This window comes from Cricetulus griseus, chromosome 7, assembly GCF_003668045.3.
Source record: "Cricetulus griseus strain 17A/GY chromosome 7, alternate assembly CriGri-PICRH-1.0, whole genome shotgun sequence".
NCBI classification, from domain to species: Eukaryota; Metazoa; Chordata; class Mammalia; order Rodentia; family Cricetidae; genus Cricetulus; species Cricetulus griseus.
Window position 1 is genome coordinate 31,200,086 of NC_048600.1, and position 144,179 is coordinate 31,344,264.

The window sequence follows — 144,179 nt, forward strand, 5'->3', positions numbered from 1 at the left end:
AGCAAATTGGAAGCATACGGTGAGGGGAGAGGGGGCTAGGAGAATGAGAAGGGGAGAAGCGGAGGGGTGAGAAGGACATGAGGGAGCAGGAAGTTTGAGTTGGGGGAAGAATAGAGGCGAACAAGAGAAGAGATACCATTATAGAGGGAGCCATTATAGGTTTAAAGAGAAATCAGGCACTAGGGAAATGTCTGTAGATCCACAAAATGACACCAACTAACAATCTGTGCAACAGAGGTGGGGCTACCTTAAATGCCCTCCCCTGATAATGAGATTGATGACTGACTTATATGCCACCCTATAGCTTTCACCCAGCAGCTGGTGGAAGTGGAAACAGACACACACAGCTAACACTGAACTCAACTGGAATCCAGTGCAGAGAAGGAGGAGTCATGAGCAATGGGGTCAAGACGAGGCTAGTGAAACCACAGAAACCGCTGACCTGAACAAGAGGGAACTCTTGGTTCCCGGACTGATAGCTGGGAAACCAGCATGGAACTGATCCAGACCCCAGGATCATGGGTTTCGGTGAGGAGACCTCAGAAATCTACGGGGCCTTTTGTAGTAGATGAGTACTTATCCCTAGCAGAGGAATAGACTTTGGGAGCCCATTCCACATGGAGGGATACTCCTTGAGCCTAGACACAAGGGGGTGGGCCTAGGACCTATCCCAGAGGATATGACAGACTCTGAAGGCCCCCTATGGAAGGCCTTACCCTCCCTGGGGAGCAGAAAGGGTATGGGTAAGTTGGGTGTTAGTTGCTGGGGGTGGGGCAGAGGAGGAGGGGAGACAGAGGGAAATGGGATTGACATGTAAAACAATCTTGTTTCTAATTTAAATAAAAAATGGAGAGAAAGAAAAAATAAAAGAAAGATTTCACCCACTTATTCTGTCTTTCCTTCTTTCTTCCCTGATGTTCCTCTGGGGCAGGCAGGACTTTTCCTGTCTCCTTCCCTCTTTTGTCCTCTCTGTCTCTTTAAACTCCACCCCCTTCATTTTCAAGCCTGCCTGGCATGTTTGTCCCCCACCTTGGTCACCCTTGCCTGCCTTGGAATCTGCCAAGGTTCCCCATGCAAGGTCCCTCTCATGCATTTTCATAAGTGTGTCTATTCACAACTGTCCTTTGTCTAAATGTCTTTCCTCTCCTAATTGGAAGGCTCTTCTCCACAGTCAAATGCTGGTTACCCAGGAATACAAATTTAATCTAAAGATTTTTGTCCATGAAAAAGCCATTGTATGGCCATGTCAACCTTGTAGGTGCTAAGAGGGACCCCAGAAGTCTTCAGAGATTGAGAAATTTTACAGTAGCAAATTAAAACCCAAGACTTCAAGTGTAATCATCCATGTGAGCCCCAGACGCTAGCTGAAGGGTGAGGTGTTCCCGGGTGAGCAGGGGTGAGGACTGGTAGGTTTCTAGATCTCAAAGCACAGGTCCTACTTGCAGAGGAGAGAAACAAATGGAGAAAGTCACATGGTCACACCCTTCAGCTAGACTCTGGCTTCCTTTCTGAATCCCTGGCCTCTGAATGACTCTGCCAGGCCACCTGCCTCAGCGGGTATGGCAAGAAGCCATGTGTGGTTTGAATGAGAAGTAGCACCATTGGCTCAAGTATTTGAACACTTGTTCCCTGTTGGTGGTGCTGTTTGGGGATGTCATGGAACCTTTTGGGAGAGCCTTGCTGGAGGAAGTATGTCACTGGGGGTGGGTTTTGAGGGTTTATAGCGTGGTGCTACTCCTTGTTCATATTCTCTCTCTCTCTCCCTCCCTCCCTGCCCCTCCTTTTCTTCCTCCCTCTCTTTTCCTCCCTCCATCTCCCTCCTTCCCTCTCCTCCCTCGGTTTCTCTCCCTTCCCCTTCCTCTCCCTCTCTCCCTCCTTCCCTCCCTTGCCATCCCCCCTCTGTTTCCTGAGAGCAATATGATCAGTCAGCTTCCCACCTCTGCCCTATGCCTTCTGGCCTTCTCTGCCACAATGGGCCCACTCTCAGCTAGAAGCATAAGCCCAAACGGCCTTCTCCTCCTTTCCTCCTTGTTGCTTTCAGTCAAAGTGCTTTATCACAGCCATGGAAAAGCATCTAATAAACTTTGGCCAAGACCTCACTAGGAAAATCTACTGGGATAGAATCTGAAATCAGCTTAATGGGGCTTCCACACTCACAGGGAATGTTGGCTGTCAATGCTGTTGTGGTGACACAGGGCCCTGGACTATGTATGACACTCCTGCAAACAGTGCAGACAGGTCTGTAATCCTGCACAACTAGGCAGCAGATAAAATGGTGTGTGGCTGCGGCCCCATGCAATACACAAAGCCATTAACTGCCCTAGGAACATGGGATTCCCTTTTGATAGGCTTGCATCTCTGCATGGGGGAAGAGTAAGACCCCTTTAGACAGCAAAACTTACTTCTATAGGGCCGTTTAGGTGGCCTTGATGCCAATAAGGATTAGAGCAGAGGGAGAATGGAACATGGCTATAGGACAGTGACTGGATCACTGAGGGGCAAAGTGACCCTGAAGACAGAAGTTATTGCTCTCACCTCACCCCCAAATCAGACCAAATCAAACCAAATTAGAAAAAGCCCATGTTTAATGGATACAATGCTCCTGGATGGCCAGAGAAGAGACAGGAAAGGGAGACTAGAAAAACCAAGAGTCTGTTCTCTGGGGGGCAGTTTAAATACCCTGTGGGAGTGGTCTAGAGTATCTCTGGAGGAGGGACCATCATTTGGCAGGGCTTTCTGGGATATGGCAGGGTTTGGAGGGAGATGGGGGAGGGGGGCTTGGGTGGAACTTCCACTATAACATTATAGACTCTTTGGGTATATGGATGCCAGGGGCATGGGGTGATACTTCTACCATAACATCCCAGACTCTGGGTATGTGGACGCCAGGGGCTGGGGTGAAGCTTCCACCATAGCACCTCCATCTTGTATTCTTTTGAAGCCACTTCAGGTTTAACTAGCATTTGACCTCCTTGATGGAGAATCCCACTGAAAATCACCCAACTCTGTTCTAGGGACCTGAGCAGGTAACTGCATATCTTAGTGTCTTTTAAACTGCCTGCTTGTGCTAACCTCCCCCAGCAGCCTCTGACTGAGATAACAGGATGTGGTTTTGAGCTTCTTGGTCTACATGCTCAGGTCTACACTTGGGACCCCCGAATACCTGAGTGTAGTCCCAGCCAGCTAGAATCGAGACTTTCAGTTGGCTATAAACTGTGTCATCTCTGGTGGGCTTCCTGTAACAAAAGAACAGCTTCCTGTCCATCCCAGCAGGCAGCTTTGCAGGGGAGAAAGCAGTGGTAAGGTCACTGGTCAAAGGACACATTCTCATACTCTCTCAGGGCTGGAGCTGCTAGACCCCTGCCCCTTGCAGCTGATCTACAAAGGCTGTCTGACTGGCTCTGATGTCTGACCTGACCAGGGACTCCTGGGTGTTTTCTGACTTGTGGCACTCAGGCAAATGCTTGCTGGTCTTTGTCTTGGTTCTGGAGAGGGATAATATGGACCCTCGGGCAGCTTGGCAGCCGGAGGCAATCACCAGACCCTGATATTAATGCTGGTTTCTTCTTAAGGTAGAGAGGCTGAAGAATAGGCCTATCCAGAGGCCAGGTGGTTTCAGGGATGTTGTGCCCAAATTCTGAAACCCAAAATCACCAAGAGGCCCATTTCTATGCAAAAGCAATGAGTTTTTTATTGCAGTTGTTTAACAAGGTAACCCCATTAGCTCAGGCCTCTCATCCTTCCACCACAGGGGATGACTGGGGAAAGACCATGAGAAACCACAGACAGAGATCTTATAGGGCACCATAAGGTGAGTGTCTAGGGGCTCAGGATGGGTGTGCCTCCAGGCTTTGAGGGTTTGCCCTATGTTGATTGGCCAACTGGTTGTTATGGCCCATAGGCCCTCCCAGGGTGGTTGCTATGCTCTGCATGTCATTGCTATGCACTTGTTTGTAAAGCACACCCAGAGCCGTAAAGCATAGCACCACCAGCTAACTTTCTTGCCATGAGGCAGGTATTGAAAGACCCCCAGAGACTCAGGCTCCCAGGATCTCAGCCCAGGACTATGGCCACCCCAATCACCAGGCAGAGGTGGAAACTTGATGCAAACAGCAAGAGGCTTTATTGTAGTTGTTTAACGAGCTAACCCCATGTTAGCTCGGGCCTTTCATCCACCTGCCATGGTGGATGGCTAGGAAAGACACTGCAAAGCATCTGCATAGAGATCTTATAGTGCAGCATAAGTGAAAGACCCTAGGATCGAGAAGTCTCCACAAATCGGACGGGCCCCCCCAAAAACACTCAATGTCCAGTCCAGCTGATGTAAAAACAAGAGGTAAGTTTATTGTGGGACATTTGCGTAAACGGGCCTCCCAGTCCGACAGACAAAGGAAAAGCCCTGTTCCTCAAAAGCAGGCTTCTTTTATAGGAGAAAAACCATAGGCTTTTAGGGGTTTGGGTACGTGACCAGAGTCACAGATCCTTTGGAGATCTCTTATCTTTGGGGCTGAATGGTCTCCTGACTCAGTGGGATAGTCTGTTCTTATCTTCATGACCCCAGGGCAGGGTGGCCCTCTGGGAATTCTTGGTATTTAGTTAGGTTGTCTTGTGGCCTTGTAAGGGAGTTATTGCTGCCAGCTAGGAAATTCCAGGGACTCGGGTCATTGTGACCTTGGTTAGGTTTCTAAGTCAGGTCTCCTTGTTCTTAGGATGAGAGGTTTTGTTTGTTTTGTTTTTTTTTTTTCTAAGTCTCCTTATTTTATTTCTTTGTTAATTCTTAAGTCCTTCATAAGGGGGGTGTCTAGGGGTACACACAGGCTCAGGATTGGTATGCCTCCAGGCTTGGAGGGTTTGCCCTGTGTTGACTGGTCAACTGGTTGTTATGGCCCATAGGCCCTCCCAGGGTGGTTGCTATTCTCTGCATGTCATTGCTGTGCACTTGTCCGTAAAAGCACACCCAGAGCCTTAAAAGCATAGCACCACCAGCTAACTTCTGATTGGTTCCTTGCCACAAGGCAGGCATCTGACCTCCTAGTGACCAAGACAAGGTCAGACAAGCACATGTTTGGCTGTTATGGCTGCCGAAATGGGGAGCTGGTCCCTTCAGTATATGATCCCCTGGTGACCAAGGCAAAGTCAGGCAAGCCTGTCATGGCTGCCAAAATGGGGAGGTGGTCCCTTCAAGGGGAGCTGGTCCCTCCATTGCTGCTGCTGTTGTGCTCAGATTCTGAACCCCCCCAAACCATCAAGAGGCCAGATCTGATGCAAAAGCAGAGTCTTTTAAATTTACGAGTTAACTGGAGTTAACTTGGGTCCTCAATCCATCCAACACAGCTGGTAGAGTAGGAGGGACCCTGAGCAGCAGTGGGGCAGGGTGTTTATCGGGGGTAGAGCAAGGCGGGTGTCTGGGGGCTGCTAGTTGCATAGTAACAGTCTCAGGATTGGTGCAGCTGTGGACTGGGAGAATCTGTCCTGAGATGATTGGTCAGTTGCAACTGCTGAAAGGTTGTTATGCCTGGGGGCCATCCAAGGGCCTGGGCCTTGCTACCTATGGCATTCCACTATTATCAGTAAAGTACATCCAAAGCCCACCAGCTAACTTCTGATTGGTTCCTTGCCACATGGAAGATATCTGGTGGTTGCTTTCTAGTGATTAGGGCAAGGTCAGGGGCTCAGCATAAGCCGCTAAGTAAGGGGCCTACATCTTGCTGGGTCTTTTCTGCAGCTTGACGTGGATACCAAAGCAGGGGGCTAGGTGAAGGTCTGGGCTCTTCACTTGCTAGGCAATGCTCCCTGAGAAACATGCCATGCCTAGGCAAGACATAATAGGAGAAGGTTTCCTCTAGTTGGGCTTTGGGACTGGAACAGTTAACTTTTGTGTTGTCCTCTAGAAGCAGAATGACCTGGAGCAAGTCTTACACTTCTGGATTAGCTTGTGTCTGCCACTTGGTGGTTTTCACAAAGAATAAATTACAGGCTTTGTGAAATACAAAGTAGTAGGGTAGAAGCCCTTTGCCATGGCCTCTCCTGCCTGGGTCCTTCTCTGCCAGGCTGCCCCTCCCCCTCCAATGCTGGTTTGAACCCCATTTGCTCCTGGAGCCTTGGAGACTGAACAGCTCAACTGGAGTGGAATCAGAGCTGAAGCTGCACCTAAATCCTCCAAGATAGCTGCTGGCTGTGCTGGCTTCCTGGGGGCATAACCAGCCTCCAGTCACCTCCCTGCTGGGCCTGCTATTACCACTGGAGTTTGGGCCTCTCTGGGGCCAGAGAGCTTACCATCCAGCCAGCAGCTGCTGCTCCTCACAGGTCCCAGCAGAGCCCCCTCTTGATGCCCCCCTTCCATAGAGGGCTACCAATATCTTTGGGGGCTGCACCCTCTTGTTTTCAACTCTCCTATCTCCACAGAGGTACTCTGAGGGCTTCTAAAAAGAATTTGCATGTGAGAAGCTCTAGGATGGCTCTGACTCCTGGGAATGCCTTAGGGCTGAGGCTGGTGCTGCTGCTGGGATGTCCTAGCCTCAGATTCCAAATGCCTAAGACTGTTTACTGAATCCTCCATGCCCTCCCTCCAGAGGTAGCCAAGTTGGTTCATTAATTCTGAAAACACCAGTCCGAGCCCTTTCCTTGTGCCACTGGTGCAAATATATTCAAATGATCATTCAAATGATTTAACAGGCAAAGGGTCAGCCTTCCCAGAGTAAATCCCATTTCTAATGTGCCCATCTGAGTGATTTCATTAGGGTGCAATGTTAAAGAGAAGTGTATACCACCGCATAACTTATACAAATGTATGCAAATGAAGTGCTTGAAAGAGCCCGAGTGGAATTCCTTGGAGATTTCCCCAGCGTTCCAGCGCTGCCCGTGGATCAGCTGTTATCATCACAAAGAGCAGAAGCTCCCAGCAGGGACAGGAGGGTTAGAGAGGCTAAGATTCAGGGAGGGGAGAGCAACAGTGACACCCAGTAAGCCCTTCCAGCTCTGGAGAGCAGTGCCTGCCCCAGGCTGGCTGTTCAATCAACCTCCCCCACAGAGCTGGGTTTCCAGCGGTCCGCCTGGCGCTCAGAATACAAATCAGCGCTAAACTTTTGAACCCTTTTGGTAGGAAGAGGAAAAAATAATCTTCATGAAAAGAAGCCAGATGCAGATCCCGTCACAGGATGAGTTTAATTTATTTTCAAGGAGCAGAGCCAGGTAGGGTTGCCAGAGCTTCTATTTGGATCTTCTTGGGGGCTGCCATGACTCAAGACTGACTGGTCTTAGATTGAGTGCCAGATAAATCAGGATAGTGGCATGGTGCCTGTTACCTTTCTAAGGAAAACCCCAAGGTCAAGGTCTTATTGGATTTTATGGATATATATATATATATATATATATATATATATATATATATATATATATATACACATATATACAAACCAAGAGCCTTGCACATATTCAGCAAGTGCTGTGCTGCACTAATATTGACAGATATTGGGATTCAAAGGCATCTGCCATGATTTGGAGGCACTTGTATTCTACAACAAGGAACTGTACAGAATCATATCGATAGTGGCAGGTGAAGCAATAGAATGTGTTGAGAAAGAACACACTTCCAAGGGAGGAAGTGGGATGGAGCAGGGGTGAAAGTTTAGAGGCTCAAAAGGTACCCATGCAGAAAGGGCTGGGACTTTCACCGGCCATGTGTGCAATATGTTCTTTCTTCTGTGTGTTCTATATATTTCATATCCAAGGTGTATGCATATGTGGAGGGGGGTGTTCCAGTCTTTGTATGTGCCAGTAAGTTTGTTATTTTTTTGGGGGGTTTGATAATTTTGTAGGCTTTGTACGAAGTCTCCCAGGGCCCACTCTCCTGACTCATTGGCACTGAGCTGCATGCCCCTTGGTGTTTGGGGTTCTCACTGTGTAGCCCAGTGCTCCCTTGAACTTGTGATCTCATCTCCCTAGCGTCTCTAGTGCTGAAATGATGGGACTGTGCATGCCATCTCCCCTGACAGGTGAAAAGACTTTAACATCATCATGTCACAAAGGAGCTCCAAAAGGGACTGCCCTCTTCTCTCCTTCACTGTCTCCTTCCAGGACATAAGGGACAGTCTATATCTGTCTCCACAGAACCAGGTGGTAGAGTTGGCAGAGACCCCATTTTGAGTCTCACTATGTAGACCCAGGGTGGCCTCAAACTCATAGAAGTCCACTCACCTCTGCCTCACAAGTGCCAGGATTAAAGGTGTGCATGGCCATGCTCCCATTCTGTCACTCTGGAAGTTCATTTCCAAGGTGATAGTCATGCGTTGCCTTTGGTGCCTCATCCACTCTGGTCACCTGGAGCAGAAAGAGCTAAGAGGCTAACCTGGGGTTTGCTATCTGTGGGGCCTATTTTAGCTTAGGAACATGGGGGTGCAAAACTGGAGTAGTTGCCATTTTGGATATAGCCCTTTTTATCAGCCCTTGTCAGCAGTCTTGGCAGTGGTCCCTCTATGCTTGGTACTGTTCATTGCTACTGGCTACTTAGAACCTTGGGCTGCCTAGAATCAGACATCATGGGGGGTGGGGTCAGAATGCCACCGTCGTGTGTGTGTGTGTGTGTGTGTGTGTGTGTGTGTGTGTGTGTGTGTGTGTGTGTGGTCTGCTTTGGGGCTTGTGGTTTACAACTTGACATTAGGGAAGAGCTTCCATTCTGTCACTGCCTGAAGAATTGTCCTCTCTAAGACACACACACACACAAGCCCCACCCTGAAAAGATCTCTGTGTAAATCCTTGTTTTTCACTAGTGCTTGAGGAATCCACTTCTCACACCTACAACACCACATCTCTCACATCCACAAATCCCTGGAGGAAAAATGATGGTTCTATGTTTATGTCACACACATAGTAGCAGGGTACACAATCAGGAGAACAACTGAAGATTGACTTAAGCAGCTGCCTTGGACATGGTCTGCAGTAGTCTTTTCTCCATGGTCTCCTGTAGTCCTCCATCCATAATTTTCAATCTCCCCACCCCAGTCATGACTTTCTGCAGTTCATTTCCTGAGTGTTAACTTCTATGGTTTCAATTACCCAATGACAACTTCTCCCCAAAAATTCCATATAGAAAATTCCAGAAGTAAGCAATTTCCTGGTTTTAAATTTCAGGCTATTTGCAAGGAAGGATAGAATCTTGCTGTCATTCCTTTGCCCAGTGTGCTCCCATTGTATACCATCCCCTCCTGCTCATCATCTGATAACAGTGGAGACACCTTAGCAGTTAGGTTTATAAAATCCTTTCTTTTACTTAATGTTGGTCTTAAAGCTGATGGTAACACTGCTGAAAGTGGGTATCCTACAGAGGACCCGTGGAGTGATTCCTTTAAGCTTTCAATTTAGTATGGAAGGAAAAAACTCATGTGCTAAGTTTCTGAATTTCATGACAAATTGCCTCTAATGTTTTACTGCCCTTTGGTTATAGAATAAATCTTATCCTGTGTATGTATTTGCAAGGAAAATTGGTGTAAATGGTGTCCCGTGTCACCCTTGGTGTGGTTCCTCTACTGGAGTCTTGGAATGTGTTCCTCTGGAATGGGAATCTGGGCTTGACATCTACTGTGCCTTCCATTTTTTTCAGATGTCCCTTCAGCTCTGCCCAGCCCTCTTCTATGTTGTGTTTTTTTTCCCCATTTCCACAAGATGTCCAGATGTCCAGGTCCCCTCAACAGTCTCACAAGCTAGTAATATAGATTTGAACCCAGATCTCTTTCTTCATTTAGAAACCACTGGCATGGCAGCCAGATGCTGGCAGCTATGTACAGTGATAGAAGCAAGTCCTTCTGAGCCTACCTGTCTACCTTAGCTTAGTTGTTGGCTATTTAGGATCAAGCAGTAGAAGGTGAAGTCCTCATTGACAAGGAGTCCTGTCCTGGCTATATTGTGAGCTGAGTAGAAGGCAGGGCATGCATGGGATATGGCAATGGGAAAGGCCCAAGGAAGTGAGACTCATTCTTTTGAAAGGAGGCAATCTCTTTGAGTGTACTAGGCTCTCTCCTCCTATACACAGGACATGTCTTGGGCTCCCATTACCATAAGCCTTCAGTTTAGCTGACATCCCAGCCTCCTTTTGTAGTTCAAGGACATAAACTGACCTTGGTGGTCAGTGAGGGCTGTGAGTTGCCTCCACCTGGGTAGACATACCTTGTGGGCATGCCATGTAGGGGACAGAGAAGGTGGTAGGTAAACATGGTTCAGCCAGTCACAACCACTTCCTAGAGGGGCCTTGAGGACACCAGCCCTAGGAAAGGCAATGATCTAGGACATGACTCAGATAGGGATGACTTCAGAGTGACTCAGGAGACACTGCTCTGACTTGACATCTGGGGAGCTAGGCCTGGCAGCTGCCAACAATGATGCACTGGTGTGTGTCAGAGATGTGACCTGAGCCACCCAGAGACAGAGACTGGAGACATGCTGAGTGACACAGTGACAACTGGCCTTGTAAGGTAGAGAAATGTCCCTGGGTTAGGCTCTTCCACCAGTGAAACCGTCTGTAAAACTTCTAGCTCTCATAGTAGATAGTAGGCAGGCAAGGGATGGTGGTAGCAGATGGCAGTCTCCTGGGAGGAAATCCCTTGTCTGGTCAACATGACTCCTCTGGCCCTACAAAAAGAAGCATCATAGGCTCACAAAGCGGGTTACTAGGGGCTGCTGGAAAATTGGGGATCTTCAGACATGAGGCCTGAGGCATGAGCCTTCATTTGCAGAGAGGTGGGTCTCAGGGTAGGAGCAGCATTTGGAAATATCTGGCAAGTAGTGAGCGTTGGAGGGCCAGCCCTGAGACCCTGTTACCTCACTGTACCCCCTCCCAACAGCCCCAGAAGTAGGCTGAGGTGGGCACTATTGCTGCCCTGTCTGTCAGATGAGCTGGAGGCTCTGGGGATCCACTGTCCCATTTTGCAGAGCTTGGATGGGAGTGATCTGGCAATCAGCTCCCCCCCTCCCCTTCTTCACTTCCCCTGTGTTTCAGCTTCCTGTAGCACCAAGCAGTCTCCATTCCCTTGTTCAGTGTCATTTCCAGAAATAGAGGCTTTGTGGGAGGACCCAACCATCTAGTGAAATGTAGCTTTCTTTCTGGGATGCTGGTGACAGGCAGGGGTCTTTATGGAATCTGGATTTAAGGTATGCAACTGATGAGATAATTTTAAGAGACCCAAAGTCTAGTTCATATTGAGTTTTCAAGTCACCCTGGATCCTGACAAATGCATCCAGGAGCTGTGGTCATATGCATATGGTATAGATAATCCCTCCCCTACTATACAGAGCTGTGGTTGTAGCCAAGAGTCACAAGAGTTATGAGTGTGTCTGATGCCCAGAAGTCCTAGGAACTAGACAGTGGCTGTGTGATTGTGGCCTCATCACAGTTCAGAAGGTTTGTGCTATACTGGAGGATTTGGTATCATGTGATGTTTGTCAACCTGACTGTGTTTGTAATCAACTAAAACCCATGCTGCCAGGCATCCCTGTGAGGGATTTCCTTAATCATACTATTAAAACAGGAAGATCTACCCTAAATCTGACCACACCTTCTGGACACTAGGAAACTTTGCCTTTTGCCCGCTTGCACTCCCTCTTGCCAGCTAGTCTGTCTATTCTGTTGCTGCCTGTATTTGATCTAGTATCTTTGGGATTCCAATGTAGACTGAAGACTAGCAGCTCTTTAAGACTCCTCGAGGACCCCAGCATCAGATTGGACCTGCTGAGACATCCATGCTCGTGGTCTGAAAGCCTGTGGTTAAAAATATTTAAATGGCTAACTGTGGGGGAAGAAGAAATTTTGTGACTGTATATAAAACTTTTGACCATTTGTGGATAAATAAGGAAGATAACAATGTTGGATGCTCCTAGAAGCCCTATACTGACAAGGGAAAAGCACAAATTCAGTAAAAAATTAATTGGCTCCAGATGTGCCTAAATAGTGTACAGGTTTGTAAGTGTGTCCTGGAAGAGACTCTTCTCTCCAGCAGCTACAGAGCTCAAGTTGTGGAAAATCAGACCTAGCCCCTCATTATAATGCTGGCTAACCTACAGTGAAAGTTTAAGCCCCAGCCTCTGTTAAAGTAAGGACACAGATTGGTAAGGAATGGGACCCTTTGACTTGGGGTAGAGATGTGTGGGAGAACCCTAATGAAGATGAGGACTTTGAACTTCCAAATTCTGAAGGGTTTGTCTCACCTGAGGACATAGTTTTCCCCACCTAGCAGGATGCATTTTCACCCTTATTTCCTGCAGTATTACCCTCACAACCCTTGCCTGAGGGAATTAATTCTTCATGATACCCATGGACTCTGGCATTTGAAACACTTGGTCACCATTTGATAGAGCCATTTGGAAAGGCTGAAAAGGTGTGGGCTTACTAGAAGATGTTATGGCAGGGACGAGGCAGGTTTTGAGGTTTCAAAGTGTTCTCTCTCTCTCTCTCTCTCTCTCTCTCTCTCTCTCTCTCTCTCTCTCTCTCTCTCTGTGTGTGTGTGTGTGTGTGTGTTTCTGGTGTGTGATTTGAAATGTAAGTTCTCAGCTGTTCCTGTCACCATGTCTGCTGTCATGAGAGAGGGGAGTCATGATTCCCTGCCATGATGGATTCCTATGCCTCTGGAACCACAAACCAATATAAGTTCTCTCTTCTATAACTTCCCGTGGTCATAGTGTTTGATCACAGCAACAGAAGAGTAACTAACACACATTTTCACTATTTCCAGGGCTCCGCCATGGTTTGGATGTGGCTTGAGTGTATCTCCCAAGGATTCATGTGTTGGAAATATAGCGGTACTATGGAGACCTTTAAGAGCTATGGTCTAGTAGGAGGTCATTAGGTCATGGGACCATGCTCTCAGAAGGGATTGGGGTACTTTTGGAGATGTCTGAGGTCTTCTTCCTCTTCCACCTCCTTTTCTTCTCCCCCACCCCTGTAGAGAGTTGTAAAGATGTAATGCTGCTCCATTTTTCATCTCACCATGTGAGCTCCCCTTTTCTCACACGTTCCTGCCATGATGCCATCCACTGTGATGTGATGTAGTCAAGAAGGTCCTTGCAGAACTTGATTGGCTTCCAAAATGGCAGACTAACATCTTTTAAAACAATTGATCCAGACTCTCATATTTCATTATTACAATGGACGAAGGACCAATACAAGTTCTGACATCTCTCCCTGTTCACTGGGTCTTCAGAAACCCGAGATTTTGATATAAAGTTAGCTCCTTGCCAGATACATAGTAGATACTCAAGTTACTGACCACCTTTCTCCTGGTTTCTTTTTCTCTTCCATAAGTTCAAAAGTCTATGCAACTAATTTGCTTGAAAAAACAAAAAAGGGTGGGTGTAATTCTTGTGGCAGATTTGAAGGTATCATTTAGAATAGGGCATGGATTTGTACCAAGGAGATAAGAGGCCCAGCAGCAAATTAAGCGAGAGTCCATGTCCATGGTCAAAGTAGACCCAAAGGACACTATCATTTCTGAATGCCAGGTGAGTGACTGTTGATAAATGAGGCAGTAGGGATAACTTGTATATCAAACTTCCATAAAGAGACACAGAATGCTCCGTTGTGCTACCAGCCTTTCTGCCAGCCAAAGCCATGGTTGGATGGTCTAGAAACCTCCAGGAACTGTGTTCCCACCACCATTCACACTGCTGTGAAGGTCTCAGACTTTTTGGGAACTAGAGGAAGGCAGGCCCTGGCAATGTGTGGGTGTCAGTCTAGCTCCAGCTGTGTGTAACCATAGCCACTGTTGTGATCTTCCCACAGGCTGAGGGGGGAAAATCTCTCCTAGTCCGTTCTTATTCCCCCTTGCTATTACTCTAATGCCCCAGAGTCTTCTTCTAGTGCAAAAATTCTGAGGCAGTAGTGTGCACTGTGTGAGAAATAGGAAACCAGGAGCAAGTGGTAAAGATGAAATCAGAAAGTCTGTGGAAGGTCATGCATGGCTTCCAGGGATGACGAGACTCTTCTCCTGAGTCCCACAGAGAACTTGTTTGGAATAGGCAGGCTTTGGACCTGATTTTATTAGCTGTGTTTTTCATAGTAGTTAACACTAGCTTCATATACAGTTTGTAAGTTGGGCTCACATGTGCTGCTGATCTGGTACAGGGCTTCTCACCAGGAATGGGAGAAGCTCTAGCTATCCAGTTGGTCTCAGAATCTGGTGAAAGCTTAGGGAGCTGGCAAACAGCATCATTACGCTTGGAGGCAGGGAAGACTCTACTGCTGCTATGTGAGGCGTCATAGTCACTGACATTGAATCTCCAGGGGGCACTTTGTTTGTCCTGTGGGGTTTCCCCCATTCCTGTTGTGGGAGTGGGGTTAGCTCCCTCTAGAGGTGGGGTCCAGGCTTCACTCCAGGCTTCTGCAATGGGCGAATAGGCAGAATAGGCAGACTCGGGTCTCTGAAGCTGGTCACAGGGTTGAGAGAGAGGACTTGGAAGAGGATGTATTCAGTAAGAGTCCACACTGGGCTTATCTCTCTGGCCCTCAGTTTTGTAACATGGGCGAAATAGCACCAGGTTTACTAGGAGGAGCCAGCTGCTGCAAAAACACTTGGCATCATAACATATCTTTGGCTTGCTAGGAGTCCATATGAGAGTGTGGGCTGGCAACTGAGGATGGCCCTTCTATCTTGTGATTATGCTGGCCCAGGGGCCCGTGAGGTCTCTGCTTGTGGGTAGAAGGAGAAGGAACATGGGAAGAAGTCCCACTCACTCTTTAAGAGCCTTGCCAGGAACTGACACACATCACCTCTGCTAACTTCCATTCCCAGGAACAAATTACGTAGCTCCATGGGGGAACAAGGGGACTAGGAGCTTGTCCCAGATGTCAGCAACCCACGGCCAACAGTATCAGTTTTGTGTCATGTTGCAGGAGACAAAGTGCTCTGGTGTAGAGATGATCGCTCTGCCATATGTCACAGCTTACAGGGTTATTATGAATCTCAGTGTAGGGTGCAGATAGCTCAGGGTGAATGCTGTTACCTCCTAAGTACTGACTGCCTCCATCATGAGCTTGTGCAGATCTCAGAAACAAGTCACTGGATCTCCAACTGCAGTATCTGCCTGTGTGACAGATGCTTGAGGGTTAATAACAGCATAGAGAATGGATGGCCATAAAACAGATAACCAGCCAATAGTCCCTCTCTTGACTTAGAATAATAACTGTGGGAATTGGCAACACCTGAGCTCTTTGTCCTCTGGAGCGAGGACAGTGGGGAGAGCTCACCTTTTCCCTCTGCTAGTGGCATCTTCTAACTAGCTCTGCCTGGTGTGAGAAGAACAAAGAGGATTTATACTGTGTTCCTACTAATACAGAAGGAACACTGTGCTTGCACTTCCGCTATCCTGGCAAAGGTGTTTAGGACTCAGTGCTGTAAGACCCACTTAGTCCCAGTGTGTGGTTTCTCCCTTGGACCTCGGTAGAGCACCCTCCTCATGCTGGCCAGCATGCTGTTCTGCCAGAGGAGTTCATTGTGAATGCACCAGGCAGAGTGTAAACAGAGCCAGGCTTTGCCTCCTTCAATACGAGCAGGTCCCTCATGGGAACATGGGGATCCTCGCTAATCCATGTGGAGGTGTTGATGAGAATGCTAATAAGGGCTCCTGTGAGGAGATGCTCACCCCCTCTGTCTACATCTTCTTCAGAAATGCCACTGGCGTGTCCCCATGTGTCTAGCCACAGTGGTCCCTCTGACCCACTGCAGTGTGTGAGATCCAGGTCTAGGAAAGTCTCCCCGCTTACAGTTTTGCTAACTATGAGGCTGCAGAATGTATGACTGATAATGGCTGAACAAATAGAATTTCCCAGTGCCCCCCTGGAACACATGAGACTGGACAAACCAGTGCCATGAGATCAGGCACCTACTGGCTGCTTTAAAGCACTCCATGTCCAGGGTCCCAGGCCTAACTCATATAGTAGAACAGGTCAGGCTATACTCTTTTTGGATTCAGGTTAATTGAATGTGGTTTTCAGATAGTAAAATCCTGTATTTAAAGTGTGATAACATGTAGCTGTGTATCCACCTCCACTGTTATTCTAGATAGAACATGCCTACCTCCCAAATTGGATTTGAGCCCCTTCATGGGCAGTTGACATGTCCAGGACCTGGTGGAAGCTGGTCTGTGTTATCCTACAAACCAAACTGCCACCATTTGTTTGAGTTCAGCCATGCTCACTTGTAGAAGATCATCTTGGCCAGGCTTATTGACTAATCCTGTTTCCTCATTGCTCACCAAACATGGACAGGGAAGGTCATAGGGCCCTCACCCAGTATCCAGAAATCCCCCTAAACAGATCTATGCATTTGTATTTCAACTGTAGGTGGCCTCAGTGAGGGGCTAGAAGTATATAGTCTGGGAAGGACTAGGGAGGAGGCCACCGTCTCTGTAGCTGTGGAGGAGTTATCATCCTGACTGGGTGCAGATCTTAGAGTGTGACTGCTTCTGTGGTCCCCTCACCCACTACTCTGTAAGGAAGCCCAATAAACTCAATTGTTCTCCAGAGTGCATTTTGGAGGAATCACACCTGTTTGTCACTGAGTCTGTAGGAAAAGGGGTAGAAATTTTTTTTATGTCTCCCCTGGCAGAAGAAACTTGAGTAACAGCTCTGCAGTGTGCTTCTTCCAGAATGCTGTGTGGGTCCTGCAGCATGCATTTCCTATGTGTGTGTGTATGAGGTCATCTTGTGTATCAGAGGGCTGCTCCTCCAAGCACTGGGTACCATTCCCCATCACTCGCAGGCAGGGCTTTTCCTTTTACCCATTCCTGTTCATTTGGTTTATTGTTCTCTACCATATTCTGTGATGCTTGGGTCACCTTTCCTGCCCCATGGATCTGTTCTAATGATCAGAGGGGTCCATGACATAAGTAGACTGATGGCATTCAGGAGTGTAGCACACCCCTCGGGCATAAATGTGCCATAGTAGGGATTCTCAGTCAATTGCGCAGCCTTGCCTGCACCTGCTGCACGGTGTGATCAGGGGCAAGTTACCCAACCTCTCATGCCTTGCTATCTTTGTCTACGAATGATTATGTGATAGCACCTACCACAGAGGCTGGACTGTCACTCACTTGAAGCTCTGGCTACTAGGCATTCTCCAAGAACATTTAGGAAATTGATGCTTGTTCAAACCTTCCTTTGTGTGGAGTCAGGATGCAGCACAACTTCACTCCTGTCATTTGTCTCAGGGGAGACTTGCTGTTTTGAGGTGTCATCCTGGTCTCTGGGTAGGAACTGATATGGCTTCTGTCAGCAGGGAGAACTGGAGTCTGATAGGAAGAGCTTAGGGGGACAGATGCTGGGAAGATACCTTGGTTAGCCACTGTTGTCCTTTTAGATTCATCAGTCACTTCTCTCAGCTTGGACCTGAGGATCCAGGGTCCATCCTGCAATATGTGATAAGGTGCCCCCGTATTCCTTCTCACAATCAGTAAAATAAACACTGGAGTCTCAGAGTCAACAGCCCTGTGGGGATCATTTTTAGAGACAGGGGTGGTGATAGAAGTGGGGCAGCCTGGGAAAACCCAGGCTCAAAATGGCTTTGCTCACATAAGCATGGTGTTTTTCATTTTAGAAAGGTCAGGATGAATACCAACTCCTCTGACAAGGGAGTCACTCCAAAACCAAAGAGAGAAGCTTAGTTTGTTCTGTGTGTGGGAGAACCATGGCTCAAAAACTGTCTGAGGAATGCAATCGTCATGACTCTGATATGCATCCATGGGCCCTAGCTCAGAGCCTCGTCATGCCTCTTCCATGAAACAAGAACTATGCAGGTTGTTTCTCGAAGCTCTGGAACACTCAGTGTCTGTGTGGCAGGATTACTAGAAAATGCTGGAAGATTCTGGGGGTAAAACATAGGGTGCCCTGTGATTGCTTTGCAGGCACAGAAACACTTCCTAGTGTATCTAGAGCGGCATCTTGGCAATGGCTGCTGTGGTGGTTTGAATAGGAACGGCTCCCATAGGCTCATAGATTTGAATGCTTGGTCACAGGGAGTGGCACTGTTTGAAGGGATCAGGAAGTGTAGCCTGTTGGAGGAAGTGTGTCACTGAGGGTGGGCTTTGAGGTTTCAAACACCAATGACAAGGCCAGAGCCCTGCCCCCTCTCTCTGCCAGCAGATTAGGATACAGCTCAAGCTACTTCTATAGCACCTTGTCTGCCTGTGTGCCACCATCCTGCCTTGCCATGATGACAATGGACTAAACCTCTGAAACTGTAAGCCAGTCCCAATTAAATGTTTTCTTTTCTAAGAGTTGCCTTGGTCATGGTGTCTCGTCACAGCAATAGAACACTGATGGCAGCTGCAGACCCTCACAGTAGGATGGAAGGACTGTGGGGCCTTCTCTTGGGGTCTTTCACAAAAGTGAAAGAGACAAGGGGCCGGGCAGCGAAGGCATCTGTCATTTTGGCCCTAATTGTCACTGTGTCTCATCTTGGCTTATTAAGAAGCTCTGGGCCAAGAACACAGGTCAGCCCTGTTTCATGGTGGACCTGAAGAGCTGTGGTGGCTCTTGCTGCTGATGTGGACTCTCCCTCACAGATGATGTTCTCATCTGCACCCTGCAGAAAAGTGTGCTGTTGCTGCAAGCTCTCTCTGTGAGAAGTCACATGGAGCATCTGCCTGCTACCTGGAGGGCCAATATCCCAATGACTACAACTGCACACCAGGGCCCCACTGGGCTGTTTTCAGTCTTTCGTGCCAGCTTGAGATACCTTGCTTCTGTGGGTGTGTGAACACTTGGCATTCTCCCAGAGGCCAAGCTCAATTCCTGCTTAGTCAGCGACTATTGGTGGCCTTTGCAAGTCACGGATGTTCTGTAAATCCCTACCCAGGTCCGTAGCATGCCAGGAGCAATGGCACCTTCCTCGTGGGACTGATGGAATGAATTGAGACAACAAGAAGTGCTTGGTGCAATACCTGGTACACGACTGTGCACAGTGCCTATGAGTTGTCACAGAGGTCAGAGTTTTCTGATATAGAATAAATAGCTGTTTGCTCTAATCACACACTCTGCAGCCCACCTGTCCTCCAGCAACTTGCATCTGATCCCTGAGGACACAGGAGCATGGTGCTTGATTGTTTATATCACTGTTCCCCATAAGTGGCATTCATCAGTGATGCTCTGTAGACCCCAGGTACCCTGTCTATAGAACTCCAGAGAGTGACAGTGAAGTCATGTCTCTGCTGTTCTGATAGATGGTCCCGAGGTTTGTCATTATCTAGGTAATCCCATCGTGTGGGAGATTCCTTGCCTGTAGGAAGATGGTCTGTGTCTCCCTAAACATGACTCAGAACACAAACACATCTGCTATATGGGCATGCCTGACCTGAGTTCCCACCAGGCAAGGGAAAAGATACCAAGTTCCAATTGCTTTGGAACAAAGAAATACATCCACTTCCCTGTGTGAGGACACTTTCCCCAGGACCAGGGCCCTGAGTTTTCTTTTCCTGGTTGGCAGCTGAGGATGCTATCCTAGTTCATGGTGTGACTTTAATCAGATGCCAAAGGCCTTGCCCCACTTTGGGAGCTCAGTGGCCATCATCACCTCTGGGGCTGTGAAAACACTGACTTGACTCTGCTATTTGCCTTTCTGAATTGATGAATGATTTTTCACCAGTGTGTGGGTTGAACCACATAGCCCGTGGGCACCAGCCAGAGAGTTTTGCTGGAAGCTCAGTGTGGGCTGTTGGTAGTTTAATTTCTCAGTGGGGCACCTTAACTTCCCATGCAACCAAGAGCACTTATGTGTTTGGATGACTTGGTGAGTGACCAATATGAACCAGCCAACCTTCTAGCCTTTGTCGTCTAGATATTCTCATTCTACCTGGGTGGCCATACAGCCAGAACAGAGGAGACAAGCAGATGGATCACTGTCACTGGATGAGCTGTACCATTTCTCTGAGGGTCAGAACCCCATTGCCAGCTTGAGCCATTGTGTCAAGGGGTGACTAATTTGTTCAACTTCTGTATGAGTCCTCTGTGGGGGCAACACAATGTGACCACAGAGTTCACTTTGTGGCTTTTGGGAGATATAAAGTTGTGGCTTCCAGAAATTCTCTGAGTTCTTTGTCTTACCTTCCCTCCTAGGGAGAGCATGTTAAGTATGGTTCTCACACCTAAGCACAATGGTCTATGACTCTCAGTTTTCTTGACCTGGAAAAACCAAGTAAGTTCCAGTTTTATCAAGGAGGATGTCCGTGGGAGGCATCCTGAGCCAGGGACTTGGAAAGTCAGGCCTTCTCATTTTTTTTTTTTAATTTAAAATTTGAGTTTCTTCTGAAATATGCTATTTATAATCATTGAGGAGCATCAGGTGAAAACAAAAATCTGGGGTTTATCAAAGGAGTCATGGCTGTGGATATAACCTGGAGGTTTATTAGCCAGAAATGATACTTCAGCTCACAGGGCTGATGATGTCACCAGGAAGAATGCAGAGCCAGAGAGAGAGAGAGAGAGAGAGAGAGAGAGAGAGAGAGAGAGAGAGAGAGAGAGAGAGAGAGAGAGAGAGGAGACATGTATGTCAACATCCAAATGAAGGAGACAGAACAGATGAGTGGGGCCTGCTAACATGAGAGGGAAAGTGTTCCCGAGCCTCAGCACCCAGGAGTGAAACTAGATGCTTTTCCTTAATTAGCAAGCCAGCAGCAAATGGGCTTCCAGCTTGAAAAGGACTGAGAAGAGCTGGCCGGCTCTGAGGTCTATGCACCGAGCAAATGAAGTGGTGAGAAGGCACCTTCTTCTCTTGACTGCCAAGGTCTAGGCTCATGGGTTCCTCAGCACCATGTCCCTGACTCATTTCCATCTTGAGATGGAGTCCAGATCAGTGTCCTCTTCAGACACGCTGGTACACTACCTCCTCTCATTAGATAGCCTGCTTTGTTGGTTGTGAGAGATCCTCCCATCCTCCCAGGAATTTAAGAGTCTCCTGTTTACGGCTGCAGACTCTTGGACTAGGCTTGCATGGTGTTTTAAAACTAAATCTTTATCTGTTGGAAGAAATTAATGACTTTTCCTTTGAACTTATGGACACATCAGAGGGAGATGAAGAAGACAAAATCTAGAAAAGCGAATGTTGTGCTTCTTGATTTTTAAGTTCAATTTTCAGAGCACCTTATTATATATGTTTACTGGGAAATGTTCAAACATTGCAGGGAATGCTTTTAAAAAGGTAAAAGCAGCCATCCTCAACTGTGTAGTGAGATGACACTGTCATCTTTGTTAGCTCTTTGTTCAAACTCCTTCTCCTGTAGAACTTTTCTTGACATCAAGGTGTGCAAATAAGTTTGTGCGCATCACCTAAGCATTTCTCCAAGTAATTAAACACTTCAAAAAAACAGAATTTTAAAAGGTGGTACAGTCACACATCAGATTGTACATCAAATAACACTTTACACACAAAATCCCCTATTCTTGGGCATCTCCACCTCAGCAAAGCATCAGCATTGGTAACTTGGTAGTCTCTGGCTTATTATGGTTTGACTTTTGATGGTGTGAAAATAAAAATGCACCAAGTAGAAATTACACATATGAGCATGTGTGATTGCATGTGTCAGCATGTGAGTGTATAAGAGCATGTAGATATGTGTGACCATATGAGTATATGTGAAAGTTGAATATTCAAGTGAGCAATTGTGAGTGCATGGCTGTATGGATATGTGTGAGTTCATGAGCATGCAACTGAACATGCAAATATGTGAATGAGTGTGAGAATGTGTGAGTTTACAAGTGTGTGTGTGAGCAAGTTTGTGTTGGTATGCAGTGTGAGTGTGCATGTGTGTATGTGTGTAAGTATGGGAGCATGCATACATGCAACTGGAGGCCAGGGTCAACCTTAGTGTTGTTTATCAGTTACTCTCTACCTTGTTTTGTTGAAACAAAGTCTGTCACTGGTCTGGAGTTCACCAGACAGAGCAGTCTGGCTGCCCAGACAACCCCAGGGCTCCGCCTGTCTCTACCTCTCCAGCTCTGGGATCACAAGTGTATGCCACTGTGCTTGACTTTTTGAAGTGGGTTATTAGGATTGAATGCAGGCAGGTCTTCACACTTGGACAACAGCACTTTAAAGACTAAGCCATTCCTTAGCTGGAAGGTGACTTTTAAAATATATATGTCTACTAGACACTTGCATTTCTTCTTCTTCTTCTTCTTCTTCTTCTTCTTCTTCTTCTTCTTCTTCTTCTTCTTCTTCTTCTTCATTTTTCTTTTATTGCTCTTTAGAAGTTCACACGGTGTTATAGAAGTGAAAATAAGACTGGAAACATACATAGCAAATGTATCTGGCTTTCTATACATGAGAGTTTAATAATGTTGTTACAACCCCTAATAAAATGCAGTCTTTATTTACTTACTTGCTTTATTTACTTACCAGAATAAACTTCTGTACACATTAAATTGTTCAAGTTTGAAAGGCAGATGTCAATAGTTAGTGGCCATCAAAAAAACATGACAGTATACAATATACTGTCTGGTTATAGCTGAGTTACAATATTGCTAATAATGTTCCTAAATGCCTACTGTGTGCAGGTGATATTATGGAGACATGTCTGAACCATCATTAGGGCCCCTGTGGGTGTCATAATTCAGCAGCCCTCAGGGACTGTGAATGATCACTGGTATCCCAGAAGCTTTCAACAGAGGGTAACAGGTGAGTGTTGGTACCTATCTGTCTTACTTTGTTCAGTTCCATGTTATAGTGAATGAGAGTAGTTTGGGGTCAGTTTAAGAGGTAACAGAGTTGTATTCTGTCAGAGACATGTGCTACTTGCAAAAGAATGAGAGAAACATGGAGGCACATGTCTGATGTTGAATACTGGAAAGACCAGGAGTACTCTAAGTATGTCTGGAAGGACACAATTAGCTCAGGGTACAGGATATACACAGACCTGAGAATGTCCTAGAGTGTGCCAGGAGGGCTGACAATTGCTCTCAGCACCTCCACTTGTGTGTGCTGATCAGTGGCTTATCTTCTAAAAGATAAAGAGGCTGTAGCAATTTCAGGGAGGCTACCATCAATATCTGGTCCCCGTGTAGGTGTTTTTCACAGAGATGTCTGGTGACCTTAAAAAAAAAATCCTACAAACCGACTGCTCATTACTATACAGCGCCACAGTTGCTGCTGGAGAAAATGTTTTACTGCTTGTTTTTGTCTTCCAAATAGTTTGGGAAGAAATCTGGTTGTCACACTGTCTAGGGACTGTAGAGAGACAGCATTCTAGTATCCATAGACAGCACACAGTACAACTCTGTGTTTGGGGGATGCTGTAAAATGCAATCTGGTGCACTGAGGTAGAAATGTCAGAGAGCAGAGACAGCCCCCCAAGAGATGTTAGGCTTTGAAGATGACCTGCCCCCCACAACAGGCGAATATGCATCAACACTTGGTCTCCAGTAGGTGGCGCTATTTTGGGAGGGCACAGAACCTGTAGGAAGGGGGTCTTAGCCTGAGGAAATGGGTCACTGGGGATGGACCTTTAAGTAAGTCTATGGTCTCATCCCTCATTTGGACTGCTTCTCTTCTTGTACTATTGAGATCTGAGGAGGTAAGGAGTCACAGCTACAGGCTCCTGCCACCTCTCCCGCTTGGTGGGCTGCATCTGTCAAAACTGGGAGGAGCCATAATGTACCTTTCCTCCCTCAAGCCACTTTTTGTCAGGTATTTGGGCACAATGGCTAGAAAAGTCACAGTCAAGGGCATCCTGGAAGTGTGAAGCTGATCTCAGTTTTTATGAAGTCTTGGGGTTAGTCAGAGAACATGGCTTGGCTTGTGCAGGGCCTTGGGTGCCATCTCCAGCACAGCAAAACCAAACTGACCAACTGCAAGTCTGCGACCTGACATAGGGCTTGGTATCCAGGCAGTGATTATATTCACACACACACACACACACACACACACACACACACACACACACACACACACACCCTTTCTCGCACCTGTAGCACTGACTATGCCTTTTTGGGCATGGTCACAGGTGAAGATGGTACCAGTAAAAGGAATAGGAGGGGACTTGGAGTCCCCTTCAGGTTGTGGAGAGCATCAGGGTGGCAGGGTCTGCATCCTTGGAGCCGGAGCCCACAATAGTCGCTTGTTTCCTGTGTAACTTACTTTTCCCCAAATAAACTCCACTTCATTCTATACTGACTCTAGTGAATCCTGATTTCCAAGCCTATAGAGAACTGCAAATACAGTCATGTGGAGGCAAGTATGGGGTTTCTCAGAGATACCTCCAACTTCAGCAGGGGGTTGCTGGTTGCAAACATCTAGATATTTGGACTCGGGGTAAAAAAAATAACGGAGAGGCACTTGACTCCACCAGAATGCTGAGGGAACAGTTCCAGGACTCTCATCACAGATTGGCATGTGAGCCCTATGGCTTCTGGGGAGTAAATTCCACTGTGGTGCCATTAGCTGGGAACATGATTAAACAGGATCTAGTTCTTAGGGGAAGATAGGAGCTTGTTTGGACTTGTGCAGTTCCAGTGTTTATAGGTTACTCAAGGGACCTGATATATCAGTGGCTTGATCAGATGCTCAGGGAGGCATCGTGAACCTCAACTTCATATCTGGTTGTCTCTGACATATCCAGGAGATGGCTCTCACCCCAAACACAGGTTACATCAGCTAGAAGGGCATGTGTGAGGCCCAGTCTGACCTGGAGTTCAGTGTGGTAGCCAGGGAAGGGCAACTGTGACACTCACGGAGTAACATGGCTTGACAATGAGGCTACTCCACTCTCCAGTATTTTGGGAGTGTTACCAGGATCTTCCTCACTCTACAGGGCTTGCTAAATATAGTCATATTCCAGATAACCCTGGCTTAGGGTCATATCATGTTTTATAAATGGGGGAACTGAAGCTCAGGGAATTTTAGATTACGTATCCAGTAAACAGCCAGGACAGAAGTAGCTTCCTCCTTTTTTCCTGTTCTCTCTGCCATTACTTTTTTTTTTCTCAAAATGGCCTCTCTATATGGCTCAGGATGGCCTTGATCTTAGTGTCTTTTTTGTCTTAGCCTTCTGAGTGTCTGGGTCACAGGCTTCCCCTTTCTTCCTAAATTATGTGATAACCTTCTTGTCCCAAAGCCAGACTTTCAGGATTTTTTTTAGTTGCTTTGAAAAATAGTGACAGTATTGATTGATTCTCAGAAATGGAAGGTAAGGACCCATTACTGAAGACATACCACACACTTTGGGCAGGACAATTGATCTGCAAGTGACCTGGAAGCATCCTCCTGAAGACTAGCTTGCACAGTAGCAGAAGGAGCCATATAAGCTTCCAAGAAAGAAAAAGTGATCAATTGTTCTACACAACTCTAATGCCTATAAACTATGATGATGGGAGATGTTCTTCTGTATATATGTTTATCTTATTGGTTGATGAATAAAACACTATTTAGCCAATAGAGGCATGAAGATAGGTGGGAATAGGAGATGAGGAGAATTCTGGGAAAGATAGGCAGGGAGAGGCCACAAAGGTATGCCATATAGCCAACAAAGGAGTAACAGGTCCAGGCATTCTCCAGTAAGCCAAGACCACGTGGAAATACATAGATTAGTAGAAATGGGTTAATAAGACAGAGCTAGCCAATAAGAAGCCTTAGCCACTGGCCAACAATTTTATAGTCTTGTTGTGCTTATTTGGGGCTGAAGTGGAGATGGGACCTGGTGGGACAAGAAAACACCAGCAATACCACGGACAATGACCAGATAACATAAAAGGTGTACTAGAGGCCCATCTATCCCAGGTGTAACCAACAGCTGTCTAATTGTATTTAAAGTCCACTTGGTAGAGGGGAATTCATGCTTGGTATTGTAAACCTAATCCACTAACCGTGGCTGGCGGCATTATGACCTCAGAGGAATATCAACTACTGCTACATCTGTAAGTTAGTATAACTTCTAACTCTATGCTAAATATTGATCCTTATGTCTACAGAGACACATAGCTCCCACTATCCATCAAAGATCTTTCCTCTTCTTCCAGCAGATGGAGAAAGTCATGACTGGTCAAAATACAGAGAAAAATTGACCCTGACCGTGAGGTACTCAGCACCAATTGACACATCTACAACACAACCTCTACATCTAAGGCTCAGGGAACTTAATGGAACATAGGACAGAAAGATTGTAAGAGCCCAAGGAGCAGGATGGCTACCTGGAGTTAGTGTCTTCTACATATTTCAGGGAAGCTGCACCCATGAAATCTCAACAATATGGCTACCTAAACAAGGCTACAAAAATGACTCAACCAATTGACATGCCAATGGGGTTGGAGGAAATGCCTAGATGAAGAGATAGATAACTAATTGGTGTTGAGAGAGGAGGGACAATCAGGATTTTCCAAGGTTGAGGCTCTCGATGGATTATCCAATCCCAATTCCATGTGGTCAGCACCAAACACACGTACATATGAGTAACACTAAATGAACTCAGTAGATTGTATTTATTAATTTGTATGTGAATATGTACATATCAATAGTAGATAACAAGAGATCATGAGTTTGAGAAGGAACTGAGGGACATGGGAGGAGTTGGAGGGAAGAAGAGGGTGGAAACGATGCAAATACAGAACTCATATATGAAATTCCAAAGAATACATTTTAAAAAAGAATAAAAATAGTGGCAATAACACAGAAATTGTTTCATACAGGCATCTGGAGTAATATTGATGTTCGGAGGGTGCAGATTGGATGTGCCAATAGCCTATATTAGCAATAGTGGGAATCATGTATTTAACATAATTGGAAATGTGTTTTCTCTCATGGAAGTGGGAAATAATGAGAATTTTCATAGTGGAATCTTCATGTGAAGAGATGCATATAGACTTCTTGGGCTCTCTTGGTTTCTAAGTCACTACCATGGCAAGTTGCAAGTGAAGGTGACAGTTATGCAAGGAGTCGGAGGGTCTCAGAACCTGGATCTGCCTTTCTCTTTATCGCCTATCTCACTGATGTAGCCTCCCAGAAGTTGTTCTTGCAGCTTGAATAAAACACTCAATGTCTTTGGGATGTCTGCCCATAGATAGAATCTTAGAGCTAGGGAAAGCTTAACCTTTTAGAGTGTCAGGAAGTCAGCCACAAGCTTCACTCAGTCTGTCTTCCATGTCTGGGGCTGATATTAGAAGCAATATACAGCAGCTATAACTGTCATTCATTCCATATGAGGACACAGGACATGTGTTACTGAATTTGGCTTCCCACTTGCCAGGGGTGTGCTAAGGGAAAGTAGAGGTAACATCAGCATCTTCCTTGGGACAGGCTCAGGTCTTTCTGCATGCTTCATTTGGTCTTGTTTCAAGAATGGTATGAATGACCTATGCTTTAGATATTCTTTAGTTAAGGAACCCAAGACAGGAGGTGGGGAAATGGCCAGCTCAAGCCTGCTCTCACAACTTGCTATAAACTCTGAATAGGTTGTCCATGCCTGGGCTCCTTCTGGATCCATGTGTGGCATGGTGTTCTCTTGAGGCTTCTGTTTATGTCAGGCCTGTGCTTCCTAATAGGTTGTAAGCATGGGGCAGTGGGCAGTGGCTCCCAAAGCCTGTTCTTTCCCAAGCTGCATTTGCCCTTCCATCATTTGTCTCCTTGTGAAAAACTTCTCCATCTTCAGAGGTCTATTTCCATGTCTATTTTGCACAACCCGATTTCTAAAGTTCCCCAGTTTGCAAAGAGCTCTTCACCTTCTCTCTCATTGTATTTTTAGTCCACGTATTTGTCCATTTATTCATTTTTTGTTACATGTATCTGGTATTTCATTGGCTAAATACTTTTTGGTTCCTGTTAGGTGCTAAGTCCTGAGAATATGGAATGAAGAGTTACTGCCATGGCCTTTGACAGCATTGTGTAGTTGGGAAGGCCCATCTCACACAGAGAATGACACAGGAATGGTAAGTGCTATAATAAAATGTATGAGCCTTACAACATTAATTTTGCTAGAGTTGAGGGGAAGGGTCAGTGATGGAGGTTAGAGATTTGGAGGCAAAGCTTCAAATAATGTCGAAATGTAAAAAAAAAAAGGAACTTATGGACCCATTCCAGGTAGCCCCGAAGGACATTTTTTTTTTCTTCAGACAAAGTGTGGACTCCAGAATTCACAATGAGCTCAAAGTTTCTTCTCTGTATAGCTGCTGAAAGGGAGAGGGAGAGAGGGAAGAAGGGAGGGACGGAGGGAGGGAGGGAGAGAGAGAATGCAAACAACTTCCAATGTCCATCCATATGGCAGCTACAGAAGCCATAGAGGGAGACTGAAGAGCAGTTGGACCAGCTTTATATCCTACCTCTCTAGAGTCACTGTTCACAGGAGGCAGGATCAAGTCCCCAGCCCTGTGTGGAACCAGGGCCTCCTTATCCACAGTTTCAGCCTGACAGGCCTGGAAATATTAGATGAAAAATCCTACGTTTTAGATGCTGTAATGCAATATGCTGTTACACTTATCCTATTCCTGTTCATGCCATTTCATATGAGGGATGTGTCCTGGTAAAGTTCAGTATTTGTGGAGGGTTCTAGAACCAATCCCCCTAACCAATAGCTCTAGCCTCTATCACCAACTCTTTCCCTCAACTCCAGCAGAATTAATGCTATGGCTCCTGGGGCACTACTATTTATGCAGAGTTCAGTATTAGCCTTCATGCCAGCATCCACTGGGGATCTTGGAGTGTGTTTCTCATAGACACACAGGATTTTGTCTTCCCATCACATGCCCAGTCTTACAGGTCTTGCTTCTAGAACCCATATGTGCCACAGCTGGGGACTGATACCAGATAACTGATACCTGATCTCTAAGAGCTCTGGGTACCAGGACTTTAAATCTAGGCACCTGCAGGGGTCTTACTATAGGGGTCATACCTGTTCTTCTGCCTTGTTTGATCCAGGATCAAGGCAATATGACCTCACTGTCTCTACCTTGTGTCTTCCCCAATTTCTGGACATCTGTCCTCACACCACCCTTTCCTCCTAGCATGATGTCTCTACTCCACTGATCCTCTGGATTAGGACCCATCACAATGACATCTTAGCTGATAACTTCTACAAAGGACCCCATTTCCAAATGAGGTCATGTTTATGGGCACTGGCAATTAGGATGACAACACATCCTTTTGGGGAACACAGTTAAACCCCTAATGTCTATTCCAATTTCAGGGAGGACAGGGGCCAGACTGAGAGGGTATCCCTCAGTGACCCACAGACATGTAGCCAGGACGTACTGTGGATGTTCTAGATTCAGTGTCATTGTGGTCACAGGAAGAAGGGAGAGGGACTGGGGATGGGAATAGGGAGAGAGGGAGAGAATGAGAGAAAGAAGGAAGAAGGAAGGAGACTGAGATCTCATGGTTTATATTTAGAAATAATTCTGACCATAATCCCATGAGGTGAAGGTCAACGTGAAACCAGCCAGTTAGATGTTGTCCTAATAGGATGAATGACCTGACCTTGAACTATTCCTAGAATGAGGTGGGACCATCAGTCTCCTGGGTCCAGTACTAGATGGAATCAAAGAAGACCTTGGAAAATATGATTCTCGTGCTGTCAAGGACACACCCCGAAGCTCATACATTCAAACCTATGAGTGAAAATTTAAAAAATGTAACTAGGAAGTAGAGCCTGGGTTTTTCTACTGAGAAAAACCTGTCTACCCTGGGTAATGACTGCCCTTTTAAAAGTCTCTTTGTCCAGGTGATAGAGTCTGAGAAGTCCTCACACATATGCAGTCTTATTTCCAGTAAAGCCTAGGCTCATTAAAACGCAGGCCCCCTGCGCTGTGTAGCAACAAGAGCTGTTAGCAGTGAATTTGGCTGGAATTGACAGGAGCCCTGGGGGAGGGAGGCTTACTGATGGAGGGGGAGGGGACCGAGGCCCACAGCCGCATCAGTACTGCCATCAACATTGACTTCGTAATTTTGTTCAGAGAGGTCCCTGAATATCTCCAAATCCCCTTCAAAACAACCAAGGGTAATGTCTGGGTCTGTGGATTACAGAAATCCTGAAATAATTAGCTCACTTAGCAGGGCTTGTCCAAGCACCTGCTGCTGTATGCAGGCCTCGTGGAGGAGGGGTGGCTCAGGGGACAGGAGAGACCCACAGCAATTTCAGGCTCCTTGTAGTGACATACAGGCAGCTGGTCAGGCTTCTGTGATGCTACACTGGGGGCTGAGGGGCACCCCAGAGAGAAATGGGGCCATGGCCTCACAGTGAGGAATGGAGGGGGAAGGACAGGCATCAGAATAACCCAGAACATGCTTCCTACATGAAGCTTTATGGTGTATTCAGGTTATACTGGGGATGCAGTATCTTACCAGGAGCAAGTGTGCCTAGGGCAATGACACAGATCCTGTGTGCACGCACATGGTTCTCCCAGGTGGCTGCCAGCATAAAGACCCCTGTTAGGGCCTGTCCTGAAAACGGAAAGTTTCCCAACTTCCATGTACATCTGTTTCCTAAAGAATGAATGCAGGTTACAAGGGAGCTCTAGGGATTGAGTATTTTAGGGACATCTGAGACATTTTAGGAGTATCCCAGTAGGGCAGGAATACCCAGCAGAGCAGGGACACCCAGTAGGACAGAGACACCCAGCTGGAGCCAGGGCCCTCATATACTGACCTGTGTGGGGACCCCAGAGGCCTCCTCACCTCTGAAGGAAGGAGGCCTGGACCCCAGTCCTCCCTAGCACTGGCAGCAGGGTTCTGGCTCAATTTTCCCTTTAGGGTGCTCTTTTATATGTCATTTATTTATATTTTTATTAGCATACATTAAGTATATGACAATAGGTTTCATTACATTTTCATACATGTATATACTTTGATCATATCACCCTATTACCTTCTCTTGTCTCCTCAGTCTTGAGATCCCTTTCCTCTTCCTAGATATTCTCCCTCCTACTCATCCCACAGTGCATGTGTCCATGTGTGTACCTGTGTGCGTACAGGCATGTGAGTGTGCATGTGTGAATGTGCATGTGTGTATGTACATGTATGTGTGTGTGCATGCATGTGTCGGTATAGGCATGTGTGCATGTGTGCTTGCAGATGTGTGAGTGTATTCATGTGTGCATCTGTGCAATGTGTGTGTGTGTGTAATCAAGCATGCTCATGTGTATGTACCAGAACTTAACAACAGTTACTTAGGGAGGTCTGAGTACCTCAGTCTAACTACACTGAAGAAAATGTCTCTTTGTCTCCAGCAGCCATCAACTGTTGAGGATGCCCTATACTCACCAATAGCAGCAGCCTTTCTGTTCACCCTTAGAACACTGTGGTTTAGGAGACAAATGCTCAGTGGATACAAGGCCAGTGGGAAAAGGGGCTGCGATGCCCATGGGCATGACTCTCAGAAAGCCAGAGCAGACTGGGTGGGGGTGGGGCAAAGATAAAGAGAAGGGGAAGGAGACAAAGATGAAGGCAAGTACAGAGTGATGGGGGAGGGCAAGAATAAGACAAAACAATAACATGGGTGTGGTAGGGACAGCTCTGAGATGCCCTTCAGGCCTGCAGGCTTCTTGTTAGCCAATGGTGTTACAAAGAGAGTAGGGTGGAGCAGAGGGAGACCACATCTGTGCTTTCCATGAGTTTTGCCTTTGCAGTAAGGGCAGTAGTACTGGGTCTAGGTCTGGTGACCATGATCGTGGTGGCCCAGGTATTCACATTTGTAGCTGCAGGTGTGAGTACCATAGGTCTTTGCTAGTGTCTGACCTAGACAGTACGAGGAGAAGGACAGGTGCTCCTACTTAGTAGCTGAAAGTTGGTGACCTCCTTAGGTCCTAGCTATCTGGTACCCCTTCCTCTCCATAGTTCCCTCCTCCTAGGAACCATTCTAGTTGCCATCTCCACAGCCCTCTACCCTGCAATCTATCTGAACCTTTCTGTGCCTCACCTCCAGGCTCAGACTCAGACTCAGACTTGGTGATTTTTCTTTCTGTAATCAGCTTTTGTATCAGTTAATTGACACTCCCAAGCTTGTCTTCCTCCTGGGATTTGTGGCCCTGAGCCAAGGACCACAGGACAGGGACAGGAGATAAGGCCTGCAGAGTTCAGCAGCAGGCTAAGGGGTAGATGCATTTCAGGGTGGTTTACAATTTCCAAACATTCAGCAGCAGCCAGTCACAGCCAGTTCCTCTAGTCAGTATGTGATGGACATGATGGATGTGCACACATATTTGTGTTTTACATGATTGCAGTATGCAGTACTGAATTAATACGCAGTATGTGCCATGTCTATGTGTTTGTATATCTCCATGTGTTTTACATGTGCATGTATGTGCATGTAGCTATGTATATATGGCCTGTATATGTGTTGTGAGTGTGTACATGTGTATGTGTGTGTTATAGTCCTAGCTATCTGGTACCCCTTCCTCTCCATAGTTCCCTCCTCCTAGGAACCATTCTAGTTGCCATCTCCACAGCCCTCTACCCTGCAATCTATCTGAACCTTTCTGTGCCTCACCTCCAGGCTCAGACTCAGACTCAGACTTGGTGATTTTTCTTTCTGTAATCAGCTTTTGTATCAGTTAATTGACACTCCCAATTGATATCTGGTATTAATGGGTGATATGCTATGATGTTGTGTGTACGCTTTTCGGTATGTAATGTGTGTAATATAGCCTATGTACACATGTATGTGTATGACTATGGGTTGTTCACATGTGCCTAGTATGAGATACATGACATACATATATGTACATATTTGGGTATTATATGCATGCCTCTGTGATGTGTTGTGTGCTTATATGTGGTATACAAAGGTGCATGTGGCATGCATGTGTTTTATACATGTATACACATATAGTACTAAATATAATACATATGCATGCATGAGTGTGCACTATACATGTGTGAGTGTATGTTTGTGCATACATGATATACAGATATGTCATATATGTACATGCTTGCATGAACATCTGTATGTAGGTCCATTTCTGTGCACATCGGTAAGTGCTGGTTGGACTCAGACACTGAACTATCCCTGGAGATGACTGGTGACTTCACATGCTTGAGACTCCTAGACTTCCATGCTACAGTGACAACAGAGGTGCTTACCCCGGGCTTTGCAGAGTCTGAGCTCACAGATTCTCACACTCTGGTTCCTGCTGAGTCCTCTGGCCTGGCTTCTGAGTGTGGTGGTGGGCATGTGAATTGGCCCTGTGGTCTGGGGGTGGGACATGGTATATTGCATGCTGGCTGCTCTCCTAGGTGCAGCTAGGGTGGGAGCTGTTTGTGAGAGCACTGCATCTATCAGGAGTGGATGGTGCTCAGCCTACCGTTTTCCTAGCCCATAAATTGTCAGCAGCAAATAGAATTTCCAAACAGGCACCGGGGGAGTTTAGGGCTCAGTCTCGCTGGTTTTATTGAAGGTTTATGAGAGATGGCAGAGCAGTTACCAGCAGGTTTACAGAGGTGTCAGGGGACAGCGTACCCTTCCTGTTTGTGCACAGAGCCTACCACCCAAATCAGCCAGCAGCCAAACCCAGTTGAAGGGAAACAGCTTGGAGCACTTGTGTTAGGGGGAGTTCTTCTTTCTACTGATGTTTTTGGCTTTGATTTGTCCATTGTTTGCACCCTTCTGGGCAAGTGATTGCCTCTGTAACACTGAGGTTCATGTTCTCCTTGCTTAATAGTACTTGCTTCAGAGTGAAGCTGTAGTTTGGGCTGTTGCTCAAGGTTTCTTGCAGGCTGGAGTTTATAGAACCAGGTCACAGGCAGAAGCACAGCTCACAGAATATTCTCCCAGGTAGGGACTGATGCTCCAATTAGGGGCTCTAGCCTCAGGGCTAGGAAGAGATGCCCATGGGCCACACTACTCACCACATATAAGACCCTGGAGAGTTACTGACCCTAGTGCCTGGGCACAATATTGTGGGCCTGGCAGAGTGCATTACAGTCTCACAGTGGGTTGGACATCAGGAACTGGGAAGCAGGGAGAGGTTGGCCCCCATAGTCACACCTTAGCAAGGCCCTAGGTCTCCACAGGGTCTCCCTGGGGACTCCCCTCAAAGAGGAGGAACATACTCGGGCATAAAACACCCTCTTACTCTATAGGTGATCTCAGGGACTTTTCTTAGTGTCACTGCCCATCCCTACATTGCTTTATTATCATTCCCTCTTGACTACAGTGGTAGTCACGATGGCACAGTAATGTCAATGCCACCGTTAACAAAGCCCTCATTTGTGACCACCAGGATGCTTGCTTTATCAGGACTGCTGACAGCTTCAAGTGTATAGACTCAGTGGTTTGGGGCAACTCAGGACAATGCCAGTATCCTGACCTAGGTGAAAAGAGTAAGGAGAGGGTAAACAGGGCAGGTACCAATGTTAGTTCTACTGGTCCTGATGTCATGAATTCAGATCAGTTGTCTTGGAAAATCTCTCTTGGAAAGATAGGATTGGACATTTGAAATTATTAAATGAAATCTGTGGTACTATCTTAGTGTGTGGAAGATCCTTCACTGGAGGCAGACTTCCATTCCACCTCTCAACCGACCTCCTGGTGACTATCTGAGACTTTCTTGATTGTCCCCAATTCAAAGGCATCTTAGGTTAACACTCATGGCTTTCTTCTTTATATCTTTCCCCAGCTTTCTTTCCTCTCCTTATTTCTGTAGGGGCAGATGGTACAGGGACCTCTGTGGTAATTATTAAAGCTTGCCTGAGAATTCAGAAAGCAAAGTCAGCCACAAGCTATAGAAACCAGTTGTTGGTGGTACACACCTTTAGTCCCACCACTTGGGAGGTAGAGGTAGACAGATCTCTGCTGGGTCAAGACCACACTGAGCTACAAGAAATATATCGAGTCCTAAAGAGAAACAGCTCACACAAAGATGATCTCAGCACTTGGGATCACATGCCTTTAATCCCAGGTCTCATGAGAGGTCTGTAAGACAGGAACAGGGTCTCAGAGCTAGCAATCGTTATCCAGCCACGTTGAGAATAGGAAGAAATTGAAGTCTTAGGTCTCTAGCCACATTGAGGAGAGCATAGCAGTCTGAGTGAATCTGAGGAGCAGTGGAGTTGGGAGCAGTTTGAGGATCACCCCTTTGGTCTGAGGTAGAGGTAAGAGCTAGTGGCTGGCTGCTTTGTTTTTCTGATCTTCATCTTGAAGCTTGGACCCTAATATCTGTCTCATGGTCTTTTATTAATCCATGCTACTGACCTCTGTACTAGTGTGGCCCCTCAGTGGGAGTGGAGGCAGTGATATGGATGGAGCAGGTGGGTGGCACACTGTGGATGGACAAAGATCAATCTCAAATTTTAGCTATGACTCTAGAGTTTGAGGTACCTTGGGTTTTCCTGTGAAATGTGGCCCTTTGAATGCCTTGTCCAGAGAACTTTCCTCAATTCACTTGTCCCTGAGGGATTCCATATAGAGTCTTTCTTTACATTTTAGTGTGGGGAAGAAAGGAGAAAACAGCAAAATCTATTCACCACATACATTCTGAAGCAGAGATCTCAACTGTGGCCAAGGAGCCATGTGGGTTCCAGAAGGGCTGCCAGGGTAACCTGCTTCTGCAGGGGCTTCACCAGGAGGAGGAGGAGCCAAGCTTAGCCGTTCAGTGTGTAACTAGGTCAGATGGACACAGAGACTGGCTGTTTCTTATTAGGTGGACTATGGGACAGTCTAGTTTGGAAGAGGAGACTACATGAGTTAACTAAGTCCGGAGGAGACATCTGACCTCTTGTTCATCACATTCACTGATGTCTGGAAGATTCACTTTCGTCATTTCAGGGAACAAACAAGAGTCGACACAATTCCATTCCTTTGTTTTTCTTTCCTTTGCTGGATAATGATAGGCAAATCCTCTCTGAGCTTTGGTTTGATCACTTGAAAGCAGTGGAAGTCACACTTGCTCCTCTACTGGTGATTTGAACTGAGGACCAATGAGCTGATGACAGTACCCATGACTATCCAAACTATCACTGGACAGATGGAGGCATTTGCCTTAGCTTAGGAGTCCATTTTCTCCCATAATCAAGGACTTGGCCTTTGAGATACCCTGTCAACCTGGGCTCAGAATTCCTGTCTACGAGTAAGTCTAACCTGGTTTATTATCTGTAGCCCTTACTAACTGTAGTTCATATACACATGAATATATGATTAAACACATGTGCACAAAAGTATATCCAAACTATCATATACAGACATAATGATACACACATTCATATACCAAGGGTGCACACATGCATGCAAACACACACATGAGCATCATAATATAATGAAACATCACACATAATGTGATGAAAGCTATATACACAAATGCACACCTTTCTCTATATACACATAGGCACACATGTCAACATATTTGCTCACACATACAGGCATACAGAAGAATATATTCACATGTGTGAAGACTCATAGTCATACCTGTGCATACATGCCCATACATATACACTATGAACCTTCCTAGCATTGTGGACACAGATTTCCCTGTACACATGAGGCCAGTCCTGTTATTGGCTGGATTTGGAATACTGGACGCATGGTATACACTTCTGGGACTCCATGTTCAGCTTGTAGGAACTGAAAGAGCTGGGATTTGTGCACATCAGGAACCAGAAACACTCAGAATACAACACAGACTAGCCATTTGATAACATGGGATGGAGTCTGCTGGCCAAGGGCAGGAACATGGAATGCAGGGCATTGATATTTACATCTATAGTAATAATAATTTAGATGAATAGATTATCCTCCACCCCTAAGACAAATTTTATCTTGTTAAGTGTTTTCAATTCTCTCTCTCTCTATTCACCCTTTGCTCTGCTATTTTGGGGGAGTTTCTTTGAATAAGGTAGATCTGCCTCCAGCACTCACAAAAGCCTTAGCACGCTCCTGTCCTTAGGGATCCCAACAAATATGCAGTGTCAAATAGAGCCCCAAGTCACCCTGCATGGACCTCTCTTTGGGCCATTGTGGGTCCTTGGTTAGGGAAGTATCTTGTGAGGTTCCTGACCCTCAAGATCTTCTTCCTTCACAGTAGAAGGTAATGTGGGTGTTATCAACATCTCCTGTCAACTCCTTCACTGTGCATTGTTGCCCCAGGCTACAAAGCCATCCATCTGGAAGCTCTCAAGCCAAGCATTTGATTTTTTCTGTTTTCCCCATAGGAACTTCAAGCCTGACACAATTCTTGCCACATTGCTTTCAAATGACCCCCACTTTGCTTTTATTTTCTCCCATCCCAATCTTGATTGCTTTACTACTTCACAAACCCAATTTACATGCCAACCCAAGTCACTTAGATGTGCCAGAGTATCAGTAGCCACAAAAAGATCTTGTCACACAATGAGGCTTGAGGATGCCACTAACATCCCACACTAGTTTTGAGGTCTCTGCTAAGTCAACCTTTACCCATCTCTCCATCAAGTTCAGTCCTATCTGGCCTGGTGAACCAGGCATCAAACACTGCCTTTCTCACTCCCAATTCCCTTAGTCCTCATAATGATTTATACTTCACTCGGGTCTGTCTAGCTCTTTCCATTGGCTCCACGTTTTGGATCCCAGGAGGAGTTTTTAAGGACAGATCTAATTTTTGCTCATTGCCTTATGACTCCCAGGAGCTGTAAGAAACAGAAAGCCTCATTCTTGTTATCCATTTTCCCTGGTAAATCAGAGGTGGGTATAGGAGAGATGCCTCCCACATGCGCATTTCTCTCTGTAATCCCTTCCTTACGTGGGCGTGCTCCCCATGGGTAGATAGCTCAACCTGGGTTGTATGTCTGATTATACATCTCAGGGGCCGTGTGACTACCACCACTGCTTCCTGGTAATCTCATTTCATATGTGCTACTTTCAGGGATTTAGATACACTTTTCAGTCTTTCATTCTGTTTCATGGTTTGGCTTCTCACCACGGAGGCTCACCACTCTGTGTCTCAAGAAAAAAATGATGACCCTAGGATCCACCCACAGATATTCCATGCTTCGATGGTTCAGCCTCAGATGCATGTTTTATTACCCATAGCAGGCATGTAATCTCTCCTCGTAGACTCATCCTTGGATATGCCATGCCCCAGTTCAGCTAACAAGTTGTTGTGTTCTTTCCCCCAGGAAAGTGTAAAGAAACATCTCTCTTCTCTAGATACAGAACTGACATATCAAGGAAATTATTTTGTCCAAGTCTGGTTTGGTGAGCCAGTAAGTTTATTAGTGCTATTTATAGGCACATAGACGATGGTTTACTTATAGAAACACAGATGACTCAGAAGCAGCTGCCTCACTGTAAAGCCTCACTCTATCATGGGTGATGAGTGAAGGCTGCAGCCTTGGTGTCCTGGCTGCTGGTGAATCTCAGCTGAAACCCTGGAAACTTTTCTGTTCCCCCATTCTACAAGGGAATGTTAACAGCTCTGTTATGACCATAGTAGACCTAGCTGTCACCATACTTCTCTGTATATTTTGTTGCCATGGCTACTGTGCCAAGGTAGTCTAAAGGCCAATGTTTGTTTAGACCTGAATGAAATAGTTCCACTATAACAAAGAGCCTTGATGACCCTGTCTGCCACCAATAGGACCCTTAACCAATGTTGTTTTGACAGCAGAGCCTTGGTGACCCTTGCCTACTTCTATCCCAATAGTGGAGTCCTTATGATCCTTGTGTCCACCTTTCTGACAGCTTCATCACTGGTAGGAATCCAGCAACATCTGCTCTGGTGAGACAGTGGCTCCTGCTGTCTGGTCATGGTTTTGCAAGCAGGTCTAGATCTTCTCCAGGGCTTCCCATACCAGCTGGGCACTTTGCTTCCTGCTTAGCAACATTGTTCTGAAGCCAACAACTTGGAAAATGCACAAGGCCTTGTGTCCACTGAAGAGGCTTGGGCAGCTTCAGCAGGTGACTGTCTTGGAACTGAGACTCAGGCACTTGGAGGGGGGGCATGGGCCTTTGGAGATAGGAGAGTGAACAGGATTCCACGGAAGTGTTATGGAAAATTGGGGGTCCCCTTACAGTTGTTACATATTCTTGGGGAAATTAGGGTCCTCTCATGGGGTTTTTTAGTCTCATTAAGAAAAGAAATTTAAGAATGAGCTCAAAGGGAAACTCCAGGACAATTTCATTAGAATTTAAAATAAAACCCCCAGGACAGGCAAACTCAATTCAGCAGCTGCCTCGAGGAGATGAAGAGGAAGAGAAACTCCATTTGAGCTAAGCTGGCATGATGGTCAGCCATGTTCCAGACAAAGAGCCATGTGGCAGGAAAGGGAATTCAGAGGAAGAGAAAGGAAGCCCAGAGTCCAGAGAAAGACAGAAGAGAAGAAAGGGGAAATGACAAATTCTTGAGTTGGGAAGACCCAACAGGACCTCATGGCCACTTTTAGCAGCTACACGGGGGCAGGAATACTGATAAGGGAAAGTTCATTATCCCATTAACTGGACAATTGTCCCTCCATCTCTTCAGCATGGATTGAGGTGGATAGATCTTCCTGGGCTAGCCTCACTTTCTCCAGTGGTGGCCTCTTAGCTAGCTGAGACTTGCCCAGTTGGATTAACTCTTTCATGTTTAGGGAAGTTTGGCATGCTAGGCCTCTTCACAGGCCAGGGAAATAGCTTTTCCTGCTGACTCTCCACAGAGCCCTGATCAAGGCCACTGTATCAGAAGGACCTTCAGTGAGGGAGAGGAGGGTCCCAGGTGTCTTGGGGATAGACATCTGTCTGTCTACAGAGTCACATCCAAGGTCTGGAGCAGAGAGCCTAGCCACACCCTCATCACAGTAGGAGGGCAGTGTGCTGCCCTTCTGACTGACAGGTGCTGTCCCTACTGATTGACAGGTGCTGTCTCTCCTGACTGACAGGTGCTCTCCCTCTGCCTCTTCTGACTGATAGTTGCTGTCCCTCCTAACAGACAGATATTGCCACCTCTGACTGACAGGTGCTGCCCCTTCTGACTGACAGGTTTTGACCCTCCTGACTGACAGGCTCTGACCTTCCTGTCTGACAGGTTCTGATCCTCCTGGCTGACAGGTGCTGTCCCTCCTGGCTGACAGGTGTTGATCCTCCTGACTGACAGGTGCTGTCCCTACTGACAGACAGGTGTTGTCCCTACTGACAGGTGCTGCCCCTCCTGACCAGATGTGGTTTCCTTCCTGAATAGTTAGTGGAAGATATAGGAACCAACATTCTAATTCACATTTTCACACAGATCCCAAAGCATCAGAGTTGCAGACTGGGATGGATTCTAGACCCTACAGTATGGATCCACGAGACGCTACAGCCTTACCACAGTGTGTCAGGACAGGTTCATAAGGCCCTGATGGGCACAGAAATTGAGAGGGTGCTCCAAGAGATGGGTCTCCTTGAGGAAGGAGGACAAGGGTCCCCAGCAAGGGTGAGGAGTTAGGAGGAGATCATCAGTTAGCCACACCTCCCCCAGGGCTGCTGATACTCCCCTGGTCTGAAGTGCTCACTCTGAAGAGAAGACAAGCCAGACAAAAGGAAACAATCTTCAGGAGAGGAAGATAAAAAAGAAACTCAGAGTAGAAAGGCACCTGGCTGTGCCAGCTTGTGGCTTTCCACATAGGGCCCTCACACAGAATCCATCCTTGCAGGGACCAGCTCGAGCTGTCTTTACTATGCATGTCTTCATGCACACATACGTGTGTGTGAGAGAGGCAGAAACAGGTGGACAGAATTTCTCAGTGTCATGGAGCATTGCCTTGGTGTGCAGGAGGAGTGTGAGCACGTGTCTACATGAGGCAGCAGACAGCAGATGACATACATGGGTGTTGTTGGCTGGCTTAGGTCCGCCTTCTTCACACTCCTGCTCGAGTGAACTGCAAGATGCCAGGTGCATAGAGACTTCTGTGCCACACTCTTGAGACAGCGGCACCATCTGATGTCTGCCCATTTCTTCAGGAAGAGTCGGCTGTGGTGTCTTTTGTGGTAGGTTGAGGGATTTTCAGTAGAAAAAGGTCCACATCCAACTTGGTTGGTGGTCTGTCTTTGCTCCTGCCGTTGGTGGGGTCTGGTGTCTCACTCATGCTCTGTTCATGTTATACACTCCCAGCCTGCTGCACATGGGACTGCAGAGGGAATGAGCTGCCCTGACCTCCTCTCTAGTGTCTTTACAGCTAGTCTGGGACAAAGAAGGTCTTGACATATTTATAGGTTTAAAGTACAATTTTTCCTTTGTAGCCATGCTAAGATGTGGGTGATATAGGCCAGAGGCTGCTTGTGGCTTGCAGGCCACACCATGAGCAGCCTCCTGTTTTTTCTTGCCTCTTCCTCTCTTTCTTATTTCTGATCAAGGAGAGGAAGAACCATGGTACCTTCCCAACACCATGGGAGGGAAAGGGGTGCCTTGTGTCTCCTGAGAATCCCTGGACTGTGTTCTGAGTGAGTTATGGAAGCTCTTGACCCTTGATGTCTCTTTAACCAGGTAAACAAAGGAGTGGAGAATGGGATCCTTCCTAGTCAGACTGTTTGAGAAGTCTTGTGGTTGACATGACAGTCTAGTAGTGGCCATAATGTGTACTCAGCTCTGTATGACTGTGAGCCATGAAGAGACTTTATGTGGACAATCTGTAGTTGACTCCATGTGAATTCATGTACATACTGACATCACGTGGCACATCTGGGCACATTTGAAAAAAACAGTCTCCTTAGAATCTCCTGTCCCCAAGGGTGGGAAGTTTCTAAAATTAGGGTATCCCATTGCATTCTTACATGGAGATTAAGGGACAGAAACTGCATTCTAGAACCCAAGGATATATCTGTATACATCATAGATATATCTACATACATTTGGCACAGAGTTTATGGGGTTCTAAAGCCACATCTACAGGGGTCTGAAGTTACATATAACTTTTACTTAGAGCTGAGTCTGTATTTACATATGAGGGAACATGTAAATGACCCCGAGGCTGAACCTATGTGGACCCAAGGAAACTTGTAGACAATTAGGGAATTATGACTCCTGGGATGTTGCCATTAACATAATGTTAGCTATCCACCCATCCCCAAGTACAGGGCTTGAATTTAGGTCCTCACACATGCTAGGCTGTGCAATTCCAACTAGTATTTTTTCTTTTTAATTTTATTTACAATTTATTTTTTATGTGGATATGAGCATATGTATTTATCTATTTTTGCACCATGTGCATATAGTGGTCTTGGAAGATATCAGATCCCACGTGGGGGCTGGGAACCAAACCTAGGCACTGTGAGAGCATCGAGAACTCTTAACTACTGAGTCATCTCTTCAGCGCCCCCCACCCTCTTTTTCATTGAGACAGGGTTTCACTAAATCCCGGATGGTCTCCCACTCACTCTACAGCCAAGGCAGACCTTGAAGTTACAATCTTCTTCCCTTGGGTTTTTGAATAGTTAGGGTTAGTTATGCACTACCGGGCCCCATTGGTTTTAGTTACATTCCCAACTAAAGGAAGGAGGTGACCAGTGACCAGATTTCAAGACTTTAAAAGGACAGAAGACATCTGTCACCCACTTCCTTCCCCTGTGGCTATTAAATGCCCTGCTTTCAAGTAATACTACAAATTTCAGGAAGTTCTGTGGTAATATATGTATATGTATATAATATATAACATATATATGTATGTAAAAGTAACTGCCCTAGATTACTCATGCTGCTATAACAAAATACTTGCCCTGGAAATTTGTAAATATTTGGAAGCTATTTCTCACAGTTGATAGTATCTAGGAAGCCCGAGGTCAGGTGGGCAGCCTAGTAAATTGAGTGTTTTCTATTTCCAAGATGGTGCCTTGTTAATGTGTTCTCACACCACAGAAGGTAGAAAAGGCAATGGATGAACAAATGGGAAACTTAGAAGGGTCTAAAAATTCTGAAGCTTCTCTTACAAGGTTAATCACATATGAGTGGGTGGAATCCTCACAGGCTAGTCACCTCCCAAAGGTCCTCATCTCAACAACATTACCTTAGGGTCTTTGTTCCAGTATATGAATTTTGGGAAGACACACACACATCATCCACCACACACACACACACACACACACACACACCATGCACCACACACACACACCATACACCACACATAAAAATAGCATCCTGCCCTGCCCTTCACCAAATGCTTGCTCTTCTCACTGGGAAGATACATTCAATCTCAATCACTCTAAAATCTTAACCGATTCTAGAGAAAAGTCTTACTTCAAATATTTCAGATCTCATCTAATTATATATGGGCAAGATTGGAAGGTATGTTTTTTTTTCCCCCAAGTATTTGAACGAATGAACTTTATTAGGGTTACTTACAGGAATATGGGGAAGGGGTTTCTTACTGGAGCCAAAAGTACTAAAAGGCAGTTGCCATTTTGAAACTCCAAGCCAGCATGATATATAGCTTATGAAAACTGTATGCACAGAGCATGCTGTACACCTGTAGGCATGTCTACAGGATAAAGACCATCCTGTCTTGGTGGCTCGGTTTGCCAAAGCCTCTACTAAGTAGCACGAGTAACCTGAGTTTTGAAGGTATGTTTTATACCGAGACAAAGTCCCCTTGAGCTGTGAGTAGGCATGATCCAACATGTCACAATGGTGATGCAGACACAGGACAGACATTCCTGTTCCAAAGGAGAAGAAAGAAGAAGGAAGAAGGAAAGAAGGAAGGAAAGAGAAAAGGAGGGAGAAGGAGAAAGATTTCAATTCTTAAGTATCAAAAGTAACCTTTGTCTGCATGCTTTAGAGCCTCTGTGTATGTGTGTGTACTCATGCATGTGTGTATGTGTGTGCATGTGTATGTGTGTGTATGTATGTCCATGTGTGCATGTGTGCTGGAACATCCCATCTCTGTGACTTTTCAATGGGAGTATTGAATACTAAGGCACAGGGCAGCTCTGTATCCATGGCCTTGAGCAATTCTATCTGCCATGATTGTTTTAGACACGGGCTTAGAGGACTTTCTGCAGTGGCTTCAGCCCTGCACTGATTCCCTGGCTTGGTTCAATGACTCTTTGGGGCATCTTGGAATATAAGAGGAGGTTCTAAGCCCCTGTAACTTTGCTGCACAAACTGTGTGTCACAACTTCCACAAGTGCCTGCCAGCATTGCACCAAGAACTCTGTTTCAGACTGGGAGCAACATAGCCCTAGGCAATGGCCCTTCTTTCAATTGTTCTAATCTGCTCCTGGCTTCTATTTAGTTGGACAAGCCATACTAATCTTTATGTCAAGTGTTCACTTGGCCATATCTATTCCTGCTGTCTCCCAAACCATCTTTCTCAAATTTTCCTATGTGGATAGTCTGAAAAATATTTTTAAAAATTAAGTTCTACTTGCTTTTTGGTGTACAATGCTGTTTTTACATCTTTTCATGTTTCCCATTTTATTCTAAAGAATAAACACTTTATCTAGTTTCTTTTTCCCTAGCCAAATATTCAATTTAATTACTCTCAGGTTTTCCCTTCTACAACCATCAACGTGGTCTGGCCAGGGTGTTTGCCTCTCTTTTACAGTCCAACAGCATGCTCCTAGCTACCAGCTTCTACCTCATCAGAATGTCCTCTCCACCCTAGTCACTACTAACCCCTCCCCCATAACCACTTAGATGTTCTATAGGAGACTGAGGTTTTCCCTATGGCTCTCCTTCTCCCCCATGCCTTCAAAGGTAATCATCCAATAATGGTCTAGCCAGTGCCAAAGCTTTTTCCATGGGCTTTAGGTATTTGCTGCAGCAAGACCCCATGTTTGTCCCATTTTGTGTGGATTTCTATGGCAAGTTGCCATAGACCAAGTGGCTTATACGTGACAGTTTATTTATTATAGTTCTAGAGGGCAGGAAGTTTAGGACAGAGATCTGGTAGATTCTGGGGAAGAATCATTGTGTGTCTCATGGATGTCTTCTCATGTTCTTGCATGGAAGATGGGGAGGCTTCCTTGGCCCCTTTTTTATGAGTATACTAATCCCCTGCAGGAGGGTCTGCTCTTATGACATAATTTGTATTGAAAAGGTCTGCCTCACCTGCTCCTCTGAACACCATTATCCATGGGTTAGGATCCTAACACAGGGATGTTTGGGGGTGAACATAATGGCCACTCTCATAAACAAGTTTATCTTGATATTGGAGTAGCCATATGCTCTTGTGATGTTCATGTTGTGACAAATCCACTCAGCTTTCTTGGGAATAAATTTGATCTGTTTTTGACAATGTCCTTAAATCACTTAGTTTCCCCATGAATGTGGGCTGCTAGAGAGGTACAAGGATGGGGGTGGGGACAGGTACTTTGGCCTTGGCATCCTCTTACTGATTTCAAGTGGAAAATTTTGTTTCAGAAAAGTCGAAAAGGCCTTATGTTAAAGGCTGGCCTACTTATACCTGAGCGACAGAGGAGATCAAAGGAAGTCCAGTGAGCATGTTTCTACTGCTATGGTGTGTCTGTGGCATTGTTATTTGTGAGGATAATTTGGCATCTAGACAGCTCAAGGTCTTGAGGACCTTACCTTCTATAGCATGTCATGCTAAGAATAGGTGAAGTTGGGTTGTCAGAACAGGCGAATATCATGTTCAAATCCAAGGCAGGATACTACATAGATTTCTACATGGTTTCTACTGGAGTTTTCCCTCCTCATGCTCTTTCTCAGGCCTGCTTCAGACATCAAGCATCTGTGGTTGCACATACTACAGATAGCACAGGCAGGCCTGAGTGTACCTGTCTATGGGAGTACCCCCAAACCCGTCCCTCAGTGTGCAACATTCCAGCCTCCAGCAGCCCTGCTGTTCACAACTTCTCTGGACCAAGCAGCAAATGAAGGGGAATTAGAAATCTGGAGGATCTCTTTGCAGTGGGCACAGTCATCTTCTCACCTACTCTTTGGGCCTTGTTCTATATGTGAGACTCCTGGCTGGCCACTGTCATGTGGCTCCGCATATGTCCATTGCCTGTCTTAGAGGAGTTGATTCATTGTGAGACTTCAAGGAAATGCTCATAGGATCAATAGGGAATGACACGACTTGGCTTGTGGTGTGAGAAGCAAGCACATTTTACTAGACACAGACTTAAGTGACAAGGGCCACACTGCTGACCTCTGTCATGCAGTCCTCATTCCTCTTCTTAGGAGGACATACTGTCAGCCTCTAGTAATGACTGGCTACAGCAAAGCCAGCATATCTTGAAGTCTAAATTTTGTGCAATCCAAGGCTTATCTCCAGAGTTCCTGGAGGTCACACTAGTGTCAGAACTGCTCTGTGCCTTGTGCTGATATCTGGCCACCTGCCCAGTGAATACCAGCAGCCCCCATGGCCAGGACCAAGTCTTTTTCTGGGTAATTCCAAGGTTTCAGGTCAGTGCCTCTCAGAACAGGAATGAGCCAGAATGAGCTCAGGCGTCCTCTAGAGGTAGTGAGGTTGGCAAGTCACACCTTTCCCGGGTGCAGGGTTTAGGGATGGGTCCGCTGCCCTATGCTTATTCTGACAAGGTCCTTGCCCATTCCAACTTGGCCCACACCCGCCCAGCACCATCTGCCTGCTCCCGGCTGGCACTGTGTCAGCCTCACAGCACCACAGTGAGCTTGGAAAGCTGGAGCATGGTTTCGCAGAGGGCGAATCTGAAATTCTTCCTCTGCTGCACCTCCCCAGGCCCCCACTCCCCCTTCTTACTCCCCCCCCACACAACCAATTTATCTGCCAGTCCAGCCTCCAAGCAGAGCTGGGGCCAAGTTGGCTGCTTGCCCATGCTTATCAGGCTCTGTGACCAGATGGCAGGAGAGCAGCCCATGGCAGGCAGGACAGGGCTGGGAAGTCCCTGTGTTCAGAGAGTACTCACTGGGGAGGCAGAGAGCCAGAAGGCTCTCCAAGCTGCAAAGAAGGTAAGGGTGAGAGGGACACTTTGTTCCTGAGGGAGTCGATGGACTGTGGAGTATGTCTTTGGTGTATACATGTGGGCATGCACATGGTACGTGTACTTTAGCACACATGAATCACATATGTAGGTGTGCATGTGTGTGTGTATATTCCTAGTGTTCTGGAAGAAGAGTGGTAGGTGGCACTGGATACACCCTGTGTGTCTGAAGTCCTAGAAGATGTCTCACTTGTACCCTGCTCTGTTACAAGTGTGCACAGTCTGTTCCACACTTGGCTGCCTGTCCTGCTCCAACCAGATGTACTGGCTATATTGGAGCCTGAGCAGCCTAAGATGAGGCCAGCTTCTCTAGCTGGTGAGGTGTTCCCAGCTGCTGGCTGGAGGCAGCATGCACATCAATTCATTCATTCATTAATGGCAGATTCTCAGGTGTCACTCTCCAAGCCCACACCTCTGGGGAATGGGGCACTGTGAAAACTGAGGAGAGGTTTGCTTGCCATAGTGCAAAGATGAAAAGATAAAAGACTGTTCCAGGTCACTAACAGTAAACCCATGGAGCTTTCTCCTAGATGGCTTTCAGGGGATTAGGTGAGGGAGGACCAGCTTCCTGGCCTCCCTGGTACCACTCTTAGCAGCTCACCCTACCCCATTGATGGCTCCAACCCCTAGAGTCTGTTTGTGCCATTTCTAGCAAGTGCCAATCCCTGAGTGGTTTTAGCCTCTCACTGGTAGATACCCCATCTTTGCCTGGAGCTCTGCTTTCTTCCCAGAGGTCTCAGGCTGCACTGGTTGCTTCACAAGACCTCTGTGCTGTACACTGGTGGAGGCTCACAGAGCACTCAAAACGTGCAGCCTGGGCTGGGTGGTGGTGGCACATGCTTTTAATCCTAGCACTTGGAAGGCAGAGGCAGGTCGATTTCTGTGAGTTTGAGACCAGCCTGATCTACAAAGTGAGTTCCAGGACAGCCAGGGCTGTTACACAGAGAAACCCTGTCTCAACCACCCCCTCAAATCCCAAACCAAAAACTAAACAAAACAAACAAAAGTCCCCAAAAACAAACAAACAAACAAAATCCCCAAACCCTACAGCCTGGGCTGTTTATGACTTTCTCCCCAACTGTACCTGCATCTGTATTCATCTTCTGGAGGTCTTATTCCCCTCCACCAGCCTAAACTAGAATATAATCAAGCTTTGACCACTGCCCATGGCCACCTACACCCCATCTCAGGTCTTCTACAATCAGGGACTAGAATTGAGGTTTTACTCATCTCTGACTCTTTAGGAACCATATTTCTTTCATGCTCCAAGCTTTTCCAGGTAGGGACTCTTTCTTAATGTAAAGACAGAATCCTTCCACCTGGTACTTAAAGCTCATGCCCAGTGCTCTACAACCGAAGTAAACACTCTATTCCAGGGCTTCCCAGGCCACTCTGACTTCTTCCATGATGCCTACCTGTTTCTTTCATAGCACTCTGTCTCCTCCTATGTGGTCCAAATGAATAGGAAAGGATCCATATTCAGTCTTGCCAGGCTCCCACTGAGCTCAGCCTCAGCCCTTCATCCTACTCTAGTCTTGCACACTATGGACGGGCCCCTCCTTTGGCCTTTTTGGCATCAAAATTGTCTTATGCTACCCACTTTCTGTGCTTCTGGGGGTTATTCACAAGACATTTGTATTGTGGTCACAAAAGCATGCTGTGTACTTCCACCCTGCCACCTCCTTCATACAGGCCACCCTTGGCCCTGTCCCTTGTTTAACTTAGGCTCAAGGCTCTGGCTGGCCACACATTTGCCCTCTTATCTTTAGCTGTATCTGACCACTGAACATCCCGTGTTGTCTGAGGCATCACAAAGTATCCCTCTTCCCCAAAGTGACAGTCCTTGATGTTAATGCTTATGCATTTCTCTCCTGCTTCCCCCCCCCACACACACAAGGTAGGATTTGCTCCCTGCTCTGCATTAACCAGCTGATGGTATGAACATGCTTGGCCTCGGGGCTGTTTTCTCCTAAATTTAATTTGCCTTAGAATTTCTCTTACCTAGATGCATCTATAGATTTTACATGTTCTGTAGAATGCAGATTCCAACTGCAACAATGTGGGCCAAGGCCTAGAAATCTTCATTCCCAAGAAGCAAAACACTGTGGGAGGACAGGCATGTTAGTCCTCAGAGGAAGTGGCACACAGTTAGTGCTGATGTCACACGACACCTAGATGATTTACACAGACAGAGACTCATATCGAGTGGTCTAGGAACTAGATGAAGGTGAAGGCTTTCTCACTGTGTGGCAGTGGGCAGGGAGGATGGGATAATCTCGGATCTTAGTGAAAGAGAGTTAAACCCACTCCTGCAAGCCTTTCTCCCAGTGTCCATCGTGATGGTAAGACATAATGGCCTGAATTGCTTTAGCCCATATCCCAACAGTAATGTATGGAGAGGGCTTCTACTTGAAACTGGAAGGGATAGACACATTCAAACCACAGCAGGCTACACACCTGCCTTCCCATGCTGCACTGGAAGCGAGGAATCAGAGTCCTGTGATCCTGAAGTATCTTCAGTGGGGATACCTTTTTCCTAAAGCAGATGTTCTTCCCTCTGGGGAGGTTGAGGAAGCCCACACCTGCCTATGGCCAGTCTCATTTCTGTGTGTGTCTATGTGCATGCAGTTACTTGTAGAGTGTGAGTTGTCAATGAACATGCTGTGTTTCTGTTCATGGAGACTTCTGAATCATGGGCTGAGCAGTGACTATCATCCTGGGCTATTCTCCATAGCCCTGCCTTCCCATTTGCTTTCTGGCCAGTCCTTGTGGCATTCTTATCAGCTCATTCATTTGTGGAGTGTCCATGCATCCCATGACAGGAGGTCCTGTCAGGGCTGCAGGTGCAATGATGTAGGTGAATAAATAGTTTGGAAGCTTTGAATGATGGTGAGACTGTGTGCACGCACCCACACACTGTACACTCCTCTCACCTGCCCCAGATGCTGGAGGTACATAGTCCTGCCAGCCCTGGAGGTCACAGCCAGGTTCTAGAGCCAACCAAGTTGAACTGAGGTCTCCAGGTCCAATGTACAGCAGTTAGCAAAGAAATGACATAATCCTTACTGTCACAGAGAGGATCCCAGGGCCCAGGAACAACTGGCCACTGAGGCAGCAGAGGGGTAGGGCAAGTCAGGATCTGTCTGTATGTAAAGAAGTAGGAAAGGAGAGGAAGGAGAGGAGAGGAGGACAATGGGGATTGGGAATAAACATAGGACCAGGGCCTGAGGAGAATCATTCCCTATTATTTTTTAACTTGGAGTCCAGTGAGTATGCTGGCTTTCGAATCATGACTTCTGCTTCCTGGTCAATTGTCTCAGGTCAATTCAATCTGCTACATGGTGTGTGCAGACTCATTAGTATTTTTCTCCTCTCTCTCTGTGCGGCTCCCTCCCATCACAGGTACAGTCTGAGCCAGGCTTGCTGTTCTTGCTTCAGGATCCCAATATAAAGGCTGTGCTGAGCTGCCCCAGCTCATCAGACACTGTAGCTGCAGGAGATGCCTTGGAGTCAGTCCTTGGTGCCTAGGTGTATTCCCTAGAAGTCCTCCTCATTCCCATCTCTCCTCCCCTCCCTCTTTTCCCAGTCACCTCTCCATACCCCCTCCCTCCTTCCTTTTCTCCCCATTCCTCCTTCCTTTCCATTCTTCCCCTCTCTCATTTCCCCTTCTTCCCTTCCCCCTTCCCCTCCCTCCATTCCTCCTTCATTATTCTCCCCTTCCCCCTTCCCAATTCACTCCCCCCTCCCTCCCTCCCTCCCTCCCTCCCTCCTCCCTCCCTCCCTCCTTTTCTCCCTCTTTTCCTTCCCTGGTCTCTCTCTCTCTCCCTATCCCTATTTAATCTGCATCAGACACTGAAGACCCCCGAGTCTCCTTCCAAGTATGCTCTCTGGAAGAGGCAGGTTTTGCCCAATGACCTCTAAATGATCCTCCCTGCTGTGACCCGGGAGTCCCTTCATGGCCTTGTGTCTTTCAGGCCACCATCAGCCACTTACTTGCACATGGAGTGGAATGGCCCAGTTATCTTCTTAACAACTCTAAACAACAAAGGCTTCAGGTCTCTAATAGGCATTTGTGGGGCACCATCTAAAACAGAAATGAGGCTCTGTTGCAATGAAGGCCAAACACTGTGATTATACCACAGATGTGAACAGCCAGCAAGTCTGCCACCATCTCTTAGAGCTGATGGTATCCAAGAGGGAAACCAGCTACTCTGCAGGTTAGCATCTAATTTCAACAGATAGACACAGAGTTCTGAACTAAATACTTAGAGAATAATCTCCAATGTTTTGGTAAACAACCATGGATTCCATCAGAAAATGGGGATTTTATGTTCCTGTACTACTTGGACAAGCCAGGGGACATTAGTCACACCCTGTGTGACAGGTGCCACGAGGGAGAGATTGTGAGCCTCCACAGGAGTGGCATCCCTCATGCATAGAAGCAGGGTGGAGGCTTGGCTGCTGGGAGCAGAATCCTTGTCTCCATGGAGTTGTGCTATGTGGACAGTCGGACATACGCCTGGGGCTGCACACGTCTGCTTCTAGGCTCTGCCAGCCTCATGCTGTGGAGAGCAGCTGCCCAGCTCCTCCTCTTAGATGTGGGCAGAATGTGAATCTGCCGAGCTCTCACAGATTAAAAAAAGAAACCCAGGCTGCTTTTATGTCTGTTGGAGGCAGCCTGCATTCTGAGAGTGTGGGGCTTGGTTCTCGCAGCCCAAGAAGTGTCCCAGGCTGACTGCTGGCTCGATGTTCATCATTTCAGGCCAGGGGGAACTTTGGAGACTTGGGGAGCACAGAACTGAATCTGATGAAGCAAAGGGACTGGGCAAAGAAAACAGAATTGAGTCCTCGTCTCCCTGAGCCATAGCCGTGGGAATCCCATGTCTGCTCTACAGATGTGGGAACTATGGGGATGGTGCTGTCCATGTGACTAGCAAGTGAAAGAAGCAGGAAGGAGCAGACTAAGGCAGGGTGCTTCTTGGGAAGAGTGGTGTCCTGGAGAGACTGGTGTTCCTGCCTCTTTGTGAGCATCTGGCAGGAACAGAATATTCAGGCAGGTCAAGGGAGGAGGAGACAGTTTGTTCTTACCAGGTGCTGTGAAATCAGCTGAAGTTGATAATTCCTGGGCTTCCCTCCTGTTTCCAGTTACTGTCATCTCTGTTGGAAGGAGTGGATGGAGGTGGACCAGGAACATAGCAGTGGACATTTGGGGTGTATATCCACTTCTCCAGCTTCCGTGTGATTCATCCTGCAAATCTGCAAGGAGAAAATGTAGGTGTGTGATTTCAAGGTCAGCCAAGGACAGAAAACCTTCTGGTCTAACGAGGGCATGCCTGTCAGCAGTTTGGTACAGTGTCTAACCTGTGCCACACCCTGGGGAGAGGCTGTTGCTGTTGCTGCTGTCCTCGGCTAAGCTTGGGTTTGGTCAGTTGGTGCCATTGTTTGGGAGCTGTTGTCAAAAAAAACAACCATAAGCAACATAACAAATAGGAACAATTAGCTCTCTGTTAGCTCTGGAGGCTGGAACTAGAACTCCCTGCCTCTTGTATTGTCTGGTGATTGCCAGTCCTCCTGGTTTGTTGTTAAATCCCTTCAACTTCTATTGTTTGGTCATATAACCTCTTCCTGCCCGTGTCACTCTCCCTCTGCCTGTCTCAGTAAAGAATGCTGTATCTCAGTCAGGGACCATCTGCCGGTCTAGAGTACTCATCCCCATCACATCTGCAGAGGCCCTTTCCCCTGGTTTCCGGGGACCTAGACCTCCTCTTTGGGAGCCATGACATAAAGGAAGGTTTGGGATAGAGTAGGTATGGACCTTCAAAACAGATAACTAAGCTTAGAGCAAGACCACAATCTGTGAGTTGTATCTACTCAGGGGAACCGGGCTGGAGAATGGTCCCAGCTATCCTGCCAGAAGACTGTTTCTTACTTGTGGGGGCCTCAGTCTGTTCCTCCATAATATGGGCATTCTGCCCATATCTGGTTTGTTGACAGGGGCTATCCTGGGAAAAGGCTGCTCTGCTTCTATCCTTGGCAGAGCTGGGCTTGCTTTTCCCACTTTCCCCATTCTCGTATCTGACATGGGCCTCAGCCCAGCCTCAGATCTTTTGGAGTGAGCTGTGCATGGAGAATTAGGGAATGGGAGGTAGGGCAATGGCCCAGTGTGCAAATGCATTTTCTGTGTAAACATCAGGACCTGGGTTTAACTCCCCAGCATCCCATAAAAAGCTGTGTATGATTATGCATGCCCACAAGGCCAGCACTTGGCGTGGCGGGGGGGGCGAATATTCTTGGCATTTGCTGATCAGCCACTTTGCCAAAATGATGAGTTTTCCATTCAGTGAGAGAGCCTGTCTCAAGGGAATAAGGTTGAGAGTGATAGAGGGGACACCTGACATCCTTTTCTAGCCTTTGTACACTCATGTAAATGCAGCACGAGACACACACACACACACACACACACACACACACACACACACACACACACACACGCATGCGCGCACGCGTGCACACGCACGCGCGCACGTGCTTGCGCTTAAAACTAATGAAAAAGTAGAAGTGTGAATTATAACTGTCTTAAGTTTGCCCAGGTGTCACACCTGAGTGAGGAGGGAGCTGGAACCCGGGGGCCAGGCATGTAAAGAGTGGCTGTAAGTAGGCCTGGCCAGGGGCTCTGTGCTAATGAGCCAACCTCCAGCCTGCTGAGTACTTCTCTGTGGGGACTGGAACCTCGACAAGCTGCTGTAACACGCCTGCCTACAGAGCTTAGCTTTCTGCTCTCATCTTTCCCATGGCAACTGGTGAAGGGGCCAGGACAGCAATCTGCAAAGGCGTGGGTGGGTGTCTACAGGAGAAACTAAAGAACAGCAGCCTGGCTTACAGCTTGGTGCTCTTCAGCCTGTCACTGTCACCCTGGAGCTCCTGAAACACCACATATCCCGTTGCCAGATCTGTTCTGCCTAGCAGAAAAGGAAACAGAGACTCAAAGTCTGCACTCAAAGCTTCAGAGCCACTTATTGGAAGATGTAGCAGGGACTGATATCGGGAGCTTCTGATGAGGTGGACTGTTTGTAGGGTGCTCCGTTGGCTTGGGTAGGGAGAGTTGCACCTCTGGGTAGAATTTACCAAACGGCCATGGATGAAACCACAAGACTAAACCAGTTGTCGTGTAGAGGAGGGAAGAATTGTACAAGCGGTGGTGGGGGGATGGGGGGTGGGGGGTGGGGGGTGGGGGTGGGGGGGGTGGGGGAGTGGGATCAGTCAATGTCATTACAGGGGAACCCACAGAAACAACTGACCTGGGCTCATAGGAGCTCACAGACTCTGGACCGACAGCTAGGGAGCCTGCATGGGACTGACCTAGACCCTCTACATATGTGTGACAGTTGTGTAGCTTGGTCTATTTGTGGGAATCCTAGCAGTGGGATTAGGGTGTGTCTCTAACACTTGGGCTGGCTTTTGGGAACCTATTCCTCATACTGGCTTGCCTTGCCCAGTCTTAATACAAAGGGAGAAAGAGTTTAGTACTACCTCATCTTGATAATGCCATGTTTTGTTGATACCCATGGGAGGCCTGTCCTTTCATGAACAGAAACAGAGGAGGAGTGGATGGGTGAGTGGCAGGGGGAGGTGGGAGTGCAGGAGGAGAGGAGGGAGGGGAAGCTGTGGTAAAAATAAATCTTTCACATAACAATTCCCAAATATTTGGAGATTCCTCTTGGCAGACCCTGGGATCCAGGACTCAACAAAGGCATGTGAAAATGGTGACATCATGGTGGTATCCTCCCTGTTTTGATAGTGGCCACTAACAAGGCTGCCACTGGAGGTTTGGGGTTGTCCTACTTAGCCTCTGAGTACAAGATAAGCCAGAAAGTTGACAATCATGGTCAGAACAGGCTCAGGTCCCCAGACTGGGGCTTGTCCCTGAGTGTTGAGAGAAAGAGAGGGCTCTGGGTGTGCTCTGTCAGGAGAAGGGTCATGCTCAGGTCTACTCTGCCTCCCCCAGCATACTTGTCCTGCTGGCTTTCTGAAAAGGCCCACTTTCCCTGAAATGTCTTCAAAGCCTAGTGGCCAGTTAGTGGACACCTTCATGGGTAGACACTGTGTGTGTTGATTTTTTTTTTTTTTTTTTGAGCCAGGGTTTCTTATGTAGCCTAGGATGCCTCTGGACTCATGGTCTCCTGCATCTGCCTCCTGAGAGATCAGAGGTGAGTACCACCAGCTTTATTTTTCAGTTACATTACACAGCAAAATCCACCTGCCTCACAGCTTATGAGTGAGATGATCCGGGCCAGACTTGACTGGTAGGGAGCAAAATGAATTAGAGACTAGACCCATCTAGTAGGCTTCAGAGTCCAGGCAAGCTGAGTATGTTGGATTAGCAAGGAGGTAGGTTTCTATTGTGAGAGTCAGCCCAGAAGATCCACTATGCACTAGGCAGGGCCAAGTATGCTTTCCTTCCTGTTTAAAGAGGTTCCAAGGTGAGGGTGATGGCTCAGTATGGAGCCTTCTGTCCAAGCATGAGGACCTAAGTTCGGCCCCCCAGAACGCATGAAAAAAAAAAAAAACACAGCTGATGTGACAGTATGTACTTATAATTCCAGCTGTGCATGTATTTGGTTTGGGAAGGAATGGAGAAGAATTCTTGAGACTCACTGGTTGGCTACTTTAGCTGACTCAGCAAGTTTCAGGTTCAGTGAGAAGCACTGTTTCAAATAAATAAATAAACAGATGCAGAGCAGGAGCTATTGGGGATGATTCACATCATTAACCCCTGCTTCTACACACTCTCTCTCTCTCTCTCACACACACACACACACACACACACACACACTCACACACACACACACACACACATACAGAGAGAGAGAGACATCTACACACACATCTACACGCATCCACACACACATACACATATACACACATACATATCCACACAATCCACACACACACACACACACACACACACACACACACACACACACATCCACACACACACATGCACACACACCAGAACAAAATAAATAAATAAGCTTCTGTGTTTCAGACTGTCCCAAAATCAAGGATCAAGTCTGAGTTTGTAATAATCTGAAGCCTGAAGCCTGGGTAGGATTTTCTTAAAACTCCATCTGCTATTTAATTAGTGCTTATTTCTTCAAGATCTTCACACTAATTGCTCATTAATCTTGGTTTTCAGTGCTCCAAGGGTATCTATGTGAGGAAGTCATTGCAGCCGAGGGAGATTGCCAGGACTGGGGCTACTGGTAATAAGCCACAGTTAACCAGATGTGATCTTAGGATTCTTTGCAGTTCACCAGCACCCCAGGAAGCAGGTGGGGACAAAGCTCACTAGTCCCAAATTCTAGACTTTGCCCACTACATGGCAGAGGCTATCCTGAGCTATGCTGACTGGTTTCAATCTATGAGGTTTCTCCAGTGGAAGATGAGGTTAGAACAAGGGCCACACTTGCCACAGACACTCAGCTGCTCCCCATCAGAATCTTGCTGCAGACCCCAGGTTCACCTATCCAACTGGTGCCCCAGTCACTTGGGGGAGGCCATAGGTGGAGGTGACTCAGGATGCCGTGCAGACCAACTTCTGATTGTAGCTGCTCTCAAGATGATGACTGCTTTAAGCAAGATAAGACATGCAGACAGTTCATAAAATGAGGTAGTATATATCAGGGGAAACCATTGTCCCAGCTCCTGGAACTAACTCTGTGTGTGTGTGTGTGTGTGTGTGTGTGTGTGTGTGTGTGTGTGTGTGTGTGGGCAGCCCAGCTGTACACATCAGGAGACGCCATAGTCCCTACTCCTGGAACTCTCTCTGTGCGTGCGTGCGTGCGTGTGTGTGTGTGTGTGTGTGTGTGTGTGTGTGTGTGTGTGTGTGTGCCCAGCTGTACACATCAGGGGAAGCCATAGTCTCCACTCCTGGAACTCCCCCATCTCTGTCTCTGTCTCTCTGTCTCTGTCTCTCTCTGTCTCTGTCTCTCTCTGTCTCTGTCTCTCTGTCTCTGTCTCTCTCTGTCTCTGTCTCTCTCTGTCTCTGTCTCTCTCTGTCTCTGTCTCTCTGTCTCTCTGTCTCTCTGTCTCTCTCTCTCTCTCTCTGTGTGTGTGTGTGTGTGTGTGTGTGTGTGTGTGTGTGTATGTGGCAGCTCAGCTGTACACATCAGGGGAAGCCATTGTCCCCACTCCTGGAACTGTGTGTGTTGGGGGGCAGCCCAGCTGTACCCATCAGGAGAAGCAGAAATCCCCACTCTTGGTACATCCAGAGCTCTTACTATCCCCACTTATTCCTCCCTTGTAGGGGAGACCCTGAATATCTGTACCACTGACCACACCCAAAACACCCAAATGGGCATGGTCAACAGTACAGGTATCCAGGGTCTTTCCCTACACTCCCTCAGGGGGACTTTACCTCAAATGAGGCTTGAGAGTTTTCCTGAAGAAGGTACACATGTGGCTTCCCTGTTCCCTTCACCTAATTGAGCAGGTCTGTGTGGGAAGCTGGGATTTCCCATGGTTCTATCTTGCTCAGGAGCCACACTTGTTGGGGCCTGGTGCTCACACTAAGCTGTAACTACCAGTGTCTGTCTAGTCCTCGGTTGATTTAAAACTCTGCCAGGAAAGAACTGTATTATCCTTCAGCTCCCATCAATCCCAGTAGTATCAAGTGTAGCAGGCTGCACATCAGTTGGCCAGGAGTGGGCCCTGCTTCTGAGAAATCACCACGTTCACTCTCAGACCACAAAACGTGCATGTGTACACCCACAGCTATAGAACACACAGGGGCATACTTGTACACATAGCTCACAGACACACCAAGGTGCACAATATATAGTTGTTACTCGCATGTGCACACATGTACAAGCACATGTGAACACTTACACAAACACTGGCATTTACACATACAAGCATATATGTGCATGCTAGCACACACGTATTCATATTCACAAGAAGCATACATACCTATGCACATAGAAACATACATGTGCCCATGCACACACATGAGCAAATACATATGCACACATACCTGGGCAAAGATACATAGATGCTTGTGCATAATCCTAATCTCTGCATGTGTATTCACATATGCATGCACACATACACACATGTTTACATGTACAAACACAGCCACACAATGCTTCCACTCATGCATGCACTCTTGAAAACACACACGTGCACACAGCTGCACACATGCATGTGGACGATTACAAACATACATAATACCGCTAGCAAACACAAAAACACGTTCATGCACATGACTGTACTTGTAGTCCATGATCACTAGCACATTTATACACACCCGTGTGCACATATCTTTACAGATACATGCCAATACACATGCGTGTGCATTCTCAAATACATAAATGCACAGAAAACATAAATGTGCACATATTCTTGCACATATGAGAACATATAAACTATATGCATATGCACATGCACACAAAATACAAAATATTCACAAAAGGGCAAACGTGCATATGTGCATAGACATGTATGCCTAGATGTACACTCAAAATCTACACATACACACACTGCAAACACACGCTTGCAAATACCCAAACTCACATGTGCAAATACACATGCCTCACTCCAGCGCTGGTCACTGCTATGAACTAAATTGTGTCCTTCCCAAATTTGCATATTGAACCTCTAATTCCTAATGTGGGTGTATTTTATGACAGGACTTTTAAGGTTACAGTAAGGTTAGATGGGGACATAGGGTGATAATCCAGTAACATTATCCACAGAGGAATACGCACCAGGGAATGCATGCACTAAGGAAAGGGAATCAAGGACAATTGGTTTGGATGCAAGGTACCCCACTCCTGTGCTGAAAACTTGATCTTCCTCTAGTGACACTATTTGGGGTGGTGGTGTACACTTCAGGAGGTGGAGCCTGGCTGCTTGGTCCTCCTGTTCATGTTTGCACTCTCACCCTTGCACACCTTTTACAAACAATAGCCAAAGCCAAGAACATGTGGTATGGCCCTCATCCTCACTGTTTACTCTCTTCTTTGGTTCAAAAAAACTAACTGATTCCCCCGATTACCCGGACTTACAGACATACATGCTCCGATCATACTCTCAGCACTTACAGCCATGCTAACTTTGTTTAATGAAAGTGTTCAAAGTCTCCTCTGGGTCCACAAACGTGACCTTCTTGTTTCTCCTTGACTTCCTGTTTCCCAGCTGGCTTCATCTTCTTTCCTGCTAGTCTTAGCTTAAATGTCACATGAGCAGCTTTCTTGAGCAATGATTTAACATGCACACCACAATGCTCTTTCTGAAGTTGGTCCTTACCCTGGTCCAGCTGACCTTGGTTGCTAGCTTTTGGAACCTCCAATTCCTACTCCTAGCTACTTCTCTGCTCAGTGAATAATGCTCTCCTTCATATTATTATTATTATTATTACTATTGTGATGATGTTATTGTTTTATGAATAAGCACTTGCTATCTCATTATCTACTTTTCTCACCCAGAGAATGATAGGGACTTTTGGAAGTTCATGGTGTCACCTGAACTTCATCCCTGGATGAAGACAGGGATGGCTTCCACAGGAATGCCTCTGCTTCCTTCCTGTTGTCTTTGCAGCTGGTGACACAAGGACTCAGCACCCATGTCTTCCTGTCTCATTGCATCTCTCTACCTAGCCTGTGTCTTCTGGGAACTCCTGGAAGTGTCTCCTCTACTGGTATCACTCTCTTCCTCCTTGTCTTTTGCGTTCCGGTTTCCTCTTTCTACTCCTTAAACCCTCCTTTGTGGTTTCATTAGGGTTGTTGAGAGATCAGGGGTATAAACACACACGTCTTTTCTTGTCAAGCTGGAATCCTTATAAACTTGTTTTATGAGATGGAGGTAGAGGTTCTGAAGCAGAAAGTGAATACCCTGAAGTTTTGAGGTCATAAAAGGATGCCATTGTCAGTCTGTGGTTCTGGACTAATCCCTGGCCACCCTCCTCGCTCAGGGTTTTATTATTTTCTAGTCTTTTGCTCTGTGCACGCTTGGGTACTCATATTTTTTTCAGTCAAAGTCTTACACTTGAGACTTGTGTAGAGAGTTGGAGTGCACTAGCCAGAGGTGAGCTAGCAACCCACAGGCCACAGAACATACACTCAGGCTCTTTTCATATATTTGTATAAGTTCTCCCAATTATTAGCTCATGACGTTGAGAACTGAGTTGGGTCTATCTTCAAAATAATGAAGTCTTATCATTCCAATTACCAGTGGACTGTATAGAGTAGGACCAAGAGAATCACCAATAGTGAATGATTATCAGTCCCAGAGTTGACTTTAGAAACTTCAGTGTGCTTACTACCCTAGTTCTCCAGAAATGCAGTGGGAACCCCTGTTGTGCCCCCACAGCCCCATGGCTAGTGAACAGTTCATTGCTTCCTCATCAATCTCCTCCCTTTAGAGCATTGAGGTGTCTGCTGCTGTCTCCCAAACTCTCTGTTCCCCCATGCAGCTGGTCCTTAGCTCGTGGGAGAAGTCTGAAGCCTCTACACTTTGTGTTCTAGCTGAGCTATGATTCCTCATAGAAGGAGCCAGGATATTTGCTTCTCAAGGTTACCAAGGTGGTCTAAAAGTAGCAGTAAACTAAGGCCAGCCAGGTGGGTGTGGCTGCCTCTGCAGCTGACCTGTCCAAAGCCCATTTGCCTATCCTCTCTTGGACTTGGGTTTCCAGTTACACTAGAACTTCCTATCAAAGAAACTTCACTAACAGTTAGTGAGAAGGCAGATAAGCCACTCTGCTAATGTGGGTAATCATGTTTCTATCTTATAGAAAAGCACTAATCCATTTAGGACCCTGGGATCTGCTAATTTGGCTCCAATGTGGGTAGAGGTGGCTCTCATTTCTCAATTGGATATAGCAGACAAGAACGTTTTGCCAAGGTTAATCTCCTTGTCTTAGATAGGATAGTCAGACTTCTTAGGTGTAACATTCAACAGACTCGTAAAATCAAAGGTGTGGCAACCGGGGACAGGTGATGCCCTTTGTTCTAGGATAGCTGCAGCATCCATGTCTCTCAGTGGGCCATGGTGGTGCAGTTTGTTGAACCACAGAATTGGATTTCAGTTGTTCTTTGTGGCAATGGGGACTGTTGTGGTTATTCAGTGCATTGTGGGCATTGTTTATTTCAGTAAAATGTCTTTCTTTGTTCTGAAACATGGCTGGCCTGGAGCTCTGTAGCTTATGCTGACCCAGAACCCAAGATCCTCCTGCCCAAGAGCACCTGTCTCTAAGGTGCTGGAATTGTAGGCCTGCATCACCAGAGTCTTGGACAAATATCTCGCTCTTAAAAACCTGCTCTACCCTGGGCACACGCAGTGTTTCTATCATAGTGGAGTCCCTTCTTCAGCTTTCCATCACAGGCCCAGGCATTGATGGCATCACTTAGGTGTCTCGTCCCAAAGCCATTGAAAACAGAAGGACATTTTACGTTTTTAATTTTTCCTATTCAGTTTCTTATGAGGGCTGTGTGTCAAGGAGGGAATATAGACAGAGGGGCTTACAGATCACATGGAGTCATGGAGACCATGTAAACCCTATGACTGCATACCTTGAGATCCCAAGGATAGAGGTGATATGTTCTTTATATGGCCAAAGTGCCAGAGAGGCTCTGCAATTCCATGATGTTAGTGAATACTGCTGAATACTGCTTTCTTCTCCTCTGAGACAGGGTCTAGCTATGTAGCTCTGATTACCATGAACTCTTAGCAATCCTGTTTCTGCACCCCCTCCAAGATATGGGATTACATGCTTATGCCACCATGCCTGGCTTAGCAGATACTTACTAAAAATAGATTGGTGCAATTCTCATTATGAGCTGTGGTTTGAGGTTCAATATTTGCCCTAAGACATGGAGAAGTTGGTCACATATTTTCTGGGATTCACAGGTCCACATGTGACAGATCTGGGTTAGGCTCATAGTTGTTATATTGTATGGCCTGCAAGTAATAAGATATCGTTTTTTAAATGATTTCATTTGGGTTTCAAAAATATCAGTGTGCTCTACTTCCTCTGCAGCCTCTGTAGCTTGGGGGACTAGTTCAGATCGGTCCAGAGAAGGCATGAGCACTTGTATTTAGAGAATACAGCTGTGAAACAAATTACTCCAGAGTTTGACCACATAAATGCATGTAGGTTGGTTCTTCCTCAATATCAATAGGGCTACATCTTGATATAAGCATCACAAATAGAAAATATTCTAAGGTCAAGATGCACTCAGCACATGTAGCCCACAAACACCCTGGCTCAACAGCCCTGAATCTTCAGGGTCTTGCTTGACCCTGGCTGGATGGGAATTAAAACTGTCTTACACCATGAGAGAGGGCCATATGTAACACACTCAGGGTTAGCCTGTAGAGTGAAAAATCTTCAAGTGTGAGGTCTAGTTTCCACCAGAAGATGTGACATCACACAAAGAGACAGAGCCAAGGGGCCATCTGCAACCCAGGGACTCATGGGCTGTTCAGCTGGGTCCTCTGGATCAGCATGTGGTAGAACAGCCTTTTGAGCCTCTGGGAACTTGGCAGGACTTAAATACTGCCTAGCAGCTGGTGGCACCCTGATCTCTATTCTGTGACCATCTCAATGTTGCACCCAAAATGATGACAACTTCCGCCCCGGAGGGTTTTGAGGGACAGAATATGGGTGAGAAAGACCAAACTCCCAGCTATGGAATCCACTAACTATTGATGTGTTCTGTGTTAGAGAAGCCACTAGACCCAGTCTATGCACAGGACCAGGGGAGCATGGTGGGAGCAGACACTGGAACTGTGGGGAGTGACCAAAAACAGATGGTGAGAGCTGGCAGCTGATGTTGCAATAACCTATTCTTGGCCTCTGGATAATCAATCAGTGTCAGAAGCAGATAGATTAACATATTTACTTAGTGTGTATGTGTGCATGTTCATGTGTGTGCTGGCACATTTGTGAGTATGTATATACTTGTATGTGCACATGTGTGTGGAGGCCAGGGAACAACCTAGGATGTTATTCTTTAGACTGGATGCACTGGTTTTTCTTACAAACTTTCTCTCTCTGGTCTGGAGCTCTTTCAGTAGGCTAGGCTGGCTGGCCAGTGAGTCCCAGGGACCCTCCTGACAACACTTCCCTGTGCTGGAATGACAAAGGTAGACTACCACACCCACAGCTCTTTGTTATATGGGTTCTGGAGATTTATCCTCAGGTCTTGATGGTTGCCTAGTATCTTAGTGACTTTTCTGTTGCAGTGATAAAAGACCACGACAAACACAAATTATAAAGAAAGCATTTACTAGGACTCATGGTTTCAGATGGTTTGAACCCATCATGGTGGATCAAAAGGCATGACAGCAGGAACTGCGGAGAGCTCACATCCTGATCCACAAGGGGGAGGCAGAGAGAGGAACCTGGGAAAGCCTGACCATGGAGACATGCCTCTTCCAACAAAGGCACACCTCCTAAACCTTTCCAAACAGTTCCACCAGTTGGGGATCAAGCATTCAAATGAGCCTATAAAGGCCATTATCATTTGAACCAGCACAGCAAGTTAAGGAGGAAAGGGCTTATTTTATGCTTATAATTCCAGAAAGGAGGCATGGCATCAGTAGCATGAGGCTGACATTGCAGTCAGGAAGCAGGCTGATCACATCTCATCTGCACACAGGAAACAGAGAAAGGTCACAGGAAGTGAGTCCAGTCAATAAAATCTCAAACCCTGCCTCCAGTGACATATGTCCTCCAGCAAGGCTCTACCTCATAAAGGTTCCATAGCCTCCTCAAACAGCATCACTGGGATGCTCAAGTGTTCAAATACATGAGACTATGGGGACAGGATTTCATATTCAAGCTATAACACAGGAAATCACTTCACTCACTGAGCTGTCTCCCCAGCCTTCCATTTATATCAGTACATTATTGAACCGGCTGATTTTGTATGTCAACTTGACACAAGCTAGAGTCATTAGAGAGGAAGGAGCCTCAGTTTAGGAAATGCCTCCATGATATCCAGATGTAAGGCATTTTCTCAAGTAGTGATCAATGAGGGAGAGCCCAGCTCAAGATGGGTGGTGCCATCCCTGGGTTGCTGGTCCTGAGTTCTATAAGAAAGCAGGGTGAGCAAGCCATGTAAAACAAGCCAGTAATTAACTTCCCCTTCATGGACTCTGTACCAGCTCCTGCCTCCAGGTACCTTCCCTGCTTGAGTTCCTGTTCTGACTTCCTCCAATGATGAACTATGATCTGGAAGTATAGAAGTGTAAGCCACATAAACCTTTTCCTCCCCAAGTGGCTTTTTGGTCATGGTGTTTGTTTGCAATAATAGAAACCCTAGCTAAGACAAATACAATGAGCATAATAACACAGATAAGGTTTCTAGTGGAGTCCAGAGAAGAGCTCAACTCCACTGGCAAAGAGTAGAAAGAGGAGCAGAGAGGGTGAAGGTACCAGCTCCCTGTTTTGGCAGCCATGACAGGCTTGCCTGACCTTGCCTTGGTCACCAGGGGATCAGATGCCCACCTCATGGCAAGGAACCAATCAGAAGTTAGCTAGCGGGGCTATGCTTTAAGACTCTGGGTGTGCTTTACAGACAAGTGCACAGCATAGCAACCGCCCTGGGAGGGTCTATGGGCCGTAACAACCAGGTGACCAATCAACACAGGACAAGTTCTCCAAGCCTGGAGGTGCATCAATCTTGAGCCTGTGCATACACCTAGACACTCCCCTTATGTTGTCCAATAAGATCTCTGTCCGGTGGTTTCTCAGGGGTCTTTCCCCAGTCATCTGCCATGGTGGGTGGATGAAAGGCCTGCGCTAATGGGGTTAGCTCGTTAAACAACTGCAATAAAAGACTCATTGCTTTTGCATTGAAATGGGCCTCTTGGTCATTTTGGGATTCAGAATTTGGGCACAAAAAGGGCTTCTCAGAAGAGGTAAAGTATGAACCGATGTTTGAAAAGAAAATAACCTGCCCCATTGTAGACGCTGGTTTAGCTTGCAGGTTCCCCAGAGTTTATAATCTCCTTCCCCACGTGAGAAATATCTGCATTTCTCAACAAAACACCCCTGAGATGTGATGAAGTAAGGGTAGGTGTCTCTGACTCTGCAGCTCCTACCCCTGCCATATTAATATTACAAGCAAATAGGAGTGTGAGTTCAACTCTGCCCCAGTCAACCTGCATTCTGCACTCACCAGAATAGCCTTGTCAACATCAGATTTTGAGAAAGGGAAGGGAATTATGTTAATCGCATTCCTGAGAGCACTCAAGCAAAGGGCTGTTTATTGAAAATGTTGACATGATGGAGGAACCTGCCGGAGTGATCACTTCTGCGGCTTTCTGGGAATGTCACCATGGGACTGGGAAGACTCGTCCTGGCTGATGATGGCATGGTTTGGCAGATGGAAGGTGTGGGCATGGATATGAAGGGCAGGCAGTGGGACCTTTGTCAGCAGATGGGGAAAAGCACCTTTAGTGGGTCCCTCTGGGTGCTGGTGGAACTGGCAGTATCACCTTACCCAGGGTGGGGGTGGCTTGGCCAAAGCTGAAAATGAAGGGAAGCCACTCAGATATTCCGCTGACTGTGGGCTTGAGAGGGTGGATCCTGAAGAGACTCCTTCAGCCTCAGGCCATCTGCTGGCTTCTTCCAGCTTTACTGAAGGTGCAAACTTGCTCTGGGGGGTCCTTCACCCCGCTGGTAAAGGCTGGATCACTTAATTCTGTGATGGCTGTTCTTGGTTGTCAGCTTGACTACACCTGAAATTAACTATAACCAAAGAGACTGTGGACACCTGTGAGGGGTTTTTCTTAAACTACTTGAAATGGGAGGACCCACTTCTAATCCAAATCTTTTAGGCAGGAAGATTCACCTTTGATCTGGGCCACGCCTTCTGCTGGCAGCTTAAATAGAGCATGTGGAAGAAGGAAGAGTTTGCTTTTTGCCTGCTTGCCCTTGCTTTAGCTGGCAAGTCCATTCCTTCACTGGCACTAGAGCCTGAGACTTCTTTGGGATTCCAGAATATACCGAGAAGCAGCTGAGACATCCAGCCTTGTGAACTGAACAACTACTGGATTCTCCGACTTTCCCTTGGTAGACAGCCATTGTTGGACTAGCTAGACCACAGCCTGTAAGCCACTCTAGTAAACAGTGTGTGTGTGTGTGTGTGTGTGTGTGTGTGTGTGTGTGTGTGTGTGTGTGCATTTGAGTGAGTGTGTGTGTGTGTGTGTGTGTGTGTGTGTGTGTGATTCTATCCGTTCTAATTCTCTAGAGAACACTAGCTAACACAAGCTTTAACTGCATGGATGTTGAATGGCTCTGGCAGTTAATACTCACTGGAAAGTAATAGAGAACTTGATGCAGGTAGTCTGCAGCCCACCCGCTTCACCTCGAAGGAGAAGGAAAGTGTTTAGGATCAAGCTTTGCAGCTGGGCCTCCTACCTGCCATTGACCTTGCTGCCACTGGCAGCTGAGAGCATGGCCCTGAGGACAAGCTTGTCTGGATGTGAACCTGGTTTTTGACCTGGGCAGGTGTGTTCATTACAGTGAGAGAGACTCAGCTTCCTTGGATGTGGAGAGAGTGGATGGGAACAGAAGGACATAGGATTGTGCAACTCACTGTCCTGCTGCCTGTGGAGCTCAGAGATGAATTGATGGTGGTTCTCTGTCTATCGCTAAGCATGTCGCTCATGCCCTGGGAAAAGCCTTGAAAAAAGATGGCTTGTGTTGACTTGAGCATGAAGGAGTCCTCACTGGCTGCAAGTGCAGACTGGCCAGAGCTGTGAAGTGAGGTGAACTGCAAGGCACTCCTGGACAGATGGCCTCCAAGCTGTTCTGTCTCCCTCTCTTGCCGATTTGAGTCTGCTTGGTTACCTGTCCCTATGTTGCTGTGTGTACAGCTGGGGAAAGCTGATCCTTGGCCCGAGATTTCCATAGAGTAAGGATTTCCACACTGGTCTGAGAATCTAAGGTAGCCCCGAGAGTCTCTACCTGTCCCGGGTCCAGGCATCAAGCCATGGGTTAAAGTGCCTGGTCACTGGGCCTTGTGTCTCTGGACAGAGAAAATGGCTCTCAGAATTAGGGCATGGCTAAGAACTGAGTCTACAGTCTTGGCCTATATGACACATGCTGTCTCTGCTGCAAGGAGTTTTTTGGGTCTGGTGCTGTATACTTGTAATCCTAGACCTGGAAAGGTGGAGGTGGGGACCCTGTTCATTGACCAGACAGGTTAACCTACTTGGCAAGGTTGAATGCACTAGAAGAAAATCATTTGAGTTTCTCCCCTAGCCCCCCCATATACATGTAACCCTCACATATGCATATGCTCCCAAAATGTACATGTGCCCTCTCCCTCTGCCCTCCACACATGCATACACATGTACCCCCACATGTACATGTACATCTACATACATGTTCACACATGAATATGTGTACGCCACACACCTATATCTGCACCCATATACCCAAACACAATGTGCACCCATACACACATATATGCACATTGATGTACATGTGCACCCCACACATGTACACACCTGTACATGTGTGCCATGTCCACCTACATGTGTACATATTCATATACATGTGAAACCCATAAAATGTGTGTGCACCACATACATGCTTTCACATGTACATATGCACCCTTTACACACATGTGTACCCATCACAAATGTACATACACACACATGCACATGTCATGTAACCCATGCGTGCGTGCACACATACATGCCCGTGAGTAACCACTCACATATGCACACATGTACATGTGCACACACATTCACACACAAATAGCTCCTTTGTTGTAAAGGATCTTTTGGAAACCTCTGTGTGGGAACTTTCTCAAGAGAGACATTTGTAGGAGTTTGCTGAAGAGAGCTGTTAGGATGCATTCATTGTTCTGTTCAATGCGGAATACTTCAATGGGAACAAAAGCATCTGAGCTTCCCACGAAGTTGGGGAAACCTACCTTTGGAACTCAGGCAGGAGAGGTGACACGATGCCCCTGGGGGAGGGGTTGGGGGGTGCCTGGGCTAGGGTGAAATCTGATCACTGGCAGCTGTTGTCTGGGGCCTCAGGGCAGGTGGAACCCACCTCTTGCTGGGGAACTCTCCTCCCAGCAGGCCATCCCTGGGGATTTCTGAGGAGCAGCTCCCCTGAACTAACAGGTCCCTAGGGAAGCAAGCATGGTTGGTCTTTGTTTTCCCCATCCCACACTGCTGTGGTTTCCCCCAGCCTTCACAGAACACCTCCCACCTACTCTGGCTAATTTTTTATGCTGTGCCTTTGGGCTTAGCCCTCCCCCTGCACCTGGATTCTGCTGGACCTGCGAGACAGCTGGATGCTATAAGCTGAGCCTGGCCCAGGCCCATCATCTCTGTTGTACATGCTGAAGCCTTATGGACACTCAGGAGCCTGGCAGAGAATATTTGGTGACCGAGTGGCATCAGGGGCTTCTCTCCTAGATCTTACAGACTTCTGTGGACTAATTTTTAGGTGTCTATTTTGCTTTTTTTTTTCCTGAGCTTTTCACTGACAGGACTTGTATTTTGACATTTTGGTGTGAGACTTTGTCCCTGGAGCCATCTTTAAGCAACAGTGTCACATAACCCCCTTTCTTTTTGCAAGGTCTCTCTGGGGAGAATTCAACCCTTCAAGAAAACAGGAGTAGGCAGGCCCACTTGGCATCTTTGCTGAATGTGCCTGGGTGCGTCTATCTCTTAGGGACCTATCCTGGCCTCACATCAAGCAACCATGATTCTGGCAGCAGGTGGCATGCTGCATCCGGGTGTGGGCTAGACTGTTTGTAAGCTGCAGGTTACACTGGAACCCAAAGTTGACAACTCTTCTCAGGTGCCTGCTGCATGGCAGGAATATTTTTCACTTTTCTGTTTGCCATCTCAACCTTGTTCCCACAGCAGAACTTAATGATTTTATCCTTAGGGAGATGGGATTCAGAGTGATTAATATGCTATCAAAGTTGCAGGATGGCACATGCTGTGACATGAACAGATAGGCTCTGAAGTTACACTGCCCAGCACATCTAGCTAGCATGTCACTGACTCCCAGTTCCTCAAATAGAAACTGGAGATGTGCTGGAACCTTGGGTTCCTTCACCCTTGCCTCTTATCCAGCCCATTCACAAAACCCATTTCCCCACTGCTTGAAGCTATTATGATCCAGCTACTACCTATACCATGCTCTCTGTACTTAATCCAGTTAAGACCACCCTGCTTGGCTGATGCTGTCCCCACATTCATTTTTTCTGTTCCTTGTAGCACAGGTGACATCCCATCTCTTCTTAGCATCAGCGCCTTCCTCACTGCTGACTTTAGGCCACTGTGAGCATTTCAGAGCCAACCTGGAAGCGATGTCTTCCCAGAGCCTCTGTCATCCCCAGAGGTGGTGTCATCCTACAGCCAATGTCACCCCTACAGCTGGTGCCACCTCTAGAGATGATATGCCTCCTGCCCTCCATAGGTGATATCTGGGAACGTCAGTTCACAAAAAGATAGACAACTAGTTTGAGCCACGTGGAAATGTGCTGATAGACTTAAAAAGATCAAATCTTGATAACTTATTGTCATTAGTCTTCAGATGAGCTTGTATATCCACATCATTGGCTCTCCTCTTGTTTCTTCATCATTCTTCTCTCATTTTGATTATTCGGAGAGTTCTCAGCTGTGTGGTGTATCTGAACGTCACCTCAATTTTTACAGTAAGAGGCACATGTACAATTACTGCAGTACACTGTTGTTCTCAAATAAGCCAGGTTCTGAGGCAGGGAGATGACACAGAAGTTGTGTTATGTCCTATGGTGGAAAACAGTAGGAGGTTCTGGACACAGATGGGTATAGCGGTATCTGCCAGTGTATTTGTGTTAGTGGCCACACCCCCTTGGGTGTGGCTTCAGGTGCGGACAGAACCAGAAAGAGGGTGAGGCAGGGCTCCCCCCCCCCCCCCGTCTGTCTGTCTGTCTGTCTGCCTCTGTCTGTCTCTCTCGTGTGGATTGGATCTGAAGGGCAGAGAAAGGCTGCAGTGGTTCTTTATTATTATCTTTGTAAATTGTTCCCCAATAAAACACCCATTTACCATTTATCTTGGGTCTAGTGAACTCAATATCACTCACTTTCAGAGGGGTCCAACTCAGGACTTGGTATGAAGCTGGCTTTGGGATTTGGATCTGAGATTTCTCCTGTGGGTCTGGGTTTTTGCTCATTTCCTACACTTAGGGTAGCTTTCCTCCACTCTAGGACTCTTTTGTACCTGCTGCCCAGAGGCAATTACTGATAACCACCCTTTCTGTCAAGTGCTGTGATTTGGGAAATAAAGGGTTGAGTTGCTCAGCTCCCAGACTCAGACTTCATCGCACCCAGTCTTCTCCCCATGTAGAAGGCTGTGCCTTCGCCCAGTCATGCAGGCACTGAAGTTTTATGTGAAACTGTCATTCAGTGCCTTTGGCCCATGATGGTGGCTTACAGATGACTATGCAATTCTTGGTCCTTTTCATGGAGTGACAGAGCTGGAAGGTTCTCCAGTGGAAAGATGACCGCCATGATGGTTAGCATTAGATGTTAACTTGACCGAATCATGTACAGGAGAAGTCTCCAGTCACACCTAGGTAGAACTGTTTGGAATGGGTTGGCCTTTAGGTGTGGCTTTGAGAGAGGATTTTGATTACAACTGGAAACCCTTGGAGTATAGGCCACACCATTCTTTGGCTTGGGGTCTTGGGTTGTACATAAAGGGGGAAGCAAGCTAAGCACCACCATTGATTCATCTTTCTTTGCTTCCTGGCTGTATAAGCCATGTGACATTTTTGCCTCAGGATCCTGTTGCCCTGACTTCCCCTCCATGATGGACCGCTCCTTTGAATGCAAGTCAAAACAAACCCTTCCTTAAGTTGCTTACATCATTGTATTTTGTCACAGACACAGGAAAAGCAACAGCCACCAACCGTACCCAAGGAGGACTGAGAGACCTGGTGTGACCCACAGCTGCAACATTGTAGTCATATTGTCAACATGGATACCTGGCTCCAGGAGGCAGCACCAAGAGGCCATCAGAGAAATCTCAACCTTGGGATTTGGGGGAAAGAGAAATAGTGAAAGGAGGTTACATTTTAGTATGTGTTGATGATGTGTATGGGATGAAAGCATGAGCAGAAATAGGGGAATGTCTTGTGATAATTATCCCAGCTGTCAGATACAAAAACATCTGAACACAACACGTTAGTGGCCACACCCCTTTGGGCGTGGCTTCTGATGCAGGAACTGGAAGGTAGGGAAGACTGGGGCAGGCTCTGTTGGGTCGAGAATCAGATCCAGAGGGCAGAGACTCCATCTTCTGGAGCAGAAAGGCTTCGGTGGTTCTTTATTATTATCTGTGTAAGTTTTTCCTCAATAAAACACCCATTTACCATTTATCTTGGGCCTAGTGAACTCATTACAACCCCACCTTTGTATATGTATGTATATATGCACAGGCACATTTACTTATTACAGGTCTCTATTGCCAGTTTTTATAAGCATAAAGGACTACATAATATTCCACCTCCCCTTCCAGATGCTGAACTGTCTGAGGCGATCCTGTGATCAAACACTGTACTTCAAAAATCGGCACATTGTTCTTTGAAGCTCAGGCTCATGGTCTTCCAACACAATTAATTGGAATAACAGCACAAAAGATGACTAAAAGTGGAAAAAAAATCCCAGTGGTAAGTGTTAATGTGATAATTAAGCTTACTAATTAGGAATGCCAAAGGACTGGAGCTTCTGTTACTCATTCCAAAGACTGAAAGATGGGAGGGTTTTTGAGGGCTGGCACTCTTGTTACTCAGGTCACCCGTGGGGACAAGTGTCTGACGCACTGAGAAGCCTTGCCTCACGCTGGTGTTCTTGTTACTCAGATCATGGGTAGCAATGTCCCTGACACACTGAGAGTTACTATCTCACAGTTGGCCTCAGCTCAGCCACAGTTGTGTCAACTTGACACAACCTGAATCACCTGGAAAGCAAGTCAACACATGCACACCCACACACATTCACACACACACACACACACACACATGCACACATGCACATATATGCACATGCATGCACATGTATGCACACTTATACACATACACACACCAATGTGTATACACATGTGCAAACATGAATACATGAACACATGCATGCACACACAAACACACACAAACACATGTATAATGACATGGTAACTTTTCCAAGTGCCAAAGAGTAGGATGATAAAAGCCCTCTTAACACAACGGCTATTTTGATGAGACAGGAATAGAGTTGATTCTGTGAATACCTAGGCTAATTAATGCAAAAATGTAGCTGGCCCGGTGTCCTGACTCCCGCCAAAATGGATGGAGAATGGCAAACATGGCAAAAATGGCTGAAAAGGAGGCTGAGTGCATGGCCAGATACCATGAGTGACCCCATCATAGGGCACAGTCAGGGTTTCTAAGGCTGGTCCCTGCAGGCAGGTGATGTGGGAAGACTGTCCTGGCACTACTTAGGCATGCACATCTGTAATGTGTTTCATGGTTCAATATATGGGTTCGTTTCACCTTGCAGCACACTCCATATCACTGTATTTCACAGATGGGGAAACTGAAGTCAGGGAGAGTGGACTGGCTTTTCTCTCTTCCTATATTCCAGATTAAATTTAGGTCCAGAATTTTGAGCCTATCTGTCTGGACAGAGAATTTTGCTGTTGTTTCCATAAAATGTCACCAGTGTAAATAAAGGTAATACCAGATGCCTGGGCTGAGTTAGGTTAGGAAGGTGAATTGGGTCACTGAGTAGATTTCATGATGGCCTTGCTCCATACATTGTGCAAATAAGGTCTCAGCAGGGGTGAGTGTGACTGAATCAGGTTACACTCATCAGCCCAGTGGGTGGCCCTCTGGAAGTTGGCCATTCCTTGACAAGAGTAGGTGGCTTGTTCTTGCCCAGAGTCCCTGCAATATTCAAGTCGTATATTTGTTTGCACCATCCTCTCCCACCATGGTTGTGGTTCTCCCAGCAGTGTGGCTTCAGACTTCTGGACTTGTGTGGCCTGGGAACAGACATTGCCTATCAGGTTCACAGTCAGAGCTGACAGTTTCCAAGAAGAGAGAGATGACCTGGGTCTTTCCATAGGAAGTCAGGAGGAAACTAACAGCATGGTAATGCAGTCTTCTGTGGGTCTCTGTCCCAATTGTCTCCTTGCTCCTTGTCCCCCTGGAGGACACCACAATGACTGAAGGCATTGGCGTTGGGGACAGCTGGAGCTGTTATGAGCTTCATCACTGTTGTGCTGTTGAGCCAAATCTGTTCCTAGATGTTCGCACCTCCCTGTTCCCTCACTTGGCGGCAGGTATTCACAGCTCTCCAGGCACCATCTCTGGAGCAGCATGGAGTGCCAACTCCCTCCATCAGTTCTGTGGTAAGGTGGGCCAGAAAGGAGGAGAAACAGCAGATGTCCAAGACAAGCATCGCATGATACTCCCAGGTGCTATCCTCCATGGTCTCTCACCAGTGTTGCTCCATGCTTGATTCTGAGAGCCCAAATGCACCAGGCTTTAAATGTCTTTGGGCACAGAACTAGCTACCTCATTTCTCAGAGACATTGCCAGCTGACACACTGACATGTGCCCACCACACTGCCTGGGTTCCCCATGCCAGCAAGTGTCTGTGTTAATGGATCCACTAAGTTCTCAAGGCGAGGGAAGATGTTCCCAATTGTGGGAGGAGATGAAGACATGGTTGTAGGAGAGCCTACTGATGGTCATGGGCCCCATGGGCACAGCAGTTTTGAGGCCCCGGCTGGATACTGCGACCTTCTCTCCTGGGGTGCTCCTTTCTGATCCTTCTCATGTTGGGTTTTATCTAGAGCAGCAGTTCTCAACCTGTGGATCACAATCCCTTTGGGGATGAATGACCCATTCACAGGGTGATGCAAACAAGATATTCTTCATATCAGATATTTATATGAATATTTCTATCAGTAGCAAAATTATAGTTATGAAGTTAACAATGAAAAAATTTATGGTTGGGGTCACCACAATGTGAAGAACTGCATTAAAGGGTGGCGGCATTAGGAAGGCTGAGAACCACCGCTCTCTGAAGTCTCTTGTGTCCCTAAATCTCTTGACTGCCCCTGCACCAAAGGTGAGGAGGGAAGCCTTATGCACTTACATATTGTTTCTGCACAGTGTTAAAATAGAATTGAGGACAAGCTGGGGCAAAAAGAAAGAGGCTGAGAGGACAAACAGATGCAGAAATGGCCAGGAAGATGGTGGGCCCCAAGGCAGAAAGAGCATGGAAGTTTGTTCTCATTATTCTACAAACTACACATGCTCATGCTGTGGTCACTGAATTGCCACGACTTGGGGAATCATGGGGAGTATCTGGGAGGGGGGGGGATATTCCAGAGAAATAGAAAGGATAGGATGTGTGCATAGACATGTAGTTTATCCTTGGTTTGGGGGGGCATTCCACTTGATGGACTTTTGAACTTGATATAGTGTGAAAGTGTGCCTAGACAGCTACTTGGTCCTTCCTTTTCTTCTCTTCACACATCCTGAACTGGCAACCTCTTCTTACACTGTCAGTTTGTAATTTTCCTCAACTGTGGGCTGAGGTAAGTGTTTTGATTAGGGCAGGAGAGGCTAAGATACAATGGTCAGGTGTATACCACACCTTTTCAGGTTATGATATTTTCAACCTAACAAAGCTTGATTGGGTTTTTGTTTTTGTTGCATATCTGGAAAGTGACTTATTCTTGAAACTGGTTTGTGCAGGTATGTAGATGGGCAAGTTCATAGTACTCTGAGTGGCTTGGCAGAAGGGCCAAGGCTGCAGGCTGGGTTGGGTCAGCTGTGGTAGAATCCCTCAAGCTCCAAGGACCTGTGGCTTTGTTCTGTGCAGGCCTTCAACTATGCCATGATTTGCATATGAAATTAGTGCTGGAGTTTATTTACCCTCTACTGCAAGGTCTGCAAAATGGAAATCCACTTCATTGTAGTGTCTACAAAGCAGCCTCAAGTGTGATTAGGACTATGTTATCAGGTTGGAGCCAATGAGTCCTGGTAGTTTTATAGAACAAAGGAGAGACATAAGAAAGTACACATAAGCTCCTCACCATCCTTGAGATTTTTCCAGAAAGAAGCCATCACCAGATGTGTGTAACCCTTGACCTTTCCCCTCCAGAACCATGAGTCAAAACTCTTTTTTTTATAGGGCTACCTAGTCTGTGGTATTGTGTCACTAAGAGCAGAAATGGACTATCTAGGGGCGGCCACTCACTTTGGGAAGGGTAACTCCCTTTGCTCGCTATTCACCAAGTTAATGTTAAACCCATCTGTATCAGTTACTCTTCTGGTTGCTGGAAGTTCTGACAAGGAGCAACTTAGGGGATGAGAGACTTATGTTGACCCACAGTTTGAGGGAATACAGTCCATCATAGAGAGGGAGACATGCTGACACCTGGAGTCATCTTGGCAGAGGCATATACAAGGGTGTTACCTCCTCACATCTTTGAGGTACAGGAATCAGAGTGGTTGGGGAATATGACCAGGCTATAGACTCTCAATTCAGTCCCCCAGTGATCCCACATCTGATGGGGGAGGTCCTTCTGTGTATATGTTTCTCTTATTGGTTAATGAATAAAACACTGATTGGCTGATTGGCCAGGAAGGAAGTGACATAGCTGGGCAGAATCAGGATATAAGCAGGGACAAACAGGAAATTGCTCTCTTCTCTGAAAAGATGTGAGCCACCAAAGGAGTTAGAGGTCCGGACCCTTCTTCGGTAAGATAAGACCCCATGGAAATACTTAGATTAATAGAAATGGGCTAGTAATTAAGACAGAACTAGCAAATAAGAAGCCCTAGTCACTGGCCAACAGTATTATAATTAATATAAGTCTTTGAGTGTTCATTTGGGGCAAGGCGGCTACAGAACTGGCCAGAAAACTTACGCTACATATTTCCCTACTTTGGCTGGTAGTGCTATCTTGGAAGGTTGTGAATCTCTTAGGAGGTGGGGTTTTGCTGGAGAAAGTGAGTCATTGGGGGCTAAACATCCATGAGACTTTGCAACCCCATAACCCTGGAGTTCTATGCCAGTGAATGACCAAGATATATCTCGAAAGGGACCTGTTGGTGGAGGACCACATCAGACATAAACCACATATTGGAAGTTGATGAAAACACAGGGGTCAGAGGATTGGTGTGAATCTGAGACACAGAGTTGTGTGTAAGTATAACTCAGGCTGTGGAGTCATTCTGCTGATATTTTTTGGTCAAACACTACTCTGGATGTTTCCGTGAGGTAGGTGTTTTGGGCAATGTTGTGGGTTTTAGTGATTTGTTTTATTTTGTTTTGGTGTATATGTATGTGGTGTGACTGTATGTCCATATCCATGTTCACGTGTGTGTGTGTGTGTGTGTGTGTGTGTGTGTGTGTGTGTGTGTGTGTGTGTGTGTATGCATGTAGAGACTACATGCTGATATCAGGTCTTCCTCCATCACTCTATCTTACATCGCTCAGCTGAACTCAGAGCTGGCCGATTTGTATAGTTTTAGCTAGCTGGCTAGCTATGGGGATCCCCTGCCTCTGCTTTCCAAACACTGACATTATAGGTGAGCTATCCTGCCTGACATTTACATAGGTTTTGGGAATCTGAACTTCTAGTCCTCACATTTATATAGCAGGTGCTTTACTCCCTGTGGGATCTCCAAGGCCTTCCTGGGGTTTGAATGTGAACTCTCCCCAGAGGCTCATGCATTTCAAGATGCTGGAGCCTGCAGATAACCTAAGGGAGGCTGCAGGGGTATGTGCATCAGAGTTGGAGAGGACTCAGAGGAATGAAGGTCATAAGGAACAAGACAAGGCAGCATGGAAGCATTGTATGTGGGTATCTATGCTTCAGGCCAAGGACTGCAGTTCCCCAAACTACTCTCCCACAGATTCCTGAGGCAGCAGCTACCCTTGTGTAGGAACCCCTAGCTCAAATCCTCTCTATGGAAATAGGGCTGTGTTCCTTTCTCCCCAGGGCTCACTGCCTGTGGGTTCCTGTCCTTTTTCCGTTCATGTGGGTGACTGTGTCGTGCCCTTCCTGTCACTGGTTGTGTTTCCTTTCAGAACCATCACTCATGCAATTAGTAAATTAGACCCCTCTCTCCAAAGGATGGCAGTGTCCTGCCATGATGCCAACCTGTGCTTCCTCCTGCAGAGGAAGAGGTTCTTAGGTCCTGCATTGGAGTGGCCCTCCCAAGGACTCAAGGACTGTGGGAGACTTCCTGGCAACTGCAGTGCTGACCCTTTGACCCACTCTAAGCTTTGAGCTGTGCCAAGTCTTAGAATGAATTGTAGCCCACCCCTGACTGTAACTGGCCCCTCTGAGGAGGGGGAGGGCTCCTGAGAGAGTGCCTACACTGAACTTGTATTTGTCATTATCAGGATGAGAGTGGATGCTGCCTTCTTCCAGTGAGCTTGGCTTAGAGTCTGGGGCCTTGTAGGGTCCTTCACCCAGTGGCTCTCTAGTGAGATGTACGTTACTAAGTAATGAGATATGCATGATGAATTATAACCAATTTGGCCTCGTTCTTCCCCCAGGTACTCAATCTAAATATTTACCAAGAATTCTGATCTAAGGCTCATTATCCAAATGAATAGTATTTCTTCTTCTTAAAAAGTGAGATTGTTTTCATCCAAAATCAGCTATTATTTGCAGTCCAATCAGCATGTGAAGCCGCCACATACTTCCGATGCTTGGGATGACAGGCAAACTGCTGGTCACCAGTAGAGAAGGGCACTTGGTGTCTGTGGAGTTTACCTGAGCCTCTGAGCATGCTGGTTTCTTGTGCCACACCCACCACAGCCCGTAGGGACCCTCAGTGGAGGCTCTGAGCATCCCATGGATGTGAACTAGAGTGTGTGGAGGTGCTCTCCCACTTGGAACAGAGTTCCCTGTGTAGTCTGGGAATGTCCAAGTGCTGTGCCTCAGTGCCGGAAGGCTTTTCCTTCTGAGACAGAGATCCAAGTCTGACTTTCTTTTGCTTGGGGCATCCTAATAAGCTCAGGTGTGGAGTCAAATCCTCCTCTGTGGAATCTGGGCTCTAGGGAGTCATTATGTTTTAGGTCAGGTGCGGTAACTCCTTCCCCTGTGCCAGGAGTGTCCCCAGCATGCATTTGTAGCATGGTTCAGCTAAGAGGAGCTAGCTTGATTTGGTTGGGGATGCATGAGGTGGCTTCCCTGAAGACCAGAGAAGACAGACATCCACTTGTCTTCTTTTTATTCTAGTGCTGCCATAGATACACTGCTGTGGCTTTGCTATTTCAGGAGGTGGTGGTTGGGGGGGGGGGTAGCACAGGAGCCAGGGATGGAGAAAAGGCCAGTGTCCTTGATAACTTTGTTGAGTTTCTCTCTGATTAATCCTGGGACTGGGCTCCCCTCCCAGTACAGCCCCACCTATTCTATAGCTACATATGGAAGAGCCTCTCTATCTAGGTCTGGGCCGCCACTGCCTTACAAACCCTCACAACCCCACCCCACTGGTGGGTGATGCTTGTCTGTGGAGCCAGTTCTTTTTATTCATCCTATCATCTATCTATCTATCTATCTATCTATCTATCTATCTATCTATCTTCAATCATAATCATCATTATCATCATTTTCTATCTATCTTCATCATCATCATCTATCTGTCTATCTATCTACATCATCATTATCATCTATCTATCTACCTGTCTACCTACCTATCATCTGTTTGTCTACTTATATAGCAATTTTCTTTCATGGCTTCATGTATGTGCACCTGCATGAGTATATATGTACCACATGCACGTACCAGAAGAGCACATCGGATCCTCTGGGACCAGATTTACAGATGGTTGGATGGTTGTTTGTATGGCTGCTGGGAACCAAATATGGGTCCTCTGGAAGAACAATAAGTACTCTTAATTTCTGTGGCATCTCTCCAGCCCTCAGGCCTGTTTTTTTGTTTGTTTGTTTTTGTTTTGGTGTGTGTGTGTGTGTGTGTGTGTGTGTGTGTGTGTGTGTGTGTGTAGATTCTCTGACACTCACCTGCAGAGGTCATCAGATTTCTGGCTTAAAGTCTGAGAAACTATACAACTAACAGCTAGTCCCTGGGATTCTGAAACTGCTTTATTATTATTACTGAAAATATGGAAACCTCCTGTCCAGCATCCTCCTGCTGATAGGCTACAAGATCACACAAGCCCTGGCTGTCCAGTGCTTCTAGCCAGGGTGGTCCCTACACAGAACATGGCACATTCTAGAGACATACTTGGTTTTCAGGACCTGGAAATGCCACTGTCATTTGGTAGGCAGGAGCCTGGAGCCCAGTTAGAAGAGCCACTGTACTGGGACAGATCTACAACCTAGATCTGTCAGAGGAAAAGCACCAGTGAGGAGCCAGGTTGACTCTGGCCAAAGGAGCATGGAGAACATTGTCCATATCACACTGTGACCTTAAGGAGTGAGCAAGAAGTAGTGGAGTGACAGACAAATGTTCCCATAAGGACCAGAAACCACTCTCTCCAGAGCATTGTCCTACTCAGACCTGATAACCTTAATGCTCACCCCAAAGCAGACCATGGAGAAGCCCCCAGAAGACACGAGATGCACATGGGACTGGAGCCATCTGCATGCATCTATGAACAGATGCTTGCACCAGATAAACCTGAATGAACTGGTTTAAGCAGGTTGTTGTTATAAACAAACAGTTTAGTTCAATGTCACACATTCTGTCTACTCAGCATTGGTGTGTGGACCATGGTCATGGAGGAGGCTCCACTGCCAACATACTCTATCACACTCTGCACATTGATTCCCTCAGGATCTGGTTTTGCTCTGAACTGAATGTCATGCTCCTGTCCCTGTCCCTCTCCCTCAGCAACCCTGCAGCCTGTGTTTCTCTCTTCTTGCTGCTACACCGTGATCCCCAAGTCTATGGTGGTGCTTTCTCTGTATTTGACTGGCTCCCTATGGATTACTCACTCATTATGGGGTCCTGGACACTGTGGGGGTAGCAGGAGATCTCTCCAGAAATGGACCTCGGGGATGAGCATGAGAAAGTTTGATCCCTGGTAGCTAGGTCCATGCACTGAGGCCCCAGGTCCTTAGACTTGGTGGGTAGAATTCAAGGCTATGAGTTGAGGGGTGTGTTGAAGTGGATTCAGATTAACAGTCACCCAGAAGTGAGTAAGGGTGAGTTGGTTGCTAAACATATATGTATCTGTTTACAGTTTTCCTTTGTGAACAAAGTCTTTGTTTCTTTTGTGACTGTTGCGGAGATTCTTGTCCCACCAGGTCCCACTGCCTTTGAGCCCCCAAATAAGCACACAAAGACTTATATTAATTATTAAACTGTTGGCTAATGACTAGAGCTTCTTATTGGATAGCTCTGTCTTGATTGTTAGCCCATTTCTATTAATCCATGTATTCCCATGTGGTATTGGCTTACCAGAGAATGCCCAGACCTGCTACTCCTTTGTGGTCTACATGGCGACTGTTTCTGGTGGGCTCTCCTGTCTACCTTTCCCAGAATTCTCTTCATCTCCTAGTTCCACTTGTCTTCCTGCTTCATTGGCCATAGGCCCAACAGTGTATTCAACAATCAATAAGAGAAACATATATACAGAAGGATATCCCTCATCAGGTGACAGGTCTGGTTGGTTTGATAGGCAGGACCTGGCATGACTCTCAGATGAAGGTAGCCTTATTCCTGTTTTGAGGTACTTCTCTTATATTCTATTTATTAATACATAGTAACTCAGTATTTATTCCAGCTATCATATGGTCTGTGCCTGGTAGGTGCTCGTGGCTGTACTTTCAGGAAGTCAGACATCACCACATGGGTCAATGAGTCACAAGCTCAATAGCTCCAGATTCAGTGCTTTGTGTCAACCTTATCTGTTCTTGGTCTCTCACAGGGGAGTTCAGCAGACACCCAGAGATTTACCAACAAGATCAGAGTGGTCACATGGGTCTCTGGGAGTTCTGATGTCTGAATGTCCTTTTCGTGAAGTTGTGTGGGAGAGACTTCATCAAACTTAAGCCCAAGAACACCTAGATGTGTTTGCTCAAGTCATACCATGGAAAATTACAGCCAAACCTAGGATGGAATGACAAGCCAGAACCCTTTCCTGTGTAGAGGGAGACTGGTATTGGGTGGTCCTCCTCCTCCCTTTGAAGTTCTGGTTTTGATGGGACATGTCAGAAACTTTAAGTGGTGTCTGTGATCATAGAGGGGATCTTGGGGCTTTGTCTCCAGATTTGAAGAGAGAACTCAGACTGGATGAGTAGTGAGTGTTTTGTTGACATCTGCGTAGACAACAGTCATATGCTTACAATTTATTCTAACAGTTTTAAAACGAACATTGGAAGCTAGGTGTGCTAGTGTGCCTATAATCCTTCCATCTGGGAAGTTGAAACAGGAAGAATACTATGAATTCAAGACCAGTCTGTGCCATAGAATGAGACCCTGTTTCAAAACAAATGAATATTTTTTAAAAACAGAAAAAAATTAAAACAACAGAGCACTGGGTTTTTTAATGGATGTTGTAGGACAGATGAGAAAGGAGTGACTTTGCTGGGCATTGGTGTCACACGCCTTTAATCCCAGCACTTGGGAGGCAGAGGCAGGCGAATCTCTGTGAGTTCCAGGCCAGCCTGGTCTACAGATTGAGTTCCAGGACAGGCTCCAAAACAATACAGAGAAACCCTGTCTCAAAAAACAAAACAAAACAAAACTGGCCAGTAGATGCTAGTCGCTGCTGCTTACCTTGTACCCCTGTGTTCCTCACAAACACAGAGGATGGACTTGGCAGTTCTGAGACAGGGGGAGAGGGAGAGAGAGACAGAGAGGAGTCAAGCACATTCTCACCAGAGTACAACAGAACCCAGAAGAACTGGAGCCTCCTAAGGGAGCTAAGGATACTTCAGCCTTTCCTTTTTACCAGTTGTGTGACCTTGAGGAAATGACAGGCCTGCCTAAGCTGGTATATGGGGTCCACTATGTACAAAATAGGACAAAGCAAGTACTCCCCTGGTCATTGTACAGACCCATAGATAAGATTTACACAAAGTGATGACTAATGGCCAGTAGTACTGCCAAGTCCCTCTGCAATGGTAGTGGCTACTTTAAAAAAGAGCTTCTCCTTTTTGTGTTGCATCCTGTAAGTTATCTAAACTCCCCTCCCTCTACACAATTGACAGTCAGCATGTTCTTAAAGTCAGGACTCTCTGACAAAGCTTGCTGATGTCTTAAAATTCAACCTTCTTGGAGAAGTCTTGTTAAGAATATCAGGGACACAGACTTGAAGAATACTGGGTTCACACCCTCTGAAGAATGGTGAGGGAGTTCTTGTCCTCAGGATGGTTGCCTGGCAAGTGCAGTTTCATACAGAGCACACCTTGCCCGGAGCCATCTTGATTTATCAGACAGCCCTGTGCTCATGGACCTCATGGATGGAGGGATGGTGTTTTTCTCTGCTCCATTTCCTTGAGTCAAGAGCAGGGCTCAGCCCATTGCTGATGTTGATAAATAGCCACTCATAGACCCAATTAAAAAAAACGACTGCAAGCAGAAGGCTTTAGAGATGGAGCCAGGCTGGCATAGAGCCTCAGCCTCTGAAAGTCAGATGCCTTGCTGGGTCCCAGCACAGCTCATGGCTTGTGCATTTCCTGTAGAGAGCCCTGCAGGGAATGAGCATGTGTCTGTGCTGTCAGGTTTCTGCAGCGACCTTCCAGCTCATGAATCCTGAAATGAACCTCAGACGTCTCTTTCAGGGTTTCCAATTGCCCCCTGGCACACACAGGGCTTTGAATAGAAGCATGTGATGACTGTTGGATTCTCAACTTGAATTTCCCAATGCGGTGCCTCTGTGGTCTGCAGTGATCCTTGCCATATACCCAGCAGCTGCCGTGTGCTGGGTGCATGCCTGGCCACCGGGCAGGTACTGGAGGCAGAGGGCTCCTTTGTGTTCCAGGAGCACCCTCAGAAACACATGGCACGGTGAAATAGTCATAGCAGGCAGCAGTGTAAAAGAGTCAAATGAAGTATCAGGAGGGAGGGCGGCACCAGGTGATGTCCTGCATGAAAACGGATGTAACCTTATCAGAAAGGTTCAGGCTGAATCTTAAGGCTGAGCCAACAACACTGTTTTCTGAAAAGAAAACAGCGAGGAGGGGAATAGAGTATTCTGCTCGGTTGGCTAAACATGCAGAGATTAGAAGGGATCAGGAGGGTTAGAAAAGATACAAATGTAGTGAGGCTCAGGTAACTGCAGTAGCAGGTACAGCCAGAGGCTTGAGTTGAATGTTTCAAGTGTTAGGGGAAGGAAATCCCACCACCTCCAGTCTTGCTTTGTGGGTGAAGTCTTCACATAGCTGTGGGCCTGGCTGGAAATACCAGAATGTGCCACATGTGCTCCAGGTGAGAGAAGAGATGGAGAGCCAAGAGGAAAGCTCATGGTGACCTAGTTGGATGCTGCATGTTTTTCAGGGAAGAGATGGGGCCCGGCTTAAGCATCTGGAGGAATCTGGCTGGTATGAGAAGGTGGCTACTTCAGGATGGGCCTCTGGGTGCCTAGCTGTGGGACTGAAGCTCCTGCCATCGATGCTCTGGGAGCAATGCTCCATTTTCTTCCCAACTGGTGAGCACACATGCCATAGAACAAACTCCCTCCCTTGGCTGGGAGCAAGGAGCCAATGTGCCTTCTGTAAGGCAGGCATCATCCCCAGTCCCCGAACACTTCCTTTTCCTGAAGGCTGGGCAGAGTCACAGTCTCAGTTAACACCAGGCTCAAGGTCAGGTTGTGGAAGATTGAGTTCAGTTCACAGGCTACTTGTTACTGCTCCAAAGAGGAGCAGTATATAATCTGTATTGGTGATGACTTGGTGACAGACCCAATGATGCTACCAGCAGTTGTTCCCTGAATAGTCTCTGAAAGAGACTGTCATTATGAGGTGATGGTTTGATCTTGAGATAGTTGCTGGCTATTTTCCTCGGATGGCTACAAACCCAAGGGCATGCCCCCACTGGCAGTAGAGGGGTGTGCTCCCTACAGGGAGACCCTGAGGAAATTCTAGAACTGGATCAGTGTCCTGAGGGCCTACTGGGTGCTGCTTAAGAGCCCCTCTCATGTTCAAGGCACCCAGCAGAGCACTTTGCCACCACTCAGGGGAACCCAGGCACCACTTAAAGTAAAATCTCCTGAGACCTTCCATTTCCTCATTTATTTTTGATCTTAAAAAAAAAAATGAGATGGGAAACTGGTTCATGGTGTAGCTGGCAGAAAATATGTTATCTGTCACGTTCAGATAGGCCGCCCTCCCGTTACTTAGGTTACAAGATTCTATCTCCTAAATAAGGTCAATCCTGTAGGGGAGATTGCATGGGCAGTGCTGGTCTGCAGAGTGAGGCACATGGAAACCCGGGCACTATCGCTGGGCAGGAGGCTGATGAGTCACCTCGATAGAAACACAATTGCTCACTGGAACTCCCACAAATGGAGTTTGGAAAACAGATTAACTGCCTGGGTCATTGTCTGGGGCAGAGGCAGGAGCCTGCTCAGCTGCCTCCCTGGGGCTTCCCGCTCTCCTCTGCTGCTGGGGGTGGAGTTGTACTCTATCTTAGGGAGAGGACTCTGGCTTTGACAGCTCTGCTGTAGGTCTGAAGGTTAACGGTAATTCCTTTCCTTAAAATGCTGAGCCTCATCTCTCTAAATTCAGGGTCAGAATAGCAGCAACGAAGCCAGGGGAATCTGCTCCAGCTGCATGGTCCTAAGTGCTTCTGTTGCAAGACTTGAGGGCTGTGCACTCTCCTCCAGCCCTGACAGATAGGTAGACTAGCACACAGGCCCTTGATTCTGTATTCAGCGTCTAGGCATCCAGGGATGACCATCTTAGTCACAATCCTTGCTTTTTCTCCTAGAAGTTGAGCATCTATGATGGAGACAGGCAGGACTTCACCTAGGCCATCAAGGTCAAGTTGTTCCTCTTGGGAGCATGGTCTACTTAGCAGCTGAACCCCATTCAGCAGTACCAGTATTTATGTGGGCTTTCCTATGTGTTTTTTGGTCACTTTAAACAACAAGAAGTAGAACTTCCTCTAAAAAAAATTGTTCTTTTAAGGAAGAAGCCTTCTATGGACCACCCTATCCTAGGCTTCCTGCTGTACTCAAGTCCCACACCTGCTTTTCACCACTCAAAGGTCATCACAGAGTTTGCTTGGGCATCTTTTCTAGTTCAGGCTCTGTGCTGGAGACACCTGGATGGCTGCCTGCCACTGCCCACAGCATTATCTCGAGACTCTTGAGAGTCTAACCAAAGAGGATTCCACAGAATGCTAGGCCAGTGTTATGTCTAAAACCTTGGCTCTGCCATGAACCAAGTTCTGACTCTGTGTGGATTACCTAATTTAGTCCAGAGTTCTTCCTCTGTTACAGAGGAGACCACAATTCCTACCTGCTGTGTTGCCATGGAAACTTCTCCTTGTTGCCTATCAGTCACGGAGCAGGAGAACAGGAGTCCTTCACTAGCCTGGGATCCTCAGTCCTATGACCTGACTGAGGTACAGCCAGGGACATCACATCTTCCGTGTTTGTGGAAGACCAAGATGGAGCCTGGAGCTCAGCATTTCTGTGATTCATACCCACCACAAAGACACCCTCACTGACATTCTGCCTCAGCAGGGGCCTTCAGGGTTTTCATCTGGCTCTGAAGTGAAATTGGGGTGCACAGTAAATAAGAATATGGCTGATTATAATTCCTGGGCATTCAGAGATGGAATGCTTTATTGAGAAGAAAGTGTCTGCTCACTATTGAAGCAAGTATTTATAAAATATAATTAACATAGCAATGTAAATACCCACAAAGTGGGTACTTATCATACACTGGGCTGGATTTATACTAAATGCTGTGGATGCAGTATTTAATTTAGTCTTCAGGGCATTTTCCCTCTTATTTCCATAGATCAGAAATTTGAAGTCTAAAGGGGCTGTGTATCTTGGATGATATCATATACAAAATGCCTTCTGTTGAACTAAATGTATCCAACCCAGAACCTTACTCTGCATTTTGGGCTGTCTAACAAATGCATGGAAATAGTCTGTGTTTCATAGGGTTTTATTTTGCTTAATTTAAAATTTTTATTGATTAGATTTTAATCTTTTAGTATGAAATAAAATAAAATTGCATTTTGAGTTCCCCACCTGACCCCCATAGACAATTCTTTCAATGCCATTAATGTAATAAATCAGTTCTTACTCATTGTGTCGGGGACATTTTTTTTAACATATTGGATTCTTACTTCTATTAGCATTTGTTTCTTCCTCGACATCCCCCCACACTTCTTTATGTCTCACACACTGCTTTCTTTTTACAAAAGCTGCTTTGTCCTTTCATCACAGTAAACTGTCATTGGTGGGCATTTGGGGCAAGGGTAATGGATGAATCACTTCCATTCATGAAACCTCAGTTCTACTTCCTTTCCCTCCTTATGTTGAACACTGCTGCCAAGGCCCAAAGTTTAGCTGCTGACTGGCATCATTTGAACAGAGCAGAATCTCTGTATGGATATGCCATGCCAAGCAGAGTCCACCTAGCACACATGGTGACTCATTGCTTAAGGCTACCCATCAAGGATCGGAACATCAACTGGAATAGGTTTTGTTTGCAACCAGTCACAGCCAACAGACCACAAGGCCTTGGTGAGGGTCCTGCATATCTACAGAAAGTCTGTGCATAGTCTTCATGCATTCATAGCTCCCCAGACCTTCACTCCTCCAGTAAATGTGACTTCCTTTTCTATATGCTTCCTTGTCTGTCTTTGCACTTGGTCTCAACATCCTCTGAAATGTATAACCTGAAAACACAAATCCCCATACCATGTCTTTGTCTGCCTCCTTCCAGCAAGGGTCCTGGAGATTTCATCCCCATTTCTCTTTTAACCTTTGTCTATTTGCAGCTTTCATTGCACCAAGGTACCTGCTGAGAGTGCTCTGCTGAGAGCACTTAAGGTTTCCCACATCCAGTGAGACTCAGGGTCACCTCTTGACTTACAGACCCTGGTCTCCTCCTGTTCCTCAGCTCTTCTAGGGCTCTCTCTGATGACTTTGTCAAGGCTCATGCTCTGAAGGGACCTGTCCCCAGAGCCTATCTCCTGTGCCAACCCAGTCCTCATGGCACCATCACCAGTCCTCACAGTGCATACCCGGTCCTCACTGCATCATCACCAGCCATCACTGCATCATCACCAGCCATCACTGCATCATCACCAGCCATCACTGCATCATCACCAAACCTCACGGCATCATCACCAGTCCTCACTGCATCAATACCAAACCTCACTGCATCAATACCAAACCTCACTGCATCATCACCAAACCTCACTGAATCATCACCAAACCTCACTGCATCATCACCAGTCCTCACTGCATCATCAACAATCCTCACTGCATCATCACCAGTCCTCACTGCATCATCACCAGTCCTCACTGCATCATCAACAATCCTCACTGCATCATCACCAGTCCTCACTGCATCATCACCAGTCCTCACTGCATCATCACCAGTCATCACTGTGCATGCCCAGTCTTCAAAGCTTCCTAGCCACTGGAGCTTGAAGCCAAATTACTTGTTTGCTGTACTTGCCCTTCTCGTGTCATTATTCTGATGTTAATCCTGGGAAGGCAAACTTTATCTTTTCCACTTGCAATCCCATCTGATTTTTAATCAAAAGCAATAGATGTAGAGGACCTGTCTAGTGTGTATAAAGTTCTGGGTTCCAACCCCAGCACTATATAAATCATGTGTGGTGGTGCATGTTTGTCTGCCAAGCAGTTAGGAGGAAGAGATTGGAGGATTAGATCAACATCACACTCTCCACATAGTGAGTTAGAGGCTGGCCTGAGATACAAAAGACATGTTGTACTGGATAGTTTTGTGTGTCAACTTGGCACAAGCTAGAGTCAGGAGAAGAAGGAGCCTTGGTTGAGGAAATGCCTCCATGAGATCCAGTTATAAAGAATTTTCTCAATTGTTAACCAATGAGAGAGGGCCCAGCTCATGGTGGGTGGTCCTGGGTTCTATAAAAAACATCAGGCTGAGCAAGCCATGTGAAACAAGCCAGTAAGCAGCATCCCTTCATGGCCTCTGCATCAGCTCCTACCTCCAGGTTCCTGTCCTGATTTCCTCCAGTGATGGGCTATAATGTGGAAATGTAAGCCCATAAACCCTTTCCTCCCCAACTTGCTTTTTGATCATGGTATTAGAAACCCTAATAAAGACACATTGTATCAGTTTTTGATGGATTTGTACCCTCCTCTGGGTCTTAGCAGCATCAGGACCCATGTGGAAGTCATTGAGCTCACCTGTATTCCTTGGCTGGGTTTGACTGTCTCCCTGAAGCCCATCTGCCCCAGGTGCTCCAAGCAGGTGTATCCTGGGGCCTGGTGGGTCAGAAAGGCTTATTTAGTGGGCCAGGAACTTGGATTCTCCCCTTCCCTGTCACCTCCCTGTCTCTGTGATGGTAGGGATCTCCCTAGTGGTTTCCTTGTGCCTGGGAAATTGTTCCAGAACACTTTGTGGATGTGTACTCCTAGGAACGATTTTGATTGGCAGTTCACTATGGTCTGGAGCTGAAGTATGGATGGCTGTATCTGCAAACTTAGAAACAATGAGGCCTTGAGAAAGCTGTCTTATCCCCGTAGCTGTGCAGTCCAGCTCACTTGGGGCATGTCCTGCCAGGTCATTGAAATGACAGGGACAGTTGGTGAACTCATCTTGGCTTCTGGCAACTTTGTGGTCCCCAAACTGAGTTAGTGTATATAACTGTATTTACTCTGGAGCCTGAGGTCTCACCACTTGGGAAATTATCACCAGAAGACTTAGCCAGCTTGGGGTTTCTCCTCAGGTGCCTCCCACAAAGAAAGTTCATCAAGCTCGTTAGGAAAATCCCCACCCCACACTGTCATTTCTCTGCAGTATACTATTTCCAGTCATTGCCCTTCTGCCTCCCCATCCTTTGATGTGTGGGGCACCTGGGTAAAAGGTGTAGCACACCAAAGAAAGAAGAGCAATACAATTACTGTTTTAACAGGTGTTTGGGACACAGCAGAGGGTCAGAGCAAGCCAGGCAGCACCCGAAGAGAAGTAGGCAAATATGAATTAGAAGGGATATTAATAGAATGCTGTACACAGACCTGGATATCTGTCATTCCAAATCATGACTTTAGGTAGGAGGTAGGATACTTCCCCAGAGAGGCTGTGTGTGGGTGAGGTATGAACCAAGAAAGTCGTCACCAGAAGCCTTCGGTGTTGTCCTGACTTTTCCTCTGCTTGCTTTGGTTTATCGTCTAAGTAGGTGAGGAATGAGGAAGATGCTGACAACACTAACTTGGGAACCAGGTTCTTTCTTTTCAGTCTCACATTCATCTGGCACACATTTAACACCTCCTTAATATGAGGGAAGCACACATAGAAGTCATGTCCCTGGTTCTAGCCTCTAGGAAAGGGAGTTTGGATCCTGAATCTCAGAGAGATCTCCATGCCCTGAAACCTGAAGGCATTGCAAAGATTGTTCCACTGTCTATTCCTAAATTATTATCTATCCTTGATAAGACAGATTGTTCTCCCAGAACACACCAGCCTTAGGAGATGCAGGCATCAACAGCCCTGGGGAGGTGGGGTTCAGTGAGGTCAGTAGAAGTATCTCGCCAAGGTAGAAGTCACGAAAGGGACTAATAAACAGGGATGCAGAGCCAAGTCACCAAATGAGACAAGAGCCAAGGGTGACCTGTGCTTCTGAGAACCACGACTTCTGGAACTCAGTGGAACAGAGTGCCTGAGCCCCTGGAGCCTCCCTGCACCTAGAGTCTCTGCATCTCTCTCTCCCATGGCTAGCTCTGGCTTCAGCTTTTCCTAGAGCGCTCCACAGGGCTCCAGGAGTCTGCTGTTCATGTGCTGCTGCAAGCTAAATGTCATCAAGGTTTTACCTCGCAAACCCTAAAGATTCCTTTGGGAGTCATTGGGGGAGGAGACGTGGAAATTTTATGCCTCTGCATTGGGGAAACCACAGTGTTCCTTGCTCCACAGAACCTTCTGGCTTCTCAGCTGTGTTTGTACTTCCTCACTCCTTGTCATCTATCTCTACTCCTATGCTGGGTCCCCAGTACATCATCTGCCTACAAGCCTTTCTTCAGGGCAGTGTCCAGAAAAATCTCAATATCACACTGAGCCATCGAGGCAATGTAGGGTGGATACATGCATGCATGCTTACATGAATAAATGGATGAAGCTATGTCACTGTTGTCTACTCTGTTCTCTGGAACACCAGGAGACTCACACAGCATCCTTACATGTGTGGGAAAGAGACTCCTAAAGGCAGGTCAGTCTCTTTCTAGTATGTATTGTGTCATAACACATACACACCAGGCCAGTCTTCTTTTAGAATGCTGAATCCTGAAACTTCATACTAAAGTATTGATAAGCATTGTGTCATAACACACATGTGCATGCAGGACACACAGTCACACATACCATACACACACACACACACACACACACACACACACACACCAGGCCAATCTCCTTTTAGAATGTTGAATCTTGAAATTTCATTCTAAAGTTTTGATAAGTATTACATCATACACACATGTGCATGCAGGTACACACACACACACACACACACACACACACACACACACACACACGTGTGCGCGCACGCATGCGAGCGCGCATGTGCGCACTCACGCACTCAGCCATGCATGCCGAACTCATCTATTAATTGATTCTACCGAGAATTGCCCCTTAGTCCCTTAGTTGTGTAACCTGTTTCATGTTCTTTGAAGTGAGGCTTTGCATGAAGTGCTCCATCAAAGCTCACAGCAGAAGAGGAAGGCCGGGTGTGGTAAGGTGTTGGGTTGGACTGCTCCACAGCTGAGACTGTGGAAGCCTTGTGAGTCCATGTGAGAGGGCCACAACCTTCAAAGCCTCTGGAGGTGAATCCGTTTTGAGCAAGAGAAGTAACAAATCTTTCCACTGAGCAGGTGAGCTGTGTAATTGTTATAGATGATCCTCGCCGCCCCCCCCCCCACAACCTACAGGACAGCATGACTGAAAATTGAGCAGATTCTATGAGCAACCAAATCTAATGAGTCCTACAGATTGAGGCATAAGTGGCCACGTCTTGGATTGTAGCACACGGCTCATCGGTGGGTGAACCGTGTTCTAATATTAATTATGTAATCATGGGTGGAATGTAGGGGAAGCTGTAATCAGACCTCCATGTCACCATGATTGTCACTCTTGAGCGATGAGCAGGACACCTGCTGGGCTTCGTGGGAGACAGGGTGGGCTGAAGGTGCTGCGGATCCCACGATCCCATAACCTCAGGGGGAGGTGGTGTGAATGCAGAGCCAGTTAATGGACTGGGGGCAGACCCCAAGTCAAATGTGGCTGACTGATGATGAATGAGTCAGTTCTCCTCCTAGCTCCACGATGCTGCAGAGGGGAAGGGTGGCTCTGAGCAAACGGCGTAGATGTTTGACTGCTCAATACATCCCTATGAGCAACTTCCACCAAAACAGGCAGAGACAGAAAGCAGGCTTTAGGAGCAAATAGCCCAGTGGGGATAGACATGAGTAACAGCTGCTGGGACCTGGCATGGTTTTGTTAGAGCACCACAGTGGCAGGTGCACGCTCTGCAGAGATGTTACTTAGTCATCGCTGCAGGCTTCCGGGTTTGACCGGTGGCTCCCATTCTTGTCTATCTTTGAGTTCTTGCTTGTTCCTGGCCATCTCAGCCAACCTCAGCAGATGCTTGCAATTTGCTCTCATGTTTAGATGTGGAATATGCGGTGGCACCTGTCCTCATGGGAGTCCCGACCCTCACTTCTCATTGATGTATCATGGGTCCTGGACTCATGATGGGTGAAAGGGGAAAGGCTTTGTCCTCAGTAGACTTGAGGCAGTTCCTGGGGGTGATAACCCTGCAAAGGATGACGTCAAAGGAAGGTGGTTAGCAAGGGAGACAAGAAGAGGCTAAGGGACAATGTTCAGGTGTGGGTGTGTTTGCTAAAAGTGACTGAGGGACCTATGGGTACTACCAAGATAGATGCGGTCTGAGACAAAACTCTGGGGGAATAATCCTTCTATGGGTGGTTTTGCAAGCCGTGTAAGGTGGCTGCATGGAGTGGGACTTGGGTCTTCTGAAAAGTTGTAGGCAGGTGGTCTAGCTGAGATGGTAAGCGGGGCTGGGTACAGGCAGGGAGGTTTGGGAGTGAAGGGCTTTTGAACCAGGCAGCAGTGTATGTACAAAGCCAGAGTGGAAGTACATTGAGAAAGTAGCCTGGCTAGATGGTGTGGACCAATCATATTGTTGATGGAGGAGAGGCCCGGGGGAGCAGTGTGGGGTGGTAGCAGGTTTCAGCCTTGGTGACTGGAGCATGAGAAGATGGGCTGATTAATTTGATTTGTGGACACTAACTCAGTGTATAGTGGACATTCAGACAGATCTGGCTGATAGATGATGAATGAACCTGCCCTCAACATTACTGGACACTCCAGGACCCATCCCCAGGACTGAGCTATCAACCCAGTAGGAGCTGCGTGTGTTCTTAAGGTGAGACCACAGTGGTGTGAGGAATAGTAGGACTGACAAGAGAGGAAGACAAACTTGCAGCAGGTGCAGGGCAGGTGATTTCAATCCTGCCACTACTGCAGGCTTCAGCTGCACTGCTCAGCACCCTGGTCAGGCGATCCTCCCACCCGGATACCCTGCTGTGCAGCAACCTAAGTTCTACCAGAGGTGGAGGGCTGTTAAGCACCTCCCACCTCCCATATGCTCTCTTCCAAAAGCTTCCAGAGTCTGTGTTGCTGAGTTTAGTAACCCCTGGTTGCCTTTTTCCTCCCTAGGCATGATTTGGAATCCAAATATGTCCAGAAATCTTTACAACTTTCAGGTGAAGCCTCTGCTTACCATTCATGAGGCCTTCAGTTCCATCCCCACCACCCGAAAAAGTTAAATTTATTATTGTTTTTCTTAAACACACTTGCATGCGCATATGTGTGCAAGCGTGCCCCCCCCACACAAGCCTCACTACAGACTGTGATGCAACCTGGACAGTATATTAGTCAGTGTTCTCTAGAAGAACAGAACACAGAGAATGAATATATATTATAGAAGGAATAGTCCAATGATGGTCGTGTGTATGTGAGATGCTGAGAGGCACCATCGCTTCTTAGTCTCAGAAGCTGGATGCTTTAGTGGTCCCAGCCTGACACTGGAGGCCTGGAGGGTTCTTGGAGAGCCATGGTCTTCAGTGTGTATTAGTATGAGGAAGAAGCTGAGTTTGGATGGCATTAAAGAAAGAACAGCAGGGAAGTAGATGTACTCATAATCAATTAATGAAGGCATACAGGCAAGCAGCATGACTTTCTTCTCCGGCTTCTCTGTATCTGGGTCACTTGCTAGAAGGTTCCACTCTCTCTAGGACAGTTTTCAACCTTCCTAATGCTGTGACCCTTTAATCCAGTTCCTTATGTTGTGGTGACTACAAACCATAAGATTATTTTCATTGCTACTTCCTAACTATAATTTTGCTGCTGTTATGAATCATAATGTTAAAATTTGATATGCAGTGTCTTAGTTAGGGCTTTTTATTGCTATGAACAGATACCATGACCATAATAACTCTTCCAAAGAAAACATTTAATTGAGGTGATAGCTTACAGTTTCAGAGGTTCAGCCCATTATCACCATGGCAGGAGGCATGGCAGTGTGCAGGGAGACACTGTGATGGCTACATGTTGACCAGAAGGCAGCAGGAAGTCGACTGACTGTCACACTGAGTGAAGCTTAAGAAAGAAGACCTCAGATCCCACCCCCACAGTGACACACTTCCTCCAACAAGACTACACCCAATAGTGCCACTCCCTTCAGGGGCCATTTTCTTTTAAACCACCACATGCAGGATATCTGATATGTGCCTCATATGAAAAGGTCATTTTACCTCAAAGGGGTCATGTCCCACAGGTTGAGAACTGGCCTTAGGAGAAAGTTCATGCCTAACCAGTTAATTATTCCTGGCAATGCCTCATAGGCCCACCCAGACCCTGGTTTCTCAGTTGATTTCAGATTCAGTCAAGCTGACTGTCAAGATTAACCAATAAAGGCAGATACAGGCCATGAAAACCCGTTGAGTCACTAAAGCACTATAGGGAGGGCTAGCAGAGTAATGTGGCTGCACAGAACCCAGTGACTCTGGATCCTGATGTCACCAAGGTCCAGTCAGGCCAGGAAGGGGAGGCCCAGTGTTTCCAGTCATCTATACCATGGGAACATTGTGTCTTCAGTGTCACTCTGTCATGGAGGCAGCCCTGTGTCTCAAGTTTCAGCCATGACATGGGGACATCCTTATTTCCTTGGTGTCACTATGTTATGGGACTTCCCATGTCAGATAATGTGTTCAGCATATTGCACATGCTGCTCAAGGTGTGACTCTTCCAGGCTGGGAAACTCCTCCAAAGCCTTATCCTCTACATTGCTCCCTGTGTCCCTTTCACTTTGTAAAGCAGACACATATGTGGGTGATGCTGCATGCCAGCTGCACTGTTAGGACTTCACAGTGTTCAGTGAAGGCTGGGTAGCAGAGTGTTTGTGTTCAGACACAGAGGCATAGATAATTTGAACAATATGGCTTCATGGCTTTTATTCTCAGCAGTGTTTTCTGAATGGCTGAGGCAACTCAACCCATAAAGTAGTAACTGACTCTTACAGAGCCTTTGAACTCTTAAGCGGGCTGTCACTTGGGTCACATCATCTCACAGTGGCCCTTTGTGGATGGTATGGAGGGAGACTGAGATACAGAGGTTAAGTAGCACATTCCAGGCTACCTGTAAGCAAATGCCCACCTGGGACTTGAACCCAGCTCTCTGTATTGAATCTGGTGCTTTACCCAACCCATCAGTCCTTCCAAGATGCCTGTCTCCCAGGCAAAAGCAATGATAGAGCCAAGATTATCAGAAGCCACACATGCTGCATCCTAAGTGTCCCTGAGTGTAGCAGTCACAGGCAAATGCCTATTTCCAAGATGTTTTCTTGGGCTCCTCTGTTTACGGGACCTCCTCTGTGAGTACCCGGCAGATGGTATTCATGCAGACTCAAATATCACAGCAAACTCCTCCTTCAGATTAATTAGCTTCCATTTATACATCTCACCTCAGACGCTTTATGAAGCTCTTTGATCTTGCAGTTCTGGTCCCCTAAGCCTTCCGATCTCCTGTCTTTCAAGCATCTTTGTTTTCCTGGAACAAAACCTGGAGACTCCAGAAAGGGTGTGTCTGCCCACCACCAGAAAGCTTTTGTAGTCAAAGCAAACAGTGATTATCAAGGAAAAAGAGGGGGATTCTACAAAAAAAAAAATTGCGGTACTAGGCGCAGTGTCTGGCCCTGTCTCCTAAGCCAAACTGATAGGTAAATAGCACTTGTACCATCCTATATTTATTTTATCTGATGCATTTGTATATCTACTCCTTTGTGGCAGATGCATGCATGCATTGTCAGAGGTTTGAGGTCTGTGTCTTGTCTTCAATGCTGTGGTAGCCCTGTGGGAGAATAGGACAGGGGGAGAGGAATGTTGTTGTTGCTTGTTTTTTTAGGTATAGTGTGGGAGATTCATGGTACTTCTGAAGGCTAGGGCATCAGGAAAGGGCTTCTCCTTGAGAGCAGATAGATTCAGAAGTGGAAGAGGAATGCCAGGGTCTTTGCAGTAGAGGAAAGAAGGCAAAGTTATGATGTAGAAGGGTTCTGGGCATGTACTTGAGAAGCACTAAGCATTTGCTATGGTTAGGTTCAGGGGGACTCAGAGGCTGGGACCCAGGAAGACATAGGTAGTTCGTAATCATGCATTATGAGTTCCATCAGAACTTCCATGACTTCTGTATGACATGACTTTGGTACATCAGAACATCCCAGCATCATGGCTTTTATGAATCAAGACATGCATGCACCATGACTTCTGTTAATTCCTGTGATGTCCATGTACTGTGACTTCTATGAATCCTGACTCCTGTGTATCAATTAAGACTTCCATGTGCCATGATCTCCATGCCCCACAACTTTCTTGACTTATGTACTATGGCATTTATGTAATGACTTCTGTACACTTTTACATCATGGTGCCCATGCTTCATGAGTTCTATGTACCATGACTTCATGCTTGCATGCACCATAAGTTATGCCCATCATGAGTTCCATATACCATGGTTTCTGTACATCCTGACTTCCATGCATTACTATGTCCATAAATCATGAATTCTGTTCATCATGTCTTATGTGTATTGGGATTTCTGTGCATCACAATTTCTGTGCACTATGCAACATATACCATGGATTCTATATTTTCATGGCTTATGACTTTGGGCCATTGTGGTTTCTATTCATCATGATTGTTCTTTGTGATGTCTTAGGTGTGTTATGATTTCTGTGCTATCCACCATGACTGCTAACACCATGACTCCTGAATAGCACGATTTCTGTGCTTCATGACTTGTGAACATCGTGACTTGTGAATATCATGTCTTCCACACATCAGTATATCTATTCATTGTGACTCTCTCTGTCACAACTCTTATGCATTATGACAGCTGTTCATTTTGACTTCTGTGCACCAAGATTTCTGTGACTCATTTCTTTTTCATCCATTCCACACATTTCCACTTCATCCAAAGCTGGTGGCTTTCATTACATATGAAAATAAGCTCAGAAAAAAGATACTTTTTTATATAATAGGTACTCATTCTTTGCCCCATCTCTTTCTCATCTCCACTCTCTCTCTCAGTGACAGCTGAGAAAAGCTTGTTGACTTAGCTCAGTTGAGAACAACTTTCTTACTCTCTATGCAGCCACGTTTGTCCTGGGGACCACAGATTTTGCCTGCCTGCATCCAAACCCCACGATCTCTCTTCCTCTTCCACATGCCATTAGGGGATCTGCCCCTAAGTAAGATCTCTTCCTTTGCATTCACACAGACCTTGGGGACTGGACCTACCTTAGCCACCACAATAAAGCTACTTGTCAACCTGCCTCAAGTCCCATTTGAGAATATGATAAATGACATCATTTAAGTGAAATAGCCACCACAGTGGTCCCTCTTCTCAGACATTAGTCCCGTTGATGGAATGCTGATATCATCAGTGCTTTGTCATAACTGCTTCAGTGGTACCCACGGCCGAGGATGGGAACTTCACTTGTCTCTGCCTTCACTCAGGTCCAAACTCTGGCTGAGTGGTTTCCTGTCTGCAAGCCCCTTGGCAGTTCCCCCCTCTCTCTCTCTCCCTCTCTTTCTTTCCCTCCTTCCCTCACTCTCTTCCTCTACCTCCTTCTCTCTCCTTCCTTCTCTCACTCTCTTTATCTTCCTCCTCCTCTCCCCCTCCCTCCTTCTCTCTGCTATCTCTCCCTTACCATCCCTCATCTCTCTCCATCTCTTTCTCTTCCCCATTCCCTGTTCTGTCTCTATTCCTCTCCCTTCCTCCTTCCTTTCCCCTCTCTTTCTCCTCTCCCCTCTTCCGTAATCTACTCCTTTCCCCCTCTCTCCATTTATCTCTGCCTCAGATGCTTCATCTATAGAATGAGGACAGTGATGAAGTTTCAGAAAGAATACAAACTAGAAGCTTGGAGGTGGGGCTTAGAAGAGAACAATTTTGCAGGCATTGTTATCAACATGCACAGTTGTGGCTTCTGCCCTCGAAAAGCTGCAGTCAGCAGGGAAAAGCCGAGGCTCAGTTGTGATGAATGCCATTCCTTGTCCCACCAGGAAGAGCATGGGTGCAGAGAGCTGGTTGAGTTCTACTTGGATGGACCATCTTGTGTGACTCCCCAACTGAGCTCAACAGGGAGTTGGAGGGGCAGGACCCAGTGTGAGGAGTATTGGACAGGCTGGTGGTTCATCTTGTCAACTTGACTGTATTTAAGAATCACCATGGAAAACACATCCATGGGAATGTCTGAGAGAGTTCTAGACTGGGTTAACTGAGTGGGAAAATCTACTTTCAATGTGATCAGCACCATCCCATGGTCTGGGATCCCGGAATGAATAAAAAGGAGAAAACAAATGAAGTACTATTGTTACCTCTGTGCCACCCCACCCTCTTCCAGATCCTGACTGCAGACTTGGCTGTTTCCACTGCCCTAGCACTGCATTAAATCTTCCTTACATGATGGGCTATGCCCTTAAACCCTTTTCTCTTTAATTTGCTTTTGTCAGAGCAATGAGAAAAGAACTAATGTAAGTAGTATTAGCTGCCAGCACCCACCTTCTCCCTTTTGTCCACTTCCTCTTTGCCTATCCTGTCTGCCTCCACTTCTCCCAATCGATCCAGAGAGTTCCCAGGGATGTATTTTCTTATAGATCACAGTGTCTCCAGAACATGATGTTACAACATATTCCAAGGTCATAATAGGACTAGAGGCAAGAGTGTTATTTTAAGTCCGGATGGAAACTGTATGGGACATGCCTCTCTCTCTGAGAAGTCTATTTTGCTACAAGGATGCTGGAGAACAGAAATCTAGCAAGAGAAGAACGAGTCGCAATTCTTTATTCCCCAGATGCATCCCCAGTGTTCATTAGGCCAAGTCACTAGGTGAAACGCACACCCTACAATCCTTTGCATCCATCTCCCCTAGCACACAAATGCCATTTACGTGGTTTGAACTTCATCATGGGAAATCACTTTGCATGTGGTTAATTGGGCTTTGAGGAAAGGTTTTCCATGGTATGGCAGTGTGTCTGGGAATGGAAGATGTTTCTTATTGCCTGGGTACCATAGCCATCTGGACCCACTCAGCATGGCTAATGAAGGGCTCAGCTTATGATCCGATGGTAGGAGAGCTCTAAGACACACCTTGTGACCAAGGACAAGAAGTCTCCTGTGTGGGCTGAGGTTTATTATTAATCTTAGGGTTATGAGGCTGCTGCTGAACTGCTATGAGTTGAGGATGTGGGCTGAGTTCAACAGGATATTGTGTGTTTTGATACTCTCTTGAAAGTCTGCTGAAGACAACAGATAAAAGCCTAGTATGGACAAGGCAGGCAATCTGGGCTGCTTGAAACTGGGTAGGTAGGGCTTGCATCTGAGCCACACACATTTGGAAGCACACTTGTCATCAGTCTCTACTGGATACTAGGTGAGTGTTCAGAAATGTAGTCAGTACTGGGATCATCTACTTGCAGCTAGTACCATTCATAAAATCAAGACCCAGACTGGCTCTAAGTTTGAGGTTTCCCACAGATGCCTTTTGGCCTGATAATTTGCTAGAACAACTCAAAAAAGTATTAAAAATGTTGGGCTTCTGATTCTCCTATATCACAAAGGATGTAAATAAACAGTCAAATAAAGAGACACACCAGGCAAGGTCTAAGAAGTAGGCAGAGCTTCCCACTGTTTCTGGCCACACCTCCCTCCAGGTCCTTGAATGCATTCTCTACATAGAAGCTTCCCAGATGTCACTGCTGTAGCTGGCCTCTTATATGAGGTTGCATTGCTCAGGTGTGACCCATTAATCATTGGCTTTGCTTCATGGAGAAGGTACAGAAAATATCACTGGCCATTGCCAGTGGATTCCAGTCTTCTCTAAGGGCAGGGGGTGGAGGAGCAAAGCTGAAGCTCCAATCCTCTGATCATACACTAGTTTCTTTCATCTGCAGGTCCCCTACCTGAAGCCCCTCCCTAGTCTTTCTCCACTCTGTCATCTCATTAGCATAAACACATGTCGTGGAGAATCATCATGCTCACAATGCATGATGAAGTTTATTCCCCTTACTCTAAAATTCAAGGATGTAGGAGCTGTGTGTGTGTGTGTGTGTGTGTGTGTGTGTGTGTGTGTGTGTGTGTGAGAGAGAGAGAGAGAGAGAGAGAGAGAGAGAGAGAGAGAGAGAGGAGAATGAGAACAAACCTGCTTTTACTATACCATGGGATGGCAAGGTTAAAGGAGACAGAGACCGCTGACCCAATTTCTGACTCAGAACCTTGGCCAAATTATGTGTTTGGCTGGAGGCAGCAAATAAAGTTCAGAAAATACCTGAGCCAACTGACAGGGGATTAAAACCACCATTGAGGATAAAAAAGCTCGATGTCTATTTTGCACAATCAAGAAATGGTCATCTCAAAGCTTAGCCCTCACCACAGGAGGATCAACGGCTTATGATTCTTTTTCATTTTGATGTGAGGATAGCCATGAGCCAATTTTCCTGGATTAGAATGAAGATGGGCATCAAGGAGAGGCCGCTCAAACACCTCCCGGGAGATTGGAGGAGGATGGCAAGTGCATGCCCAGGCAGTTGCAATGCACCACTGCAGCAGGCTTCCTCAGAACACTTGAGGAACAGAGTATGAGAATGCAATGTGGCTGGACTCCAGTGTCCAGAAGTGTCTGCCTGGTCTTTCCAGGCCTGCATTTCTCTGGTTCTGAGCTGATCTTTGTGCCCCCAAAAGTTGCTAAGGATCAGCAGGCAACCTACTTGCTATCAGTGCAGTGCTTACCCTGAAGCAAGGCACAAGGACCTTGATTCCTAGAGTCATCTAAAACTAAAAAGAGGTGTAGCTGACTTCTGAACTCTACATCTCAGGCAAGTTTGTGTGTGTGTGTGTGTGTGTGTGTGTGTGTGTGTGTGTGTGTGTGTGTGCACGTGCACACACACACGTGTGCGAGCTTATACATATGCCCCCATACATGTACATTAGTACACACAAACGTACACACGAATAACTACCTCTCTCAAGAATTGTTGTCCTCCAAGTGCTCCCAGGTTCCATTCTTCCTGGGACCCTGCTTGACTTGAGGATTTGAGATTCCAGACTCTACCTTCTTACCTGCAGCTGGTTCTGGAAAGTTCCTACAGGAAAGGAATGGAAGAGAAGTCCACTGTGTGATGGGTGGTATTTGTGAGGGTTGCCTTTATTATTGCTAAGGGAATCCTGGTGTCTCTCTTATGCTGTCCTGGGACTAGAAATGGGTTTGAGGAATGAGGTAGCTATTTCTAAACAGTTTTCAGCTAGGGAAGGTGATCCAAAGACCTTCTGCCTCCTCCAAAATCTAGTGAATGAAGTGTCACGATACTGGCTAGGCAAGAAGTTATATATGAGGAAGCTGAGAAACACTGAATCTGCACCTTGGTAGCTGTGTCTCCTGATGGTCAGCACCTTTGTGGAGGTTGTTGCTAGACGGTCCTCACTATATGAGAAACCAAGGTACCAGGGTGTGTTCTCACAAGTGTGCTCACAAAAAGGGTCTACATCCTCAAAGGTATGATGTCATTATGATACCTCATGCTTTGTGATTTTGACATCCTTTCTTTTGTGGGAAGCAATGAAAAGAAATACTTTAGGGCCGGGCGTTGGTGGCGCACGCCTTTAATCCCAGTACTCGGGAGGCAGAGGCAGGCAGATCTCTGTGAGTTCGAGGCCAGCCTGGTCTCCAGAGCGAGTGCCAGGATAGGCTCCAAAGCTACACAGAGAAACCCTGTCTCGAAAAACAAAAAACAAAAAACAAAAAAACAAACAAACAAACAAACAAAAAGAAATACTTTAAAAGGGAGATTTGGTCTACCATGATTTGGGAGCCAAAAAAAGGGGTAACCTTACAATATGAACATGCTGCCCACCTCAGAAATATTTGTAACAGCTTTAAAACCCACAATTGAGAACCGACCTCACTGCTTCCTGCTTGGGAAAGCCCACCTAATCTGTCTTTGGAGTGTTTCCTTTACTAAATAGAGTTCTGTTTGAACTGTACAAGCTGCTTCACTAGATATTTTTCCTTGAAGAAGACAAAGATTGAGAGCTCCTGATAACAGTGAAGCTATGTCTCCAGCTGAAGGCTGGAATCACAGGGTGTTCCTGCATTACTCCACAGCTAAAGCAATTCTCTGAAGAGCCATGCAACTTGGTGTTTCCTAGGTCTCCATCAAATCCAGCTGATCTGGATGCATAAACACACAGCAGGAGAGGGAGATGGGAAGCTCCCTTGGTCCAGAAGCAAGGAGATATTTCAGCCAACTTGTACTTTAGGCTGCTCTCCACTTGTTGGAGATGGAGACATACTGTATGTGTGCATGAAGCTATATTGAATCCTGAGTAACTTCCAAGTGTTAGATAAACCCCACTGTGCATGTTACAGGAAATAGTTACTAGAGCACAAGGAGGGGGGTCCAAATCCACTTTGGTCAAGCTGCTAACAGAGACAAAGCTGTACTGGCTCAGAACAATTATAGGCTTTTATAAGACAGATTGATTTTTTGCTAATAAAGCCAAAATGATAATTTGGGCTCATCCGTGGTTACCTATAAAATTCCCCTGTTCTGGACTTATTTAAAAGTCATCATATTTAAGATAAGCAAGTTTCACCTTCCCTCTATTATCTGAAAATGAGACAAAGCATACATAGTGGGATTTGGTTCTAATGGCATATCCTTTTCTGATAGAACTTTTATGATACATGTTCACTTGTATCTGCTTTATTTTTGGTGGGGAGGGGCACAGTGGATTTGTGAAATAAGCTTTGCCTTCAGGGCAGATAAAATGTGGGGAAGTATTGTTCGAATGATGGTAAATTTAAGGTGCTGCAATTTCTCCACAAGCAAACAGAGAAAGTACTCTGCTTCCATAGTTACGAGGATAAATTGACCCTTGAAGCTGAACCCTTGAATTAGCCCAGGGTCATCATACATAGAGTCATGGAGGATGTCACAGTCACAGGAACAAGCTCAGATGTGGGTGAAGGAGGCAGAGCCTCCAAGCCTTTAGGTCTGAAGTCAAATTCTAAGTGGCATAGCTGAGGTGTGTTCAAGTCATGTGTCTGTGGTCCCAGCTCCTTAGGAGACTCAGACAGGATGATTGCTTGAAATTATGAGTTCAAAACTAGCATAGGTTAGTGAAACAGAGACTGCCTCTCAAACACCCCCCCCACACACACAAACACCCCCCCCCACACACAAACACACACACACAAACACACACCCACAGGTGCACAAGCCAAGTGACACATGGAAGCTCTAACACCCACATCCAACCTGAGTGTAGGGAGGGCAAGTGATGTCTGTTCAGACAGCTGCTGAGCTCTGTGAAGGAGCAGGCAGAGTGGGCTGCCCTGAATGACCTGGAAGTACCCAGTTGTCCTGTGCTGGGCTCACTCAGATTTCCCCACATGGGTCCATTGTGTGGTGCCCACAGTGAGGAGGGAATATAGGTCTGCTTTGGTCCTGAAAGCATGACTGTCAGCTGGACAGACCTGGCCTTGGGCTGCATCTCTGTAGTCCATGTTCCCCTGGGGAACTGAAGCTTTTGTAGGATATGGGAGAATGACGAAGAGGTTTCCACAAAGAAGCTAAGAGAAAACAGGCATGTTCTAAAGTGGCCAGTCCCATAGTGTATGTAGCCTCCCTCTGTCTTCTTCAGGTCCAGGCCAAACCTCTGTTTTCCTCTGGCTAGATCTAGGCCTGACTTCACAAATCTTCACTGAGGCTCACGTGATGCCAATGGCTTCATCAGTGCAATACAGTGATGCCCCTCTCAATGCCCCTATCTCCAGTTCTGCCCAGTTTGAGCCCTGATTAATGAGGGTTGTTAATTAAAGTACTCTTCCCAGCTACGGACATGGCTGGAAGCCAATCTTGGAAGACAGAATCCATCCTCTTGTTGCTAATGAAAGAAGCTATATTGATGGGAGAAGCTGGTTGGAGGTGGAAGCCACCTTTCCCTTAGTCTGACCATACCATCCCTCGTCCCCCACCCTGTTTTCCCACTTGACCTGGCACATCCTCTCTGACTACTGTTTCTGCTTCCTACCTATAGCTGTGAAGATGCCCCATGGTACCCAGCTTCATAGCAAACTGGAAAAGACTTTGGAGGAGGGAGACAGAGAAGGTGAGGGGAAAAGAGGGGATGGAGGCAGGAATAGATGGAGATGGAGGCAGGAAAGATATAAGGGAAGGGAAAGACAGGGGTTATAGTGGAAGGAGCCTGGATGGGGAAAGAGAGTCTCAATGGGAAGGTAACCTGAGGGGGGATTGCAGCCGAGAAGGGAGAGGAGAGACTTAGTGGGGAGGAGGGTTATTGAGTTTTCAGGGGGCAGGGCTTACAGGGTGAAAACATTATGTGGGGGGAAACTGGAAAAAGAAGGAACCAAGAAGACCAAAGGGGGTGGAGTTCTGGTAGAGGAGACATAGGGGAGGAGACACAAGGGAACAGGTCCCAGGGAACCAAAATCCACAGGCCCAACATCATAGGTTTTGAGGGCCCTGGATGGGTTGTCTGGAGCAGTAGCTCAACCGTGGCTGCAGGTGAAACTCTTCACACAGCTAGACATGGTCCAGGTTGTCTCCAATACAATGTATCACGACCATTGGGTCAGGTATCTATGGGGAAACCCAGTGTGTAGTCAAAACTCAGTCTTGCCTGGACCAAATGGCTGTGTATGGATGCAGGGTCATTCCAGAAGCCGCCATCTCTATTGTCTTCAAAGCTGGTCCCTATTTGGTGATTTTAAGAGGCTCAAAATATTAAAATGCAATCTCTTCTGGAGACTGGAAGTTTCCACTGACACCACATCCTTCTCCTCATTCACTCATCCTATAAACTTCCACTTACCATGAACTTGGGCAGGAGTTGGCAGAGAGCCTTCCCAGAAGAGGCCAGGCGACATAAAGCACAGAATGGCCTCTCTAAGAGGCCAAGTGGGAAAGGCCTGGAAAGATGCTCTGGATTACCTGGGAGCTACATGTCTACCTATTAATGAACATCTCTGCTAGGTGGGCCAGCCCATGATGATGACATCCTGGGACTAGATCTGTGTACTCTCACCACACTGGCAGCAGAGGCCTGTCTTTCAGACTTGGGGGGAGCTTCTGTATTATAGCCCCATATCCACCATCTTGGAGCTCAATAAAGGTAGCAGAGCCACATAGTGATATCCTGGTTGTTGGTGGGAAGGGACTTTGTGGAACATTGGAGGAGCAATGCCACCACAATACCCCTTCCTTCTCTCTGTGCTTGCTTCAATGCACTATAACACTCTGCAGTCACACAGAATCTACTGAAAGACTAGCAGGCATCAACACACAATCTACCAGAGGCCTGAGGGAAAAAGCCTGAGGAAGACACTCACTGGTTCACCACAGCTAGCCTCTGAAGCTGGTGAGAAGACTGCTTGCCAGAACTTAATGCCTAAAATGTGTTCAGTGACAGACTAGAACAGGACCCCACCTTTCCCCATCCTTATTTCTTCTCCCCTTCCCCTTCCCTCTCTCTTCTCTTCATTTTCTCTCTTCCTTCCTCACCCCTTCCTCTCCCTTTATCTTTCTCTCCCTCTTTTTTCCCACATTTTTCCTTCATCCCTCCCTATACCCCTCCCTCCCAGCTTTTTCCTCAGCCTTCTCTACTGTCTGTCCTTATTTTTAGAGAGGATATGAGCTCCAAAGATCACTTTGAGCTCTTTCATGTGAGATTCTTTCAGCACAAGCCCAGACCCTGCTTCTTGTTTTTGTCTGGCTGGGGTCAGAGACAAGTGAGACTCTGGCAATCACAGGAAGGCTTAGACACTCCCTGCTCTTTGAGGGCCTCCAGACAGGAGGGTCTCCAGCCCATGGCTTGCTGTGCTGACTGAGAAATCTCAGCAGTAAGGGCATGCTTGTCTCATCTGTAATGCCAATATGGGGACATGGTATGGGAGCCAGGAGACGTCTCTGTTTCTCCTCTTCCCGTCTCACTGGCCTTTCACTGGCATAAACATCCAGACCTGCTCTTCTTAGGGTTAGGAGAGTGAGCCCAGGTGACAGAGCCTGTGGATTCTGTCCCCATTTCAAAGCCTTCACCCTGTTTTTGGGTAGAGCTGCCTTCCTACCTGAGTTCCCTGCTGAGACAACTGCTGTACAGGGGAACAGTCTAGAAGAAGCACAGGGATGCTTGCTCCTGGCCTTTGTTGAACTTTGCCCTTTGCTAGTATGTGTTGGGGAGCCATAATCTCAGTCCATAGTGCCTTGGGCTCCTCAATCCCCCTATGAATACCTTGCAGTGCTTCCCTGGGGTCAGGCTTTTGGGGTAAAGGGTAGTGTAGGTGGATCTTCACTCTACTAGATTTTTGTTGTTAGATAATCATAGATTCTTTGACTGTGTGAGACAGACCCCTCAGCTGGAACACTGGAGACCCAAGATGCTCATGCTGTGAGTGCTAAAGTCCCGGTGAAGCCAGATTTGACCACCTGAAGCCTCGGATTCCCTATGTGTAGTGTGGGACACCATCATGCATGGACAGCTGGTGCCTGGGACCCCTGGGTCCTCTTCATGACAGGGACAATTGAAACACCACTGTGTCTCCCCAGCTGGTGGAGGGAGTGGGATAGGCCTATATTGGGGGCAGAAGTAAGTAGTCACAGAGACCTGGATGTCTCTTGGGATTGGTACTCCCAGCCTATTAGAAACAAGCTTGGCTGTTCTAGTTTGCTCCCGAAGGCTTTCACAGAAATACTTGCTATGCAATGGACTGACCCTCTGCAGAGGTGACTGTGAGTTGCAAGGCCTCAGAGCTCCTTAGGGCATCAGTGAGGAGGTGGTGTTGGCTTTACCGTCTGCCCTTGTCTTCTCTGTATCACTGTGATAAACACCATGACCAAGGAGGAAAGGTTTTCTTTCAGTGTAAATCTTACAGTCCAACACAGAGGGAAGTCAGGGCAAGAACTCAAGGCAGGAACATGGAAGCAGGAGCTAAGGCAGAGGCCATGGAAGAGGAGTGTGCTTCTGCTTACTGCTTTCATCCTTGTGGCTTGCTCAGTTTGCTTTCTTAATCAGAACCACCTCCTGAGGCGTAGCACCACCCACAGTGGGCTGGGCCCTCGGAGTAATCATTAATCAAGAAAAATGCCTTACAGGCAAGCCCACAAGCCAATCTGATGGAGGCAGTTCCTGAATCGAGGTTCCCTCTTCCCAGTTGAAACTCCATCTTGGGTCAACCAACAGTGCCCAGCACAGCACCCCAATTCATCAGAGTTGGGCTGAGCTCAGGAAGGCATTCCTAGCCTCTTCACTGAGCATCCCCTACTTTTATTTCTCACCATGGCCTGACTCTACATGGATATGAAACCTCCCAAGAGCCATCATTTGGGACCATGCAGGTACCACAAACTCTGGCTAGTTTGATCTCAGTGCCTATCTATTTTTGCAGTGCTGGGAAGCCAGGTCAAGAGCACATTAGGCTAGTGCTCTACTGCTGAGTTAGCCCCGTTAGCACTGATTATTTTTACTTTAGGGAAGGATTCTTGGAACACCAGAACAGAAATCTCTACTGGAACCCCACTGAGCGCCTGGTGTCTTCTCCTAGGATTTTACTCCATTTTGTATGAAACAAAGACCACAGCCTGTGATTGGCTCAGGAGGAAAAGCAAAGGCCAGAAGCCTTCCCTAAGATGGAGAGTTCTCAGGAGGCAGGGGGCACAGGTGTGGGTCCACCCCAGCAGGGAGGGGGTTTGTTCACATACAGACTTGGCCTGAACCAGTCACCCACTGCTCTTGGCTTTCAAGGGGGAGTAGTATGTGCCTGGCATCCAGATGTCCTGTGTGAACAGGAAATAGGCACTGATGGATGGCTGCGCCACAATGAGAAATGGATCAATGTATCATCTCACCTGGTATTGGCATTCTCCCTTAGAGAGGAGGCAGAGCAGAGTTCTGACAGCATGGGCTCCAGCATCACTTATCGGGAGGACACTCCCACAAGTATAAGAGGATGGCAACCTCACATTTCTTGGAGGTTCCTCCATCATAGTATGTGGATAAGGATGGTAGGTAGTGTGGGCATGCAGTCTGCGCATCTTCCCTAGAAGGCCTCTGGTGAGATCAAAGAGGTCATGGGTATCCATTTGTGGCTGCTACTGTAGCTGTGACTTGCTGGGATTCATGTGGCTTGACCTGTGTCACAGAGCAGAGCCCATGGAGTGTTTTACCACTGCTGTGATCAGCACAAAGAGGACCCCACACCACTGGCCAGTGGAACACCATGCCACTCAGATGGAGAGGACCCTGCACAGAGAGACTGATGTCTTTAGAGTCTCTATTGTTCTTAGGGCTCTCAGAAGAGCCAAGTGTGCCTGAGCTCACCCTGGCTCCTGCTTCCAGCTCTCACTAGAGCCCAGGGACTCAAGTCCCTCCAGCCTTGTAGCATTGGCAGAGGCTGTCTGCCTCTGTACCTGAGCAACTTCTGTCTATAGGTCCATTTGCTCACTACCACAAACTCACATACCCCAGAGTCTGTGAAGCCGTGTCTTGCTTTCAACCTGTGGGTGGAGCTGGCTTCCCACAACTGCCCCCATCAGTCAGTTCAGCATGGGCATCCAGTGGATGGAGGTTCCAGAGCCCAAAACTCCTCCCTTTTACTTGGCTTCCTGCTGTAGCTAGCTTGCCAGCATCTGGGTGACCTGTCTAGTGGTTGTACCCCTCATTTCATCCCATTAGTCCATCTGTTTTATATAACATATTGTGCTGGCAGTGAGATCAAGGGAGGCTGATTGGAGACACTGGGAGTAACATCACAGAGTCATGTCTTGTGGATGACAGGCCTGGGGTTAGCAAACAGAGGGTGCCTTCTTTCCAGACACACAAGGGATGCCCTCTGGAAAAGGGCCTTGCTACTTATCTGTCAGGGCCTGAGGCAGGGTGCCCACACATAGCAGCTGGCCTAGGTAGACCTGCTGGACATGAGGCACTAGGGAGCAGGAAGCAGAGTTGCTCCATAGCGGGATCATTTGCAAGCAAGGCACATGGGGCCTGGGAAGTCACTATAGAAGGCAGGGACCCATCAGCTCTCAGTGAGGGCCATGATGACTATGACCCTATAGAACTCAAGAGTCTATTCAGGATTTAACTGGAAGAAGCTGGTCTAGTCCCACCTGCATGTTCTGTGGGTGCTGCCTTCCCAGCCACTTGAGACCCTTGACCCTGCTGGTCACCCTGGTGGGTATGCCCATTCTTTCCAGGATGGCATGTTGCCACCATGTCCAGGCTGGTCCTCCTGCTCTGTCTCTACATAGATGCACAGAAGGTCCCAGGGAAGTGAAATCTTCCCCTTCCTCAGTTAGTTATCTTCTGAGAGCTCCATCTCACATACCATAAAGACAGAAAGTAACTCCTTGAGGTTCACAGACCCCACTCTATGGCTCGCCTGCCTCTTTCCAGTAATAGTTGTCCCTGCCTCCTTTCCTGAGGTCTTCTCCATGGTTCCTCCTTCTGGGGGGGGGCACAGATCTGGTATTGAATAAGGCTACTAAGAGACCAGCATCACCACCAAGAACCAGATAGTATCAGTGAAGGAAGTATGACAGCAAGTGATTCAGCCCATGGCAAATGGCTACTGGTGATGTGTTTGAGAATGACACGCTTCTCACTGGAGGAGATAAAAGGTCTATTTCTTAGGAAATACAAGCAGGGTTTTGGTTGTAGAACATGAAATGTCAGTATTTTTCTGTTCCTGTCTGATTGACCATCTACATTCAATCTGATGAAACTGAGCAGACTTTACTTTGTGGCCAATAAGCTGGTGGATGTGGTACAAAGATGATATTGAGTCATGTGTTAAGAATCATACCAGTGGAGGTGATCTGACGTTTGATGTCAAAGTAGCCTAACGTCATAGGTCGGAGGCAGTGCAGCGCATTATCATGATTGATGGGAAGGCTTGTGCGTAAACTCGGTAAATATTGCCGCTCAGGATAAGTGTCTCCAGAGGTGATTAGTCATGGCCTGGGCTTGGACACACTTTCCTCATCATAGAGAAAAGACAGAGTGTGTTTATCTCACTGTATGCTAATTTGGAAAATGATAGTCCATTTCCTGCTTTTCTCCAAAGCTCTGCTTGCTGTGCACACAGGCTTGACCAGGATACTTGTTGTGCAGATGTTGGGAAGGCTAGGGTTGTCTCCAAAGATCTCCTGTTTGTGTTCAGCCCCATACCTGAGCAGTTCTAGGGTGACTCTTGGTGATCTAGGATAGAGGATGACAGGTCTAACACATCACAGGGATATGCCTGGTGCTCAACCTGTCCCCTAGTCCTCTGATGATGTCTGGGCAGGGCTGTGCCCTTCTGCTGTCCCATCAGTGTTGGGTCATCCCTGCTCTCTCCTGATACCACACCATACACTTGCTGTGACCCCTGGACCTGGCCTTGTTGTCCATTCCTGTCCATACATTTTTCCCCCTGGTTCAGCACTGGCCTCTCCTCCTAGGTGAGCAGCCCATGCTGGTATCCAAGTCCTGAGCTGATTTCACTAAGCCTTCATGGTACCAGTGTGTGGTGATTCTGGTCTTGGCACTTCTGGGGGATGTAAGACATTGATGAGTTGGCCAGAAGACTTCCATGGATTGTCAGAGGGAGACCAAGAGGGTTCTGTCAGTGTGAGCTGTGGGTCACAGGAACTGGTGGTGGCTTGTACTTGAGAAACAAAGTCAGGCAGCAGTGAGCTGTAGTGTGTCCACAGGATGGTGACAAATACCAAGGCCTGCAGTGCCATGAACCTGTGTAGCTTCCAGGCTACAGAAATCACCAAATTCCACTTTTTAAAAATAACTTTTTATTTAAATTAGAAACAACCTTATTTTACATATCAATCCCAGTTCCCTCTCCCTCCCATCCTCCCATACCTCCCATCGACCACCCCCCATCCTACCCCCTATCCACTCCCCAGGAATGGTGAGGTCTTCCATAGGGGATCATCAAAGTCTGTTATCATTTGGGGCAGGACCTAGGCCCTCCCCTGTATATCTAGGCAGAGAGAGTATCCCTCCATGGGGAATGGGCTCCCAAAGTCCATTCGTACACTAGGGACACATCCTGGTTCCACTACCAGAGGCCCCATAGACTGCCGAGTGCTCCTAACTGTTGCTCATGTTCAGGGGGTCTGGATCAGTCCTATGCTGGTTTCCCAGCTATCAGTCTGGGGTCCATGAGCTCCCACTTGCTCATGTCAGCTGTTTCCATGGGTTTCTTCAGCCTGGTCTTGGCCCCTTTGCTCATCTCTCCTCCCTCTCTACAATTGGATTCCAGGAGTTCACCCCTGTGCTTAGTTATGGGTCTCAGCTTCTGCTTCCATCAGCACTCCAGGATGGCATTTAAGGTAGTCATCAATCTCATCATAGGGGAAGGACATTTAACAAATTCCAATTCTCTTCAGTGCCTCACTCTGGTGGTCATCATGTAAAGGGATTCATGGAAACCCTCACATGGGAGAACATCATTGCCCCCACTCTAGAGAAGGGAAGACTGAAGCTCAGAGATGTATTCAGTGTCACAAAAGTGTTAGCAGCAATCAGGACTCACACGCTCCCTGCTGAACTGGGGACCAAGCTTGTAGCAGGGGGAGCCCTTGGAAGACAGAGCCACATCCTAACAGAGCCCCTAAAGACTATGATAATGCATAAGATTCTGTTTGGGAACATGTCAAAATGTTAATACTGAGGAAGGGAGAGAATGAGGACTCATTGGTTGGGATATGTACCTCACGGCATATGCTTTATGAGAGAAACTTGCCATTCCTTCCTCTCTAGAGAAATAAGACTTTGGTTATCTGGAGCTGGTGTGTGGAGCCCCACCCTCTAAGTGGGAGGAGAGGATGGAAGAGCTCCTGGGTAGATGGAGGCAGAGTGGGGGTGGGGGCACTAGCTAGGGAATAACAAAGGACGGCAGCAGCTGATGATGGGCTGGCTTGCTTCTCCTGGAGCCTTGTTATAACCTCTACCATGAGGAGACAAGGGTGGGATTATTCACATCCAAGATCAGCTTGGGAATGGCTCCGATCACCTTGACAGTCTTTGTGCTCTCACACCTACCCGACTGCAGGAGTTTGAGAGGGTCTTCAGTGGCCTGGGGTCTGCTCTGGCCTCTGCTCCACAGCAATCAGAGGCTAGCCCAAGCTCACCCTCTGCTCCCATGTAGCATGCAGTAGGCCTGCAGTGAATTGTATAGTTCTTTACTGTGAGGAAAGTTTGAGATTCACAATGTGTTGTAGAAACGCAGGAAAGAGCTCTTGTGTCTTCCAGTGGCCCCTGGTCATCTCGCTAGAGGAGGTGAATTGCCTTCCAGTCTAGAGCAGTATTGGCTGGTCTGGGAGAGGGTCATGGCTCAGGCGTAGACTTTGGTTGGCTTCCTGTGGGGTATTTACCTTTGCTTTTACTGAAGCAAGGTTTCTCAGAGTGCAGGTGTGCAGTTGATAGATGGTCTGATTCCTATGGCCTCTTGATCACTTAGGTAGAAGTTCTAGGAGCTCAGGTGGAAGGTGAGGCCCTTATAGTTCACAATTCAGGGCTTGAAAATGAGATTACTCCTCCCCCCAGACAGGGTTTCTCTTTGTAGCCTTGTCTGTCCTTTGCTTTGTAGACCAGGCTGGCCTCGAACTCACAGAGATCTGCCTGCCTCTGCCTCCCAAGAGCTGGAATTAAAGGTGCGCACCACCACCTTAACCTTTAATATGATTTCAATAGGGAATGTTTTGGCAGGAGGCCCAGTCTTCGCCCTACCCCTTCTCTTCCTCCTTTTCTTTCTCCCCCTTACTCGCCCCATCCCTATCTCCTCTCTCCTCCTTCTCCTCTTCTACCTCTCATTTTCTCTTTCTCCCTCTATATCTCTCCTTCCTTCTCTCCCACTTCCTGAACAGTAGGCCTATCCAGCCAGCATTACCATACCACTGTCATCTTATATTTATGCTTACTAAGGTCAAAGGGCATTGATACTCCATTTATGTTAAGGATGTAAAACTTCCCTTACAAATATAATTCAAAATTTTATTTATTGTTTGTGTGGGAGCATGGGCACTTGTGTTTGTGTGTATGTATGCATGCTATGTATTATGTATTCAGCACATGCATGCCATAGCACATGTGTGGAGGACAGAGAACAACTTTTGGAGGTCAGTTTTCTATCTTTCCACTGTGGGATCCGTGGAACTACGGGACAACTGGTGAGTCCCAGATCTTTCTTCTGGTTTGTGGGGAGTGTTCAGTGCACAGGCTCCTCCCTAATTCCAAGCTTTCCTGGGGACTGTGGTTTGCTCAACTTTGCAGCCATGGCTCTGGTATGATCAGGAAGCGCTAAGGGACGCTCCAATCTACTCAGGAAAGGATATATTGTATCTTTTCCTCAATATGGCTTCAGAACAGACAGGGAAGGCTCTGCCAGTCCCACACTGTGTGGGGTAAATGCTCACCATATGTTAGCAGCCCCCCACCTCCTGCTGTCCTATCTTGTTGAGAATATCAGAGTCTTTAGCTCTTTGCTGTTCTCAGAACTGTGCTGTGATTGACCCACCAGCCACCCATAGCCATTTCTTCTGAACTGCACTTACAATTGTGTCCCAACCACAGGAACTTTGAAGCTAGTTCAGACTAATCCAGAACTTCTGCCTGGTCTTCCTAAAAGCTTGCATCTAAGATCTCCCAGCCCAATGAAAGAACTTCTGCTCCCTGCTGGGATGGCCTCTTGGAGGTTGAGATATTGTGGTCTGGAGACAGCCTGGTGTCTCTATCGTTACTTTTCCACTGTGCCAGACACAGTGACTCTGATGGCTGTACTGACTCCTGAATGATTGCATGGCCACCATGGCCATCTGAACCTTGCCTAAGTTCCTACAAATCCTTCCATATAGCAAATGATAGCTTTTTAAAATCTTGGTGTGGAGTCATTTGTTAGGCAGTGATAGGTAAATGGAGGAATCCACTAACCAGCCCAAGCAACACTGATCAGAGACGGGAATGACCTACTGAGCTAGCCACTGGCTAGCCAGCACTGCCACATGTTACCTGGCATTCCAGAGCCTGCCAAGGCCTCCTCCACTCTGGCGCAAATTTCATCCATCTCTATCACTAGGGTTATCTGGCTTGGGCATGGTTACAGTTAAGGCATCCTGTGACTGTGGCTGGAATGGGTGAGAAAAGGAACAGATACAAGTCTAGAGATGGACAAGGGGCTACATACAGGCTGCTGTCTTACAGAGGGTATTAATATACATCCCAGAGTTATTAATTGAACCAGAACTCTATAGCAAAGGGCATGGTGAGAGAAAAGAGGCAAGAAAGCCAGGCAGGGCAGAAAGGTGTCCAGAGGCCACACTGTGGCTTCAGGGCTGAGGGTTGGGGTCAAGAAGCAACTTGAGTATTGGAGAGGCCACATTGGAAGGAGAGTCAGGTACTGTTACATTTAAAATGGCCACCAGAGAGCCCATTGTTCTGAATGTAGAGTTGGTATTGAAGGGTGGCACACACATGACTCTAGTTCACTCCATAGGGTATATGGTACTGGGAGGACAATTCAGGGACTTTGGGTCCTGGGCCTGACTGACTTTTAATTCCTCTTCTTTTTTTGTCACCTGCTCTGAGCCAGCCTCCTCTCTGGTAATTACAAACCTCAAGGGAAACAAATGAAAGGCTTGGCTTTGCTGAGGACACAGTTAACATTTGTACCTGGGAAACGGCATCACATGGGAAAGGTGCTGACCCCGAAGTTCAGCTGAGCAGAGAGGAGGAGGAGGAGGAGGAGGAGGAGGAAGAGGAGGAGGAGGAGGAGGAGCAAGGGGAGGAGGAGGAGACTGAATGACTGAGAACTTCCTCTTTCCAACACAGCAGTGTGTCCTTGACTGTGGCCCTCTGCCAGGGCAGGATGCCTGTATTGAAGAGTCCTCTGATTTATCAATGAAGGTCAGCTCCCACTTCAGGCAATTTTCTAAGCCAGCTGATTCATTTTCCAGGGGGCGGTTTTTTTTTTTTTTAATTTATAGGGAAATGGAGATCGGTGTGCAGCTCTGTTCCTAATTGTTAACTTAATACTTAGCCCCTACCCTTAGCACAGCTCTTTGGTTGCACACACCCCATCACTGTCCACACTTCACACTAGGTTCCCTCTTGTTTTGGCACATTCTTTGGTACCTGTGGCCACTGGAGCCCATGACTATAATAAGGTTCATGGGCTGAATCCTCACCTTCAGCCAGGTGGTTACACCCTGCCTCTCCTGGGTGTGCCTAAACTCTGAGAGCTCACAATGTACCCATGTGGTTCTCATTACTTGATGGCATCTGCTGGAATTAGTATCTTTCTCAATGTCCTTCACAGACTTTGAACTACATCCCCTTTTTGCTGCTGCTTCTGATTTCTCTCTGCTTTCCAGAATGCAGCCCTCCACTTCAGCCTGAGCCAGGGTAGGATGTGTTCAGCAAGCTCTGGTCACACTTGCTGTGCATGGCTCCAGATAACTGTCCTTGGCCACTGTTTTTGGCCGATAATCCTGAGGCAGAAAGGCATGTGGAATGGCCCTGCCTCTGGCAAAATGTCAGCATATTAACTGGCAATCTCCTTACATATTATGGTAGATGCTGGTGATGGAGGCGGTGGGAAAAGGCAGGGCAGTGACTGAGCCTCAGTGGCATGGGACTGCAGGAAAGCAAAGATATAAATTCTCATTCTGAGTAAGGGCAGCCAGTGTGTAGGTGTGCAGAGCTTCAGAACAGGTGCCAAGTCTATACTCTGCCACACTGCCATACACTACCTTTAATTTTAACAGAGGAAATGGAGGCATGGGGAGGGGAAAGAGGAGGCAGAGAGAAAGATGGAGGGATGGAGGGGACTGCTCTGGCTGTGGGGTTCCTTTCCCACGATTGGCCTGATCATTTTCTTGGTCATCCTAAACCCAGGTCCAGTGGCCACTGCAGAAGCTGGTTTACTTATTGCTTCATCTTTTATCTGTGGGCAATAAAATCTGACGAGTTTCTGGTGGATTGCCCTGCTGAGATCAGCTGGGTGCACTGGTAAACCCAGGGATGGCTAGAAATTCCAAGGCACCCCCTCATAAGCCTCAGGACCTCTGGAAAGGGCCTATATTCCATGTTTGGGACTTACAATGGGGGCCGAATCAATACTTGTTTTTAGTGTGGCATACAGGGAAACAACTGGTGTTTACTGGTTATCTGTATTGTGCTGAGACCTCTCTTGGTACCTGGGTGCATTCTAGTTCATTCCCCATGACCCTTTGTGCATGCACATCCATCCCTATTTTTAGAGGCTGTGGCTTGGGAGCTTGGTGATGGGCCAAGGCTTCCAGCTGATGCAGGCATACTGAGGCAATCACCACTTGAAACAAGATCTGTTTTATTTGAAAAATAAAAATCTTAGGTGATTCCCAGGTAGTTTATCTATTCATTGATTTTCCCAAGAAATCAGTGCTATGTACCAGAGAAGATACACAAACTGTGTGGTTTTGCCAATAGGTTCTACTCCTGGCACTTTCCTTCAGAGGAAAACATGCTGCCTTTGCCATCTCTGTGGAAATGGGGTTGATGAGAACTGTGAACAGGTAGGCCAGCCTGGAAAGAATTCAGCTCAGCTATTACCTGAAGAGAGTCGTCTGGCTGATGAAGCAGGGCTTCCTCCTTGGACTGTCATTCCTTTTTGTATTTTCAATGTTGGTTCCTTAGAAATCCCTAAGGGTTCACCTTCAAAAGGAGAGAACCTTAGAGAAATGACTACTGAGGAGAAAAGCAGGCAATGGAGATGGGCCTGGAGCACCATGGCATGCCAGAAGGGAAGGGCTCAAAACAAAAAGAAGCAATGTGTGACCTCTTTGTCTCTGACAGGGCTGAGGTGCACATTAACTACATTTATCAACCGCATTGGGGTTCAGGTCCTTGACAATTCAGGGTGCTCTGCAAGAGAGGTTGCAATAATCAGCTATGGCCCAGTGCCACCAGATAGTGTATATATGTTTTACATATCCTCTATTTTGTGACATATTCACAGACACATTTATCCATACATCCATTTATCCACCCTCCATTCCTTCATCATCTACCTCTTATTCATCCATTCATCTGTCCATCTGTCCATCATCCATTCAGCTAGCCATCATCCACCCGTTTGCCCACCCACTCTCTGCTCACACAGCCACTCAGACCTCCTCTTGCTGAGGTGCCCTCTAGCTAAATGTCATTCCCCATTGTTCTTTAGATCTCACACTACTCTCCCGAAGGGTGTTGTTCTCTGCACGTTCCCCACTCCATCTCCTGCATCACAAAATTTCTGGCTCTGCTGTCATATTTTCAATGGCAGAAAATGAGATATACTTTTTTTAACCCCTTAAAGAACTTCCCTTGGCATTTCTTTGTCTTCAAGATATCATCCTGCTTATCTAGTCTGCTTTGGAACAGTAGCCCTTGAAAGAGTAGCCTGTATCCGTTAGTGTCCACTTCTTCTCTTCCAGACTCTCCTGAATGCATGCCTCCAAAAATTGCTCTTGTTAAAGTCACCTATGACCTCTACCATATTGAAATCAATAATAGCTCTGTCCCTATTTCTCTGGGCCTGACATTAGCCATAGCAACAGTAGATTTCTCTTTCCTCCTTGAAATTCTTTTTTTACGTGGCTCTTGGTCTCCACCCTGCCTGCTTTTCCTTCTACCTTCACGGTGGCTCCTTCTCTATTGCAACTCCTTCCCCATATCTCCAGAATCTTAAAATTGCAGGCTTTAGGTCTGAGTCCTTGGACATCTGAATTCTACTCTGTCGTGCTTTATTGATTCCTTCCAGATCTAGATAGTTATAGATTTAGTCCATAGTTGATGAGTCCTGTCAGAAATGCCAACCTAGTCCTCCCAATGAACTTTAGACCTATTCATCAAACTATTCATTTGATGCTTCATTAGGACACAGGATGCTTAAACATCCCATGCCCAAACTAAACCCAGGTCTCCCTTATCCTCACCCTGTTTGTCTTACATTTCTCTCTCACAGTCTTCTTTAAATCCCAGGCAATGATAATCCTATCCTTTGACTTTCTCAGACAAATGCTGGACCATTCTCCCTTCTTATTTTCTCTTAAAGCACCACTCCTCATCAAATCCGTGGGCCACACCTGCAGACCATAATCTGCACCATTTGCCACATTGTAGCTTCAAGCCAGGATCTCTACACTGAGAAGATACAAGGCTCTTCGAACATCCTTTCTGTGCTGCCTTGAACCTCAGTCAGTTCCTAGCATGGAACCAATGTGTTTCCACAAAACATGAGCAAGGCTTGGTCACTCTGATTGTTGATAAAGAAATCTTTCCTACTTAAGAGGAAAAAGGTCTGCAGCAACAGGATCCTCTGTGATGTGGCTTCTATCATCTCTCCTTTTTTTTTTTTTTTTTGGTTTTTGTTTTGTTTTGTTTCTTTGTTTTTTTTTTTTTTTTTGTTTTTTTTTTTTTTTTTGTTTTTTTTTTTTTTTTTGTTTTTTTTTTTTTTTTTGTTTTTTTTTTTTTTTTTGTTTTTTTTTTTTTTTTTGAGACAGGGTTTCTCTGTGTAACAGCCCTGGCTGTCCTGGAATTCCACTCTGTAGACCAGGCTAGCCTCAAACTCACTGAGATCTGTCTGCCTCTGCCTCTAGAGTGCTGGGACTAAAGGCATGTGCCATCATCACCTGGCTCATCATCTGTCTTCTCAATTTGCATACAACTCCCCATGTCTCTCTCTCTCTTAATAAGCTAGACAGGCTCCTGATTCAGAATCTTTACACAAGCTATTCTCTTTGCTCCAATTATGTGTCCACCCTGCTCCTCCTCCTCTGTCCAGGTAACCTCCCATTAGCCCCTCCCTCTTCCCCCAGGTGACCTTCCACCAGTCTCTTTCCTTCCTCAGGTGACCCTCAATCATTCTTCCTTCTTCACTCAGGTGGCCCTCCAATGCCCCTCTCTCCTCCCACAGGTGACCATGAGTCATTCACAGTCTTTCCTTAGAGGAGACTTTGCATCAGCCTCCCCCTCTTTCTTAGATGACCCTCCATTATCACAGACTCCTCCATACAGGTGACCCTGAATCAGCTTCCTTCCCCTTCACCAGGCAACCCTCCATCAGCCCCTACACCCTCTTTCTCTCCGGTTTCTTTCTTGTCTCTGGCATCTTAGTGAGACTTCCATCAACACCCTATCTAAATTATATCACACTTATTTTTATCTGCCTTTCATGCTTATTTTTTGTTGTTGTTGAGAAAAAGTCCACCCCATTATATATTTTTTTCTATCTCATTATCTTCTGCACTAGAAAGGATAGAACTGGTGGGAAGCAATCTTTGCCTCTCATCAGGTCCCTCCCTGCAGCAGCCCCAGGCTCCATCTGCTCCTAACCCTATGTGGAACTCTGGGACAGTGCTGGCCTTATGGGCACCCTGCTGTTTTCCAGAACCATTCCTGACCTTCCTCCTACCCTGTCAGGCTTTTAGCAGATCAGCCTGAAAATGCATCAGGAGGAACACCTAAGCCCAAGATTTGGGCCAGAGGAAGAACCTCAATGAATATTTAATGCTTCTCCTGAGGCTCCTGCAGAGTGTTTTCCAACTGAGGGTCAGTTCGGAGACTACTACGAGAGTTCCACCATCAATGCTGTACTGTCCCTGCCAAGAGTTCAAAGGACACTCTGCTTCTGCCTCATTAATATTAACTCCCTTGCTATGGGGGCTTGTCCTGATGACATCTCTTTGTTAAATATTCATTGCTGAAATGAGCAATGCTGTGTAGATTGACTGTTGCTGGGGGATATCGCAATTAATTGTCACCGTTTGTCTTCCTGCCCTTTGAGAGTCAGTGTCCCTGTCAGGAAGGTCTAACCTGGTCTTCCTTTGGGGAGGTTTGGGCTTGATGAGTCCCTCAGATGTCCTTCATGGATGCACCAAAGGCCATGGACCAGGCACTATATTGGAGAAGCCCACATCAAATGCCTCTCACACTGTGAGCAGGACTCTGCCACCTGTAATTGGACAGGTCCTTCTATATATCATTAATGGATGGGCATATGGAAGGAATTTTCTAGACCAAGCCCTCATTTTACAGATATGAATGTGGGATTCAGAGGTATGAAGGAATCAACCAGTTATATACAAACTGGTTTGGGTAGATAGGAGAAAAGTCCATGACTTTTACTAGGTTACTTACAAGTGAAATCAAAGCCAGACACCTTTAATCAAGTCATGTTCTGATCTCTCAGGGCCCTTGAAAGTCTATCTGCTTACCAAAGTGTTTTGAACAGCTGTCAGCGGGGACTTGATCCACCCACCTTGACAGTGCCCAACCCTAGTGGATACATGTAAGTAAGCACTGTTCATAGGAAGGGTGTCCAGCCTAGGTGTTAACATTTAACACTATCCAACACTGTCCACTTCTCAGCCAGCCACAAACTTCCAATTGAGTCTATTTTGTTTAAGCTTAAGGTGTTGCCCATCTCTAAGAACTAATATCCAGGCTCAGCGGAGAACTAGGTTGAGCTCCTTCTGTCACACACTTTCTAAGGAATTTCTGTACTTATTTCCACAGTGGTTGCACCAGGCTGTATTTCCATCAACAGCAAACAGCATTCTGATTCTCTCCCTTGTTAACTTCTGGCTTTGACAGTTGTTTTGCAGAAGTGGGGTCTGGTCTGAGCTGCAGTTGTTGCTGGAATATTAACCATTCTGAACACCTAGTCTGTGACTGAAAACTCGGTGCTTTGTCGAGGTGGCTGTGGTCTGACAAAACTAGAACTTTAAAAGTCTTTGAAAAATTTTTAAGAGATCTGATGTAATGTTAAACATTCTTGTTACAGTAATAAGCAGATAAACATGGGAGCCAAGGAGCTTGGCTTTGCTCTATGCCATTTAAATAGCTTTCAAAGGGTCCATATTTAAAGTTGGAGTTTAATGGTAAGGTCTAAGGTTTTCCCAGATGTGTAAGATTTGCAGTAATTCCAATGTCAGAGTGTTTTAATGTATGTCTCCTAATCTGTAGCCCTGTAGAAATAAGAGGTAGTGATCCCAGACAGCTTTTGAAAAATGCCTTGGCCCTGTGCTGTTGCAAAGTTCAAGCTGTGTGTCCATACGTGGCAGGCTTTGAGTGGCCTCTACTGAGCTCCCTATGACATCGGTGCACTTGGGGAGTGAGGCCTGTGTGGTAGCGCCGGCAGTGCTGCCATAGTCTTCCTGGCATGAGGCCCATAGCCGATTCTGGGGGTAGGGGTCTATGGAATTAATATGAGACAAAACTAGGCAAGAACCCGAGTTTGTCATGGATGGCTGGGAGACTCTCCATGTCAGTTCCCTCCTCTTGAGGGACAACTTGGGGACCACATCGGAGAGGGTAGCCCAGAGCACATGTCACTCTTTGTTTTGGGTGCATTAGAAAAGACATCAAGTGGGAGGTCCACAGACTAGAGCCAGCACTGGTGTCACCCTGTAGTGAGAACTTGCCTCCTGTGGTGTGGACCTGGCAGTACACATGTCAAGTTAGCTCATGTAAAGAAGGGAAAACATGCACCAGAACTCAACACACACACAGGCCCTCTGACTGATGTTCTCCAAGCCTTTGTCTCCTTCCATCACACTGAACTTCCTTATGATGTGGGAGACACACAGCTCAGACAGCTCCATCACATTCTTGCACTGAAGAATGGTCTCAAAGCATACTCCCAACTCTCAGATTTTTTCTCCCTTTTGTTCAACAAACTCTGCCAAATAAATGAAATTTTGCAATTAGCTTCTTATTGTCCCTGAACTTGGTAATGAAGGAATTGGGGGTGTTTTCCTTTATCGTTTTCATGTTTCATTGTACACCATAATGAATGGTGCCATTTACTCTCAGGTAACTATGTAGAGTGACACGAGCTAATTGCATACTTTGCAACCTCAAATCAGCAGAATCTCACAATATATCATGATAATGCCCCTGTATTTCACTGAGGAAACGGGCTGTTGAATACCAGGTTAATTGTGCATGCATTTAATAGAATCATGGTGTGGGGTGGTAGGTGGGGGAGTTGAGGGAGAGAAGATGTGGAGTCAGCTCCTTCATCCCCCCAGTACTTATTACTACATAGTTGTCATCTGCTGCCTGAGTGGGTATGTCTGTGCATTTATTTGTACAATTATAAAAAAGCCCTTACTTTGCAATGCAGCTTATACTACGCACAATATATTCATGGATAGTATCTTATTGGTTCACCAGTAAACTTAGGAATTAGTAGGCAAAGGAATAATTCCAATGATGATTTTTTTCTTAATAAATGAGGAAACCAAGGCTTAGGAAGATCGAGTCTTGAAGCAGCCATCATTTTCTTTCTACCACAGCCAGGGGGATGGTCATGTGCCACAAAAGACTTAATACAGAAGGCAGCAAGAATGCTCTGCTCTTCTTCTTCTTCTTCTTCTTCTTCTTCTTCTTCTTCTTCTTCTTCTTCTTCTTCTTCTTTTCTTTTTCTTTTTGGTTTTTCGAGACAGGGTTTCTCTGTGGCTTTGAAGGCTGTCCTGGAACTTGCTCTTGTAGACCAGGCTGGTCTCGAACTCACAGAGATCCTCCTGCCTCTGCCTCCCGAGTGCTGGGATTAAAGGTGTGCACCACCAATGCCTGGCTTTGCTCTGCTCTTCTTAATTCAGACATTGAGGTGCTATCCAGCCCACAGCCCACACATGTGGGACTGCTCTCCACACACACTAAAGCTCTTAGGATATTCACCTCCTTAAATGATGCCCAAGTCTGCTTACTTGTATCCCTGTTATCTCAAGGGGATGCTGGCAAGGTCACCATTAGGGGTCACCATCACTGTGTGACTCTGGGATGTTCCCAGTGTTACTCCATTCAGAAAACCTTCCCCATCTTTCAAAATGTAGACCCTCATCTTCTGTACTCCCAGATTGGTTTCTGCAGTGTATTGATTTTTCTGCTGTCATGTACCATTATGTGCACTGTGGTACGTAGCCCTATGTGTTGGCCTTCTGTCATATGTTCAAGGACCAGCTGCCATCAGTGTGAGAATTAAGGGGACATGATATTCATGGGGAGTTAGAGTGCTCTGAAAACCACTTCATGGCTTCAGTCCTCTTTTGACTGCTTCTGTCTTGTGTCTCAGCTGTGTCCCCCAGAGGGGAAGTCACTGAACATGGAATATTGGACAAGTACTGTGTTTTTGCCACCACAGTGCCATGACCTGAAGACAGAAGTAGCTGTTCATCACGTGATGGATTCCCATATAGCTGCCTACTGTGTGCATCACTTCCTTAGTTCTCATAGCCGCCTACTGTGTGCTCCACTTCCCTAGTTCTCACTGGGTCTCCACAAAGAATGATGTGACATTTGTTTCATAAAGGCAGAGATAACGCATAGGGAGAAGTGGGTCTCCTAGGTATATCGGGAGATTGGAAGGAGTGAAGCAGATGACATGTTCTTGATAATGGGGTCTACAAAGAATGAGTCTTGCTTTTCAACAGCTACTAACACTTTGTAGTTGATTCCTGGCTGTGGGGCAGATCTAATTCTATGTCCTGTTGGAAGATGTAAGATAAAGACCACTGACTCTCTGCCCAGAAGTTCTAAATAGTGATGGTGCTGACTCTGGACTTTTCCTCTTTGGGAAGGATCTGGGGTGCAGTCCTTTCACTGAGCTGTAGAGGGAGGGGTAAGACAGGGCATCTGTCTTAACCCAGGTATGCACAGGACTTGGAGAGCACCTACTGGCAGACCCAAGTCATCTGCAGGGTAGGGCATCTACAGTGAGTGGTCGGTAGAGGCAGGGCAGAGGGGGTCAACTTTTCCTTCATGGTTGTTAGCAGATCTCAGTAGAATCCCCTTTGTGTAGTTAGAGCTGAGAAAGCTGCACACACACATATCCACATGTATATGTTTATATACTTACACACACACACACACACACACACACACACACACACACACACACATATATATATATATATATTAATTATTCATGTACCCATGGTATCAAGGCTGTTTCTGTTTCTTTGCCTTTGTGAATTGTATTGTAATAAGCGTGTGAGTAAGGGTTTCAATTCCTGTTTGGAGACACCATGATCAAAAGCAACTTGGGAAAGGAAAGCTTTACTTCATCTTAGCCTTTGTAGTCCATCATCCAGGGAAGCAAGAGCAAGAACTTAAAGTAAGAATCTGGAGGATGGAACTGAAGCAGAAGCCATGGAGGGGTGCTGCTTACTGGCTTGCTCCTCTTGGCTTGCTCAGCCTGCTGTCTTATAGAACCCAGGACCAGCAGCCTAGGGATGGCACCACCTATAGTGATCTGGGCCCTCCTACATCAATCATCAATTAAGAAAATATACAACAGACTTACCGGAAGGCCAATTTGGTAGGGACATGTTCTCAACTGGGGTTACCTCTTCTAAAACAACGTATCTAACTTGTATCAAGTTGACATAACAACTAGCCAACTGACAGTGGTGATTCCAGTTCCCACCTGTGCGCTGCAGTACTTGGTATGTGTTATAAGCCCTTGCAGTGCAGACACAGTCCCGTTCTTAGCTCTAACCTTATTTCAAGGCTATTCTCTGCTTTTCCTTTAGGTGTGTCATTAAGGACTTACTTTAGCATGGAGCTGCCACATGTTCAGGATAATCACACACTGCCAGGCAGACAGGCAGCATGATCAGAGGCAGGACTCACCATCTAAACCCAGTCATCAGGATGAGACAGATATCCTATGAAGTTCTGGGACCTTGGGCCTCACCTTGCCTCTGTTCCGGAGCTTCCTAGGATCCTCAGTTTCCTTTACTGACTCCCCTCCACTCCCCCTTCCCTCCCTTCATGTGTTTGTATGTATATACATACAAACATATAATCTATATTCTACACATGAGAGAAAACACATAATATTACACAATATTTATTTTTCTGGGTTTCTGAGTCTGGTTTATTTTGTCTAATACTGTAATCTTCAGTTCTATCCATTTTCCTGCAAGTGGCATAATTTCATTCCTCCTTATGGCCAGCTAGAACCCCACTGTGTATGTACACTACACTTTCATTCATCTGATGGTAGGCACTGAGGCTGGTTCTACAACTTGGCTCTTGGGACCTGTGCAGCAATAAATGTAAAGGATGTCTCTGTGGTGTATTGACTTTGAGACCTTGGGTCTATACCCAGGCATGCAGTTGGATCATGTGGTGGGTCTGTTTTTGTAATATTCAGAGGAAACTGCAAACAGGTTTCCAAGTGTCTGCAGCAGTTTGCAATCTCACCAGCAGTGCATAAGTCTTCTTCTTCTACATCTTCACCAGCATTTCTTGTTACTCTTCTCACTGGGAGTCACTCTGATTGGCAAGATGGTATCTCAATATTGTTTAAACTCTCATTTCTCTGGTGTCTGTGATTTCTTTGGGGGTTAACATATGTATGCTAGAAAATTTTCTAAGTACTGGAATGCCAGAAAAGATTGAGTTAAAACCTCAAACCAAAACTGAAAGTGCAAATAACTCTATTCTAATAAACATGCATAAACTAGACAAGAGAAATGTGTGGTATGTCATAGGAGCTTTGACATATGCACTTCAAGGAAATGAGAAGGTGGGAGCAGCAGGGATACTGTGGAGATTGTTACTCTTGGGCTTCAGGAAAATCCTCTTGGTATGGTGACCCATACTCAATGGGGTGGGAGTCTGGTGACTTGGGACTGGAATTACCCGATGTGTTTGGCTTCAGTACTGGGGCTGTCATGATCAAAACTGATCTGATGAGAGGATAGGCCAAGGATCAGAGGGCACTGGTGCTAGATGGAGAGATCTCCCATTTCAGGTCTATGGAAGGCTGTGGAAGTTTTGTTGCTAGAATGATAATATATAAGGAAGTAAGGACTTTGATCAAAGAAGTAACTGAGCTACATTTTAGAACCTGGCTATGTAGTGATTAGACCACAAAGGGATGGGGGCAGGGAGGGTGATTAGGACAGCATTCTGTGGCCATAATCCAGATAGCAGGTGATGTGTAGCAGAGTACTATGGCAGAAGCAAGGATGAGGCCTTGCCTAGAACAAGAACCCCATTGGCAGATGGGATGACACACTGATCCCAGGGAAAGAAAGAAATAAAGAATGATTAAGTTTTGCCTGAATGCTGGTGTCATTTGCCAAGGTGGGAATGACAGTGAAGACTGGCTTAGGGATAGAAAATAGGACTCTGCTTTTGAAGCTTAGCTGGGAATGTCTGTTAGCCAATAAACTGAAGTCCTATCAGGGGTCAGGCAATATCAGGCTGTGCCAGGAAAATTGTCCAAAGTAAGAGGCAGAAGTAGGTCATCAGCACACAGGTAAGACTCAAGGTTATTGTTCAGAAGGAGCCACCTTTGGAGTAACACAGAGGAGAGCATGGGGGCCAAGTGTGAGGCTAGGGTGAGGAGGGGCTGGGGACAGAGCAGCCATAAGGGGATGTTGTCATGTGGCAGTGTCCAGATGTGCCATGCACTGCTGGAAAGATCATGCCAGGGCAGAAGCTGGCAAACTGGGGCTGGCAAGAGGACCACATTCAAGGCTTTTGTCACTCTTGGGGACTACTATGGTTAGGTTTGTTTTGGTGTTAAGTGCTCCAAAGAGGTAGCCACTGCCATCATCTTAGCCAAGATATCCATTATCACTGTGCAGGGAGACTACTGGGGGAACAAGATTGGCAAGCCTCACACTGTTCCATGCAAAGTGACAGACCAGTGTGGCTCTCGGTTGGTGCATCTCATCCCTGCCCCTACAAGCACTGGCATTGTCTCTGATCCTGTCCCCAAGAAGCTGCTGCTGATGGCCGGTATTGATGACTGCTACACATCAGCAATGGCTGCACTATCCCCCTGGACAACTTTGCCAAGGCCACCTTTGATGCTATCTCTAAGGCCTAACTGATCCCAAGCATCTTGAAAGAGACTGTGTTTGCCAAATCTCCTTATTAGGAATTCACTAACCATTTTGAGAAAACCCATACCACAGTCTCTGTTCAGAGGGCACCAGCTATGACTACCACATAAGGGTTTGTATATAAGGAAAATAAACTAGAGTATATGATCTGGAAGCATGTAGGGGTCAGAGGATAGGTTTTTAGAATCAAGACATTGAACATGACAAGCTGTAGGGAATGCTGATTTAACATACATCTCCATAAATCTCAGCTCCTTCATCACCTGTGTGGACTGATGCAGGACACACATAAGGGGTGATGGCAAAGGCTAAATGAAGTGGTGTGAATTCACTTTCATTCTTTAGCACAGAAGATGTGTATCTTGGAGGTTAAATGATTCTGGGATTTGAATTCCAGGATCAATCGGCTTTAAGAATCTTGGAGCTCCACAATCTAGCAGGAGCCACTGGCCCAACCTGGGCCTGAATTGGTAATGGAGCAGAGGCATGGAATCTAACAATCTAAACCTGACCAGCAGCAAAACTCCAGCTATGTGCCCATTCTACACCAAATGCACTAACCAGGAGCTGGGCAGTTGGGCACTACAATGATCTCCTTGTGATGAGGAAGCATGGACCAGGCTAGCATCATGGAGACCTGAGTGAAATGGAGACACCCCATTCACAGGCCTGGGGCTGCCCACCCCAGACTCCAAGAAGAAGACACTGCCAACCCAGTACCTTGCAGCACCAGCCAGATGGGCACTATTAGAGTGAGCAGAGTTATGGTATGGTGGCTTATGTGAGATAGACAGACAGACAGGTAGACAGAATGGTCAAGGTCCTGTGTGATGGGAAATGTTCCTCTGTGTATATGTTTCTTTTATTGGTTAATGAATAAAACACTGATTGTCTGCTTGGTCAGATGGGAAGTGACATAGCTAGGCAGAATCAGGATATAAGCAGGGACAAACAGGAGATCATTCTCTCCTCTGCGGAGATGCTGAGCAGTCATCATGTAGCAGGCAAAGGAGTTGCAGGTCTGGCATTCTCCTGTAAGCCAAGACCATGTGGAAATACCTAGATTAATAGAAATCAGTTAGTAATTAAAACAGAACTAGTCAATAAGAAACCTAGTCACCTGCCAATAGATTTATAATTAATATAGTGTTAGTGTGTTCATTTGGGGTTCAAGGGTCACAGGACCTGCTGGGCCAGAAATCTCACGTTACACCTGTGGACAGAGTCATATCTGAAGACATGAGAGTGGAAGGGAGCAGGCTGGGATGGTGAGGGAGCTGACCACTTTTTTCGAGCACTGCACTTTGTTGGGACAGCACAACAGAGATTACTCTGTTGATGAGAACACAAGTGAACCAACTCTGAGGACACAAGTATGGGCGACCTAGTCGCACCCTTCATCTGACACATAGCTACATGGGCTGGGGAGAGATGCCCTGCCCCCTACCCATCAATGCCTGGGGCATATGGGAAAGCTGGCCCTAACCCCCACCAGCTGCAACACTCAGGAAAGCAGGCCTCGCACCTCACCAGGGTAGCACAATAGAGCCAATCCTGTTAGCACAGGTGTAGGTGAGCCAGCCCCGGAATAGTGAACAAGGGAGAGCTGTCCCCATTACTCATCCATTATGAGATGGCAAGGGTGAGGAGGGTTTCCCTCTCCCTCTGCCCATCAACGCTTGGGGCAGATGGAAGAGCTGGCCTGTGATCATAAAAGCAGGAGAGCTGTCCCTGACCCCCACCAGCTGCAACACTCAAGAGAGCAGGCCCTGTACCTCACCAGGGCACAATAGAGCCAACCCTGTAAGCAGAGGTGTGGGTGAGCCAGCCCAGAAATTGTGAGCATGGGAGAGCTGTCCCCATTTCCCATCTGGTAGACCAACTCTACAGATGCCTAGGCCCAAACCCAGGGTTATGAGTTGGCCTGCCCCAACATCCATCCCATATGATCTGCTGGAGTATGTGAAGGAACATGACCCACAGACCCAAAGCTGTAGGATCGATACAACATAGGGTAGCTGCAGGATGTCTAGGAGTAGTCCTAGTGAGGGCTCAGCAATAAACATATAGTGGAGACCAGGGGCCTCAAACCAGATCAAGGACTCTTGGCGATGAACACTTTCAAGTAGAGATGTTGGGTCACACTGCAGCTTCTAGGACGAGATTTTTTTTTCCTATTTTTATTTTTTTCATTTTATTTAATTCCTTTTTTCTCTTGAAATTTGTTTTGTTGGGGGGGCGTGCAGGGGCAGAGAAGGGACAGGGAATGAATGGGATCAAGATACATGATGTGAAAGGCATATAGAATAATAATAATAATAAAGAATCTTGGAGCTCTTCACGTCCACCTGGAGATCTGTTCCAGGCTCAAATTATCATCTCTTTGATGGCGTGGTCTAGAATGATGGGCTCCAGCTCATGGTTCATGAGATACAGTTGTGAAGTCACCTGCAGGGCCACAGCAGAGCTGGCTAAGGATCTTGATAACGTCATATCTACCTTCTGGCTAACAGTTGTGTATCTTTAGAATCTACTTTGTTCTCTGAACCTGCTACATGTTTCCATAGCCAGGTTCGTGGATGCTGTAAAGGGTGAAGTGTTAGTGGTGGTTCTTGTCCTGCTAGGTCCTGCTGCCCTTCTCAGCCCCAAATAAACACAAGAGACATGTTAATTATCAAACTGTTGGCCAATAGCTTGGGCTTCTTATTAGCTAGCTTTCTCTAAATTATTAGCCCATATCTGTTGATCTATGTATTGCCATGAGGCTGTGGCTTACCCGTAATCTGGCATATTAATCCTTTGGCAGCATGGCATCTCTACACTTGCTGTTTCTCTCTGCCTTCCTCCTTCCTCTCACAGCCCTGCCTATCTTCCGGCCTGGACATTCTGACTATTGGCCAACCAGTGTTTCATTCATCAACTGATAAGAGAAACATATATACAGAAGGACATCCCCCATCAGTGAAGGGTACAGAAACCACATCCATATGTGACTTGAGCCAAAGTGGGAATGTGAAATGGCCTTGAGGATGGGGGCCTCAGAATGCTCTCCACTCTGAAGGGCTTTGATGACCAACAACCTGAACTCAGTCTCTCAGAAGATGTGATGGAGCAGATTTAATGAATTAGGACCCTGGATATAAGACCATATAGACCTGAGAGAGCAGACAGTATGATTCACATCCCAGGAAAGCGGAGAGGAGTTTGTACATGTGTGTGGGTAGGATGGGGAGTAGAGGATAGTCCACAGCAGAAACTGTTAAAAGACAGAGCTTGAGCAGACTCTTTGTCGGATCCATGGTGGTAGTTCCCACAGTGTGTTAAGATAACCTTGACAATCATTAAACATCCCCATGCACAAGTTGAACTAAGACAATCAGCTCCAAAGTCTTGAGTTGAGACTGAGGCTCAGCCCACTATCTGTGGGATTCTACTGTTGACCTAACACTAAGAACCTGTACCAGAGAAGGGGGCAGCTGGCCCTGTGGCATGGCCAAGATGTGCTGTGAGTTCATATGGACCTGGAGCACAGACAAGCAGAAAGCAGCTTGCTCTCTGACACCAGCCCTACCAACTGATCTCAGAGGAAGCATGGCCATCTGCCCATGCATGTAAGGCATCCATGAGCTGCTAGGAAGGAACTCTGCCTTTTAACAGTTTCTGCTGTGGACTATCCTCTACTCCCCATCCTACCCACACACATGTACAGAGTCCTCTCAGAGCATGACACACCTTCCCAGAGTTTGGAAGTTTATCATCCTGCCCATCTGTAGCCATTTCCCTACAGGCTGAATGTGCTCCTTGGTGCAACTACAGAGCTAAACTCCCGGACTGAAGTTCCCCATTACTTTCATGGCTCACCATGATTACTAAAGAAAAGACAGGTGTTGTACTATACATAGTCCAATGACTGACTCTCTTCTGTCTCTGATGGACACACACTGAACACCTTCCATTGCCATGTTCTGTCCTGGGTACTGGGTATTAGGTACTTGGTACTAGGTACTGGGTACTAGGTACTATGTACTAGGTACCATGTACTAGATACTTAAAGACAGCAAAGTTCACCTGGAATGTCTTTTAAGTCTCTCCTCCAAAATAACTTACTTCAACAATGTGTTCTTTGCCCAAATTGTCACAGTAGCTTCTAACCGAAGGTCTTCTGTTTCTGATCTCCTTTTACCACTGTGCACCCTGAGGCAATTGGAAGCCTCTGCAGTCCCTCCCTGACTTAGTGCCAACCAATTCTCTGAGAACCAAGTGTCTAACCTCTCATGGGACCGAGAACAAATGCCTTCCTTGGCCCGAGGGATGTCTTCCCAGCCACATCTCAACTCCCTGCTCCCATTTATCCTCTGCTGAAGCCACAACCAATTACTCTCAGTTCATTAAACGAGCCATCTTGCCTCTCACCTCCAGATCATTGCTCACGCTGTTTACTCTGCCTGCAATGGTGTTCTCCCTGACTCTGCATTTTAATTGCCTGTTTATAACTCCATCCAGGAAGGCAGCATTGGATGATTGGGTGGGCGCCATCCTTCGCCAGTGCCTAGCACAGTGTGCAAACCCTGATAGGAGAATGAGAGATTTTAACAGAATTAATAAATCCGTGCATTCATTAGTTGTGATATAATATATATATATATATATATATATATATATATATATATATTGCCAGTGTTACAAATATCAGTTGTTGTGTCCTGCCAGTGGATACTCTAGGTGTCTGTGGAATGCTGTCAGCTTTTCTCTCTCCACCAAATGGCCTAGATTGGTCAGAGACTGGTGAGTGTTCAGAAGGCTTCTTTATCTTCTCTCCTGAGAATCTGCTGGCCGATTTATAAGATAGAACTATAAATGCCTTAGAAGAAGAGAATAAGTTTGCTAAACAATAACTTGAATAATAAAACCCTTCTTAATTTCCTTGTCTTTAGAGTAAGATTACAATACTTAAGTCATCGAGTTACTATGAGTTTTCAAATAAGTTGCATTTGTGAAGCAACCTTCTCTGCACCGTGCAGCATCCATGAACCATTTGTCCATCAGACATATTAGGTGCTATCCTCATTCCTTTCCAGGAGTCAGAGTTCTCCCACCTCTGTGTTGTTTCTTTCTCTGTGGCACGACAGAGTTCACAGTTACATGTCAGAGGTCTGAGCCTTTTCCAGCTTCCTGTAACCCCTATTGGAAGTTCCTGGTGGGTTGGAGTCTGAGCTGTGTTTCCAGCCTCCTATAAGCCCCTGTCAGAAGTTTCTGATGGTGTGGATAACGAGACCAGCACTACTCCCACCACACTGAGGTAGCAACATGGGATTGAATGTGCTTGGAGCACCAAGGCCTTCTACAAAAGCAAGGGAACATTGCTCTCATATGCTGGTCTCTTGGACAATTTTGAATCCTGAATTTTTAAACAAATGGTATCTATGCAGTGTCCTCTAAATCATTAATAAAGTGGCAAGTCCAGCTGGTGCCCCACCAGAGTCCTGGCCCCTTGGAGGAACTCATTGTGGCTTGATGCATTCTTGCTTTCATCGCCATGACCACACCACAGCTGATCCTAGTGGGATTATTTTAAAGACTGCCCCTAATCAGCTTCATGAAAACTCTGAAAGGCCATGTTAATGACACTTCATTAGAGTCTAAATAAGTTTTATTTATTGTTGTCCCTACCAGTGCCTGGTCTGCTTTGGGAATTCCTCATCTGCCCAACACTGTGGAACATTGGGATGCTGTACACAGAAGCCTTTGCCAACTGGAGCTGCAAATCATAGATACACAAGCCAATTCCAAGCTGAAGCATTTGTAAGGTGGGCCACCCAATTTCCTTATACAGGGTTTGTCGGACATCATTAACTTTAACCGATAGCAGATGTCACATCCTACCTATCGGTACTCTAGGTGGAACTTATAACTTTTAACTAGCTTGGTCTTGTGCAAAGAACCACAGATGTAGTGTGTTCATTGTGGGGCAGCCACGCCAGGTTGAGGGATCAACATTTCACAGCACTCCTCCCATCTTCCAGCTCTTACAGTCCTTCATCTCCCTCTTCCCTAAGTGTTCCCCAAGTGAAGCCCTAAATGTTAAAAGATACGAAAGTGTCAATGGATGGGGACTGCAGGGTGGTTCCTTGTGGTGGTATAGTGTAGTGCCGGGTATGGCATTGTATCCAGAGTGGGTTTCACACTTTGACTATTATTATTCCAACCTTTGCCTTGTCACTTTGTGGCCTTGTAACCTGGTTATGACTCACCTGCCTCCTGGGATTATAGCCAGCACTATCAGCTCCGTGTGTAGAGTCAAGCTGGACCTGGCGGGGAGATTTCTTGATGAGGCACTGAAACTACTCAGATCTGCAATGCATTTGTTGCAGTGAGTTAATGGGTGTTATTGGCCATTCTTTTTTTTTTTTTTTTTTTTTTTTTTGGTTGTTAATCATACACTGTCACAAATGGGAAAGTTATAAAAGAAAGCTATTTTGGCTCATACTTCCTGAACCAGTTGGAGGGCTACATCCTTCTTGCTGGTGGATTCCCAAAGGCCGTACAGAGCCTTCCCAGGTCAGGACCCCTGAGACCAGAGCAGTGCACTCTGTCCCTACTGTTTCAGTACTGTAATACTGGGTAACCTACTTCCAGGGCATGATACTCTGGGCCATACGAAAGCTACAGCTAAGCCATAGCACTCTTAACTCAAATACTGATTTAAGTCATGGTACCATTGTGAGCAGTCATGGTAACCTGAGAAACCTTCTAGCTCATTCATGTTGGCATCCCAAATCATATGTTTTTAATGAAATTAGTGACCAGAAAGTTGTCAGGTATGGTGTCACATGCTTCTAATCTTTTTAATGTATGAGAGAGAGGCAAGAGGGTCTCAGGTTCAAAGGTAGCCTGGGCTACATAGAAATGTGTCTTGGATAAGGAAAAGTGTCTCCGATGACTCAAAGCAATGACTTTATAATCTAGAGATTTGTGTCCAGTGCATTTATTATGTTCTTGTCATAAAAACTGATCTCATACTTGGTGTGCTTATAAGTCAGGGCTGATATTCCACACTCTAAAGATTCACGGGGCAGAGGTTCTTTGTTAGAGCAGGGCAGGGGTACAAGGGCAGAGGACAGCCCAACCTTTGACAAAGGACCTGTGACCTTAATGAGCAGCCAAACAGAAGGCCCTAAGCTGAGGTTCAGAAGAGACCCCAGTTGGTAAGAGAAAACTCCAGGTGAGAAGAGATGACATTTTCCCTGGCAGTGTGGCAGTGTGTCTCCCTCCCCAGGGAGCTCCCCATCTTGGTCTCCTCCCTCCCCACCAGGGCACTCCAGGAGGTCCCTCTGCTCTTCTAAAATCCCATTTTCTTGGTTCTTCTTATCTCTGAGGTGACAGGGTGACTTTTGAAAAATCCTTTATAAATTCTAAGAGGAAATCGGAAGGGAAAGATTACAGGTTAAAAATAGTGAACTTCTCTTCCAGTGCTGGGATTTCTTCTGCTGGCCTGGATGGCTCCTGCTGACTCTCTGCAAAGGGCCTTTTCTGTTCTCCATACTGGCCTGGTACGACAGGGCAGGGACTCTGCCTTCCACAGCCTTAGGGGACTTTCCCCATGTACCTTTCTAGACAGATGGCTTCCCTGTCACTCTGGTCTCCAAGGTCCCCCACTTCTCTATTCTCTTTCCCAGGCAGATCTAATCATTAGCCCTTGACCCTTTGGGTAGTGGCTCTTTTCTAGCTACCTTTCCTTCTCAGTTTTCTGTCCCTTCGACATACAGTTCCCCATCAGAGTTCCGTGTCTTCAGTTCTCAGTGTGTCACATTTGCTAGTGGAATCCTTATAAGGACCCATTATGTCACCGCACAGCTTCTTAGTTTCTGCTCCACTGTCTATGTTTGGCTATCCATAATTTCACTCAACCGAATGTGAGTCTCTTACATGTCAAGTGACAGTCCCAGGTGTTTCTCCCCTGCCTGAGAGATGCATCCAATCTACAAACACCTCCCACCAATGCTGTTATGATGGGGTTCTAACATTTTTTGGGGGGGCAGTCCTAACACTGGAGCAGTGACAAATGAGGCTCCCACAGGGAATTGAAACTGCAAAGCTCTGGCTGCAGGGCCCATCACCTGAGCTATCCATACAGGTGTGAAACATTTATTTAGCTTCTGGAAGACTCTCCCTGAGTACTTCAGGCCATGTAATTGATAGTTGGGGTGTTGTGCCAAGATTCTGAACCCCCCAAATCACCAAGAGACCCACTCAGATGCAAAAGCAAAGTATCTTTTATTGTTGTTTAACAAGCTAACTGCATTAACTTGGGCCCTTCGTCTGTTCATCACAGTGGATGGTGGGAGAAGGACCCAGGGGGAACCACAAAGGTGGGGAACTTATTGGGCAGTGTAAGGGGAGTGTCTAGGGGTATACAACAGTCTCAGGATTGGTGAGCTTCTGGGCTTGGATGACCTGTCCTGTGTTGATTGGTCAACTGGTTGTTATGGCCTATAGGCCCTCTCAGGGTGGTTGCTATGCTCTGCAAGCCGCTGTTGTGCCCCTTGTACAGTAAAGCATGCCCAGAGCTGTAAAGCACAGTCCCACCAGCTAACTTCTGATAGGTTCCTTGCTATGAGGGGAGTATCTGACCTCCTAGTGACTAGGGCAGGCCCAGCAAGGTCAGACATGTGCTGAGTCAGAGGCCTACATGTCTTTTCTGCAGCCTGTCATGGCTGCTAAAGGGGGTGGGATGGGGGAGGGCTGGTCCTTTCAGGAGAATACAAGGTTGAAAAAGGGAAAAGCTTCCTGTCCTTGGGCCTTGCAGCCATTCAGGAAGGCAGATAAGAAGCTGTAGGGTGATGCTCCAGTTACAGGGCACTGAGAGTTAAGTGCAAAGGAGTCAAATGCCAGGGTGGAGAGTTCCTGGGGGTTGAGGCTTCTGTGTTATTTATAGAGAGGAAGTGTTGAGAGCACTAGTGAAGGAGTCCCTGAACAAAGGAGGAGGATGTTCCAGAGGCCAGTAAGGTCTTATGGGCTGGATGAGTCAGTGGTCAGTGTATCAGGAGGCCTGTTAGGGGGATGGCTGGTGTGGATGAAGGGAAGGAAGGGAAGAGGAGGGGAGGGGCAATGGGAAGGTGGAGACAGAGGAGGAGGCCCTGGAGTCCATCCTGGGGCCTTGGTCTTTGAGTCAAGGTGAGATGGACTGATTGAAGAATTTTGGGAGTTAACTCTTTGGGATGTGGATGGGAAGCAGGAGAGGCCAAGGAAGCTGATGCTAAGAGCACACAGAGACTGTCTAGGTGTGAAGAGGGAGAATCACACCAGGGGCTTGGTGAGAATGGATTCACCAAGAGCTCACTCCATGGTGGAGGAAACAGAGTTCCATGAGCACAGTAGGGATGTCACCATCCAGAGGCAGGGACAGAAGGCAAGGGACAGAAGCATCAGAGCAGGAAATGTCAAGTGACTGTGTGCAATGTGTGAGGTGCAGAACCACAAAAAAAAATTCTGAAGTTCTTCTGGAAGAAGGGAGTTTGTCCTTGATACCTCTGTGTAGGACAGTATCATTTCCCTCAAAGCCCGAGTATTTTAGGCCAACCCTCCACAGGAGCTAAAGGCACAAGCTATGTGTAGGACTCTCTGCAATACCCCGTGCACATTAATCATAAGGTACCAGTGATGAAGAGGGAACCTTGTATCCATAAATGCGGTGATTCGACAGAGATGAAATTGATTGTTCCAGTGATGTCAGGGCCTATGACAGAAAGTGATGACACGCTGCTCTAGCTTTGGCTTTATGGAAATCACAGCACATGTGCAGTGTAGGGTAGTGTGTGAATGTGTGGTGTTGGGTGGTATGTATGCATATGTATGGTATGTGTGGTGTATGTGTGTGATGTGTGCGTTTACATGTATGTAGTATATGTAGTATAAATGGTCTATGTGTATGTGTGTATGTAGTAATGTGTATATTTGGTATATGTACATAGTATGTGTATGGTTAATTGTGTTGTGCATATATGTGTGTATATGGTGTGTGTGTGTGATGAATGTGTGTGGTGTGTATGTGTGTGTATATGACTTGTAGTGTATGGAATGTGCTGTGTATGTGTGGTATGTGTGTATGTGCATGTGTAGCATGTGTCTGTGTAATTGTGTCTATGTGGAGTATGTGGGATATGTACATATGTGTATGTTGTGTGTGTATGTGTGTGTTATGTATAAATGTGTGTGTGTATGATGTGCAGTGTGTGGTATGTGCTGTGTATGTGTGTGTGTGGTATGTGTCTGTGTAATTGTGTGTATGTGGAGTATGTGGGATGTGTGTATGTGTGTATGTTGTGTGTGTGGTGTGTGTGTATGTGTGTGGTGTATGTGTGTGGAGTATATGGAATGTGTACATGTGTGTATGTTGTGTGTGGTATGTTTCTGTGTAATTGTGTATTGTGTGGAATATGTGGCATGTATATATGTGTGTATGTGGTGTGTGTATGTGTGTGGTGTGTGTGTGGCATGTGTCTGTGTAATTGTGTGTGTGAAGTATGTGGAATGTATATATGTGTGTATGTGTGTAGTTTGTTTCTGTGTGATGTGTGTGTGGTCTGTGTGTTTATGTGTTATCTGTTGGGAAAGTAGAGGTAATATTTAGTTCCAGCTCCGAGGAAGATGTCTCATTATATGCTCCCCAGCAAGCCCCGCCTTTTGCCCTTTAGCACTGAGTCAAATGTTTCCTTCTAAGATGAGGACCCCCTACCACGCCACTCCTTCTACTGTGTTCAGTGAGCTAAAGGGGCATCACAATGAGGCTATTATTATGCTGATGCCAGTGTGGGAATGTGAGAAGATGCCACATGAGATCACTCTAGGCTGGGGCTGCAGCTCAGTTGGTAGAATGTTAGTCTAGCATGCACAAAGCCCTGGTTTTGATCCCCGGTACTGCACATTCATGGTATCGTGGCACATCCCTGCAATCCCAATGTTTGGGAGGCTGATGCAAGAAAATAAAAGAATTCAAGGTCATCCTCAGTTATGTAGCAAATTCAAGGCCAGCGTTCCCGTTGGGTTACCCCACTAAAGCAACAGTCCTACATCTCCTCCAGTCTGTGTCCCTGATAGCTGCAGTTCCTTGCAGAGTGTATTCCCAGTGCAGGCTCCCTAGGCACAGTCCCCATGGTCCTATCATAGCTGGTTAGATCACCTTATTGAACCACACTGCCAGAGATTCAAAGATACAATGGAAGGGACAAGTATCCATTGCTTTCTCTGGTTGGGACTGGTTTCCTGGCTAAGACAATTGTCTTCATGCTATTTCCTGTTGGGAAGACATTCCCTGAGCTCTAGCATCAGCCTTTCAGGCTGTCTTGGACTACACAGTAGTTGCTGCTGCTGCTGCTGCTAATCTCTGCCCCGTTGTGTTCTTAACTTTGTTCTTGCTTCTTCTGGAAACCAGATATGTTTTTCATACACACTTGAAGATTCTTGGACTCTCTAAGGATGCAGCACAGTGCACGTCTGCTTCTATCAGAGTAAGGTTCCTCTGGCATCTCCCTGTGTGTCTGTGTCTCTGTGTCAATACTATGACTCCATCTGAGCTCTGTGTGATCTCAACATGGAGTGGCTGAGTCTTTATGGACATTCATCTCTTTTGCGCTATGATAAGCAGCAGCCAGCAGGTTTTAAAAGAAGGTTTATGGGTAATTTATTTTCTCCTTTCTATTTCTCTAACTTCTTAAGTGAACAAAATGTAGTTTATGCTTTTCTTCGGTGGAAGATAAGTGCTAGTAGAGGGATGGGCTAACATACATTTAAGGAATTATTGTTTCCTGGTTTGGGGTGTGTGGTGAGAGGAGATGAGGGCTTGTGATTCTGGCACAGTTTCCCAAGGGTTAGCAGCAAGCACTGTGCTTTTGAAATGAGAAACTGGTCCTTCATGACATTCATGGGAGGCCTCCTAAAAGTCAGGGAGCTGGAACCACAGCTGAGAAGAAAGGCTCAGCCAGAAATCAGTGCAGCGTGTTCTGAGAAGGGAGGGTACAGTGCACCCTAAGTGGGAGTTCTCAAGCAACCTAGGGAAGTATGGCAGTTCTGGAGGACCTGATGTTGAAGGAGATACATAGATTTGTCTTATTCAAAAGCAAACTAAAATAAATAAATTGCCAAAAAAGAGGAGGCATATGGACCCTCTCCCTCAAACCCAAACCTATACCAAAATGCATTCAAACAAACAAGAGGCAACATGTGGACCCTATCCTCAAACAAAATGAAACAAAACACACCAACCAACCAACCAACCAATAACAACAAAAATAGAGGAAAATTTGGATCTTATCTCAAAATAAAATAAAAATAAAAATGGAAGAACAGAAGACGTATGGACTCTCTCCTTCTAATATCAATCAACTAATAAAACAGAAATAGCCAGGAAAAATATAGGTCTCTCTTACACACACACACACACACACACACACACACACACACACACACACAAAGAGAGAGGGGGGGCTGGAAGAATTGGGGGTGGTAACTAATAGTTAGTGATTGATCAGCTGCAGGAATGAACACAAATTGGAGGTAACTTTTCTGGTGTGAGCAGGGCAACAGGAGGCCAGCTAAACTGTGGTAAAGCATGAATGGGAAGTGGTGTGGTGGCAGATGACTGATCTGAGAGCGCTGGGAAGGGGTCTGCCCAGTGAAGAATGATGACTCAGCATGGGGAGACAGCTTCAGGAACCTCGAAAGGCTATGTGGAGGAGGGAGACACAGAAGGAGAGGACAGTGCCATCTGGGACTCCTACAAATCAGGGCGCATTGTTACCCTAGTCTAAAGGACATGGCTGCTCAGAGAAAGCATCTACAAGTCATTGTTCATCACTCAGAGTTTGGTTTCTCCAGAGAAATTCAAACAACACTTGAGCAGAACCAAGCATATATACATGCCATTATAGTTCCATTCCTAATGTCACCAGTCTCTCTGTATCTGGAGAGCAGCCCCAAGCACCTCAATCATTACTCCAGAAATTCTTTTAATGCACATGCCAAACTGTGCCTACCATTTTCTCTTTCCCTCCAATAGTTCTCCACCACAGCCTGACCTTCTTTCCATTGACATGGAAACTTTAGAAGGCCAAGGAATCAGGAATCTGCAAATGCTACCATGATGGCTAAGATTGTCAGCTCGACAGGATCCAGAACAGGAGATAAGCCTCTGGAAGTCTCTCTCTGTTTCCTGATTGTGGATACAATGTCACAAGTTGACTTGTGTTTCTGCTACTGTATTGTCCTTACCATGATGCACCATATTCATTCAAAGCCAACACTTCATTAAGTTGTTTCTGTCTAGCATTTTGTTGCAATAACCAAGAAAGTAACTAACATTGGATCTTGTCAGTGTTGTCCTATTACCCAGAGGACTCACAGAATGCAAAACTAGGAGCCACACTCCTCAGTGTATTTGGTTGGATGGCTGTAGGACTTAGAATTTCTTACAGTCTTCATGGGTGGCAGGGGGGGAGGGGCTTGGAATCCCAGAACTGAAAGAGGAGAAATGGCTGCTACGAATGACATTGTCACCCATGAAGGTTATTGCTTCTGGTCTGTATATTTCCATAGAGAATGGGACAAATGTTTGTGGCTAGGACAGTTGTCCCAAGAGTGAAATATGATCGAGGACACCACTGAGCTACAAGGGTGGCTTGGCCCATAGGAAAGGCCCTCAGATGTCCTGTTACAGATAGGGAGCCTTTTCCTATCCCCCATCTGACTCATGCATTAGAGTAAGGCTGTTCATACTGCATATTTGCAGTATGTTTTTATTTCATAAGGATTTTGTTCTTTTCACCTTGCCAAGAGCTAGTAACAGATCTGAAGGGGGATTGATTCAGGTACAACTTCCTCTTGAGGGCTGGGGAGGAGGGAGCCTTGAGCAAGGCTGGGCTCGCTGGGGAGGGGTGAGCTCTGCTGGACTCCTTCCTCTTTAGGATGGGTCAGAGCTCTGCTCAGTAACGGATACCCAGGAACCCACTCTGATAGCATCCCATTTCTTGCTCCCAAATTATGTGGTTCATCTGCAGAACCACACAGTTGTTTCCAGCAGCTCAGGGTACTCTCAGAAAATCCCCTTTCCTATACCTCTGCCTGTATCAAAATGCCTGCATGTCATCAGCACAGCTCCTGCCTTGGGAGATAGCACTAGTCCTACCCCAGATTCATAGCTCATCTGAGTTTGCCCTCCTTCCCTAGGAAACATGGAGAGAAGGTCAGAGACATCTCCAGGATATGGAAGCTCAGATTGTGTGTGTTGGGGGATGGTTATTAAACTTAGGGTCTCACACACTCTAGGCAAGCACTTTGCCATATATTCCCAGGCCAAAAGCCCGGACTTGAAAGTCACACTTGATTGGGGCCATTCTGGAAAGCTGAGAGTGCAATGGAGAGACTCACAGTGGTTTACTAACCACAGGGCTGGTTGAGGCAGCTTGTTAGTCTCCACTGCTACACATAGGAGACGATAGGAAGGCAGGTGAGATTCATGGTGGCCATCAGATGATGTGTGGCATCCATAAGGACATAGCATGATCAATATGGGGGGGACAAACACCCTCTCCTCATTCTTCATCTACATACTCTCCTTCTGGGGCCCTTGAGTGGCCCATCCCAACAAAACTAACCAGAAGAGCCTAAGCACAATGAACTACATCACATAGTCAGCCTTGGGTCTGGGCCAGATGGACAGGTCAATTGCCCTGGGAGTCCAGATCTAGTTCAGCAATCACTGTTTCAGGACTCCCACGGCCACCAGCAGGGAAAGCTGGAATGACTCTGGCTGCTGCTGTCACCACTTGAGTCTGAACAACTTACTTCTTTTCCCCAAGTGTCATACTCTGCATTGGCAGGTGGAGACTGAACCTCAGACTTTGTGGGCTCCTGTGAAGCTTGGTGGAGAGATGCACACAGAGTTTTACACATGGCTACCATTCCACTTCTCTGACATGCTACCTCAGTCTCACTTTCCCAGAGGCTAGAGTGAGGAAAGCAGTGGTATTCTTGATAGCGAAGATAAGGGTGAATGTTTTGGGAAGGGGTTGGGACATACTCCAGCTCTCAGGGTCTGAAGGACAATTTTAATGTCCATGAACATCTGTGTTAGGGGCAGGGATGAAAGGACCATTGTCTTAATTGTTGGAAAGATCTATAGCTCGTTGAAGCTGGGTGAATAGCCTCAGGCCACAGAACATGTCCTCAGGAGAACATAGACATCTTTCTTGGGTACCTTGTGTACATACTTTTGGAATGTGCATTCTTGGTGGCATGCATAGGTGCACATGTCTCAACTTTATGCACACAGAGCCTGTACTGCTCTCTGCCCCATAGGCATCTTGCATACACTCGCTGCAGTGCACCAGGACAAAGGTGGTGCTCTGTCTAAAGCTCACCCTAGAAAAAATAAGGACGCTTTCCCTCCTACAAAATGGCTACCCAGGAAGGGATAACTGCATATTTCTTGGTGGATTTTCTTACTCTCTATGCTGAGGTTTCCTCTGCAAATAAACGAACACATGGAAGTATGTAAAATGGAGAAAACACTTCTGCAGGCATCACAGCCATGGTGACCTGGTTCCAAGTTGACCAAGTGTATCTGCTAGCCTAGACAGAGTGAAGAAAAATGATGCTAGTACTGGCAAGGCTGAGCCCCTCCCCCTCACCTTTCCCTCTCTCTCTAAAATCAATGTGACTTCCTTTGAAGGAGGTTTCAGCTTTTTGTGGATGTTCCTGCCATCTCCCCTCCTGGATGCCAGAACAGCTGGCAGGCAAATCAATTGGTCCAGCAGCTCTGCCATCCAAGACACAGAGCTGAGCTGACATCTCCCAGAGAGCCCTAGAGATTCATCCTGGGCACCTAGGTCTGTTCAGTGCAGAGCAACAGGCAGGCACTGGGTGTGCTGTCAGTTGAGCAGGGAAAAGGGACAAGATGCAGTGTCAAAAGTGACACTTTAGCTTCTGCTGGTCTTGCAGAGATATCTGCCTTGATGTGACTGTGACACCCGGCAACAGAAGTGACCGGTTTCTGCACTGGATTGAAATCCATCCAGCTCCGTGCATTTGCACTGATGATTTCTAAGGCTAATTCTCAGCGAGCCAGGCATGAAATATATGCACAGGTTCTGCTCGCGAGGGCCTTTGGAGTTATTGGAGGTACCTGGGATGAAAACATCTGTGCCATCCGCTTTTGTGCGTTTTCATTTCCTCGGTTTCAATTATGCAGTCAGAGACTCTTTGGGCAAGAGAGAAAGTGAGAGTGTGCTGCTCTGCCCCCTTTCTTGATAAGAGTCAGTGCCTGGCCTCTGTCTGATCAGGGAAGCAAGAGAAGAAAGGGGTAGCCTTTCATCTTCCCAGAGACACAGCACTCTGCTCATGCAAATGAGATTGTCTAAAAGCATCCCTGCCTCCTGCAGAGCTGCCTGGGGGAGCTGTGGTCCCTAAGTCATTCTCTCCACAGGACAAATACAGGGTGAGTTTGTTGAGATCAGGCCTGTGATCATAAGTAGTTGATAGGGCTGCCAGCCATAGAAAGGATGGGGGTATGACAATACAGCACAGGGCATTAGGCTAGGGATGTGTGTGCACAAATCACCCCTGTATGTCGGTGTGCTGATGTGTGTCTGTGTGTGTTATTCCTATTTCACATCTGCCTCTCATAAAGCCTCAGCTGCTCCATGGTGAATCTCTGTTTATTCTCTCCTAAAGAATATGTGCCAATCACAGAACATATAAGAGGGTTGTCTGACACTCAAGGGGTGGGGCCAAGACTGCCCTGTGAGGCAGAGGTGAACCAAGAATCCAGGCCTTCTGTTCCCACAGGAGAAAGTCTCCATGTGTCTCTTGACCTTTGGAGGTAACTTGTTGGTTGGTTCTTACCTTCTGGGGCTAATGATGGGTTGAACAGTGCCCCCAAATGCAGATGCTTCCCTGCCACACACCTCAGCTCTCTCATCTAGCAGCACATGATTTTGGAAGGGGTTCACATCAATTTGGGAATGGCTTTATGTGGCTTAGTTATCATAGGAACCCCAGAAAGAAGCCAGTTTTATTATTCTGAAAGTAAAAGTTCACAGACAAAATGCAGAAGTTTTGAGGTGGAGGCAAAACATCTCTCTGCAAACTCTGATCCCTTCACCTGTTACCCATTCAAAGGAAGGTATTTACCAGGAAACAGAGCAAGAGAACAATCCCAAATAAGTCAGCTAGCTACATTCACTTTTAGCTTAAATGACACTTATTTTGAAGTTTGTGCAGCTGGAGAATATGTGGTTAACTTCTACTGGCTGGCCAGAGACAATGCTTCAGACAGGTGTGTTATAACAGTTGTTTGATGACTGCTTTTGCTAACTACACTGACTCCGCCAAAGCCGACAGACACCGAAGGACTAATAAAACAAAAGACAAAAGGCTCTCGCCGTCTGCCTTCAGACTTCATCCATTGATTTTGCTGTTTTAACCCTGAGGTCAAACTCTACTCAGCTCTTCCTATAGACAAGGTCATCATTTGAAATGAACTGAAATAGGTGAACACGGCCTGTTGCTCATTTGTATGAATGTGTTTCTCCTACTGGGCCTTGTGCTTTCTTGGCAGCTCCAGCATCTACAGTCAAACCATGAAGCAGGACAGTGTACAAGACAATAAATAAACTCAA

At 46.6% G+C, this 144,179-nt stretch overlaps 1 long non-coding RNA gene across 1 annotated transcript; it reads left to right on the forward strand.

Moving 5' to 3' along the window:
* The first annotated feature begins 10,340 nt into the window (after positions 1-10,340).
* LOC118239231 lies at positions 10,341-71,196 on the forward strand. The gene is made up of 3 exons (XR_004770929.1): positions 10,341-10,466; positions 27,784-27,886; positions 70,705-71,196. It is a non-coding gene; the product is annotated as an uncharacterized LOC118239231 (long non-coding RNA).
* Positions 71,197-144,179: the final 72,983 nt, after the last annotated feature.